The sequence below is a fragment of the Excalfactoria chinensis genome, chromosome Z (genome assembly GCF_039878825.1).
Source record: "Excalfactoria chinensis isolate bCotChi1 chromosome Z, bCotChi1.hap2, whole genome shotgun sequence".
NCBI lineage: Eukaryota > Metazoa > Chordata > Aves > Galliformes > Phasianidae > Excalfactoria > Excalfactoria chinensis.
In genome coordinates this window covers 51,930,667-52,069,236 of record NC_092857.1, presented here as the reverse complement: position 1 = coordinate 52,069,236, position 138,570 = coordinate 51,930,667, and the positions used below count along the sequence as shown (strand labels likewise).

Below are 138,570 nucleotides of genomic sequence, written 5' to 3'. Positions count from 1 at the left end.
GGTGGCCCGAGCTCACCTGGGGACAGCGCGGGGACGGGGGACGCTGCCGAGGCGCCGCACGGCTCTTCTGCCTCAGCTCTGCGGACAGCACTTCCCTGCACTGGTCAGGAGAAGCGTTCGAGGGAGCTCGAGGTCATCGCTCCGTTCCCTCCGCTCAGCCCCGGTGAGACCCAGCGCCCAGGTCCGGGCTCCGCGGAACAACAGAGACCTGGGCACGCTGCAAAGAGCCCAATGGACAGCAGCCACGCTCTCGAGAGGACGGGAGCATCTCTCCCACCAGGACAGAGCCGGGACTGCTCCTCACGCCCAGAACCACAGAATCACACCCAGAATCACACCACGGGCGCAGGATCACTTCCCTAGTCCTGCCCGCCACACCACGCCCGATAGGAGCCAGCATGCCACCTGCTGGCTCCGGTTTGGCCAGCGATCCATCAGAACACCAATCTCCCTTTCCATCGGGCAGAAATGAACAACAATAAACAACTGGCCAAATTTAACCCCATTTTGAGTGTCTGTTGGCTCGTTCTTCTCCTTTGGGATTTTGAAAGAGGGAGGCTGGCTTATGGTCGAAATACCTTTCCCTAGCTTTTTCCCCATTGCTATGATCCTGCTTAGAATCCCACTGAAGTTAAGAACTTGCTGTTCAGCGACCAGACCGATGACTTTCCCGGGCTGATTTCTGTCAGGGTCACGGTTCTCAGCCACAGATACTCAACTCAGGCAAGCTGCAAGCAATGCCAGCAACTCCCGAGTGCGTTAGGGATAACTTCCTGGTGCAGGTATTAGGCGGAAGGACCAGAGGAGATGTGGTTCTGGACGTGGTGCTCACCACTGCAGAGGAGCTCATTAAAGAGGTGAAAACTGGAGCTATCCCGGGCTGCAGAGACCGCGCGCTGGGGTGCAGTTGGAGATCTTGAGGGCGACAGGCCCGGCACAAAGCAAAGTCAGGACCCTTCCTGAACTTCGGGAGAGCAAACTGAAGGCTTTTCGAGGGATTGCTGGGTGAGATCCTCTGGGAAACCATCCTTGGAGACAAAAGGAGTGCAGCAAAGCTGGCAACTCCTTAAGGACTCCTTTGTGAGAGGGCATGAGCCCTCGGTCCTCCAATATGGGAAAACAAGGAGAGGAGGCAGGAAGCTGGCCTGGCTTGACCAGAAGGATGGTGATGGGCCTTGAGCATCTCCCCTATGAGGACATGCTGAGAGAACTGTTTCTGTTTATCCTTGAGAAAAGAAGGCTGTAAGGGAAATTGATCCATGTTTATAAATACCTGAGCTGTGGGGGCCATAGTGGAGAGGCTGGTCTCTTTTCAGTGTATGGGGTCAGGACTAGGGGAAATGGGCTGAAACTTCAGCATAGAAAGTTCTGCAGAAATGTGCACAAGAACTTCTTTACGGTGAGGGAGATGGAGCACTGGAACTGGCTGCCCAGGGGGGTTGTGGAGTCTCCTTCTCTGGAGATATTCATGACCCACATGGACACCCCCCTGTGCAACCTGGTGTAGGAAACCTGCTTTGGCAGGGGGGTTGGACTCGATGATCTCTAGAGGTCCCTTCCAGCTGCTGTGATTCTGTGATTCTGTGGTCAGTTGTTGTGCAAAAAGCACTCTCATATTCGGTTTGCTGGATATGTTGGAGCAACGTTCTTGACACACCCACAGTATAATGAAACCTGACAGGAAACTGGTAGCTATACATCATGGTAGGTGTAAAATAGCTCACCTGGTGATGCTTGTACAAGTCCTGTTCCAAGAGCCTGGCATCTTGGTGCCTTGCTGTCACCACAGCACTTAACCTCTGTTAGTGGCCTTGATTAGGCTAGGAACATCCTGAATGAAATTCATGTATTAATAAAAGGGAGTTGCGTAAGAAGACAGTCTTGGATGGATGAAGAGCTTGATGTGAGCCAGCACTGTGCACTTGCAGCCTGGAAGGCTGACAGTATCCTGGACTGCATCAAAAGAGGGGTGACCAACCAAAACCAAACCAAAACAAAAAAAAACAACAACCAACCAACCAAAGAAACCTCCTTTGCAATGGCAATTTATCTCTGGGAAGGAAAGTGATATTAAAAAAATACATGAGTCTGTCTCTAAACTTGCGATGAAAGCTACTGAGATATTATCCTTGGAAATACCTGCTCCTAGAGTGTCAGATTTCGTCTTCTCCCTATCCTTCACTGCACAGTTTTCCTAAAGTGGATTTACTCCCAACCTTCCTTATTAACCCACCCATTTCCTCCCCCCTCTGCTCAAAATTTGCAGTTCCAGTTCCCCAGGTAAGCACTCCCATTCCACTTACTTTCAGTTGTCCTCATATCACTCCAGAAGAGGAAAAATGGGTCTTCATACAGTTGTCAAGAATTTTATTTTTCCTAAATATCACAAAGATAGCCAGTGTCAGTTACCTTCTGCCATCTTTACCCCATTAGTTCCTCCTTCAGGTTTTCCATTCTTATTCTGTCAAGCCTGAAACTGACTTCAGGAGCTAGAAGCAGATATGAAGAAATGATTTCTACCTTCCTTCTACACTCTTGAGTCTCATTCCAGGCTGCTTTTGACGTGGTTACAGCATTAATAAAGAATGGAGGATAATAGCAGAGGAAAGTGTCACATAACTGTGCATAGGATGTTGATGACTGCTGGCACCTGCTGATATTGCTGTCTTAAATATATGCACATGGAAGAGATGGTAAGTAGAAAAATGTTAGAAATGGCAAGATATGGAGAATCATTCACGTTCTCCCTACCTTCTCCGAACAAACACACATGCACATGGAAGTGGGATGATGACAGAGGATATTAAGGACATGAAGTAGTCTTTTCAACCATTCTTATACATTCTGTATGACAAAAGCTTAGCTTATATTTTCAGCACGCCTAGTTGTAACTTCTTGACTATGTGGTGGCTTACCTCATAAAATAATCCCCAAACCTTTTCTTTAAGTACTGGTAATGCCACCCTGTACTGCCAAGGAGAGTAGGACAGTGCTACTTTGGCTTTTTTTGTTGTTGTCTTGAAACCTGATGCTCAACCAAGATGATGTTGGCAGCAGCCACAGAAAATGTACCAAGTCAGCGAGCGTAGTTAGTTTTTGGGAGCTTAGTTGTAAGCCCCAGAAACATGTCTCAACTCTTAGTGGGGAGCAGAAAGATGGTGCAAGGGTGTACTGTGCAAGCACCAAGGAGAACTTGAGTATTGAGTTCTGTGATTTATTTGATATGCATAGAAGTGAAGCAAGTGAAGCACAGGATAAATTTAGTATTGTCTCAAGCCACACACCATTGCCTCTTGGAAATATGCTTACTCCTGATTCTGTAGTGAATTAGCTCTAGATTAACTTCATCAGTAGAAATCTGTTTCATGTAATCTGTTATCTCTCTGGAGATCACAAGCTTCTGCACAATGCTGTGCAGGAGTAAGGACACCCATTGGTTAGTGTGCTTCTACATTCTAGCCATCTCAGTCTACGACAGAATCTTGAACTGCTTCAGCTGTAGTAATTAAAGCGACATGAAGTGGAAATGCCATACAACAAGGACCCAGTGTGACCTCAGCTGCTAGAAGCTGATTACTATCATTATTATCCTGAGCAACCATAGTCCTCTTTTCTAACTATTTTGAGTGAATCTTGAGTAGACTTTCAGATCGAAAAATCTAACATATGGGATGTAGGCACAGTATTATCTCCTGCCTGCACTTCTCTTTGCAGTGACTAGGTGGGCTTTTCTGAACTGGGCTAAGCACTTAAGTTTCCAGTAAATGGCAGATGAAAGTATCTTAACATGGAACTGACAAAGATAAGCCCAGTTCTATGCTAATTAGATCATTAGATCACCAACAGAATAGACACAAAATGAGAATGCTTCCCTTACAGAGACAAGGTTACCCATATGCAGTGTTGCAATACTGAGCTAGGTTTTCTGTCTTGTGTGGTTAAATCCCACACCTCTCTTGTTCAAATCATACTTCAGATATGTTCAGGTTGGGGATTTGCAAGCCAGAACTTTCTCTTGGTCTGTTTCCCTGTATTGCAGAAGGCGTAGGTGGATGGCTTACCCATTCCTCTATGTAAATATGCATCTGGATTGATAGCCACCTCATACTACAAAACCATAGTCAAAACAGCACACCACTTACTCTAAATCATTCCAGTTTGAATCTCTCATCTTCAAGAAACAGAAGTACTGTAATAAATACAACAACTTGGAATTTGTGTTTTTCAGTTCTTTTTGTCCCACCTTTTCCTTATGATGAATTGTCTATCTGCATATTTGGATAAAAAATATGGCAGATGTGAAGAGCAGACTTTTAAGAAATAACTGTGATGACTCCAGCAGTTTATAGTAGGTCCAAACTTGTTTAATACCTTAATTAACAATATGGACAATGGAGTAGAATGCACCTCAGTGAATTTGCAGATGACATGAAATTTGAGGGAGCAGCTGACACATCAGACGGTCATTCAGCCATCCAGAGAGACTTTGACAGTGGAAAGGCTGACAAGAACTTTGTCTGAACGTGTTGGCAGAGCTGAAACATTTTTGAACTGATGTGGCATCCACAACCTCCTTGGGCAACCTATTCCAGTGTGTCACCACCCTCTGTGTGAAAAACTACCTCTAATATCTAAACTAAACCTTACCTGTCTTAGTTAGGGTCCCTCAAGCTGAGGGTGAGAGGAACACAACAGGCCACCTTTTACCCTCAGCTCCTTTGTGTTGGGATGCCAGAGCCAACACCCCCCCATCTGGCACAGCCAAAAATGTGGACACTGAGACATTCCTTGAGGAGGGTGCAACCTTCTCCTGCTTTCCCTCTTGGAGGACTTGGAAAAACCTAGATGTGTCTGTTTGGGAAATGCACACAGTTTGTTCTCCCTCCATCTGCACCTGCAAAAGGCCAGCCCATGTGCATGAGCAGCTTGGAAGTGTTTTTGTCTCTTTGCTGCTCTCTCCTTCCCCATTCACACAGAAAGGGGCTGAAACTAGATGATCATTGTGGTTCTTTTTAATCCAGGTGGTTCTGTGATTCAGCATTAGTCTTTTGAGCTCTAAAAATCCTACCTGGTTTTTAGTCTCTATGAGTTTACCTGAGTGAGGCCACTTCCCTCTTCAACTGCTATTTCATAGCAAATTAGTAGAGCATAATTATATTATTAATCATCAGTAGTCTCCCTAGATGTCTCTCATATCTAAGTATTTGTGAGCAGTTAAAATCCAAAAGATAAAGTAAACATAACAAAGTGGTAATTCCAGGGGAAAAAAAACAAACAACTGACTGATAAACCCTTCATGTACCATTCTCACACAAGTGTTGAAATAGATCTTACAGAGCGACCTGAGCAGTAGGGTCACACAGGAAATTAAGATAATAATGCAGCCTTTGTTGATGGGATGAATGTTGGTGGCCTTCTAAGGCAGATTCTGTTTTTTCTCACACCTCTGAAAGTCTAACTGAAAATCTGCTGGAAGCAAACAAAATAGTAACTTGTTTATGAAGCTTTTCAGTATTTCACTTCTGACTGGCAGTGAGTTGAATGTGATTCATAGATTCATAGAATGGCTTGGGTTGGCAGGGACCTCAAGGATCTTCAGGTTCCAACTCCCTTGCCACAGGAAGGGCCACCAGCTTCTGGATCTGGAAGTAGACCAGATTGCACAGAGTCCCATCCGACCTGGTCTTAAACACCTTTGGGAATGGAGCATCTACAACCTCTCCAAGCAGCCTGTTCTAGCACCTCATCACTCTGTCTGTAAAGAACTTGACCCTGATTTCCAATCTAAACCTTCATTCCTTGAGCTTGAAACCAACCCCCCTTATCCTGAGTGCCACTGGCCTCCAGTGCTGCAAGACTGCCAATTCGTATTCAGTTTTTCATCAGACAGGACTCCCAGGTCCTTCCCCATGGGGTTACTCTTAAGGAGTTCATCTCCCACTCTGTGTACATATCTGGGATTATTCAGACCCAAGTGCAAAACCTTGCACTTTGCTGTGTTGTACCTCATTAGACTCACACAGGCCAGCTTTTTGAGTTTTTTTTTTGACTGTTATTATTATTATTTTTTTACTTTCAGAAAACAAGCAAGCTAATTGTCAGTTCCTGTTTTTCTTAGTGACTCATTTCTATCCACTTTGGTTACATTCTAATGAATTATTTAAAAATAAGATGCTAGTTTTAACTAACATGCTAGATGATTGTCATGGTTTTACGATTTGTTTTTGTTATCTGTATTCCACATCATAATATTGTGTAAAGCACCAGGAGTTAAAGAGTTAATGGTCCAGTTCTGTGAACTGTTAATGTTTCTGGGTGCTTGGTTCTCAGAAGAGAAGAACTGCTTATCCCAGAAGACTTTCACTGTTCCATTCCTGTTTTCCATTTAGAGGGAAAGATAAAACTGCTCACAAATGATGAGACTTCCCTTCTACTTCTCATCTCTGCAGTGTGTGCTCCCTAGCCATCTCGCTTTCAGTATTAGACTAAGGCCTTCCTCTCTCTTGTGTTTTGATTTATTAGTATCAATTCTAATTATAGTACATTATATTGCATTATCTCTCATTCTGATATCATATTTAGTCATTAGTTTTCTCCTTTAGTTGCAGCTGTTTTGTTTTTAGGTTCATCTCCCTACCTTTTCTCCTTTCCCTCTCTCCTGGGGAGTGGGTCAGTGGGTCCCTCTGCTCTACTAGTCATGGAACTGAGTCAAACTGGCTCCAAACCATTGACATTTATTGGTGTGTTGACATACATACTTTTTAGAATGAACATCTGTGTGCTCTCCAAGAGTTATGTTAAAAAGTTTAGCTGTTTTCTGTATTGTAGATCTGCAAACAAGGCCTTGAAGTCCAGGCAGACTGCCGAAGTTCTGAGATATTTGTGAACTCTCTGAATGCTGTGCCAGTGTTTTTGTTTTTGGCACCTTGTCAACTTGCTTTTGTAAAGAGAAAGAAAGATGTATTTTCTTTTTCCGTTCTTCAAGAGATTGCATTCCATCACTTTTCCTCTTCTAATACTCAGAACATACTTGGCCTTTATTAAGTCTGCCACTTTGCTCTATGGAGCTATATGTATATACAATAAATGAAAAACAATGATGGAAGTACCCATTTGGTGTCTGCGATGTGGCATGACTTGGGCACTGAAGGTTACATCCCAGATGGAGTTACTAATTTTACAGAACATTATTTTTAAACAGGCTTCCAGCCTCACCCTTGAATCCCTAATGCATTTTTTGAATGCTCATCCGATGATCAAGTTGTCAGTCTCCCTGAATGTACTCTTCATCATTTCACTCAGTGTCTTCCTAATACTCTGGGGAAGCCTTCCCCAAAGCCTGAGAGTACTGAGAGGCATAGGGAGTGTGGAGGGACTTAGGGCAGACTTTAGAGAGAAGGTGACATCACCGGTGTCATGGAGTTTTTCTGCAAGAACCTAAGAACTTAAACAGGTGTTTGATACAAAGATATTGCAGCTCAGGTAGATCAGAAGAGGCACAAATTATTTTGGGCCTGGCTTATGCTTACCAGGCATTATTCAATACTATCCCAGAGAAGAAGAGAGTCTCTGAAACTGAGCAAGGAAGTCTTCAAGCTGAAAAGGGAGTGTCTCCATGACAAAAGGAATGGTCTCCAAGAGGGAGTATGAACTGAGCAAGTGAGTCTCCAAGCTGAAAGGGAGAGTCCCTGGGAGAGAGTCCAAGCTGAGAGTGAGAATTCTGGGTTGTGACAGAGGGTCTCCTAGTTGAGAAAGAGAATCTCCATATCAAGCAAGAGAGTCTCCAAACTGAGAAAGAAAGTGTCCAGGCCAGAGGCAAGATCTCTGAGCTGAGAGAAAATCAAAACAGAGAATCTCCAGTCTGAACAAGACCTCTTCCAATCCGAATGAGATTCCCTCCAATCCAAATGTGACACCTTGCAAACCGTATGAGACCATTTCCAAGTCAATCAAGACTGTGTCCAAGCTGAAGAAAGAAATCTCTTAAATGAACAAGACTGTCTCCAATCTGAATGAGACAGACTCTAACCTGATGAGAACTGTCCAGTTGAGCTAGAGAGAAAGAGCATTGAAAATGTGCAACCTGATCAATCAAAAGAGGCACCAGTACTGATATCATTTGCCCCTGTGTGGTGATGGAAATGTTGCTTCAGAATGGAAGAAAGATGAGGAGGAAAAAGGAGAGAAAGAAGATCCAAGGTTGGGGCTTTCAACAGGACCACTGTCACTGACACCAAGGAAAGCAATGTCAAAAGCTAAAAGAGAAGGAGTAGTTGAGGAAGACACTGTCACTATTACTACTTGACCTCTTAAAATGACTGAAATGTGAGTTTGGAGAAAAGATTTTTCACAGCAGCAGAATGAACCTGTTGTCACCTGGTTACTTTGCTACTGGGACAATGAGGTCAACAGTATGTTGCTAGATAGTAGAGAAGCATGCAACTGTGAAGCACTGCTAAGGACTCGGCCATTGGCAGAGGTATAGGAGATGTCAGGATGAGGCCTTCACCCTCTGTAAGTTGTTGCTATTAGCCCTAAAGGAAAAAATACCCCTTAAAAACAATCTGATGCCTGAGATAAAGAAATGGACTGCTATGGAAAAAGGCATCCATTATTTGAGAGAATTTGCTATGGTGGAAATGTTAACATGGCACCATGTTCATTCCTGATGACCCACACCAAGAGCATGATCCTGAAAGAGTCAGGTGTACACTGAGTATGTGGCAGGGATTCACAAGAACTGCACCAGGAGAGCACACTGGTATGATAGCAGGAATGTGTGACAGAGGGCAAAGAAGACCTCTTTTATTTGATCTGATTATTGGACGTTGTGAATTCGAGCAATATTTAACCCCTCCACCAGCTTATGTATCAGTCATTTTGGAAGTTACTGAAAGACTGTATAGAATACAGAGTAAACAGGAAGATATAAGATGGAGAAGCTGAGTACCTTGCTTAATTGTGATGAGCCCAATGAAACCATGATGATGAGAACCAGGACTATCAAAACAGTTTGCTGAAGGGGCTGATCAAATTGATCTGATGCCTGCCTGTATCATCCAGTATCTCAGCTATTAAAAGCAGACATCCTCCTGTTCGGACAAGTGACAACTTTATGTTGTATATGCCTTGTGGAGGAAAATATGAAGAAGTGGCATAGAAAACCCACTCCTGAAGTTGAACCTGCCCCAAAACATTGACAATGATAAAGCATCTTAAAGTTCTTTGCTTACATACCAAATGCAATAACTCTTCAAAAATTCTGATTTCTTTTTCTAAGAGACAAGAAAGGACAAACATGTTCACTGTCTGGGCAGTAACCAAACACACAAGAATAAGATGAGAACTTACTTTCCATTACTAAAAGCTGCAATATCAATGACAGATTCAAATACAAATATTTGATTTTTGTAGGGAGAGGCTTTGTTAAAGAAAAGTCTGGCAAATGCATCTTTCTTTAAAAAAATATTTTTTGCTAAATTTCTTTGACAAAAAAGGAAAAAACAAAAATTTACCAGCTTTAAGATTTGTTTTCAGTAAATTAATCCAGACATTATACTTGTAGGTTCTTCAGTTTTTTCAGTAATAACACATTTACTTTATATCAAAAGCAGAGAAAAATTTAGGATGTTTAGAGTTCCTTGTGAACAAATCTGAGTTCCTTCTGTAGCTGGGAGGTAAAAGGTCCTGATTCCTTGGGTCCTGTCCACATTTATGTAGAAAAGAAGAGGAAACTGGTATGTTCTGGTGTTCTTACCTTCAGTAGTTCTTCAGATTTGTGTTTGTTTTTGGGATGTTGTAACATTACCTGCATTTCCTTTAGCTCCAAACACAGCTGGTGAAATGGCAATCATATACTGTTAAACTGCCTGTCAGTCTTGTCATGAAAGCAGTGACTTGTGCAGCAGGAGTCTTCATAGTCAGTTTGTAATTCAAGGCTTTTTGTGTATGGATCTCATCAGGAAATGAGCGAGACAATAAGAATTTAGCACTATGGTACCAGCATTCTCAGACACATTTTTTTATCCCATATGTGAAACAAATGTGTAAAAACAATTTGCAAAATTATAATATGTTTTCCAAGTGATTTTTCTGTTAAATATTTTAACCAGAATCAGATATGTGTAACTAGAGAAGAATAAGGCTTCCCCCACACCCCCTCTCCCACCCTCCCCCAGCCACACTTCTGTTGCCTCATATGGTAACTTGTAAAAATATCTGTACCTGGTTGTTGTCCCTATAAATCTGAGAAAGTATATTGCATGGTCTGAAACATTTTGCAACATTTCTGATCAGGTTCTGAGCCTCCTTCTCCGAGGCATTTCTTGGTGAGTGGTGTAAGTTTTCCATAATGTCTCTGAAATAGCTCTGACAGCTGAAAGTAGGAGTCTCTCTTAACTGACTTATGAGGGCTACTCCTGCTCCCACTGACTTAGAAGAGCTGTACTGGTCTAGTGTCCAAAGACATAATGTTACGCTTTTATTTGAATAATACACATTCAGAAATGAATGTTGCTACCATCATGCAGGCTGAAGTACAAGACAATAAATTCAGAAATCTGGAATATTTTACTGACAACCTGATTTATATCTCTAACTTCCCAAAACCAGAATCCAAGAATGGATGTTTAGGTGATCAGTTATGCAACAGAAGTACTGTGTGACAGAAGAAAGGTATTTAAATGCCAGTCAAGAAATACCAATGGAGTTTCTCATGCTTTCTGTAGAAAGTTGGCCAAAATAATTAAAAAGTATCATCCTAACTTTCTTTGAAAGCATATAATGAAAACTAAATTGAGATTCACAGACTTTTGACAATTCCTTGCAATTCTTCATTCTTGAATACACAGGAGCAACATCCTTGCATTTTTCAGACCTTTGTGGAAAAGGAAGTTTCAGCAGCTGAATTTTGCTGCTAATGGCCTCTTGGAAATGCGGAGTGATGGACGTAAGGGGACATCTGCTGCCAATGAGAGGCAGTGCACTGACAGTAAATGCTAACTCATGCAACAGTGTTCTGAGAAAGTAAAATTAACCTGGATTATTATACTTACCTTACATGCTTATGCAGACTCCAGGAAAGACTGGATAAAGGGGGCTTTTTACTTGTTATCCTTTCCTTTTGGTTCTTTCCACACTATTTTTATTTATTTATTTACTTGTTCCTTTTGTGATTGTGGTAGGGTAGAGGAGTAAGAAGGCAAGATAGCATAGCTGGAAGAACAGATTTTATTTCTTTATTTGTTTACCTGAGAGCTGTAAGAGAGGCTCCTCACCTACATTCTTTTGTAGCTGGCCAAATGGACAGTTGTATCATTGTATCATCATATAGTACTGTATCTATTGCAGCTGTAAGCAGTTGTATCATCATATAGTACTGTAGCTATTGCAGCTGTAAGCAATCTGCAAGTCCAGCAGTGGGAAGCACTTAGACTGAACACCATGCCCTGGAAATTAGTAAGAGCGTCACAACATTGCCAGTGGTCCCATCACAACTGAGTCATATTTGAAGTGTATGAGAATTGCACGTGGCTGATTAGTAGTCGTGAGACAGTCATAGCAGATGTGTGAATGGGTAAAAATGATAATGACAAACTTTTCCTAAATCTATTCAGTGTGGAAAGAGAAAAACCATCAGTGTCATTTTAGACCATTTTAGAACCTAAAAATTGTTAAGAGGGCATTCAAACGAGGGCTACATAGATAGTGAAAGGCCTGGAGGGGAAGACATGTAAGGAGTAGCTGAGGTCCCTTGGTTTGTTCAGCCCAGAGCAGAGGAGGCTGTGGGGAGGCCTCATGTTGACCCAAAGCTCATCACAGAGAGCAGGGTGGCAGCTCTATGCTCTGCTCTCTGGTGACAGTGACAGGATCTGAAGGAGCATGGAGCTGAATCGAAGAGGATCAGATTGGAACTAAGGAAAGGGTTCTTCATCGGAGAGTGATGGGCATGGAACAGGCTCCCCAGGGCAGTGGGTCCAGAGCTACTGAAGTTCATGGAGTGTTTGGACAATGCTCTCAGACACTGGGCAGACTTTTGTGTGGTCCTGTGTGAAACCAGGAGATGAACTCAATAATCCCTCAGGTTCTTTTATGATTCTATGATATAAACTGAAATTGATGAAAGTCTTTTCTTGGCTTTCATTGCAGTTCTTGTTGGTTTTGTTATTTATTTCAGGAGCAGGAAACTTCAGGGGAATTTTAAAATATTTTTCCTTTTTTTTTTCACTATTGATTCACATTCTAGTTAAGGAATTTGTAAAAATTTTACTGGATGAGGAAAAGTGGGAGAGAAAAATCCACTTGGCAAATTTCAGTTTTGGTAATGAGTAAGGGCCAAAATGAAAAGCAGGCTGTCGTCTAATTCTGGGCCCAGTTTTAGAGTTAGGCAGTCACAATGGTTTGCTATTCAGATAAATAACGAAGCATGCTTTTTATTTTGTTGTAAGAAGGTAAACGTGAATGTCATAAAGCTAAGAAGGTCTCAAAGCCATTGTATTTTATCTTTGATGAAACTGCCAGCTATTTTATATTATCAAGATCAGTGCTTCAATAATACTTTAGTAAGAACTGAAGGAGCAAGATCAAGGCAGAAGGAATTAATTGCTAACAACATAATCTCACTGGAAAAATACCATTCCTGTATCTGACACACTACCCTAAATTCTTCCCACAGCTAGTAATCCATTTCTTACTGTCCTTCTGTAAGGCGTGCTTTCTTGCCCACAAAACCTTCCCACCCTTTTCTGGTATCCACTCTTTCTGCTTTTTGATTATTGACTCTCAGCCTCCTAAGAATTCATATGCATCTCTTAAGACATCTTCCTCCCCAGATCAAAGCTTAATTTGCGTATCTGCATTCCAGCAGATCAGTTACTTTTTTCTTTGACCTTTTGCAAAACATTAACTAAGGATGTTTAAAGAAATTTCTGCAGTTGATCATCAGTTACATTACTTTGCCTCTATCTTCTCAAGTCTTTTAAAGCCATGTGCAACTCCGTGTGACCAAATATTCCCACAAAGCATTGGATAGTATTAATATTAATCTCACAGTCATTAGAAACTTCAACTGTAAAGCAGTCACTGTAAACTGTAACCTGTACACTGTAACCTCTGTAAATGGTTTGGTTAGGGCTAGTCTTCTACAGCTATACAAATCTTATGAGGTTATGCATATGCTTTTAAATAACATCATGCATAAATGACAACATGAAATAATAATGTCACTGAGTAGAAGTGTTTTTAAGAAGTTGCTGTTTCATACTGATATAGATCATTGCCTTATGCATACAGAGTATGAGTTATTATTGCATGCTTGCTGAATATATGCGTACAAATCAGCCAAACCTAGGAGTATTTCTGGATCTAAGTTGAATTGGTATCACTTAACATCGCAGCATAATCCTGAGCTGAACTAGGCTTGATTTTGGTATCTCACATAATTTTTTTCATTCCTTAGAATAAGACTATCAGTAGAAATACCAACAAAAGCACTCATCTAAGGTATGCCTGGGATAGAACAATAGGGTGCCCTGTCCTCACAGAAGTTGACGGCTTGCTTTCTTATAGACAGGTGTCCTGTATCTGCTTCTTTTTGTTAATCTCAGAACAAAATACTTTTGTCCGTACTTCACACAGGACTTTGGTGGACTTTGACAACAACCCAATCATGGAAATTAAGGGAAAAAAAATCTCACTGCTTCCTCTGAACGCCATAGCAGATCATCTTCTGCATGGTGCCAGCACACAGCATTTTTGGTGGCTAGATAGCTCTGTGACTGCTTCTATTATGCAGACCATTCTGCCCATCTCCCTTCCATGCTGCCAATTACATTCACCGTTGTCACATTGCTCCCTTAGATTGCTAGCTGCTCAGGGCAAGGATCTGCTGGTTTTCAGATAGGGCTGTTGCCTAGTTACAGTGTAAGAGGAGCCAGTGCACAGTCAGAAACTATTGTATGCTACTGCAATGCAAAAATAGCAAGGGGCAAGTGCTAAAGGATTAGCTATTTATAGGTGTTTTTACCAACAAGAGGGTACACAGGTTATGCAGCTGTGTGCATTTATGCTTCTGAATGAGTGTATGTCCGCAAAATCCAAAGTCAGGTCTTCAGCTTATATAAACCTTTCTCTGTAGCAATTCAAAAGAATGCTTCCAAAAGCCTCTGTTGTTATCTTCCCAGGTTTGAGGTCTGGCAGTAAAGGAAGGCAGCATATATGAAGAAGCTGACTGTCAAGAAAGACAGTTTTATCTAGTGTACTAGCCCACTTCATTCCCCCTCTTTTTAATGTTTCTTTTTCTGAACATTAAGTGAGAAATTCACCAAATATCATGCAAAGCACAATGGTATAAGCAGAACTCCAAATATCTCCCCTTTAGTTACATTCACTGTCTTATGACAATGATTTTATTTTTAAACTATTTTATTTCTAAAATTTATCTTTTTTTTTAAATTTATTTTTAAAATCTACTTTTTGAACTATTTTATTTTTTGAACTATTTTTTAAACTAGATTTTATCCCGCCAGTGTGCCTTCAAATTATGTTGGAGGCGACAGCAGAACTAATCAGCACCTTTTTCTCTGTGCCCTCAGATGAAAATGCCCATACAGCAGCTGCTGAACTTCTGCATATCAGAATCAGTTTGGCATATCCTTTGTAGCCTGAGCTAGAAGCTGGCAGTTAATTCCTCAACCCTTCTATGCATTTTAGCCAGGTACTGACACAAGGGAGTCATGGTCAATTCAGCTATTGTAGTTTAGTTTATCGATGTTTATAAGTGAACACCCACTTACGCGTGAATTACTAAATGAAGAGTAAAATAACTGAAAAGCTCAAAAGCATTTTGCTACTCAGTCTTATCTAAACAGAAGTATGATTTCAGGAGTTAATAATAAGGTTTACATGTCTCCAAAGTGAAATGACTGTAAATAATATTGTCCATTATATTTTCCCTGTCTTATATGAAATTTTTCTGAATAACATATGCAGGGAGAGAAGTAACTGGAAAGTGATTTAAATGATCTAATGATGCTGCTATATTCTACTTCTAGGAGAAACTAAACTAGGAAGCTTAAAAGTATTCCTGACAAATAACAGAATGCGTGTGTGTGCAGTAAGAGTCAAAATTCTAGTCTTAAAAGCTTTTAAGGCTATTGATTTCAACCTGATAGAACCCTGCGCAGTTCACAAGAACAGTCAATTACCTCATTTTTATTATAAGTTTATGTTTGTGGTTACCTGCCCTACCTCAAACTTATTTTAAGACTGTATTACAAGAAATCAGTTCTGTACTGCCAGGGAACTGTCGTGAATACACCATCCAAGGAGACTTTCAAGGCAAGGCCCTGGAAACCTGATCTAGCTATGGATGTCTCTGTTCATTGCAGGGAAGATGGACTAGATAACATTTACAGATCCCTTCCAACTCTAAGGACTGTATGATTCTACTCTGTGATAAATGAACTAGAACAGTCAGATCTAAGCAGTCCCTTGGTTCCATTTGGTCTTTTTTTGTCTTTTTTTTTTTTTTTCATGAATTTTTTTTTCTCTAATTACTTCCTCTTCCAAAACAGTAATGAATTGACTTAGTTACATCAGAACTAACCAAGTTTTGTTTTGTTTTTTTCTTTGCTTGTTTGTTTGTTATGTTTTCTGTAAAATTGCTGTGGTAAATTTTTGCCACTAGAGAGCAGGTTTGCATTACAGAGCCTGTTTTCACCCAGAGATGTTGAAAAACTGAACGTATAACAACCTGTAAATAATATCTTTCAAATGCAGTTATCTGGTAATGTGCTTGTATACCTGTTTTTTTTTTATTGGTCTCAAACAGACTTTAGATTTTTCCCTGGTTATTTCAATGGCTTCTTCTGGAAACTGTAGTGGTTATTACACATTTTTCAGGTCTACAGTGGGACTTTACAATTCTTTTTCATATTAACCTCAAACTCAGGAAGGAACTGACTATTCAGAGGCAAGAATCTTGATCTTGTTGTAAGCATTTTACTCTGGTTAAGTGTTGTATGAATGATGGAAACTGATCATCTCAAACTGTTTTGTGTCTAACTCTTATATTTCAGTCTCTTAAATCAGCCATTATTTACCTGGACATTCTTGGATGTTACATTGAGCCATATTTAGAGGAAAGCTGAAAACACCTCTTGGCTGTTGAGGTAGTTTGATGTATGAACAATGAGAGTGTGCTTTCGTTTTGTGTTTTCAAGTTCGCAGAGTATCTAAAGGGACAAAAGCCCTTGCAAATCCAAGGAAGGGAAGGTCAGAAACCTTCACTGTTGTCCATGTATCCAAGAAAATTTAATACTTGGGGTGGAATCCTATGCCCATTAAAATCAGTAGGCTTAGACAGAATACTTAGATAAAGTATAGGGTCTGGATCAGCCCAGATGTTACTTCTGGGCAAATATCCTTTCACCTATTGCATCCCTTTATAAGGACAATCAATAGTTATCAAAAGTGGTATTAGAAAGTTCAAAGTATTCTTTTTGCTTCACTGGCACTGTGTGGGGAAAAACTGATGCTAAATAAGGTTGCAAACTGTCACGGTCAATGTAATATCCAAGTTTCATACCAGCTTTGTTGTATCTCTTTCATTACTTTAAATATGCAATAGGTTTTCTTCTTTGTGCAATTTGTTAACTAGGTAGGAGCACAGCTTGCTGTATCCTGTGATCAAGCACAGCAGAATGTTTTCCAGAACTTGAGTAATGACATCTTTTATTCAAGTTTCTTCATTGGATTCCATCAATTCAAACACACATACCACAGATAAAGAAGGCGGTAGCAGTAGCTCTTTAAAAAGAACTTTATCACAGGCAGTAAATATTTCAAATCTTGTAAGCTCACCCTAACACCTAGGAATCTAGACAGAGGGTCTAGCTTGTATTGGAACTGTGTAGCAGTTTATGATGAATAGTTTGAATACTAAGAGCCATGAACAGCTCAAGTTCGAATTTTGGTCAGCTGTGAATTATGCATGCAAGTGATTGTGGTGCCTTCACTCCACTGGACAGCTAAACTCCACCACAACCACTCTCTCATACCCTCTTCTCAAAGGAAGAGGGTGAGAAAACATGAGGATAAAAGGTTCATGAATTGAGATAAAGATTGGTATATCACTCACCTGTTAGCATCACAAACAAAGCAGTCTCATCACTGGGTGACTAATGTAATATCTTGCTGTTACTAGCAGTCTAGAGCAGTGAGAAACTTCAGAAATCTCCCCTTTCAAACCATCTTTTACTACCTACTCTCCTGATAGGCTCAGAGGAATGGAGAGTGGGCTATGGTAAGTCCATAACACTTAATCTCTGCAACACTTTCATGGTCTCTCTGCCCCCACTGCCCTGTAAACATTTCAAATGCACAGTGCTTCACTTGGGTCAGGGCAGTCCCAGGTACTTATGCGGTCTGGGTGAAGATCTTGAGATTAGCCCTGTGGAGGACTTGGGAATCCTGGTGGATGAGAAGCTGCACATGAGCCACCAGTGTGCATTTGCAGCCCAGAAGGCCAACTATACCCTAGAGTGCATTAAAAAGGGGGGTGGCCAGCAGGGAGAGGGAAGTGATTGTCCCCCTCTACTCAGCTCCTGTGAGACCCAGGCCTGGGACCCCCAGCACAAGAAAAATGTAGAGCTCTTGGGTCCAGAGGAGGGCCACTAAGATGATCAGAGGGCTGGAGTGTCTCTCTGAAGAAGAAACATTGAGGGAACTGGGCTTGTTTAGCTTGGAAAAGAGAAAGTGCTGGGCAGACCTCATTGTGGCCTTACCATATTTGAAGAGTATGAACAGGAGGGGGTTTATGAGGGTGGATAGTGACAGGACAAGGGGGAATGGTTTAAAAGTAAAACAGGCTTAGGTTAGGTATTAGGAGGAAGTTTTTCACTCAGACAGTGGTGACACATTGGAACGTGTTGTCCAGAGAGGTTGTGGATGCCCCATCCCTGAAGGCATTCAAGGCCAGTCTGGATGTGGCTCAGGGCAGCCTGGTCTAGTGGTTGGTGATCCTGCCTACAGAAGAGGTGCTGAAATTAGATGGTCATTGTGGTCCATTTCCACCCAGGCCATTCTATGATTCTATGGCTGCATGGAGAGACTGGCTTCATATGGTGCCCACAAGCTGCAGGGGACAGCCTGTGGGCCTCTCCTGGGTTGCATGGAGATTCTGCTCTGCTCCTGAATTACCTCCTGTCCCCTTCTGCAGTGACTTGGGTGCCTGCAGGGCTGCTCCTCTCACATCTCTCATTCCTGTCTCCTGGCTGCTGTTGTGCAACAGTTTTCCCTCTCTTGCATCTCCCCTCCCAGACCAAACCCACCACCAGCCCTGACTCAGCTCTGGCAGAGCTGGGTCCCTTTGGAACAGCTGGAGATGGTTCTGCTCTGACATGGGGCACTGCTGAGCTCTACTCACAGACACTGCCTTCCAACATTCCCACTACCAAACAAAACCTTGCCATCTAAAGTCAATACAGTGATTGAGAAAAACATTTCACTTTATCAACTAATAAAAATAAAAATAAAAATGGATAAATATTTGCTCATGTACTTTTTCTGTGTTTTGACAAAAGCTCCCTTGGGAAACATCAAATTCTGTTGATAAGCTGTGTGTAAACTATGGATGTGAAAAGGAGTTGAAATACATGTCCAAGGAAAACTTTAACTATGAAATCATACGTAACTCAATTTTTCTAACATGGTGTTGCCCTGCATTCATGTTTCCAAGCATACTTCTTCTGTTCTTGCCTTTAAGACATCCAGTTGCTAATGGAGAACACACAGCTAGTGTCCTGGTTTCAGCTGGGACAGAGTTCTTTCTTTTTTCTTCCTTGTCTGGTCTGATGCTGCGTTTTGGATTTGGGAGAAAAACAATGTTGATAACACACGGATATTTTAGTTGTCAGTGACCAGTGGCTGTATAGAGTCAAGGATGTTTCAGCTTCCCCTACTGCCCTGCTAGTGAAGGGAGCTGGGAGAGGACAGAACCAGGACAGCTGACACAAATCACTCAAATGGGCATTCTGTACCATTTGATACAATGTGAAAAAAAAACTTTGCAAACTGAGGGAAGTTGGCTGAAGGGGCAGCCACTTCCTGGGGAATGGCTGGGAATTGTGCGGCAGTTGATTTTGTTATCATTACTACTGTTATTTTCCTTTTCTCTTCCTTTTGTGTTTTCTATGTACAAAGCTCTTATGTCAACCTGTGAATTCTAATGTTTTTGTTCTTAACTCTTTCCCCATCCCACTGGGAGGTGGTGAACAGCTGCGTGGTGCTGAGCTGTGGGCTGGTTTAAAACACAACACCAGAAACAGGAGGTCTGAGTCTCTGCCTCACAGAAAGATAATGAGTCTTGGCTGCTGTACAGTAAATAGACATTAAATCAATTTTGTTTCAATATCATGGTTTACATGATATGAAAGAGCACTTTAAGCAGCACTGAAGATGAGTGACAGAACAGAGTGGAAAGATCCAGTTGCTTTCAGTAATTCAGAAAAGAAGTAAGAGATAATCATTGAAGGTAGCTCAGTCTTGTATGTGGCATGCAATGAAATAGGTGATCTATAGCAGACCCCCACCAGGATGTCAGCCCTTTTGGTCTCCCCCCTGATTATTATCTATTGAGATTCGTTCCCAGCCCTGAGCTCAACATCAAAACACACTCTAATTTAGCCATGTTACTGATGCTCCTTCCCTGCCTATCTCTTCTGGAGTGCTTATAGCCATCCACTGCAGCACTCCAGTTGTGAGAGTGATCCCACCATGTTTCCATAATGCCAGCTAAGTCGTAGTTTGCCTGCCACACTATGGATTCCAGCTCTTCCTCCTGTTTGTTGCCCATGTTGCTTGTGTTGGTGTAGGCGCACTTCAGCTGAACCCCTTGCCTCGCTGCCCATCCAATCATCATTCCCCCAGGCTCATCTCTATAGAGCCTCATTTTGTCCCCTTCCCCCTTCATGCAATTATCGTTCAATGCATCTCTTTCTTTCCTCAGGGGTGACGGAGGTAACATTGCTCCAAGTTAAATGCCGTGTTCGTCAAGCAACTTGAAAAACTGATATTTAATGTACTTGTGAATTACAGGATCTTTTGTAGAGGAGATGAACTCACTGTTTTACTTGGAATATTTTTTTCTTCCTGCATCTTGGGGCAGGCTAAGTAGTTAACTGGATACCTAATTCTGAGCATAAATCCATTTCTGCATCTAAGACCTGTACCTTGCAAAATCTATACACAATCAAATGATGAAATAATGCCTGTCTATTATGCAAACTCATACTGTAAAATTTGTCAGTCTCCTACGAAATAGTTGCTTCTAATCTAATCCATTTAAGGGGAGCTTTGTAGGGTGAAGTAGTATCCTTCAATCATCCAGCTACTGCAAGCTTAGGGGAAGACACAAGATATTAATTGGCTTTTAACTTTTACATATTGTATATGTTTTCTCAGAAATATAATTGCAATTGACAGAGGTCAAATTTCAAGTGGTTTTTAGGCTGATGGGTATCCTTTACTTAAAATTACAGGGATTATCATAGAGTTTTAAAACTGAACATTGCAAAACATCCTTGGATTAGAAAAGTCTTCTAATTTTTATCATTATGAATTACAAAATTCTATATGCTTAGCTTCCTATGAAAAGAAAACATCATTCCTTTAAACAAGAATTATTTTAGGGAATACTTTGTATGGTTACTGATCTGTTGAGACAGATACAGATATAGATCTCATGCTACATTAGTGATGTTTTTTTCTTCCAGAAATGTGAGAGTTTATTTTGTACTGGTGAAATGGAAGTTTTACCACAGTTTTGCAGTTAAATGTTTAAGACAGATACACCCATATGTGGTTACCTATTTTTAAGAAGTATTGCTGAGATGCTGTGCTTCCTACAGTTTCCAGCTGTTCTAAACGGCAGGGCTCATTCATAACCTAGCCAGGGCCAATGTGGTTTTGACTCAGCTCTGCATAGGATACCATATTAGCTGCATCCTTCAATTTTTCTCTCTCAGCTTTTCAGTCTTCAGTAATTTGCATCTTGTTCTGTTGAGACTACAGGCAATGCTAGTGAATTGGACTGGCATCTAGTTTTTAGATAATACATCTGAAAAAGTAAAAAATTGAAATACAGCACAAGATTCTCATATTCCTGGCTCAGTTTTATTGTTTTAGGTATAGTTCTCAGGATCACATAAAGTGATTGCTCTGCTCTAGAAGAAAATTTGTTACCATTAGAGGAGGTAATAAAATGATTCATATCTTTCTCAGTCTGACTGGGAGAGGGAAAAGAAAAGACTTTGCAGGAAATAATTTGTTTCTAAAAGTTCTCATAAAGCAATAGTTCAGAAATTAGGCAGTCTCACAGGAAAGTTGAAGAAATAGAGGCTGACTCCTTGAAATGTATATTTTGAAGTAAGGCACTGTCTCCCTTTCTTGGCATTTAATAAGTGGGGAATCATGCCAAGGCATTTATTTCTCATACCATATACACTGTACACTGACAAAAATTTAGAACCTATCTATTCTTGGTAATGCACATCCACTTGGTGTGATGGAACTTCACATTTTCCATGAACTCTAGATATGGACTCAGCAGTGCTGAGTACAGGGGGACGATCACTTCCCTGCTCCTGTTTTTGTACAAGCCAGGATGCCATTGCCTTTCTTGGCTTCCTGGGCACACTGTTGGCTCATGTTCAGCTGAACATCTACCAGCACCTCCAGGTCCATCTCTTCTACACAGTCTTCCAGCCACTCTGCCCCAAGCCAGCATTCACTGGGGTTGTTGCGATCAAAGTGCAGGACAGGATAAGTCTGGTATGTGGATACTTCATTCAATTGTTTGCTTTAACAAATTAGTTGATATAAATCTTATCTTAATAGTATTTTTTTAAATCAAAGCCCCCATAAACTCTGAAGTGCACCTCTTCTTAACATCCTGTCTGGTTGATTCAGATTAAGAAATTTACATAGAATCACTATTTCCTACAGTACTTTTTGTTAGGCAAACAGCCATTTACAGAATTTTAGTAACACATTTAACTGCATTATAATTTGGAAGAAGTTACTGGATTAGTACAGTTTTACCTGAGTTTCTGCACTTCGCCTCCTCACCGCAGGTGTGGAGTTTCTTTTTTGGTTTTGTTTTCATGTTAGGGTTTTGTTTTTTTGTATCTCCCATCAGTATCTCAGTTTATGTCATCAGTTTCTGTCCTTGAGCCTGCTTGTTCTTGAAAGTCCTGAGTCCATACACTTAACTGTATTTTAGAAACCAAAGAACTGGCACAGTTCTTGATGATTTGGTTTGGTTAGAAATTTAGAGCACAGATCATTTTTCATCCTTAGATGGGGATTTTGTCTCTCTGAATGGGAAACAAGGCTTTCTTTTTGTAGTTAGTAAAGATAACAGAATGGAACCACTACTGGTCTTAACAATTTTTGAAAATCTACCTTTAGAAGATCAAAAAGCATATCTTGTAGTGTGTAAGAGGTGAAATGGAATGATTACTAAGTGTCATGCTTAACTAGATTTTATCAAAGTGCTAGTTCCAACTCACTTCTTTTCAGGAATGAAATACAATGATGCTGTGAGAGTGCTAAAATAAGTTCTTCTTTCTGAATAATTTGTAAGACAAACTAAAGCAGATCCAAGACATTTATCTTCCCATCCAGATGTACCTGAAATGAACTTTTAGTGTTATCTTCTCTTGGAAGATAACAGTAAAGAAGTCCAAAGAAGGAAAACCATGGTACAAATGCATGCTGTGGATATTCATAGAGGGATGTCAGCAACCAAATAGAAAGCCCGTTCTTTCTTCACAAAGTTGCACTTGCAAGCAAACACGTAAGGAACACATGTGGAAGCAAAACTGGGGACAACACTTGTGACCTCTTCTTCCACTCCTCCCTGCTCTGCATCATTCAGCTCAGTATTTCCAGTGTCAACCAGATCTCCTCTTTCTCCCTTGAACGGATGGGCCTCAAGAGTGCCCAGTGTTCTGGATTCAAAACTCTTTGGCTGAGGCTGTGCCTGTCAAAATAAATAGAATAAAAAAGAAGCCATGGAGGGATGCCCTGCAGGTAACATGGCACTCTCTTGTTATACACAGGGGCATAGCTTGATGTTAGCTCAGCTGTGTAGTAGCACAGAAAGGAGATGCAGTCCATATGAGAAGAAAATACCCAACTGCTTAGATTTGATTTTAATGAGGCTTAAGGGTCTGTGAATGCTTTGAGGAGGTGGATTATGCAGAATAAATTATGCAATGCAGAGCAAAATTCTAACTCCCTGTGCAAGAGGTGCTTGGGAGACAGTGTTAGCAGGATGCATCTAAGTGCCACATAATGCTGAAAAACTGCTAAGTGCTCTCCGAGTTCATCTCACTGTAGTCGTGCCAGAGAAAGAAAGTCTGATACTGAGCATTTGTTTCTTCCACTATAATGGGGGCTCTACATCATTACAAATGATTTGTGTATCACTATGATTTTACATAATAGGTGCAACATTCTTCACTGCTCTTCAGTTAACTAATAAGTCACATTGCTGCTCTCCTTCTTTTTTTGTGAGAGATTAATTCTTCCAGGCAGTCGAGAAGAATCAGAGGCAAAGATTAGATTTAAAGAATCATAGAATGGTTTGTGCTGGAAGGGACCTTTAAGATCACCTAGTTCCAATCCCCCTGCTATAGAGGGGGACACCTCCCACTAGACCAGGTTGGTCAAAGCCCCATCCAGCCTGGCCTTGAATGCTTCCAGGGAGGGAGCATTCACAACGTCATGATGGCAACCTGTTCCAGTGTTTCACCACCCTCACAAAAAATAATTTCTTCCTAGTATCTAAATCTCTTCCAGTTTAAAGCCATTTCCCCTCATCCTGTTGCTACCTGCCCTTAAAAAATTCCCTCCCCAGCTTTCCTGCAGGCCCCTTTCAGGTACTGGTTGGCCGCTATAAGGTCTCTTCAGAGCTTTCTCTTCTTCAGGCTGAAGACCCCCAGCTCTCTCAGCCTGTTTTTGTAGGGAAGATGCTCCAGCCCTCTGATCATCTTCATGGCCCTCCTCTGGACCCTCTCCAGCAACTCCAACGTGTCCTTTTTCGTGTTGGGGGTTCCAGGACTGTAAGCATTCATTTAAAATGAATCTATGCTGGTAAAATGCACGCTTGAAAGAAGGGGTATACTACATGGGAGCTAAGAAAACCATGTTCTCTGTGTGCACTACTTGGAGTACTACAGTTCTGCATCAATCTGTAGTACAGGAAAGGATAATCAGATCCACATCCTGGAGCTAAATGCACTGTGCTGCTTGTGTCCAGTGCACAGACAATTTGTTCCATCATGGAAGCACGGAGGGTCTCTATAGTTTTCCTAAATGAGAGCTATTAAACTGACTTCATTAACTCTGCTAGTGAATCTCTCCCCTAGACAGAATTATATCCTCTAACATAAACTTTCATGGTGAATGAAAAGAATGCAGAAAATTCATTGGGCTGAACTCACTAACTATCCTGCTCTTCCACACAGCAAATGAATGCAGATCACAAGGATGAACGTTTTGCTCTCTGTAGCTGCAGTGAGCTGAACAGTACCACACATAACCATTTTTGTTTCCAGCTCAGTCGGTTCTTTGGTACATAATGTTACTTTCTGGTACTAGCAGTGAATTACTTTAACTAGAATGAAAACCAGTGTTGCCAGAACAAATAAGAATAAACAAAGGGCACTGAGAGCAAGGAGTTATCCTTGGGAGACTGGTAAATAGGGGAGACAGGAAGGTGTGGTCACAATGGCAAGCTCTGAATCTTGTGCTGTGCAGAAGCTAAGGCTATAGCTGTATAGGAATATAAAGCTAAAATTGCCAACGAGATACAGCATGGAGATTTGCCTCTCAGCACCTCTCCTCTGCATGTGCTCTCAAGCTTCAAGTGGCCAGGTGCATCACGTAATGTCCAAGACCACCAAAGCCATCACTGGGGATGAGAATGACAATATCAGCCAGGAACATCTTCAGTCTTCATACATTTACAAGTTCTAAAACATGTTCACTACATGTTCTGTTGCATACAGACCACTGTGGTTTATTTCTGGTGAGCAGTATTGCCTTTCTTCCAGCAGAGGGAAATCTGGAGACACTGTCAAAGCCTGTTAATTTACAGAAATATGAACAAATTCTTGTCACGAATGTACTGGAATTAGTCAAGGCCTTTCTTTTATATTATATGGCTGCAGACAGTGATTAACTGATGCTATTGTTCACTGTACATTAGGAGCTGTTTCATTTTGAGCAGAACTCCTGATAATAAGACCAGAATTGTTAAATACATTACTGACGTCACTTATTTTTCTACAAAAATTCAGTTAATTTTGGCGAGCTATTAAAATTTTACATGCTAGATAGAAACAAAAGCTATTACTTCTGTTTTTCTTTTCTTTTTAGACACCGTGTATGTAAAAAATATTTGCTCTTAACAAAGCAAAACAGGTACACTTCATTACGTTAAAACCATCAGACTGTACTGCAAAGTATATGCTATTTAATTAAAACTCTTCTGATGCTTAACACAAGGATCTGCCTGTGCTACATGTCCTTGGTTGTTAGGAAACAACCACAGCATAGACCCAGCTGAACTGCAAAGGCTGTATTTGGAGATGGTAATGTGCTATTTTTATTTACATGTGCTTATGCATCTTGCACTCCTCCTTTGCAAAAACAAGTCACATCAACATAGACCATAGAGCCTGACCTGTTCTGCTGTCAATAGACAAACTATCTTGCTGTGTGGCAGTACTACAGAGACTATCCAGAATGTGAATTTTAAGATATAGAAGCTAGATGACAAGCCTTCCTCTCTTGCAGTGCTGAAAAGAGCTTTGATTTATCTGGACAAGGAATGAGTGCATTATTAGCAGTAACACTTAGGTGCAGTTCCATAAGATAACTCCTGGCTATCCTGAACAAAGCATTTATCAGCAATTCAATCCTATCTGCAAGTGCTAGGTCAGCAGGTTAATTGGAAATTTGTGACCAGTTCAACAACCCAGGAAAAATAGAGTGATGTTTCACAGGTTTGTATTTGTAAGAGAGAAGTATGTTAGGGTCAGTAAGTCAAAGGGCTGAGAGAAGCATCCCCAAATTGATTCAACTCCAGTAACAACTATTTAGTATTTCGAGATCTACTGCCAATGGGAAATTTCCAAAGTGAAGACCCTTGGGTCTTGTGACAGTGTAATTCAAACACCATAACATCACTTTTTTGTACCTTTTATCATTCTTCTGCCTGGAGCCAGCAAACCGCAGCTTCAGGAAAACCTCCTTTCCTCAGAATGATTTACCATAGAGCATTCAGTTTATGGAGGAGCTCAGATGCTGTTGGAGAGAGTGCTCTATGTTAAAAGAGAGAACCAAAAGGAGAAGATTTTGCTTGGACGGACATCTCATTGTGTTGCTTTCCTCCTGCTGATGTCAGTTATCCCCTGCAAACCAATATGTTCCTTCGGCATAGTTCTTTGCTGATCCCAGTACTCTTGCAGCATGTCACCCTTTATGACTGGCACATCTTCAGCTGCTCCTCAGCAAGTGTGGTGCTGCTGTTCAGTCTCTGGTGGAGTGACTGAAGTGTGCATGCTCCTAGAAAGGCACCTGTAAAGACAGTCCAGGAGTCTCTCTGTCATCTGCCCCTCCCAGGGCAACTGTAGTCACCGTGACTACTACCATACCACACTCCATCACCTCGCTATGCCTCAGAACACAGTAATTCTTCCTAATTTTAATGCCTTTTCCATTAAACTGAAGTATTTTAATTGCATTTGCAAGCTATTAGAATGTTAATGTTAAGCCATTTTCTTTAAATATATCTTCCCCATTCCCATAGGGCTAACTTGCTTGTTTTTATCACTGTAAGAGAGTGACTGTTCAGAGAACGAACACATCCATGCTGAGGCACAACAGTTCTGCTTTCTGCTACCATGCTCTCCTACATAGCAAGACAGATTCTTTATTCAAGAAGTACAAAGAAGCAAATAAATACTATATAGTGCCTGCAAAGACAAATTTTAAGTCAGATGCTTTCTATATCTTCATTTGCACTTGCTTTAAGGCCTTACTCAATTTTCTGCCTGTAGCACTTCTGTGCCTCAGAGCAGTAAAGGAAAATATTTCCAGCACTTGTCCCATGCTGTGATATGCCTTATTTTTCAATAAATGAATATGGGAGAAGATGTTATTCTTGCTACTTGTGGAGGCTGCTCAATAGCTTTTGGCTGCTTCCCCTCCCAACCTGAACATTTCATGCAATCAGCAGTTTCTGCTAATTCTTAAATGTTGTTGTATCTGGCAACAGGGAAAACAGACTTAGTTCTGTTGAGTGAGATTTTTTTCTCATAAGTTTGGCATACAGAAATGAAGTACCTGACTCCTTCACTGTTAGAAACCTCTGTTCAGGGCTACTCAAATAATTTGCTGTCAGAATTTCTCTGTTCTAGAAAGACAGAATATGCTGGGTGACAAGAATGAATGAATCAGAGAATCACAGAATCATTTGAGTTTGAAGACACCTCCGAAGGCCAGCTAGTTCAACTACACCAAAGTGTACAGCATGTATCTCAAGCAGCTTTCTAGATTTTGGTAAATCTAGAAAAAACCTTCTAGTAAGGTCTACATGCGAAAATTTGCTAGCCCTTCTTCAGCCTCAGGACAAGACTCATTACACATCTCAGATATCCTCATCAGGTCTCCTTAGCAGAGATTCCTCACTGGCACTATTTCTATGTGGATGGATATATCCCAGTTGGGCAAAACCCAGACAATTTTCCTTCCAACAGAGAGGTGTCAGAATGATCAAAGTGCTCCGGTGCCTCTGGCCAACAGGAAAGTGACACACTGGAACTCTTTGTATGGTAAGGAGTCACAGAATAGGAAGGTTAAGTAGGTTTGGTTTATTTACTATGAAGAAAGTCCAGTGCCACTGTGCAACAACATAAGGAAAATAAACATGAAGTAATAATGCATAGAGTGAATGCATGAAACATCTTTCATAATCAAGTTGAACCAGATGCAAGCAGATGATACACTTCTGAAAAAGGCAGGCTATGTTATTTCAAGAAAGAACCCTGTCATAGAATTTCTCACCCAGTTCCTATTTTTTTCAGCAGCTTTCCTCTGATTAATATTTTTTTCTCAGAAGTTCCATAAGAGCTATTTTCAGGAGGAATGACAAAGAAATCACTGTGGTCTTTAGTTAAACCAACTTTTTAATTACATCAGATGCTACCCACAATGTGCCTTCTAGCTTACATTCATTTCATTACTATAAGTTGGTTATTGGAAACAAAATAGCAAAATCAATGCCAGTTTAAAGCTTGGACTGGCATATCTCTGTTCTTGAGAAAAAAAATGATGATAATGCATTTATTTATCCAGTAGTTGTTTATTGTAGACCAGGTATATTCTATGACAGACTGGAAAAAAAAAGGATGAAGTGGAAAACGTGACGTGTTTTAAGAACTGATGAAAGGAAATTACAAACTACTTCTGCGGAAGTAGCTCTCCATTTGGCCTGTTGCTCCTTAAAAGGAGATTCTACCACAACCTGAATGCTTTCAAGATTCTTTTTTTTTTTTTTAACGAGAAAAAACAAAAAGTGGCATATTTTTGTTGTTTTGTTTCTATCTGACACCTAGAAGTAATACTAGTAATATTTTATCTCTTGCATTGTTGATTCAGATTTCCCTAGGCCGCACGTAGTGACTGTCTCTGACTGCGTAGAGCCTACCCACTGAATGGAGTCCTCAATCTCAGGAGGAGCACATTAGATATAATACGAAAAATAATCCAAGGGGCTACATGTGTGATTTTGCAGACACCCTAAAATCCTTCTCTTCCACTGAGAGGCATTTTAAAGCATATTTCCTTAACAAGAATGACATTATTATTGGTGTGGTTTGAAGATTGCTGCAGATATATTTCTCTGTTCCGTGCACTGACTGTCCCTCAGGTAATCCATTGTGCACACAGACAAGTCAGAACAGCAGCCTACTATTCTGGCAGCGTTTGAAAGTTCAGTCAGTTTAAGCAGTTAGGGAAGATTTACATAGGAGCTGGGCTTTCAGAAGCATACCAAACCCATTATGAGCTTTTGATACTAAGCTCTTGTATTTTGTCCCAGTTTTTAAAAGGAAAGGAAAAGTAACCAAGTCTCGTCAATGTTAGAATAATCTGACCTGGCTCAGAGCTGTGTGCGACTGGTCAGACATACACTCTGTTCCTCTCTTAGGTTTCTCCTTCTTCCTCCAGTCTCTGGAACCGTCAACAAGAAGCAGATTCCAAGTTTCACTTCAAACTATCTGTCCCTTACCAATTTCCCGTCATTTTGGAGCCAGCACTATAGTGATCATGCTTCCACAGTGCCGTGATTTTCTTAATTCTGCAAGACGAATACAGATACTCGTCAGCACGAGAAAATGAAAGTGTAAGTAAAGAACAACCAAGGAAAGGAAAAAAAGAACAAACCCAAGATGACAGTCCTCTCATGAGGTATTTTTCTGGCCCTCTGGCTCCTTGTTTGAATTCTTGCTGTTCTGTCCAAGAAGTTGACAGAAGCAATAGCTCTTCCAGAATTGTCTATTACTGGGATTATCTGGTATACGGTAATATTGGCAGCTATCAGCCTCGGACTGTATGAGGATCACAGCTCCACAAAATGGCTTGGGTTGGAAGGGACCTTAAAATCATTCAGTTCCAGCCCTTTGCCATGGGTAGGTCTTCCATCCACCAGTTCCAGCTGCCTAGGGCCCCATCCAGCCTGACCCTGACCACTTCCAGAGATGGGGGCATCAACAGCTTCTCCGGGCAGCCTGTCCCAGTGTCTTACCACCCTCGATGTAAAGAACTTCCTCCTAACATATAACCTGAATCTCCTCTCTTTTATTTTACAAGGATTATATGCATCTGTTTTTTCTGCATTTATTGCTGTGAGTCATGAAAAGAAATGAATGGGTGCTCCAGCACATTGTTCAAACTATAACATTCTAGTTCCTATTGGCAGTAATTGCTTGCCTGTATATAAATATCATATGTAGCTTATTCTAACGTGTGAATACCTCAGCCCCAGAAGGTGTCCCAAATAGAATACCAAATGTTGTGGCTTAACCCAGCAGGCAGCAGAACACAGTGTGGTTTTTTGCTCACTGCCCCACCTCCCAGTAGGATGGGGGGGAGAATCAGGAAGAAGAGCTCAAAGATTGAGAAGAAAGGGAAAAGAAAAATAATAATAGCAATGATGGATACATACATATATTTACAAAACAAGTGATGCACAAAGCAATTGCTGACCATCCACCCACAGCCCAGATAGACCCAAGCAGTGGTATCCCCCTGGCAAATTACCCTCAATTTTATAGTTTTTTTTCACGATACCACGTGTTATGGAATATCTCATTGGACAGTTTAGGGGAGCTGTTCCGGTTCTGTTCCCACTGGCAAATCCAAGCTGCAAGCTGCTTTCAGCTCCGATTTCCCCTTAGCTGTGATCAGGCTGTTTGATGCAACCCTGTGAGGGCTGACTGCATTGTGCCTTGTGTACTTGTCCTTATGTGGTGTTCTGCTGCAGCACTGCTTCCTCATCTCTACTGAAACTCTTACCTAAAGGGTAAGACAAACCACAAAAAGAAAAGAACTGATTGTATGCTCAGCAGTTTGTTTTGCAGCTGGCGTCTTCCTACCACTGCTGCCTGCAGAAGAATGCTTGAGGGGAAAAAAAAAAAGTGTATTTTGCACAAATGCTCAAAATTCAGGAGCAAAGTGGTATCCACAGTGCTATTGCCCGGTCAGTGTGCTCTGTGCTCTTGGACTCTGGGCTGTAAACACCAAAAATCTCATTTTCCCCAGATCTTTCCTCAAACGTCTAACCACTTCTCAAACACTAAAGAAAAACACCAGCAGGAGTGGTAATTGTCACCCATAAATTTCCACCCTTGATATGCAGTAAGTCCTGAGCTGTCTGATCCCAGCAGAGGTGACTCCAGAGAAGCTGACCCAATTGAGATAACAAGCTCTGGAAATACTTCTAACATCTGAGACCAGGAGTTAAAACAGCAGTTAAAACACTTCTGCAGAGTATCTTTTACCAAATATTTAATTACTACCATGAAAAAGCTCCATGATATGAGCTAGAATTATGGAATATCTGCCAAACCCCAGAGGACGTTACTGCTGATAGCTATGGTGTGAATCTGCACATGCAGGTAATCACACTTCATGGGACATGCAGGGACATGGACTGATTTTATGGGTGCAGCATGGGAGTGAGTTTTATTTATTATATCCTATCTTTATTTTCCCTTTCATTCAGTGAGTAGAGGCCTCACCTCTGTGACAAATTAATGCTGTCTCATGTAATTTCTCTCACAGCAATTGAGAGCTGATTGATTAACTTTTTCAGACGTAGCACCAGGAGCACAGGCTGAGAACTGGTCACGGGTGTGCAGATGCTGCTTCATCTACACACCGTTTTCTTGGACAGCATACACCACTGACTATTCAGGGTCTAAGTGGATAAGCAGTGTTACATGCTTTTCTTTTTCAAGTATGATTTTTTTTTCTTTTTCCTTTTCATGGCTTTAGACTATCAAAAGGCTGACAGCCAAATACCTGGTGAGAAATGAAGTTGCCTTAAATTTTACTTCTAAGATAACCCTAAAGCCACAGCGCTCTGCAGTGGCAAGAAAGCAAAGTCATGGGAGAATGAAAAAGCACAGTGTTGTTATTTTTGTTTAGATTCATGTGTTTCTGTTCTTCTTTTCCTTTGAACAAGAAACCTCCTCCCACATGCCAGCATGGTCCTCACTTTCTCATGTGAAGGGACATGGTTCAGTGAGAACCATTGGTGACAGGTGGACGGTTGGACTGGATGACCTTGTAAGTCTTTTCCAACCTCAGTGATTCTGTGATTCTATGATTCTTGCAACTGTATCCTTCAGTTCATCAGTAGGCACTGATATGCCACTCAGTTTATTCACCTCTGCACCAAACCTCCACCCTCACCCCAGTGATACAGGGGTCCACAGTGAGCAGAGCCCAGCAGTTCTCCATATCAGAGTAGAGCTCCAGCTGCTCCAAGGGATGTACAGATGCCAGAGCTGAGCCATGGACAATGCTGAATGTGCTCCGGGAGAGCAGATCTACAAGGGAAAACAGCTACACAACAGCATCTAGGAGAGAGAGGCGAGAAACAGGAAAGAAGCGGCCTTGCAGGCACCAAGATCAGTGCAGGACAGCAGTAGGAGCTTGAGGCACAGAGCAGTGACTGAGGGGTGGGCCCTGCAGTACAGCGCTGTGTTGGAGCAGTGCTGGAGCTGCAGCCTGTGGGAAGCCCATGAAGGATCAGTTGGTAAGGATGGCATCCTGTGGGAGGAACCCATGTGGAGCAGGGACAGAGAGTGGAGGGACATGGTGGAGTGACAGAAGGGAAATGTTCTGGACTGACAGCAGCTTGTGTTCCACATTCCCCTGTGCTGCTTAGGGGGAAGAAGCAGGAGAGGGCAGATAAGGGGGAAGTGTTTTTAGTTTGCTTGTTGTTCTCACTGCTCTGGTATGTTATCAGAAACACTCAACATGTCACACTAAACACCCCATGCTGAGTCTGTTTTGCCCATAGCAGTAACTGGTGAGCTATCTCCCTGTTTTTATCCCAACCCATAAGCCATTCTCACTGTATTTTCTCCTCCTCATCAGTTCAGGAGGATCAATGAGAAGTCAATGCAGTGGAGCTGAGCCACCTGCTGGTATGACACCAGCCCAGCTGCAAGGCCTGCAGTGTGTACACGAGGTACTGGGTTGTCCATCTCATGATCTGAGCTGTTAGTAGCAGCAGAAATATGCAGGTTCGTTTCTGGCCTTCTCTCCTCTTCCTCTGGGGGTGCTGTTCATGCGAGCCACAAGAACTATTATTTCCCCTGACTGGGCAAGGTCCTTGGTCTTTCTTCTTATGGTTTGGCATATCTTCCATCATATTACTAACAGTGCCTGTCAGAATGCAGCTTTCATTCCTATAGTCTTTTTTTTTTTAAGTCAACATCTGTGCTAAAAGTGTCTGAAGGTTGCATGTGAAGCAGGAGTTTAGAAATGAAATGTTCTCTGTTCTCACCGGTATCCTAAATACTCTTACTGACACAAATTAGCAGTGCGAAAGCAACTTGCAAAGGGAGGTGGCTACTGATGAGACACGTTGTGCCCTACCCTGGCTTACTTACTGAAGTCTTTGTAAAAGCAGATTCTTTCTTTCAAATTAATGAAGCTTTTTAACATGAGGGAGATGATCCTTTTTACTTCTCTCAGATCTTTTTTCCCTTATTTTGTGGTAATTGCTTGAAGGAATGGAGAACTCTCTTGTTACCCCGCTGACCCTGAGGCAGCCTTATCTTCCTGGGTACAGAACACTGGAAAGTGACAAGGCAATTAGTACATGAAAAGGATATTAGCTAATTTAAAAATAAATAAACTGTTTTCTCCTTTTTAAAGTGTTCTTGTGCTCCTCCCTAGAAGGCTCTGAAGTAGCCATTCAGTAAGTGCTAAGAGTGAGCTGAGGACATGTTCTGGGATGCCTATCACTTGATGTAATGCTGCAAAAGCATTAGGCTGCCCTGCTCCTGTCCTTCAGAGGATTTAAACTCTTGACCAAATATCAGAACACTGCAAATGCTACTTTAAGAGCCTTCTGTGAGATATTCAGGGGTAGTTTTCCTGTTTTCTTGTGTTCATATTTCAAGCATTACTCAAATTCATTAGCTCCTTCTGCATATTCCTGGTAACTCGTGAATCTGGCTATGGTGCCATTAGGATTGGGAGGATTAAGACCAACCTCAAGAACAAACATGCAGATAAAGTCTTAGGAAACAGCCTTCATAAAGCCAGAACCTTAAGTAATAGACACTGAAAGAAATGTAGAGAACGTATACAACTAATATGGCCAAAAAGTCACAAAGTAAGGCAATGAAATCCTGGACCATGCAAATATATTCTTAGTGGAGAACAGTTACGTCTTGTGGTAGTGTGTATGCTAGGGACAGCGTGGGCTGCTGTATGAAGGTCAAAGCAGCTGGATTTTGCTATATGCATGTGGGCATGCACGTGCATTTTAAATACACTACTTAAAATTGTTTTAGTAAGCAGTCCTTTTGCTATAGCTTTGAAGTTCTAGGTTTTACTTTTACTTCTGTCACTTTTTTCTCATGCTCTGGTTCAGAGGAGGCTCTTGGCCAAACTGTGGCATGGCTATTAAATACCCATTTCAGGACTGTGCTGGCAGCTTTTGTCAGTCTCCAATGAGAACAGCATCATCTGTGCAACCACTGGTAGATATAGGGCAGATCTAATCAATAAAAGGCAAACAGGGACTTTGTTCTTTAGCATCAACATGATCCCGATGCTGTCCAGCTCCAGCAAATGGGTGTGGAAATAGACTTCAGGGTATTTTTAAAGAGATGTTGAACTGCATGGCACCTGTTGCACCATCCTACAATAATATAATATTATATAATAATATAATCATATTGAGAAAAAGTTTTATTTAATACGAACTTTGTAACCTGCCAGAAATTTCCCAGCTCTGTTCATCATGCAGCCCTGTATCCTGGCCTGCTCCAACCCCTCTGCTACAAGATCTTGATAGGGCCAGCTGGAAACCAAAATGTCTGCTGTAGCTTGGAAAAGGAGTATCTGGCTTGATACTACTTAAACAGTCAAAATGAAAAGCCTGGTTGCACTGGGCTCTGGTTTTGTGGTTGTTGCCAATAGCTCCTTCTTGAAAAGAGCACCATGGGGAAAGTAACCTGAGTACAGTGCTTGGACATCTATCCAAGCCCATCCCATTACCCACTCTTTATTCACCCACCTCCAGTATCGGCTCCCTCCTCTTCTCCATCAGTCCAACCTGGTAGTGCTGTTGGCTGTAATGTAGCTGTCAGTTCCCTAATTGCACCTTCTGAAATATTTTTCTGCTTTATGAATGCGAGTAGAAATATTGCACAATGTCATAATGTTCCTATAGCCAAGCTTTCTCACTGCTGCTTAACGCATATACCATAGACAGGAGATTATTGTTACCTCTCCAGGTTCAATTGTGACAGCTGGTGAGTGCCAAAATGTATGTTAGTATTAACCGCCTGGGAGGTACACTCATCTCCTAGGATTATGATTCTTTGCAAGTTTTATTGCTGCCATAAGTTTTATCGCTACTCTCCTAAGGAGAGCAGTTTCAGAGTAGCCATCTCCCTGGTGCTGGCACACTGAATGAAATCTGAGGAACTTCAAAGTCAATCTCAAGTTAACACTCATCTCCCCGCTAGGTACAATGTTCCAAGAACTGGCTGTGATAACAGCCTACTTCACACATTCTGTGAGGGAATGTGCTGAGTGATTGACAGCTGGTGGAAAAGATAAGGAAGGCTGGAAGGCTGCTCACGCCATCAGTCCATCAACAGGAAAGAGATGTTCAGGTGGGCCTCTCACCCAGAAGTACACAACGTTTTTTCTCATATTTATGTGGAAGTCCTTGTTTTAAAGCTTGCACCCACTGCCCCTTGTCCTGTCACTGGATGTCACTAAGAGCCTCACTCCATCCTCATGACACCCACCCTTTACACACTTATAAGCATTAATGAGATCACCTCTCAGCGTCCTCTATTCCAAACTGAAGACAACCAACACCCTCAGCCTCTCCTCATAAGGGAGATGCTCCACTCCCTTAATCAGTACTTTATTGCAGAACATCCTTTCCACAATCCTTGCAAAGTTATTTGGTGTACACACTAAGTAGGTGAAACAAAACTACTAATAAAATAATGGATTAATCCATTTAACAACAGGATGGTCAAGAGATGTGGGAAAAAAAAAGAACAGCCTTACCAACTGCTTATTACCCATATCAAGAAGTTACTTCCCTGAGAATTTTCACCACAAATTTGCCATCTGAAGTTGTTTTTCTAACATAAATGTAGCTCATAAAAAAAGAAAAAGGCAGGCCATCAACTGAAAGAAAACATTTATTGAGTCAAAGTCAATAATTTCCTCTTAATATCAACAAGCCAACACTGAACTGACTTTTTTCAAGAGTGAATGTGATGTACAAAAGAAAACATGTCTGTTATAAAAATATGTCAATTTCTTCTTTTTTTCTGGTGAGCTGAAAACATTTTGACAAGTGCAAGATCATTTTGGCAATGAAATTTAAGCTGCTGTTAATAACGTCAAGGTTCAAGTCACTTCCTAATCATTGCGTATTTAAGACTCATGGATTACACGGCACTGGAAATGCTGATCCCTAAAAAAAAATCACTGCACTGCCACGTGTTTATGCACCCAGAGGACTGAATGTCTTGATCTTCTGTCATCATGAATCAGTACCTTCATCAGTGAAGACTAAACAGCCTAATTGGAGCTATTCAACCAGATAACCAACATCTACCACAAAAATACTACCGAGGGGAAGCAAACCACCTCCACCCTGTATTTGGTGTGGTGTTTGTGAACTGAAAGAAGAGTAGGTAGGCTCATAACTTTTTAAATCAGTCTAACAGTTGTTGCGATGTGAAATCGGGGGAAGCATGGAAAAAGAGTAAAGAATCACTCATGACAGCAGTCTATACTTATGAGCACATGTGTGTTTATGCACAAAAATGGATCTGACTAGGCTCAGTAATGCCTTCTTGGAATAATTCTTTTTTCACATAAAAAAATAACTCAAGCAGGACTAACATCACTGACTTTTTCCAAACCATCAGCAAGGAAGAAAAGAGACCATTTACAGAGATAATCAGAAAACAGTGCAATTAAAATACAAGTTTCACAACGTGTGAAAGAAACATGCTTTGGAACCTGAGCAAAAGGCTTTTTACCGACTTAGTAAAAAGTCACCCTGTATGTTGTTTTCACTGGCATCTGTTCTGCCAGATTAGTATGTTGCTCTTAGCAACTTCCATGGCCCCTAAATATTTAGTACACAGAAACTGCCAACTACTTAGAGAGGTCTACAAAACTTTTTAGCTAATATTGCAGGCAGTCTGACATGCTGCTACTGGCAATGACCACACAGCCTAAAATTAAGAAAAATTATTAAAAGAAATTGAAGCAGTCAAACATGATGCTTTTTAAATAGACTGAAGTGCTTCCACAACACTTAGATACGGTACTACACTGGCTTACCAAACATTTACAACAAATGCCTTATGAATGCAAGCTTTCTCTTTATTATTTCAAGACCCGTTGGATTAAAACAAAGACGTAACTCTGAAGCAGCTAAGTCACAAGTCCTTTTTCAGAAACAGGCATGACTTGTGTCACAGCATAATTCTTCACCAGCAACAGTATCATCAGTCTGCGACACACTGTTTTTTTTTCTGGCACCAAACGGGGCACCATACAAAGCAACCTCACAAAGCAAGCGGTCATCTACTCTGCTGATTTTGTAGGAAATAATCATTTGTGCTTTCAGGTCCCTGACCTTTCAGAAATTGATAAGAACAATGACTGATTAAGAACATTACTGGAAACTCAATCACTTCTAAGTTATGTGAGTGGAGAAAAAGCAACATAATGCTGTGCGTTAGTATTTGTGAGGGGTAAGGGAAGCTAAGGCTTCTTCTTTTGATTTGCCTTAAAACAAATAAAAACCTAAAAGCAACCCTGAAAATCTCTAAGTCCATGGTAGTGGTAGAGGCCAATGTGTGTATGCCACTGAAAGGCACGGTTGGACCAATCTGAAAAATGGCATCATCAGAGCAGAACAGCAACTTTTCACTGGAGTGATCACAAAGGGTGAACAATAAGCCATTACTTCTCTCTTGTCATGAACACAGAAAGCAGTCACCAAGGCAAAAGAGAGGACACAGGAAAGAAGACGTAGGAACTCACATAAACCTGGAACACAGAAAACATGTTAAACTTAAACTTTGAACCTTTTGAGTGACCACTCTACCATAATGTTTGTATTCAGTGATATGACACCACACATACTATGGTTAATTAAATTAATGAACCACTGTAAAAATGTTACCATACTCTAGTTCTTCTTCGATGTGTTACACAACTAACTTTACTTGCAAAGGTCTGTAGACTTAAGGATGCAGTCAGGACAGCCTCTTGTTCATTATATGAAAAAAAAACATGATTACACAATACTGCTTTTTTAAAACCAGAAATGCATTCTAAAGTTATACATCATATGGCACACAGCTATTTATGGGGAGCTAACTATGCCATGTGGAAGAATGTTCCTCCTTGCTACTCTAATAATGCCAAGAAAGTACTTACTGGAAATATATCCCCAAAGTTATCCAGCTTTTGTATCTACAAGTTGCATCTGAACATTTGCAGACAAGCCACCTCCATAGCCTCCCTTGGATTGCATTTGGTTCTGAATTGAGCTCACCTGAAGGACAAAGGGTAAATGAAGCAAAGAGAACAAGAAGAACGTTAGAAGTGAATTGTGGTATTTTCTTGCATCCAGTTTTCTTTTTGGGCTGGTTTTCAAGTGCTCTGTTATACCATTAAAGCTGCATTACTTTTGTGTGAGGACATACGCAGTGCAGGCTTTCTGGAATTTTCGGTTCTGCAGACAGCTCAGCAGGAGAGATAAAATAACTAGTTCTGATATAAAAGATTTTCCTTGCTCCCAAGGAAAACTGGATAATTCAGATTTTCACTGAACCACTTGATTACTCAAGAAAATTTATCAAATCTTGTACTGGTATCCAGCTCCACTCCAGCTGACAAGCTGTAATTTAGTTTGTTATATGAGAAACATTATTTGCCAAGTATGATAAACCAGTGAAGTTAGCAGCACTACATTAAAAGTAGAATAGACAACTTATAAAACTTCTGGATATTACCTACAGTTTATGTGTAACTTCAGATAATAATAATGAAAATTGCTTTTAAAACCAAGCAAGAGCTCATGGTGTATGGAAAGTTTCTTACTTATTCGTTTATGTAAAAAGCATGTCCCACTTCACTTAAAATTAATCCTGTAACTGGCAAACTATTTAAATCGTACTGAACCTACCAGTTAGTCTGGAAACAGCTTATTTAAAGGTATGGCTTTCATTACGATTATCAACATAAGAAGAAGAATCCATAGTTCTTTCCTGCTTTGAAGAAGGCAGACTTATCTCTCAACTGCAGGAAGACAACTTGAACCTTACAGTCCCTTTTCTGTGTGTACACCAGAGCATACACAACAAATACACAATAAGTACAAGGTAACATATGCATTTAAGGCTACAGCCTCTGAAAATGAAGTTGCATCAAGGAACCCATGCCTGCTGGGTGCGACTTGCAATTATTTCACACAAAGCTCCTTCGCAGAGACCTCAGAACAACACAGAAAGACTCAGATTTGTCCAGTGCAGTTTTAATATAGCTAAGCAGCATGCATGATATTTTCCCCATTCACAAAAGCAAAAGTATATTCTTTTCCATAGCAAAGCAAAACAAATGTATGCATGCAAAATTAATCAGCACAATTCTTTGCTGCATGCTGTTTCTCAAATCAGTGTGAAAAAAGTGCCTAAAATGCATCTTTGTATTCAAAAGTTATTATGTATTGCAATAATGGCAAAAGAAAAAAAAAGACAGACAAACCAAGAACCTTTTTTTTTTTTTTTTTTTTTTTTAAATACACTGAAGCAACACAATATTTTTAACCTTGGTGCTTTGCTCACAGGGTTGAAGCAGCTGCAGCAAAGCAATGTTATACTAAATTTCCTGCAGGAAACTATAGAGGAATCAACACAAACTCTGTCTGAAGTGTACATTATACTCTAATCTTTAGAAGAAGGATTCAGAAATCTCTCTGGTACTTGAATCATAAATACAGACATTTTAAGGAGTGCATTAGGAACTACCAATCTAAAATATGGAGGCTGTTGCATATAGAGAGTCTCCAGCAACCTTAAACTTGATTTAGTGGTTACTTTGTGTGTTAAAACTTATATGAGAGAAATGTAATGTTAAAAACTGTCAAAAAAAGCCAGGTCTAGCAATCCACATTACAAGGTGGTATTCCTGAATCACTCTCCTTTTGAGGCACCCTGAGCTACAAGAACATGCACAGTGAAATGCTTTTTCCCCCCTAAAAGGATGCCACTTAGATGACATAAAGCAATAGTAGTTTTTTTGTTTTTTTTTTTCCCCTCTTCTTTCTTCCCTCTTTCATGTAATTAGGTAGGTTAAGGGTTCAAAGGTTTTGCAAGGAGAACAGGATCACACCAATCAAATATCATAAAATCTGCTGTGCTGCTTTTCTACCTCATTATATTCTTTCTTCCTTTTTTCCCCCATGTGCCTACTTTCAGAATCAGGAAATAGCACAGATGGTCCTTGAGAAAAAAGGCAAGGAAAAATTACAAGAAGGAAGGAATAAACTGAGGAACACAATGACAAAAAATAAAGTAGGAGACTTCACTGTGCAATATGAAGATAAAAAAAAACACAACAGCAGTAGGAGAGTGACAGACATGAGAAAGTAAGAGTGTAAAAAATTTAAGAAAGATAAAGATTTTTTTTTCTTAAAATTTAAAAAAAATGGATCACTGGCTTCGTTATTTAAATTCACAATGTATTTAGCAAATCACATTAAATAGAGTATTTATTTATAATTAACTTAATTGAATTTTATCAAGTTGAAGCTATGTTTGTCCGTTTACCTTACTGATAATTCAGTACAAATAATCAATCAGTATTTACTGATCGATGCACGGCTGAACATGAGCCAACAGTGTGCCCGGGTGGCCAAGAAGGCCAACAGCATCCTGGATTGTATCAAGAATGGTGTGGTGAGCAGGACTAAGGAAGTCATCCTGCCCCTGTACTCGGCACTGGTGAGGCCTCACCTCGAGTACTGTGTTCAGTTTTGGGCACCTCAGCACAAGAAAGATATGGAGGTACTGGAGCAGGTCCAGAGAAGGGCAACGAGGCTCGTGAAGGGCTTGGAGAATCAGCCCTACGAGGAGAGGCTAAGGAAGCTGGGGCTGTTTAGTCTGAGGAAGAGGAGGCTGAGGGGAGACCTTATTGTCTTCTTCCAGTACCTGAAAAGTTCTTACAGTGAGAGTGGGGCAGGTCTCTTCTCACTAGTGACAAGTGACAGGACGAGGGGAAATGGCCTCAAGCTGCGCCAGGGCAAGTTCAGGTTGGATATTAGGAAGAACTTCTTTACAGAAAGGGTAGTTAGGTACTGGAATGGGCTCCCCAGGGAGGTGGTTGAATCGCCATCCCTGGATGTGTTTAAGAGCCGTTTGGATGTGGTACTCAGGGATATGATTTAGCAGAGGTTTTTTTAGAGATGGGGTACTGGTTAGGCTGCGGTTGGACTTGATGATCTTCAAGGTCTTTTCCAACCTGGGTAATTCTATGATTCTATGATTCCATAATCTAGAATGAAAGTGACTAAGGCTTGGAATTAAACGCTAGTAGGTTATCCTACAGTTTTACACAGAGCCTCTCTCACACAATTCAGTAGAGAATTATTCTTCATTGTTTTAGCCACTTACAGTGTTCCTGTACCCTGTCTAAGATGAAATATCTTCATCCACAGATGCTTACCGAATTCATTCCACTGAATAGGTCTCCTGATCCAACGTGAGCTGTGTGAACAAAGTTTGTAGGCTCCCCAATCATGTTTCGGTCTATGCGTCGTCGTCTTTTCTGGAAGGAAGGTAAAGAAACCGTCTAGCTGAGATCCATTTAAAAGGCAGAACCAGTATGTGTCATAAACGTAAACTATCCATAGGGTATTTCATACACCGTAAGACATTTTTGTAAAACCAAAAAGCAGTCTGAATTCCCAGGTTAATCTAAACATTGGTAATATGGTCCATTGTTTTCACTTAGGGGACCTTTAGAAGACCATTCGACCAGCACTGATCTCATTCCTAAGCACTCAGGTTAACAAAGTATTTGTAAATGACCATAATATATTCCACTGTTTATTAGGCAATATTTGCAATGTTTCATACAGCAACTTCTGCCCATCCATATGTCCATCATTTAATCTTGATGTGATGAATCAAATTTGATGTTTAGTTATTCAAGATGAGAATTATGGATCAAAGAGCATTAGCAACATATACTTATGGAATTTACAGAACTTCTGAGCAGCATGCCATGGGAACCTGTATCACTGATTCTATAATACACTTCAGACTAACATCTTGATTGGTATCAGCCACTATATCCCTACTGAACCTCATACACTGAGGTAACTTAACCTCCTCATGTGGAACGTGAGCTGAAGGGGGGCAGTGAGGCAGTGAGCCAGATTGTACCCTAGAGATATGCCAATTTCTGTTCTGAGAGGTTTATGGCAAAAACTGCTAACCTCTGCCTCCCTCTTCTCAGAGTCGTGTCTTCCACTTTTATTAATATGGCAATATGCAAATTAAAAATCAGAAGCAGTAAGGACTTTCTCTAATTAAAGCTGTGAGGGCTGTCTGTCTCCAGCCAAATACTGCATCTAGAGAAACAAAACAGAATACTTTGTCCTCATTTCTTAGGCCACAGTCAGAGACCTGAAGCAGAGCAAACCATAGTATACAGTTGCGACTTGCCTATATAGAGTATTTTAAAAAATATAATAGCCACAAAGCACAACACACAAATTTCAACTTGAGGTATGTTAAAATACAGTATAATAGCTAACAAATTACTTGAGCTCAATTAAAAGCTTCCCAATGCCCTAAAATCCACTAGGTTTCATTTTAGAGGGAACGTCCGCTCCTAATCTGTATGAAGATCATAAGACCACACAGACTCAAGCCAGAAAAGTATGTGCCTTATCAATGGGCTAACTGCTTTTGAAATGCTTCTACAGATTAAATCTTAATCCATCAGGTCCACAACTATGAGAATACACCACAGGGTTAAGCCAGCAAGCACAAAACACTTTTAATCCTTATTAAAACAAGTCTTAGAAGATTTCACTGTATCTCACTCCATAGCATTAATGGCCAAGAAGGGGTTGCAGGGGAAAGAAACACTTGACACATTCCAAGAGAAACAAAAAAAACTGATCTATGCCAAATATGATGACGAATTCTTTACTTCCAATGTATTGACAAAACTGACAAAATAAAATCAGCTACAGTTTCATGTAGTTTAAGGGCTATACATCATACAACTAGATATTACATCACATATTGTATATCAAGGCATTTTTTTTTCTGTAACTTTTAATATTTACCTGTATGTTAAAAAAATATAGTGCCAAGTAAATTAATTTGAAAGAAAATGGCTTACTGAGCTGACCTACACAGTACAAGGGCTGCTCCAAAACTAACACTTCCTATTTTATTATGGTGCTCCATGATACCGGAGGCAGATGTTGATGGTATGGCAGTAGAGATTGAATCTTCCTGCCAATATTCTGTTACGCTTTGTTGCCATGTGACAGACTGCAGCTGAAGGGCAGTCTGACAAAACAGCGTCTGATGGAGGTGCAGATGAAGCAAAGATGTGTCACTGACTTCCTCCATGTGGAAAAAATGGCACTCGCTGACATTCAGTGGTGCATGCTGAACATCAATGGAGACCAAAGAGTGGATGTGAGCACAGCCAGGGGTGGCTGGTGTGTTTTAGCAGTGGTGAGACGGTGTCACTTCTGCTGGTGCAGACTGCTAAGAGAGCAACATGCAGGCTCTTAGTCATCACTGGCAAAAGTGCAGAGCTGATGGTGGTGACGACACTGAAAGAAAGTGTTTTGCAGCTGAGAATTTTTTAGTATTATCACTATTAAGCAGTGTTATTGTGTTCTTTATATCTGTCATAGTTTCCATGGAAATAAACAGGAAGCATTACTTTTGGAATGACCTACGTATAATTTTATGTAACAAGACTACAGCCAGATCTAAATTAACACAAAGCAATTTGTACACAAAACAGCAAGTGATGCACCTCCATTTTTCTGACACAGCTCTTTGTTTCATTCTAATCATTAGCCAAAGAACAACTTCGGTTCAAATTCATAATAATTTCTGCTTACTGCACAAGACCATCTCTATTGTTCTTCACGACAACCTGTTATTCTCGATTCTCTGTTAAGAAGTGACATTGTAGTACAAAGCCTGCACCTCACAGTCTCCTCTTCTGAATACACTGAGAAATGTCCATTGATTTTAACTACAAAACAGCCTTGATATGTAACTGGGCAAAAGTAAAAAGAAAAAACAAACAAAAGCATCAACAGCGAAACCCATCTTGCTTTGGTGACTCATTTTATGCAAAGTAAAAATATCAGCTTCCTGAGATTCATTCTCCAGTGCTTTATCAGCCTCTCCTGTGAATTTTGAAAAATTAATTCCTTAAAAGAAATGGAGGTTGTGGAAATCAAGGTGTTCATAACATCACACATTAAAGCAGATGTCAGTAACGTTATTATCATGTCTCAGTGACTGTAATGGCATCCTCTAGTACAGTAAGAAGCAAGTGAGCCTCCACTACAATTTTTTGTGAGCTTGGCTTTTAAGCAATAGGAGGGTAATTTGAACATATTGAATTATAATAAATCTAACCACATTTAAATGTGTGCCACATTAGCAGATTTAGAAATAATGCATCTTTCCATACTAACATAATCAAAATTTCCAACTCTACTAAAATAAAGTGAACTAAACTAAAATAAATCCCAGTACAGCCTCCACTACTGCCATTTTCACGATACATGTGACAAACACAGCCCTCTATCTGCCTAGTGCATCGTTTTTCTTGACTAAGATTTAGTCTGCACATAAATCCAATACCAAATAGAGGGGCTACCAGGACAGTGACAAGGCAGGGGGTCAGGGCTATCATGCTTGGCCTTCTGTCACAAATAGCTCTCAAATGGTAATACCTTTTTTTTGTTTGTTTTTGTTTTGGGAACTTGTTACCATTCACAAAAGTGTTAATTTTAGCTAAACCAGTGCAAAAAGCAAGCTCTTTGAATCTGCTTATTTGCTTTCTGGATTCTTCCACACCAATCTAGATATGCATTTCAAATATTCATCCTAAGGACAAAGTGATTTACTAAAGTTTTCAATGATATAAATATTTTGAAGTAGCTGTTTGCTAGCTTTGTAACGCAGAACTCTGCTAAAAGCTAAAAACTGAGATATAAAACTAAGAAAAGGATTTAACCAAAGACAAGCTAGTCAATCATTTAAAAATGGGGAGTTTGGACTGATAGAAAAGAAAGTGAAAGAGACACCATCCTTCATTTTCTGTTCCTTGTTTGACTTTTCTTGCACTGTACATCTGCTTTGAAGAGAACACCAACAGCAAAAGCAATGGGGTCCCCATGCAGTGTCACTCAGCAGATCCTACACATACACATTCACTAGATGAGAAACTAGGTAATCTCTCAGAATAGTAAGTACTGGATCACTGTGAAGAGGTGTTTTTCTGTTCTCCCACATACATGCTGTTCAGCTGCCAAATAAAGTCTGATTTGTGCAGGACAGCTGCATCCACCAGCACAAACAACACAGCACAACCTGACAAAACTAATAGGGTCACGCCTAAGAGCGGTATGGTGGCACTGCTTCTCAAAATAGGCTGTGGTCTGAGTGATGTGCCTGAGTTTCCAATATTGCTAAAATTGGCTATAAAGGTCTTTAAAGTATTTTTCATCAAACCCTACATAAAAAGGACTGCAGATGCAAGGGTGTCCTTTGCATTTATTTATTTATTGCACTATTCTTTAGGGTGCATTTCTCCATATTTTCTTAATCCATTATGAGGAAAACTAGAGATCAGTGTTTAAAAAAAAACAACAAACAAAAAAATAACAAAACCACATACACACATAAAACTAGACAGAAAGAAAGCATTCAAAGCAGCAATGCTGATACGATCTCAGTTCTAGCAGTTGCATATACAGGAAAGTAGTACCGTGAAACTAACAGATGTGTTGTCTTTATACAGCCAGCACATTATTTTTGAAAAACTGAAGAACACGCAGCTCCAAACATCTCCCTCAATTCCACAGCACTTTCCTTCCTTCTTTCAGCTTTTCAAACCCACAACCATACACAGCTAATTCCAATACTCCGTCAACCTGTTACTAGTATACTTAGGCTGATGAAATTAAAGAGGCACCATCACGGTAACATTACAATTCCAGTTAGGCAACAGTGTATATTAAAGGTTTTAACATTTAACACTTTTTTATCAACTATAAATTGTCTCTGGCAATACTGAAATGCAGGACACTCTTTAGAAGGTAAAGATGAAAGGATGAAGAAATAAAGCTTTCAGTGCTTCAAAAGAACTCTGTGATACAGGAGAAATACACAGAAGGATAACTAAGACAGAAAACAAAATAAATAAAATGCTAGCTACTCCCTCCAAATCACAGTATTTCAGTGACAGATTTATTTTGAAGCATTAATAATCAGAATCGAAGGCCAGTGTAAGGATGTTCAGACCAGCACAATTGTCTTCATTAACTGTAAGCACCAAAGCTGTTACTATTACCACCAGATTTTTCTCAGTCACTTTCATTGGCATTTTCTAGCAGATTGCTTCCATCTTGATTGCTTCCATATCTTACAAACTACATTTTTGATAGAATAGAAACAAGAGGAAATCAGGATGGGTTTTCATGCAAGTTATTTATAAATAGAGATGAGCAGTAGGCCTCCAGCACACACAGCTTTCCTGCAGTTTTCCAAAAAGCCAGGATGCTGTCTGACTCCTCTAGCTATGAAACTGAGATAAAGGGTTGAAAAGAGAGAGATTTTGAAATATCTTAAGTCATTGTAATCAGAACCTAAAAAATTCATATCAAGAGCACACTGCATCTAGGCAACATCATCTGGCATCTAACTGGCTCAAGAGACAAAAATCTAACAGCATTTTGAGTAAGTGAATGAAATAGCAGTTCTGTTTATATTTTGAATGACAGAAGTGTGGGGCAAATTAAAACAGCAGAGTAGGTCAAATCTTCCAGCTTGATTTTATGTACAACTTTACGAATCAATCTATTCTGTAAACAAGTACCTCAAGCTGGATTGCGTTTTGTTATGTCAAACAGCACCTTGGTCTTTTTGTTTGTCTGTTTGCTTGTTTTAAAGCAAATTCAGCATATCATCACCTTTAATCTTTTGAGGTGCCTGCTCTCTAATCCAGTTACACAATATTCCCTTAGATTGTGATGGTGTTAGTCATCAGATGACAATACCAGCAACTGTAGTCTACATTTTCTAAACAAACAGGAAAAGTTGCCATATTAGTTCAAATGACTCTGGTAGACAATAGGTCATTAAAGAAATGTGTTTAGCTTACACATTAAGGGGAACTGGTTCCATTCCAGAAGCTTAAACCAACTCTCAGTCACACAGAAGATATCTATCCATTCCATAGCTAGCGATTATTTTCCTTTTCAGAATACCCACCAGCACAATTTTAAGATGATATATGTTTCCCAGAATCTGGCCACCGCATTTTACCACCAACTTCAAATGTCTCTTTAATGCAATCAATAAAAAGCTACAGTCATCGAATATTCTATTTCTAACATAGGAATCATTATTTTTCTACAACATCTTCATATAGACTATGCTGTCTAATTGCAAAGTAGCAGGTTGTTCATCAACTTGATGAACAACAGGGCATAATGTAAGGAACAAGTCTGTGATTAAGGTTTGGGGTTATCTCAATAAAGATCAGATCTTAGCATTTAAAATACCTGCTTTGCATGCAGCTGTCAAGCACTGTAACTCGCTCTATGTCAGCTTTTGCTTGGAATGTCTGCTTATTAGCAATCCACAGCTGGAAACAAATTTTAACATAGCAGCTTTTGGAATGAATCCAGAACTTTGTGTGCATAGGGCACACAAAGAAAGACTAAAAAAGAGTGCATTTGTTCAGCCTTCCAAAGTGGCACCTGCCCGTGGCTTTATTGGTATTCTACTACTTAAAAGACAGTAAGGGAAGAGAGGTTTGGAGATACACAATGATACATTCAACAACCTTAAGCTGCAGTGTTGTATAGGCGAAATATGGGCTTATCGAGCTGTTACATGGCAGGCCCTTCCCCATTTCTGGAAGAATCAGTGACATGTACAATGTAGTAGGGGTACACAAAAGGCATAGTTTATATAAGTGTGTGTTTGCTTCAATAAATCGCCATTTTACTGCTCATCACCTTGGTGTCACTTCGGTAATTGGCCTAGCTGCGAACTTAGGGAGTTAGGGTCATAAAGTCATTAACGATCGTAAAGCCTTCACTGCAGCATACCAAATCCTGACTAAATTAGAAATGCGAATGTCCGCTTTTAGAGATCTCCAGAACCCAAGTGATCATGGTCCTGAGAAATCTGTTCTGGTTGACCCTGCTTTGAGTGGAGGCTTGCACTAGGCAGCATCCAGAGGTCTCTTCCCACCAAGTTTATTCTTCAAGTCTTTAAGTTCAGATGGGGATGAAGAGAAAAAATACAGAACAGTACCATGGGCTAGAACTGACTTTGCTGAAACACAGATATGGTATTCTTCCCAGAGATAAAAATCAGAACGTTAAAAAAGAGAGGTAGATTAAACAAATAATATAAAGATTCATCACAATACAAGCTTTCTGTGTATATCTAATAGCCTCTTAAAAAAAACAAATCCTAGAGATACATAGATAACATAACACAGATAATAGCATACTGAGATGTGTACCATGTTAAGCTCTTTTTTCTTGCTGACCTTTTCCAAAAAGAACACAGGAAATAACTAAAAGGTGATGTGGCCTGATGAGAGCTACAGTTCTCCAGATGAAGAGGATTTGCTACATAAAGCCCCTCCTGTTCAGCCAAGTGAGTATTGCCTTCATCAACAAACACAAATTCAAGTGTTCTTAAATATTCTGCATACTGAAATTCTTTTGTCAGGAAGTTAAATTTCACACTTGCAAGTCCACCAAGATTTAAAACTAGAGCTAGATGGCTAATTTAAGCAGCCTTCTTATGTCCCCTATGATGCATTACACAAATTACACGTAAGTTTTCAATACTCTTATGTACATTCCACTCTGATTCTCAAAATCAGAATTACATATATGTCCCAAACTCCACTACAGGAAAGCATAAGAGCTAAGACAAACTAATATAAACAGATAACAGTCACATTCACAGTGCAAAACCAAACAACCTTCTAATACTAACTGGAACAGATAGTTAGAACACCTGCATTTCTGAAGATAACAACTCTAAACACGCTGCAGTTTATGCTACCAAGCAGCACTTGTATACTGCACATTCTGATCTACCTTTGACTATTTACAACAAAATAGGCTACATGATATTCTCAGAATGCTTCTGCACATGACTCCTGGTAATTCCATTACGAGAAGTTGGATTTTCTGGTGTTACAGCACTGACATTTTTTAGTAATAGGACTTACGGGTACTGAGGGAGCTGGTGGAAGTCATTGCTAGGCTGCTTTCCATCATCTTAGGTAAGTCATGGGGAACAGGAGAGATGCCTGAGGACTGGAGGAAAGCAAATGTCACCTCAGTCTTCAAAAAGGGCAAGAAGGAAGACCCTGGTGACTATAGATCGGTCAGCCTCACCTCCATCCCTGGAAAGGTGGAACAGCTTACCCTTGGCTCTGTCACTAGGCATATCAAGGATAAGAGAGTCATCAGAGGCAGTCAGCACAGCTTCACAAAGGAAGTCATGCTTGACCAACCTAATAGCCTTTTATGAAGAAACAACTAAGTGGACAGATGATGGTAAAGCAGCGGATGTGGTCTATCTTGATTTTAGCAAAGCATCTGACACCATATGCCACAGCAGCCTTGCAGCTAAACCGAGGAAGTGTGGTCTAGATGACTAGGTAGTGAGGTGGACTGTGAACTGGCCAGATGGAAGAAGACAGAGAGTTGTGGTCAATGGGATCGAGAGTAGTTGGAGGCCTGTGTCTAGTGGAGTCCGTCAGGGATTGATACTGGAACAGGTGCTATTCAATATATTCATCAGTGACTCAGATGAGGGAACACAGAACACAGTTAGCAAGTTTGCTGACTACACAAAACTGGAAGGAGTGGTTGACATGCCAGAAGGTTGTGTTGCCATCCAGAGAGATCTAGATAGGCTGGAGAGTTGAGTGGGGAGAAATGTAATGAAACACAACAAGGGCAAGTGTACTTGCCCAGGTACCTGTAGAGGTTGGGAACTGGTTTGTTGGAGAGCAGCATATTGAAAGGGACCTTGGGGTCCTGGTGGACAGTAGGATGACACACCCTTCTGTGAGCACAAGAGCTTGCAGAAGAAACTGAGCAGATTAGGTGGGTGACCAGCATGGCTGAGCAAGGACCTGCAGCTTTAACTGAGGGAAAAGAGAGAAATGTACATGAAGTAGAAGCAGGTTTGTGTAGAGTGGGAAGAATACAGGGATGTTGTCTGCAACTGTAGAGATTATGTCAGGAAAGCCAAGGCACAGACAGAGCTGAACATGGCAAGGGATGTGAAAAGTAACAAGAAGTGGTTCTGTAGGTACATAGGCAGGAGGAGATAGGCCAAGAAGAGTGTTTCCCCTCTGATAAATGAGGATGAAGAACTGGCTTCATCAGACATGGAAAAAGCTGAAGTGCTCAGTAAGTGCTTTACCTCAGTCTTCACCAGTGGTCAGGCTCTCTTTGCCTGCCAGCACACCAAACCTCTAATTTTGGTGAAAGGATTAGATTCTGTCTTACTGTAACAGTGGAAAAAGTCCAAGACCTCCTTGTGAAACTGAATGCATGTATGTCCAGATGATATGCATCCCAGGGTTCTGAGATACACATGGTTGCCAAGCCGTTCCCCATCATATCTGAAACATCATGGCTCTCTGATGAAATTCACAGTGACTGGAAAAAGGGAAACATTACTTGCATTTTTAAGAAAGGGACAAAGGAAGACCCAAGGAACTACAGGCCGATGAGCGCACCTTTGTGCCTGGGAAAGATCATGGAGCAGATACTCCTTGTTATCATAATAAGGCACATGTAAGACAAGGAGGTGATTCAAGACAGCCAGCATGGCTTCACCAAGGGCAGATCTTGCCTGACCAATCTGGTGGTCTTCTAGGAAGTGATGGCAACAGTGAACAGGGGAAGGATGATGGATGTCATCTACTTGGATTTTTGCAAAGTCTTTGACATGGTCCTTCACCGTCCTTCTCTCTAAATTGCAGACATATGGAATTGAAAGATGGGCTGTTCAAGGGATTAAAAACTAGTTGGCTGGTTGCAGCCAAAGGGCTGTGATCACTAATTCAATGTCTGGGTGGAGGCTAGCCACAAGTGGTGTAGGACCCAAGGCTCAGCCTTGGGACCGGTGCTCTTTAACATCTATATCAATTACAAGAGGATGGAATAGAGTGTAGCCTCAGCAAGTTTGCAAATGACACCAAGTTGAGCTGTGCATGTGACACATTGGAGGGAAGGGAAGCCATCCACAGGGGCCTGGACAGGCAGGAGAAGTGAGCCAGTAAATACCTAATGAGGTTCAACAAGGCCAAGTGCAAGGTGCTGCACTTGGGCCAGGGCAATCCCAGGTATTTATACAGACTGGGGGAAGACTTCCACAAGAGAAGCCCTGTGGAGAAGGACTTGGAGGTCTTGACAGATGAGAAGCTGGACATGAGCCAGCAGTGTGCACTTACAGCCCAGAAAACCAACTGTATCCTGGGATACATTAAGAAAAGGGTTGCCAGCAGGGAGAGGGAGGTGATTGTCTCTCACTACTCAGCTCTTGTGAGGCCCCATCTGGAATACTGAGTCCAGGTCTAGGACCCCAGCACAAAACAGAGCTCTTGTAACTGGTCCAGAGGAAGGCCACTAAGATGATCAGAGGGGAGGAGTGCCCGGCAATTCTTACATTGGTATTTCCTTGCTATGCCATTTTTCACTTGTGTGAACTCATTACATCTTCATGCTATCAATGACATTCTGACTCATTACCTCATCAGCATGGAAGTACCATCACACAGCCCCTAGAACACCTACTTCATCTTCACAGTTAGGGTAGGCATTCACAAATGGAGAATCACAAATTTCTTCAGTCACCATCTTACTTTTTGGTCATATGATGACTTCTACAAAGCTCCCAAGTTTGACTATCAGTATTGGAAACATGTTCATCTTGTTTGTGTTATATAAACCACCTGAAAAAGCACATCCCACAACACATTAGAACATAGCCTGTTCTCAGTTGTTCTTATAAAAGGCAAAGCAAAAAGGAGTTGCAACTTACACAAAGCAGAAATAGCCTCGCACATTCTATCCATACAATGAAAAATAGTTGCATGTTTGAAAGGTGATCCCACTAATGCATGTGAAAATGATGGTATTAAACACAGAATAAAGGCAATAAGAAAAGCACCCAAGGCAATTCAGCATCAAATGGCCCAGTAGGTATTTTAGGACTGCTCAGATGCTAAACCCACACACAAAACAAATAGTTTGCAAGAGTACTCTGCCTGTAATCCTTAAGAAGTATTTAAATCCACAGCTGCACTCAGATTTGAAAAAGTATTCTGTTCACCTTTCAACATTCAAAACAGAACCTGAAACTGAACTGTAACATGAAAATCAGCACCCCAAGGTGCCTTCTCACTCAAAGAGTGCCAAAATTCCAAGGAAAATGAAAGGGTAGTTGTTCAGTTGTTTGGGGATGTAATAGCAGTAACAATAGAATGGTGTGCCATTGCAGATCTGTGTGCCTGAAAGGGGGAGAATGAAGAAAAAAGCCTTTATGAGGGAGTATTTCCAGTGTTTCCACCCACATCACACAAATGAAGTCCTTTCAATGAGTGCTCTTTCCCTAGCAAAGCAAAGGAGTCCTTGCTGCCTTGTCCAACCTCAAATCAAAAGGAAAATACTAAGCATGTACAGACACTTTTCTGTAGTCCAGATGAAGCATGCCACAATTCCACAGCTCTTGGAGTGTAAAAAATCATTAAGTACTTATGGGAAACTACTGATCACACCCCAAACCTCTGAATGACCACCTGAGGCAAGCAATGAGTCAGCTGTGGGAGCACAAGTGAAGGTGATTCAGCTGTGCTATCGGAAGGGGTGGAGCTTGGCCAAAAAAGATAAACACACAACTTCCCATTATTTGGAGAAACGATTAAAAAAAATTCAACAGTGACTGTTGATAGGAAAATACCTATTGCTCCACAGTTACAGAAGAAAAGTAAGCTAAAATACACTACAGCACTCTTTTATAGCCATATTCAGATATCCTTTACTAACACACAGGTCTCCAGTGTTGAGTCCTAGGCATGGGATTTGCACTAAATACATTTTCTTCCCAGATTTCCTAAGTGGTTTCTATGCCTCATCTCCATTTCATTATCTGCACAAGAATACTTCCCATTTCACTGCACTTCCCTGAGATTATGGGAAGATACACAGATCTATGGCTGCAGGCATTAGAGTAGCCTTACCTTACCTTACTAGCCTTACCTATACCTTACTTCTCAGGAGCCTTCTCTCCTGGCTCTTTTCTATTTGAGTGATTTTTATGTCTGTTCTGGTCCCCTAAAGACACCTGTAAACTTTATCATTGGACAGGCATCCAGATAGGAAATTCACCCAAGAGATACTGGTAATTCTTACTGCAAAGAACAAATGATTGACAAATTACCTTTGTAAATGATCCCAAAGGCTGCATAAACTATAAGATGATGGAACAGTATTAAGGAATTGTCCCAGTTACAGATTCTGGAAATTCCCTCACATTCCTTAGTCCTAAATCATTTGTAAAAGACATGTTAAAATCCTTGCAGAAAAAAGGGAGCATATGTAGCTTTCCAGAAATTTAAAATGTTTATCTTTGTAAAAACAGTATATATTGTTGGTGTATGTACGATGCTTTTATGCAAAACCAGAAATTATGGTTTCAAAAATTACTCTAGCTCTATGACATAATTTTAGACAATTTTAAACAACCATTCTTATGTTCTAACGTGCCAATTTAACATATCGCATGGAAAATCCAAGTAGTTTTTAAAGTACTTGAAGTAAACACCTAAATGGTTATCCCATCTGCAATAATGAAAAAAAGTCAAAAAGTGAAGAGACATGCATTACTTTCAAAGCTCTCAACATTCCTTCTTTGGAATCATTGAAGAAAAAAATTGAATAATCCAAGCTTTTCTGCCTTTCCCAATTCTGCTTCTCAGGCTTCATCTTCAGACCACTATCCTGTATTCTGAGACTGTACAGTTACAGGACATGCTTACTTGTAATCTCTTAAGCAAACGTGCATAGGCACAAAATAAAACTTGGGTATGGCTAGGGAACAATTACAGCACAGAACTGTACCACATTTAGTGCATCCTGCAGCATTTCTAGTCTTGCACACTGCAAACATAAATGTGCCAGCTGAGTTAGGTTATAAAAACAGTATCTGCCCTTGCAATGCCTGCAGGGCCAAAATAGCTAAGAGCCTAAGATGAATTCTATTCCTTCTTGGGCATGACCAAATTATTTACTAAATTCCAATGAGCTGAAGCAAAGGGATTACTTGCAGAAACCTTAAACATGCCAGTGTGAGAAAAGTACTCAGATTGATTCAGCACTCTGACTGAGTTTCTTTCTGAGTTTTCTGGCAGCTGAAAGTTTTACCTATTTTCAGAAGTGTTTCTTTGTAAAATTTGATCACATGTATATTTTATTAAGCAACAAGCCACTGTACAGTAAAAACAGGCTTTCGAGTTGTATTTCAGACTATGCTTGAAGGAGAAGCTTTTGTGTTATATTAAAAAAACTGCAAGGACACCAAAATCAAACCAAACCACCCTCATTCCATTTATCATTTTTCTTTCATTTTAACTGAGGAATAATGTGAACTGATGTATTTTGAAACGTAAAATCATGTAAGTTATTATGTAACTGAAGGCAATAATTTAAACACTTTTCCTATCATCCTAAAATAAGATAGTTCAGATCAAGCTATGGCCTTCATTTTGAATTGACTAAGCAGAAATAAGTATTTACAGTGGCGTTAATTCAGAGTAAGATAAAAAACCAACAACATAATGTCATTTTGGTAAAATGAAACCTCATGCAAATAGCATACCATTTTGCTGTCTTCAGAAAATAATAAAGATGTCCTCACATTTGTATTTGTACAATATTATGGCAAATGCTGCAAAGCAGTTCTTTCATATAAGCATTACACACTTCAGATACTATTTTAAATAAGCTCTTTAGATATGGAAAGTTGTCTGAAATGAACATCAAATGAATGAAGTCAATAAAACAAGACTTAAAATTAACATAATCCAGTGAGAATTAATGTTTGCCATAACATTTAAGCTTTGCTACCTTAAAAAAAAAAAAAAGTCATGATGATCCTCAGACTCACTATTGATAGCAGCCTAGCATTGGTTGTATGATGTTTTACTTTAATTTTTAATTTGCAGGAAATGTAATAGCCACATAGCAAAATGGGTTTAAATGTCTTTGAGAGATTTAAAATATGACGTTGAATAGCAATAATCAGCACCCCAAAATCTTCTTTCTCATATAAGTTTCATTCCCTTATTTTCTTAAGTACACAGACTACTTCTCCTTTGCATTACAAGTTCTCAAGTTATTTCATTTTCTACGCTTAATTCTGCTATTACAAAAAGAAAACATGCACCTGATACTTTCCCATGAAGAATAAGTGGTACTGTTGCTTACTTTATGTAGATCAGCATACATCTATAGTTCTGACATTTTCTTTTCTCTTCATAAGCTCACCAATGCCCAGCTAAGTACAACTATAACCATAAGCATGCTACACACTCATACACAAGTTCATGTACTGGCATATTCTAATGGATTTATTCAGAATATATATCTACTTGGGCTCAATGCCCCATTTTAAAACTAATCTATTATGTAATCGACACCCCGATGCCTAGGCATTAGAATGTTTTTATCTTGCTGGCATCCCACAAGCTATATTTAAAATATGTCATGCTTGTTCCAAGCAGAGTTTAATAACATGCCCTGTATTAATGTTGCCTTTAGACATCTATGTCTTTCAAGAAATTTACCTGGAATTGATTTGTCTTGGAAGCTCACTAAGTTTACAGGAACGTTATGAACCATAAAAATTAACTTCTTTTTATAAATATCACTCCACTGACATGCAACTGCGGTTCCCAGCTGAATTTTGACAAGTGTTCTTTCTGTAGGGAGTTTCATTTCTGAGAACATCAGCTTTTCATTTCACAAAACTGATAAAGCACCCCAAAAGGCAAGATATATGCAAATATATACATAATGAGGTAAAAATTAATAATTAGAGCTTATGTCACTCCAGGATTTTCAAAAAGATGGTGTATCTCTACGGTTGTATAATTCTGATGTAATCTCCCAGTTATCTACTTGCCAATCCTTCTGAAGTCTGTTCCTCCATTTTATTCTCTTCCAATTCATTTCTCTCTACTGACCACCATGTCTTATGTTCCCTGACAGTTTTTGTCTTCCCTTCCCATTTAAGAGGAGAGAATTGGAAGCTACTGATTAACTACCACGCATACAGTTCCCCAAAGCAATTGGCCTTGTGCCTCTCCGCTGAGTCAAACCTCAGCTGCCATAAAACAGTTTGAGATCAGAAATATCCTCCAGGCTCTCAGTGCTTAAAGCAGTCTGAGCCTGGGAGGGACCCTGATGCCAACCTTCAGAGCATTCACCTCAACTCAGCTGCCACCACATTCACGGCCCGTTGGATCTTGGTTCTGAACTATGCAAGTGAGCAGTTCAGAGCAACAAGCCAAGCAACCCTGATGTGAGAAAAATCACTGCAAGTAGCTAGGTGTTACAGTCTCTGGCTTAAGGAGCACCTTATAAAACTCTTGAGTACACATGAAGAACAGCTACAATACAATTAAGTGGGAACTTTGATACCATGCATGGCTGATATAAACAAGAGGCATGACAGGAACTGCAGAAGGTTGAGGAACAGTCTGCAAGGGGAAAACTTTCATGACTGTGGTAATGTTAAGAATTAAAAATCTTTACATGGAAATACTTATATTTTAAACAGCCAACTAAAATGCATGTTTCGTGAGTCATATTTCATGAGTTGCACACTGGTCTTAAGAATCAACTCTAATGAAGCATGTCAAGTCCATTGCAGGGAAGCTGCAGTAAAAATATGGTAAGGTACCAGCTGAAGCAGTTTCTACTCTCTATACTCTCTTTTATATCATAAACAGTCAAAGGTAAAAGGCTGAATATTTAGTTGCAAGGCAACAACTGACCTCTCTGTTCATTAATATAAAGCATACTTCTGTGTGGAGTCTGTGGAGGTATAAATATTTCAGGCTCTGAGCTAACGCTCACTGCTCCTAAAAATGTCACAGCTTTATTCATAATTAAGGACCATAAAATATTCAGTTAATTACAATGGCAGAATGCTGCCTTTTTTTTTTTTTTTTTTTTTTACTTTCTTTTTATACATTTTTATACTCAAACATAATAGATATTTCAAGACTGTGCAGAGGTTAATTTAAATTTAAAAGAAAAAAAAATCTAAAGCAGCCCGACCAGGCTAAAAGCAGTACAAACAGATTTGGTTCAAGAAAGAAAAGCTAAGTATTTTGCTGCTTATTGGACTCTGACCCCTTTTAAAAAGGTGTTCCCTCAGGCTAGCTCTACAGCACCAGTGAAGAGTAAAATGAAGGAATCTCAAACATCTGAAACTGGTAGCTCAGTATATAATTCAATATGACAACTTTGAAATGTGAGGTCTCTGTAGAGCTCTCATCTTTTACATTAGAAATTTTCCACAGGCTTCCTGAATATGGTAAGCTGATCAGACTTTATGAATAGGGGACCCTATTTTGACTCAGAATCAGAAATTGCAGAGCATGGCAGTACAGAACCTAGTGGTTCTCCAGCAGCAAACATCTGATTAGTTCTGCATCTATTATGTGTACTGAAAGTTTTATTATATTTACTGTGCACAAATTGGTGAGAATTATAGTGGGATATCTAGGTAGTCTATCTTGTTTTTTCTGCCTCTTCTCATTCACATTAACTTGCTCTACTTCTCTCCTAATATTTTTTAATTATTATTATTATTTTTTTACTTTATCACAACTGGGAGAAAAGGAAAATAATAATAATAATAAAAAAATCACAGTCAAGTCTCCAACACAGTGCACTTTTCAAAAATGTTAATGCAGGAACACCCAGTATGCCTTAATGGCCCAATTCAGCCTCCACAGAGGTACATAAAGTTTGAGGTGGGAAGGAACCACTGGAGGTTAACAGGTTCGATCCCTGCTCAAGCAGGGACACCCACAGCAGGCTGCCCACAACCATATCTAGGCAGTTTCCAACTGCTTCTAAGAAGGGAGACTCTACTGGAACAGGCTGTCCAGAGAGGTAATGGAGATATCTCCTCCTCTGGAGATACTGAGAACCTGCCTGGATGCTCTCCTGCATAACTCACTCTAGGGAAACTGCTTTAGCAGGGGGGATTGGACTGAATGATCTCAGAAGGTACCATCTAACCCATCACTCTGTGATCCTACCGCTTCTCTACACAACCTCTGCATGTGTTTGGTCACCCACACATCACAGAAGTGCTTCCTGATGTTCATAGGGAACCTTCTGTGCTCCAGGTGGTGTTCCTCCTGTTTTCCTATTTTTAGAGTCCTGAGCACCAAAAGTTAAATTCTTTTACAATCAAGCTTGAAATCATTTGCATAGAAACCCAGTTCTCACAGCTGCCCAACTTTCATTTTTGACCTCTGTAACTGTAACTGTCGTTCAACCAGAGATAACACAAGATCAATGTGAAGACAAATTATTTTTTTCTTCTTTTATGTTATGTTGTGCTTCCTCACTCTAGGCTTGTTGATTCTGTTTCACATATAAAAAGAGACAATAAGGAAATGTCACTTTCTGAATTACTTTTAACATTTGTGGCACAGTGTGCAAAAAAACCCCATAAAAGTATCTGACAAAATGCAAAAGCCTCTAAACAGGAGGCAAGCAACAAAGAAGGAACTAATTAACTGGAGAAGGAAGTTCAGAGCTAGACAGTTGAGAAGAGTTTATTCCTTTATAACAGAGCAATAATTTCAATGCAAGGTCAAAGGAATATTAAGAGCTTAAATGTACTGAGTGGTAGCACAAGCCAAAAGAGAGGGCACCAGGTTGTGACCAAGGACTTCTCTGACTCTGCAAGATGAAAATGGACAGGACAGAAACAACCCAGAAGAGGAAACTAACAGACTCCAGGTGTAGGCAATGAGCTCAGCCTAGGTAAGAAAACAGAGGAATGTTCTACAAAAATCTTCAAGACAGAAGGCTTACTAAGCTCCTAACAAGCAGTGTAGCTGGTAGTGGAGATCTGGCAGAATTTACTGAAACATAGCAGTGGATGACGTGATAGCTCATATGATATTTGGAAAGAAACACTTGTTACTGGAAAATGCAAGATCAGCTTACAGAACCTATAAAGTGCATTTATGGGAGTGTGAGAATGCTAATGCAATCAGAGAAAGTGCTACTTTTCTTAACCACCCAAAAACAAACAAACAAAAAAAAGCAACACACCCAAAAACCGACACACACACACACAAAACCAACAAAACATACCCCTCTAAAACTGTGGTTCAGATCACAAGAGATTAAATTTCAACTACGTACAGAATAGAGAGAAAAAAAAAAAAAAAAAAAAAAAAAGAAGTGTCCATAGCTATTTCTTCAACAGATCAGCATCACCTCAGAGTCCTGAGGTGACTGGCTGGTGTAGTTGCCAAGACATTCTCAATGGTACTTGAAAAGTCGTGGCAATCAAGTGAAATCCCCGGTGACTGGAAAAAAGGTAACATCATACCCATTTCTAAAAACAGTAAAAAGGATACCCCTGGGAACTATTAACTTGTCAGTCTCACCTCTGGGTGGGGAAAGATCATGGGACAGATCATGCTGGAAGCTCTGCTAAAACACATGTAAGGCAGAGGTCATATGGGAAAGTCAGTATGGCTTCACCAAGGGCAAATCCTGCTTGACCAATCCAGTGGCCTTCTATGACCATGTCACTGCAGGGTCTCCAGTGACAGAAGAAGGGAAAATGGTTTCAAGCTCAAAGAGGGTGGATTTAGGTTAGATATAAGTACTTTATGGTGAATGTGGTGAGGCCCTGGAACAAGCTGTCCAGTGATGTGATCGATGCCTCATCCCTGGATACTTTCAAGGCAAAGATGGAGGAGACCCCACAATGTCCTTGAGCACCCTGTTCCAGTGCATCATAACCCTCACTGTGAAGAAGTTCCTTCACATATTGGTGAGGAACTTCCTATGCTCATGTTTATGGCTATTTCCTCTTGTCATGTTCTCACAAACTACTGAAAAGTGGTTGGCCATGTCCCTTTGAGTCTCACACTAAAGATACTTAGAAACATTAACAAGATCACCTCTCAGTCTTCTTTACTCTAGGCTGAACAGACCCAAGTCACCCAACCTTTCCTTGTAGGGGAGATGCTCCAGGCCCTTTAACATCTTTCTGGCCCTCCACTGGATTCTCTCCAGAAGATCCCTGCTTTTTTTTGTACCAGGGAGCAAAGAACTGGATACATTACTCCATGTGAGGCCTGACTTGGGCAGAGTAGAGGGGGAGGATCACTTCACTTGACCTGTAGGCCATACTCCTTTGACCTGGAACTCAGGATCCCACTGGCCTTCTTGGCCACCAAGGCAAACTGCTGGCTCATGGTCAACCTGTCATCCACCCAGACACCCATGTCCTTTTCTGCAGAGCTTCTTGCCAACAGTTCATGACTCAGCCTGTACTGTACTGATACTTGTGGTTATTCCTTTCCAGGTGCAAGACTCTACACCTGCTTTTGTTAAACCTCACCTGGTTGCTTGCTGCCCAACTGTCCAGTCTGTCCTGGTCTTGCTGAATGGTAGCACAGCCTCTGGCATGTCAGCCACTCCTCCCAGCTTTGTATCACCAGCATAATTGCTGAGGGTGGACACTATCCCCTCATCAAAGTTGTTACTGAAGATACTGAACAAGATCAGACCCAGCACCGACCCAAGGGGAACAGCACTGGTCACAGGTCTCCAACCAGACTCTGCACCACTGATCTCAACCCTCTGAGCTCAGACAGTCTGACAGTTCTCACCAGCCACTCATCTCTCCTGCACTTTCTCAGCTTTGTTAGGAGGATGTCATGGGAGACAATATCAAAAGCTTTAAGTCAAGGCAGATGACATCCATTGCTCTACCCTATCTCCCCCAGTCATGGAAAAGATCCCAGGATACTACAAAGAAGACTAAAATCATACATGGGAACATTTCTTCCAATTGTCTCATTATTTTTGCTTCTTTGCATACTCCATTCTTTTGTTTGTCACCCTTTTTCAGAAAACATAAATCTAAAAGCAAAAGGAACATTTTAAGCTTTGAGCAGGGAAAGTAGAAAATGAAGCAACATCCTGCTTTCAAGGTGTTTATTCTGAGACGCTGGTTGCTTTTAAAGTTTCTGCAAGATGAGATGAGGCCTTCCCGGAAGGAGCACACTTTATGGCTGAACATGAAAGTGAAAGCTGGAAGGTTACTCACTGGGCCGTGAAAAAGTTGAGGTGTAGAAGGCAAAATGAAAGAAGGTACATGAAACAGATTAAATTGGCTACACAATGCATTTCTCCTGAGAAACGGGAATGGATTACACTGACAGATTAAAAGTATCATAGGACTGGACATGCATCTGCTATGCAAGTGTGTTTTTTATCTATTCTGAGAAACTTTTTAAGCAGTAAATGCCAATATATTTGGATGAAAACCTAGCACCAATTTTAACATCTAACTCTCCTGAATCACACAGTGCCCATAGAGGCAGGGTGAGAACAGTTTCTTTACCACCTGCCTGGCTTAAGAGTTTGCTTACACTGATAGTATATGCATCTATATATGCACGTCACAGAACAATAAAAATCTGTACTTACTCAGATGCATGTTTCTGATTAAATCCACTTAATACAATGGTGTGTGGCAGAACAAAGGCTGTGCAACACAACAGCACACAGTAAAAAGAACTCATCTCCTCTGTGGAGGATTGACAGCTAAGCATCCATGGTGAAACACAACAAGGCTGGCCCACAGTGATATTATTTTCTTTTTTTTCTGTCCTTCAGTACACAGTATAACAAGGAAACTTCTACAACATCCACATTCTTCTTTCTAAATTGGAGAGGTAGGGATTTGAAGGATGGACTGTTCGGCGAATTAAGAATTGGTTAGCTGTACACTGCCAAAGTGTTGGATCAATGGATTTATGTCAGGGTGGAGACCAGTCACAAGTGGTGCACCCCAAGGCTTGGTCAACATCTTAAACAATTACACAGATGATGGAATCAAGCGTAGCCTCAGCAAGTCTGCAGATGACACCAAGTTGAGCTGTGCAGTTGATACACTGGAGAGAAGGGAAGCCATGCAGAGGGACCTGGACAGGCTGGAGAAGTGGGCCCATAAGAACCTAATGAGGTTCAACAAGGCCAAGCGCAAGGTGCTGCACTTAGTTCGAGGCACTCCCAGGTATGTATACAGACTGGGAAAAGAACTCCTTCAGAGCAGCCCTGCAGAGAAGGACTTGGAGGTCCTGGTGGATGAGAAGCTGGACATGAGCCAGCAGTATGCTCTTGCAGCCCAGAAGGCCAACTGTATCCTAGACTGCATTAAGAAAAGGGTGGCCAGCAGGGAGAGGAAGGCGCTTGTCCCCCTCTACTCAGCTCTTGTGAGGCCCCATCTGGAGTACGGTGTCCAAGGCCTGGGGCCCCCCAGCACAAGAAAAATGCAGAGCTCTTGGAACTGGTCCAGAGGAGGGCCACTAAGATGATCAGAGGGCTGGAGTGTCTCTCTGAAGAAGAAACACTGAGGGAACTGTGTTTGTGTAGCTTGGAGAACGCGCTGGGGAGACCTCACTGTGGCCTTACAATATTTGAAAAGAGCATATAAACAGGAGGGGTTATGACTGTTCACGAGGGTGGCTAGTGACAGGACAAGGGGGAATGGTTTTAAACTAAGACAGGAGAATTTAGGTTAAATATTAGGAGGAAGTTTTTCACACAGAGGATGGTGATGCACTGGAACAGGTTGCCCAAGAAGGCTGTGGATGCCCCATCTCTGGAGGCATTCAAGGCCAATATAGATGTGTCTCTGGATAGCCTGGTCTGGTGGTTGGTGACCCTGCCTACAGCAGGAGGGTTGAAACTAGATGATCTTTGAGGTCCTTTTCAACCCAAGCCATTTTATGATTCTACGATGAATTCTATGAACATCTGAAAGGTTGATTCCAAGCACAACGTCGGTCTTCAGCAAAGTGTACTTTAGAAAAAAAGGATGGCTTTAATTTTCTAAGCAAATGGACATCACCAGCCTAACAGAAATGTACAAAAGTGGGTTGTTTCCCTTTTCTCCACTTTTAAAATATATTCTCCACCCTTTCCATGAGTAATGATCTACAGATCACTGCATGCTGCATTAACATGCCATGTATTTTTCTGGGCAACAGCTTAACTGTTTCACAAAGCTTGAATCAAGATTTTAACAAGGAGCAAGGCAGGAAATTTTTGTAAGCGCACAGAATATGCCATTTTACATCTCAGATTTTTAGGAGTTCTATCTAATTTTTAATTAAAACATACAATTCAAAAGGTACGCAAACAGCTTTGGCTACATATGGATGTGTTTCAAGGGACTTCCTGGCCATGCTGGCATTCAAGATCTCATCTCCTACAATTCTACAGCACTAAGATTATGATAATGCTGCATTCATTGGTTAGAAATGTTAATGGTCAAATTTCTAATATTGGTACTAGCACGTAAGGACCAGTCTGGCACTCAAGCATTGAGAAATGCCAATTCCTACCCACTTTTTCTGAAGTCATCAGATGTTAGATTTTGTTAAAAATCCCTAAAGATCACCTGGTGTATGAACATGAGTTTGCTCTACTCACATTCTCTAATGTCGCTGTAATGCAGCTACAGTAGCCATATTTGCAAGATGGCTGTCCTTTCTATAAGTTCATTTAACTTGACCTGGATGTCACAAAATGCAATGCTTTTTTCTTGAAGTACTAACCACAATCTTGGTTAATTCCATCTTAAAGCAAACTTTCTCCTACAGCTCTAGACACAAGGTACATTCCAAAGAAACACAAGAATATTTCTATCTTTCCCCCTTATATATACTTTTATAAGTTCTAACAAATCGTTCATTATGTACAATTTCACACAACAGTCACTTCAAATTCTTGAAAAAACAACCTGCAGTATGAGTCCTTCACCCTTCAAAGATCTCATCTAAAACTTAACAAAGCAACTAAGGCTGAAATCCTGACTTCAGTTAATGTTTAATAGGACTGGATTTCACCCTGCTTTTCCTAAGGAAACTTCGTTCACCATTGTCCCGCCACACCTCAAGACAGGCTGGGGACATTTAGTTATGATGTCCAGATTTCCAGCAACTCTATGGCAGTGACAGGTTAGGTCATCTTCATGTTTCCCTCCCTTTTCCCCCTCTACTGAATTCAAAGATATACAAGCTTCCATTTCAAAGACTTAGGACAAATCTGAGATTAAGGATAGGGAAAGTAAATGTGCAACATCAATCTGAAACAGACTTTCTTCTGTCCCCGCTGAGCCAGTAGTTAACATCTCAACTCTCAATAAGCTTGGTCAAAGTACATTAAGTTTAAAAACAGTGTAACAAACCAAAAAATCTGCACAACAAAGTTAATTATACAGAAAGCAGTGCTAATATTCATACTTACAGGCTGAGGCTGTTCTGCAATACAGCAGTTGAAACACAACCAGAATTCACTCATTGTTTACGGTCTGAAGTGTGAGCACAGTTGAGAACCAGGACCTGATCTTTATAAAAGTATCCCCAGGTAGCAAGTTCTTTAAATAGATTTATTTGTAATGGTTCTGATGTGAAAATTTTTCCTCTCTTGAGCTCTTCTCTCAAGACAGTCTCAGGACACACACGATGTTAGTTAAAAAGTTACTTCAGAATCTTCTCTCAACAGACTGGTCCCAGCACCATGGAAATATGAGCTATGCTTCTTTGGTCCCTAGCGTTATATGAACCTGAAAACAGAAGAACATTATATTAAAAAGAAATAGGATACCAAATTTCATACTCCCAGAGAGCCACCCATACCAGTGATTTTGTGGTAATATATTGACTACTGAATGAGGAGATGCTAGCAAGCAAGTCACATGCTAATTTCTTCAAAAACTTCACAAAATGTCATATATTAGAAATTCAAACGAGGCTTAGATGCTATTTTTTTTCATATACATATAATGAGGCAGTATAACAGATTTACATCCAATTTTTTGGCACTTGGGTCTGCTTCTAGCTTTCTAATGTCATTTTAGAAAATCACAGGTGACTATACATCCCTTTAGCTTAGGGAATTCAGCCTATTGGCGCTTAATTTGTTTTTATTGAAAATTTACCCAGTCCATTCAGAGAGCAAGGATGTAACACAGCTATCAAGCAAAAAACAAGCTAAATCCAAACAAACAAACAAAAAAAAAAATCTGCAAAAAGGACAAACTTGGTCAAAACAAGGTGTTTTTTTTTTTTTTTTCTTCATTCTGTCTGTTCTACAGCTACATGTACAACTGACCTCAAAAACAGATGGCTTGCAGAGCTTGGAACCGTTTCCTTAAGCCTTCAAAATTCCTCATGTGGAACAACTGAGGCTCTGGAATCCAGTCACCCCTTCACTAAAATAATATTTATTGGCTAATCTCCAATCCGGTTTCTTTCACTAAGTGTGCAATAAGAATTCCTCTGAAATTTCACTGAGGTCATCTGCCTTGTCATTAACCATACATTGGTTTGCAGAAAAATGAAATAGAGAGCATTTTGAATTTTTTTTTAATTTTATTTTTTATTTTATTTTTTTACTTATATACTCCTAAAAAATTCTAAATATGGCTGCATCTTCATCCAAATTCATTCAAATTTCCTATGTGCGTTGCTATGCATTATTATTTGTATGCATTTCCTCACAATGTGAAATAGTTTAGGATTTAGCACAGGATTTACAAAGCATATCTACGTGTATATACATACACACAGTGAGGCAATTTTTAATGGACATGGATGAGTTGATTCTGTGGTACAACAGCCCCACTTAGCAGCTGTCTGTATCAGTTCTCTACATACAATACAAATAAATCACGAAGTCACTAATTTACTGTACACAAACTGAGGTACCGTGCAGCCACTATAAGCGAGGTACTTTCCAGTCTTGTTGGCTATCATGCACATGCAGAGAAGCAGCAGCACCATTTCTGTACTAAGTCAAAAGCCTCCAGGAAGCCTTCCCACTTCTTACCTTCTAAGAGACTAATAGAGGCTCTTCAAGAAATAAATACATGCTGTGATAAAACCATCTAAATAAGAAAACACTAGCAAAATTATTTCTAGCTGTGAAAGAGATCTCAGCAGTGTTTAAAATAAGTCTATATGTATTTGTTACCTAGTTAACAGAATAGAAAAACGAAAGATATTTTACATGTTTCCTTAACATTAATACCATACAAAGCAAAGCAATATGAACGGTTAAAAGAAATAATCCTTTCACACAATCTCTATTTTGGCAATCTTACTTCAAAAAGAGGCCTTACTACAGTGCTAATTTGACCTACTTTCACTACTTAGAAGATCTTTTCTACTTCCAAAATGACTATATGAAAGCCCCAGGTGTCACAAAGCTGCAATAAAACATGGGAACAATCAACCAACAGTATGATGTGTAATACTATAATACTTTAAATAACTTTAAAAACTAAAAGTCCCTAAGGAAGTTTTAATGTCATAATTAGGTAAAGTCACATAATTTTCACAGTTCTCCTAGTAGCTAAAATTTTGTTTGACCTTAAATAGCAAGAGTGTGACATAAAGAGCAGGAAATAAGAAAGGGTTGGACGTTCCCCCAGTTGAGCTTTTCAAAATTACCAGCTAAAAGGAATTAGAGAGAATTTACCTGAGCTGATCCAAACAGGGATACACCGCATACTGTGAAGAGTACAGTTGTAATAAAGCTACTTATTAATTATGTAGGTTAAGAACAGCCCACTGTTTTTACGAAACACCTATTAAGTTTCTTTTAAGGGTCAACCTTCTATATCCTCTCGCTGCACACTGTTTGCTATAGCTTCAGACAGGAAGTGTGGTAACAAGGTTCTCACAATTACTTGAAGCAAATAAAACCACAGGAAGAGAAAGAAAATGAAGGCAGGTGTTAATGTCTGAATTTTAACTAACGCCCCAAAGCTCAGACTACCATTTAAGGAGAGGGGTAAAAAATACTGGGGGAAAAAAAAAAAAAAAAAGAAGTGAAGTGTACACCATGTTATGCCTAAGTATGCATACAGCCATGGCTAGGACTACTACTTTTTTTTTGTCTCCAATAGTTCATAGGAAAGAACTATTTTCCTTTAGATGCTCCAAAAAGCTATGTTAGAGTGTTATTTTGTTTGTTTTTAAGACTTTTTTCATATTGCTCCATTAATCTCCATTATGGCTGTGCCATTTCTTCTTGCTGCTTAGGGAATACATGCTCAAGTGGCAGCAAGGAATGAATGGGCAAGATGATATTAAGCTATGCCCAAACTAAGAAAGAGGTCAAGCTTGTGTACTGTTTCCATACTCCTTAAGCTGTAGCAACTGAGGGATGCTTTCCAGCTCTCAAAGGAAGTTGGAAGTGTTTCCTTCCTAGCCTACCTGATTTTTAAAATACTTGTTGAAACAAAGCAATATGTAGGACAAGAAACACAGGCTTAAAAAAACAACAATATTATCTGCTGAAAAATTTGCACACATTTTATCAGTCTGCCTTTGCAGGGCAGGGCCGAGGCAGAGAAACACCCTACTTCCTTTCCCCACAAACTAGTAGCAATGAGGCCTAATGGAAGTGTTTTGTTTCCAATTGAAAATTTTCATCAAATATGGACTAAGATGAAGATTCACTTACAGCTTACTTGAAGGAGTTTTTTTGTTTTTGTTTTGTAATTCTTGTTATTGCTAATGCAACGCTGTCAATCTCATATCGGCATGAAAACACCTCAAGTTTGTTTGTGTTCTCAGTTGGTAGGAAGCCAATGATTTCCCTGCAACAAATGCACACACTCAACAGAAGGGAAGGCAGCAAAAGATGCAGGAAGAGAGCTACAGCAAGTTAGTCTGGAGAAATACCAGGTATTTTTTACCAAGTCAATGACTTAAAAAAACCATTAAAATAGGTACAGGAAGGAAAGCATACTATGCAGTAAAAGAAAACAACTCACTTGGTACAAGCAGTAACACTGTGGATACTGATAGGAAGCTTAAAGAATAGTGTCTTTAAGCATCTTTAAAACATACTGGTAACAGGAAGCTCAAACAATTGTTTTACCATTGTCCTAATGTTTCACTCTCCACTCATAATTCCCTGTAATCTACTCTCTAGTAATTACTAAATTTTGTTATGCACTTCAGTTAAGTGCACAAGATTAACAACTGAAATAAATTTGTTAGTAAAATGATAAAGGCAAATTCTAAGACATTCTGCCATTTTTAAGACCTAGTGTAGACATAGTAAGTTTTCTCCCACCTAAGAAAATCTGTTAATAAAAATTAAAAATCTTTGAGAATCTATGCTAAGCACATTGCTATGAATTACCTAAGTTCATGTTTCTTATCAATCTCCATTGACTAAGAGGATTTTTTTTATCTAAATTTTCATTTAATCAGTAATATTATCTACTTAGCTGACAATTCCTACTGAGGGTAACACACACACACACACAACAAAAAAACAAGCAAACAAAAAAAAACCAAAAACAAGCAAACAAAAAAAAAACAACAACACAAGAGTGGATGAAAAGAGAAGAATTTATTTATCTCAACAGTTAAAACCAGTCAGAGGGAAAAACCAAGGAGTCAAACTAGTACTCTAAAGCAAGCTCTGAACAAGGCACGATTTCCACAATGAATGGAAACAGAGCATCTCTATGAGCAGTCCCCCATTTTTACTTATAGATTGATGAAAGGAATTGGTCAGCATCTGGGTCCCTCGAGTTCACCATCAGAACAGAGTAGTTTTACAACAGTGGAACAACAATCTACTGCAATAAATAAATAAATAAATAGATTTTTAAAAAATCCATGACAAATTTACTTTACAGACTATATGAGATAACCAAGGGACACTTATCAAAGCATGCCATCCTACCCAAATTTTTGTTAAGTCCTAGGAAACCACTGTTACCTTGTCCTTGCCACACACCTAAGAGCAAAGCAGTACTGAGACCAGCTATGTAGTCAAAGCAGAGTCAGGTTCTGTGGGATGGGACAGGAAAGTCTGTTTGGCAGTAAAGGATGCCAGGAATGTCACTGGTCTGAGGAGCCAGGTACACAGACTCTATTCCCACCTTCCCTGGCACATGGTGTGAGAGGTCTCCCACAGGAAGTTCTGTTGTTGTTTGCTCAGACCAAACTCATACAACTACCACACATACCTCAGTATAAATTAGGCCACTAAACTGGAGCTAAGATGGATTTATTAGGACTTGACTGCCAAGGTAAGCATCCGGAGCTAAACCAGTAGGCTAATGATGTAGGCCTCAAAAGCAGAAACAGGTGTACATGTGACAACACTTGCCTCAGCTGCACGTGCTGTGAGACAAGAGCATATGAAAAACACCTGAAAAGCTGAATGAGGTTTTCCCTTCCTCCCATTAATATCTAGTATCCTGCTAATGCACCAACATGAAACATGCAGCACAATGTAACATCCTGATGCCAGGGTCAGGTTTCATCTTTATATAGAAGTATATAGCAGCAGCTGTATCTCTTCTACCAGACATTTCTCGGCTCACTGAAGCAGAAAGAAAATCTAAAAATAGCTGTAGAAATAAAGAGGTTTGGGTCTGTGTAATATAACCTGTATCTTCCCTACTGCGGTGAAGTGTCCTAATTCTAGAATTCCTGAACAACCAACAAAACAAAACAGTAAACAATTTGTTTGTGTTTTATGTTTACCTCACAACAAATTTAAACTAAGCTCCTGAGAAAGAAGCTCATGTGACTTAGACAGTACAGGCAAACCCTCCTATCATTTTCTACACACCAAAATACTACGACAGCATGTGCTGTGTCTGTATGAAGCCACACACAAAACCTGTAACGCTGTAACTGTGATGGTCACAAAACACTTCATTCACTGGGCTAAGATCACCATATTATGTGCAATAAATATGACAATAGCCACAAGGCTAACAAACTCTTACTTCTGCAATCCTCAAACAACTAACTTACATAAAGGAAAATAATTACATACTGGAAAAAAGTTTCTGGGTCAGATGGTAAAGAAAATTCATCTTAGAGTTGCTGCCAGTCTGAATTGCGGTTGTATAGGTCAACAACACCTTTTCTTGTGCTCAAAGTAATGATTATGTTTCAAAACAGAGTGAGATTTAGGGAGGAGAGAAAGACGGATAAAAAAGTTCTCAGGAGATTTTTGCCACTGAAATTGTTTACACCAGGTTATTCCACCTCCCTGTTTTGGGACCACCTTCAGATACAGCTTGATTCAGACAATTACGAGGAATTAATTCCAGTTTTTTTCCATTCCCCTAAGGTTCTGAGCGTAACTGAGAATGATACTTAGTATTGAGTTAGGATCATTACAGAAAATATTTCACCTCAGAGAGCTCCTGCATGTCCTTTTTTTAAAACACTGATGTAATGTTTATCTCTTCATTCAAACACTAGAGTATGAAAAATTTAATCACAAAGAAAACAGTGAAAATTCTCAAAGATTTTAGTTTTGAGATAGATATGCATTTATTAATCATCAGTATAGATCAAGCTTGTTGTTCGGCATACCTTACTATACACAAGAAGACAAGAAGAACTTTATCAAATAAAGGCTTATTATAGATCAATAAAGCTGAAGAATTCAGGTAGAGATGTGCACTTTTAGAAACAAATATTTTGAGAGAAAAGACACTAGCCGTAATACACATAGCAAAACAGTCAAGTGTACATACAGACAGCTTGAGAAAAAAATAAGTGCTGCACAAGACAAATTTCTAACTCTAGAGAAATTTCAATACCAGAATTGTTGACCTAGTTAAAAAACAAAAGCAGATTCAAAATGTTCCAGAAACATTATAACAAACTATGTATTCTCAAGAGAACCACCACCCCTGTTCTGAAATCTGAAAGTACAGGAAGTTAAACTGTCTCCTCACAAATGACCTTCTTATCACGCCAAGAAACAGCGAATTGTATTCCCTACGTACCCACAAAAAGTACAAGGCCACTGCAACCAAAGTGTTGATTTGGAAAATTCCCTGTGGGTCATATTTCAGCAGTGGTAAGTCATCTCAAATTTTATTGCCAATGTAAAACCATCTGAAGCAATCTGTCTTTCCTTTCTCAACACAGTGTACATAATGGAATTTGGCTTACCTGCACTGGTAACAAAACCAGTGAGCAGAAAAACCTGGATTAAAAAAACATAAATTCTTCAGACTAGGAGTTGCTTCTCCAACTAGTTTTAATACAAGTAGTACATAACTGGAAATGCTCATCAAGTTCACTTAAGTTTTGTGATCTTAAAGTTGCTGACAAAGCCATCAGCAATATGCAGGGCTTGCCTGCTCAGTAATGAAGTAACTTTATGTATCTCAATTCTTAGTCAATGTCTCACTACAGGGAAGTAAGCAGGCTATGTACTATGGTGTCAGTCTACTCTGACACCAAATAACCACAGGATGACATATTTGAACCCCAGCATGAACTTTCTGCTACATTAATGTTGCTCTCATACAACAGAAAGAAGATGACATGTAGTTAGAAATTACATTATCATGTATACTCTTAAGAAATGGAGTTATAACAAATAGGTTATATTAACAAATAGGTTATAGATTACAAGATGCAAACTCAGTCTGCCAACAATTTAAAGCATGTTTTGAATAAATTTCAATGATAACATAATGTCACAAACTATTCTAATTTTTTTTTCCCAAGAAGACACCAATAGAACACATTTAAAAACACTTCACATAACTAAATGTTCTTGTACATTTTGAATTGTTTCTTTTGTTTCTTTTACACTTTTTTTTTTTTTTTTTAAATGAAATGCTTGAGCGGAATGAATTGTGATAAGCGTAAGCATTTCTCAAACTGAATAACTTTCTGTTCCTCATTACGCAAAGCAAATATTTTCTACATATTACATGAACATGCAAGAAGACTTGCCACTTCTCACCAGCTGTTTTGTTTGAATAAGGTGTGCTGTTTCCCAGAGTGGGACACCTGGTCATGCAGCCCTTCACAGTCTCTTGGCCCTGGGCACCACTGATGCTGTTGGCACCCACAGAGAGCAGTAAGAGCCACCCCACAGAATGCAGGAAACTGATTTGTATCTAAGAGCTAAAGGAGATAAGAGACAAACTCTCCGATTACTAAGGTTTCTTTTTTTTTCTTCACAGTAAAAACCTGATTTGCCTACAGCACATCTACCCATTTATTGTCACTGCACAATTGGTTCAGCCAGTTGGCTTCAATATACTTGTGCATCTGCTATTAATTCTTTTCCCCAAGAACACTTCTTTTTATTTGCTCTCAAGCACATTCAGCACTAGTAACACCCTTCGTATTCTCTTCTTAATAGATTCTAGAGTGAACTCATGTCACACAATAGAAGCTACAGTCACTACAGGAAGAATTACTACATGACATTTGTAAAACAGAGTCATGCTGGCTACTCAGTGTGACCTAGTTGAAAGTTAATCAAAATAGTATTTCTTCCTTTTAAAAGCACAAGCCTGGAGGGGGAAGGGGGAAGAAGTACATCAGAAGGCATTAAGAATCATAAGACAGGAGACTGACTTTCATGCTCCAATCGTAATCTAAAGAGTAGCTCTAACAGGGCAGGTACAGGTTACCACATATCCTTCCAGCAATCCCCGGGTTGTAGCTCTCAACCCAACCTCCACTACAACAAAAACTGCTTGACATCCAAGAACACTGCAGTGTGAAGAAATAAGCCACTTCAAAACAAGAGTACACTCACTATCAACCTCGCTCTGTTTCTTCAAAGAATTAAGAAAATCTGAACAGCATGACATTTTTCTCAATTTACTTTCACAGTCAATGGTTTAATTGTTAACTTCCTTGTGAGTAGGAAATTTTTCTTGTACACTAAACTGTAACCCCCAGAAAAAATACCTGCTTCTCAGATGTGGTCTGAGAAACGTATCTTCCACTATACTACCAGGTGCTCAGAAACTGATGTCCCAAATCACACTCTCAATTGCAGACATTCAGGAGTCCTAACAAGGCTCTGGTTACATTAAAGAAGGACAATCACACTGCCCACATCTTCCTACCACTTGGCTCACGTGACTAAACGTGAAGTTCTGCTCTGGATTAAGAAATATCAGCCATGACAGTATAAGACACTCCCAAAAAATCCTAACTCCCCTCAAAACTCTCCCCAAACCACACTACGAATCCTACCTATCCCTAAGCACAGGGCTGTAGGTGAGAAAGCTAGCTGCCATGGGCAGGCAGACTGATTTCCAAGCACCCCATGAGGCAGTCAGGAGGTCATCAGCCTCCGAGCAGGTTCCATCAAGCATCAATTCGTGTAGACATAATTTCAGATGATAGATGGATACATAATACTCTCCTTTAACTTTTATACATATGTATAAATATACATATATATATTATTTTATTTTATTTTATTTTTCCCAAAAGCATTACCTTTGAGGGCAAGTTTGAAAATTAGCACCCTGTACTATGACATCCAGCCTCCATGTCCCTTTCTTACTCAAATACAAATTCAATCAATTCACCTTAAGTCAGTGAATATACTGTTCAACAGTAAAAGCTCTAGAGGCAAAAAACAAAACAAAACGAAAACAAAACAAAAAACTCAACCAACCAACCAAGAACAACAGCAACAAAAACAACGGAAAAGGGATTATTAAAAAAACTTTTAAAAACTTTGTAAATTCTTACTGAATTACAGAACTGCCTCAGTAGGCAAGTAGTGGAACTTGCAACGTGAGTCATTTAGTACAATGACCCTGTACAATCCCCCTGTACAGGGATCATCCTAGGGTTTATACTTTTACTCGCATACACTGGAATTATTACTGATGTTTTCAAATGTGTTTTCTTGCAAATAATCAAATCATTTCCCTTTTGTTATTCCTAAACAAATTCACCTGAACTTTGTTTATGTGGAAGTATCAATTCAGTGTGGAAACAAATACTGTAGGGGCAATGTGATGGCAAAACATGATTTGCTTACAATGGGAAAAGAGCATTAGTTAAAACAAACAAAAAAGTCACATAATGGCAAAGAAATAACAGATGAATTAACATATCTTTTCCATTCCATTCTTAAATTATTCTGTGGGAAAAAAATCATGAGATCTCCAATATAGAACAAAGCTGTATTTGCAAAAATTAAATAATGATTCAGTAATCATTAAAAGAGCTGATAAAAACTCTGAGAACCAATACCAAATAGGCAGAAGAACTACAGCTCTGTTTCTGCAGCATTTTAATACAGACATGTCTCTTAATCTTGTGCCATGGTGACTTCACAGAATTTCTGAAGTTTTTGACTGGAGTGTCATAGCAAAGCCTGGTAATTGTTAAATTACTGAAAGAAATAATGTGTACAAACGATTGCATAATTGTTAATATCTTTGCTTACAATCCATCATCATGAATCACACTGCTAACTATTCAACAGGAGACTTATTGCTAAATAATTAACAGGAATCAGTTTAACATTTAAAAAACAAGACACAACTGTGAGGCAGGAAATACAGGTTCTATTCTTGGCTTTGCCATAAATACACTGACTTTGAGGAAGTCTCCTGACCTCTTCAACTTAGCATGTTTGTGGGAAACTAAGGCACAGTGATCATGTTATCTTATGAGTCAGTATAGCTAAGGACATTCTTAATTTTAAGTACAAGAGATTTTCACCAGTTAATTGATTTCAGTGTGTGCATTATAGCTGAACATGGAACTGCGTGACAATAACACAGCGAGGGCAATGCTTCCCCCAGCAAAGCAGGCCAAAAGTAAACATTAGTTTTAAGAATTCTGTATATTAACCATTGAACTGTTAGAAGACATTGAAAGAGCAAGATAAACATATGGTATCCTTTCCTATTATGCAGGTATGTTTCTCTTAACCCTGCCTGAAGAACTATGAAGTTGCCAATAATAATCTGCTTTGAAAAACAAAAACAAAAACACCTGAATATACTGTGCTGGTAACTTAAAACAGTGATATTTTTTTTAAAAAAAAGAAACCTTCACATCTGCCCTGATTTCTGCTTTCTTTGTATTCTAGTAACACACCTATAAGGTCATGTACTCATAGAATGTTTCATGAAAAAATTGCATTAATTTTTCAAAATGGAATCCTGTCAGTTATTGGACTTTGTTGCTTGGAATTGATAAAATAAACAGCCTTTTGGAGGTAGGACAGCAGTACAACATGCTGCTTCTTAGCTAACGCTATTGCGTTAATACAGGTTTTAGTGTTTGTGCGGGTAGAAAAGATACAGAATGTAGTACCTATTACATATATATATATATGTAATAACTATATTAGACAGTGGCTGCAATATCCACTTATGCTACTTCTCTACCAATCTGAAATTCTAATATCACATCAGGATTTGGCATCTGATATCTATCAGGTTTTATGGACACTTACAAGTTTCCCTTCCTCCAAGACAACCCTTGCCTTCCATATTTACGAAAGCTTTGCTATATGCTCATCAGTCCTTTGGGAACATAACATTGCAAAACCTTCTTGATACACTAAGTCACAGTGTTTACACGTATTCAAGTTGATTTGTTAGGTATACCTTGAGGAAAGACAATCCCTCGAATAAGAAAAATAAAGAACATTTATCTTCTTTAGTACAATGAGTAAACAGCACAGGGCTGTAATAGTGCCAGACAGCATTGCACTTTTAAATGCATAAAATTCAATGTACAGATTTGCAAAGCCAAACAATTTTGTATTTTATTTATATGAATTTTTTTAACATAGCAAGGTCTTAAAAAGCCTAATCACAATTCTTAAGATTAAGATTTTATAGTTAAAACATGAGACTACAAACTAGAAGCAAATGCCATGCAGATGAGAAATTATAGAGAAAAAAATAAGCTAAAGAAATGTAAATTTGGCTTGGAAGGAACGCAGACCTACAGTAGTTATAACTTTTTTTTGTACAAGTTTAATGGAGGAAAAAAAAAAACACATTTTATTTACTGGTGTATGAATTTGTCAGTATGTCACCATGTCAGAAATCTGCATTTCTTTACTATCTTTTGCAAAGCACTACAAAACTACACTGCATTTTTAGTCAGTCAAAAAAACCCGCAATTAATAAAGTCGGTGATGTCAGTGGTTGACTTGTGACTCATCATATGCTTCACACATGTTTTGTATTCAGTCAATTTTTAGTTTTTGTTGTTGTTGTCATGGTTGTTTTGTATAACTGTAAGAGAATAAAAGGTCTTAAATATCAAAGTTTGCTGTGTGGACAAACACTAGCTAAGTCAAGAAAGTACTGATTTAAACATAAATAAGTTACATTAAGTGAGATGATCTTTCTTCTAATCTGAAGAGATCTCTGTACTGTTGCTATCTTATATTCTACAGAAAAAGAAATTTAAGTCAGAACTGAATGAACACTAACAAGTTCAACCTTTAGCCTGATCTGTGATTTTTTTTTTTTTCACGTAGGCATTCAAATGTCATTAGAAGAAAATGAACTAAGAGTAACCTATTATTTCGCTTTGAGAACTTTTCTGATGATTAATTACACTCAGTCTTAGCAGACTTTTAAGATCTTTATTTCAGTAACAGCTCAGGGTTAACAGGCTTCACACACAACCTTTTATTCTCTTTCTCAGCCAATCTTTTCACAACCTCCTCATTGCTTCCAAAAGGCAAGATACAGCAGAAATTGCTCCTTTCCTCTTTATCATTCAGGAAAACACCTGTAAAGTGTGCATGACAGGTGACAGATCACACATTGCTTGCCTTTTAGTATGTACGGCATTCTGAGTAAAGGGATGCAATGCATTTTTTTAAGACAAGCTAATCAAGGCATAATAATTTTCTACACTATGAAGCTGACAAACAGTTTGACCTTCAAAGTGATTTCTTCAAGGGTATCTCTTGTTTGAGAATCCCTTCATTCTTACATTCCTAGAAATTCTATTGATGGAAGAGGCTCATTTCTCCTGTCCTGTCCACGTCTCCACACCAGACTGGCTCCATCCTCAGACATTGCCCCTACCTAATTTTACCCTTTCATCCTTTTATTCAAAAATCTCTCCACCATGCACTTACAGCAAACTAAAAAGATCACCAAATACCACACTCCGTAATGGCCAACACAGAGCCTGCATACAGCAGATAACAGCAGAATGAGAACTGTTATCACTGTATGCTAGCACAGCAACGAAGCTATGTTCCTTTCCCCACTGTAAGCAAATAATGTTTTGCCATCGCATAGCCCCCACAGTATTTGCTTCCACATTGAATTAATACTTCCACATAAACTAAGTTCAGGTGAATTTGTTCAGGAGTAACATAAGGGAAAAAATGTGATTATTTACAAGAAAACACATTTGAAAACATCATTAATAATTTCAATATATGTGAGTAAAAGTATAAACCCTAGGATGATCCCTGTACAGGGGAACTGTACAGGGTGGTTGTACGGGGGGTCCCCTGTACATATATGGGGGGCTGGGGGGGCCCCACTTGAATTCCATAGAAATTAAAGAAGGGAAGAACCCTTACTTCAGAGGCAGAGTTTGGGGGAGAGGAGGGAGGTTACTAGGAATAGGCAGCACTTGGGAGGAGTTTGTTAGAACGGGGGAAAGGCTTTTGCTTATCAATAGCACATTGCAAAGGAAGAAGCTTCTGGAATTCCAGACCTGAAGCCTCAGTTAAGAAACTGGACCAATCACCACAAAGGAAAACTTATTCAAACAGACTTGACTGCATACTGCAAATGTCCAAGGAGTGAAAAACAAGAAAACACTCAAGGAATTAGTTAGCACAGTACAATCTACTGTCTAGAATGAGTTAGCAATACCTGCTTTGTGTAATCCTGAGTGTGCGTTTTGTGTGGTATAAATATGACTGCTTGAGAGACACTAGTTGCACAATTGGGGCGGTGCAAGCCCCCCAGTGTGCTGGTGTATACACCTTAAATAAACTACCTTGCATTCTGACTCTTGTGAGTCTGAGTGCTGTTCTGCAGGTCATACGGACCAAAGGTATACTATCTCCAAGCAAAATCTTTTGTACTATTTTGGCAGAATCTGTCTGCAAACGGGTAAAGAAAGGAAAGCAAACCAGAACACATGTGAAAATATGGACTTCTTCATTCCACCTTTCCAACCTTTTGACATAAACAAAAGCAGCCAAAAACCCTAGGGAAGCCTGAAAAATAAACAGTACTTCTCATGCCAAGACAATCACTAGACATTCATCACTGCTGATATACTTAGAAGGTCTTGAATAACTAATACACAAAATTTACACTTCCTTGCTATGAGAAGAATGTCACTGCCAACCCAAATAAGATTCTCCACAAACAAGAATGAAAACTCAAGTGTTTCTCACATCAATCAGAACTGTTTGCACACTTGAAACAAGGAAATATTCAAGATCAGCTACAGATTTTTCCAGACAGCAACACAACAGGCAGACTTTTTGTAACACACATGACAAAGCCAGAAGGCAAACAGCAGCAGCAGACACTGCAGTTCTTTGTGTCAGGAAGAACTGCCAGGTTCCTCCAAGACCTCTCCAGTATGCTGCACTGATAAAACTACAGATCAAGACACAGAAAATGACCTGAATTACAAGGCTTAGCTCATGATGGATTTACAATCAGATGCTCCCAAATTTAAGCTTGAAAAACAAACAAACACACACTGCAAACACTACCTATTCTCTGCAGCCTGGTCTCTTACCTCTTTTAGACAGGTAAATTTAGTTAACCAGTTATCTCTCTTGACAAATGCTTAATTCCCTAGACCAGAAGATTACCTAGCTATTCAGAACAACCATCCTGGCTGCAAGTACTGTTATGGAGAAATGGGACAGGTAATCAGAATTCCCTAAGTACAAAGCCATCACCTGTTCAGGCACTGCCAGGGTCAAGAAAGCCAATGGATACAGGTAGATGCTTCAAGTGAGATTATGCTGTGTTTAAACACAGTTTCAACTTCAGCATTTGCAGGGACTGTGACAATTTGGAAATACAAAGCACTGAGTTGAACAACAGCTTCATTTTCTCTTAGAAACTGCTGTGGCAAATGACCAAGAAACAATAAACAAACAGAAAAAGGGTTGGAAAATTCAAAAAAGTCCCAACTAGCAAACTAACAAATGAGGTAAGAGTGCAGATTTTTGGACTGTGAGAGAAGATGCCCTGTTTTCTATAGCCCTATGGAAATTTCTGCCCCTTTTTACCAGTTACTTGGAACTCTTAAAAACTTTCACAGTCACTTTAAAAGAAGAGACTCTAATAACTTTGAAATATATATAGTTGGCAAATGCCTTCATACTGCCCTTTACAGTGTTTCTGGTGAGCATTATTTCTGCACTCAACTGAACTGCTGGTAATCTCTATTACTACTACTGGATGCTTAAGCTGTAAAATTCAGTACAATCCTCTCTATTAAAAAATGACAGATTGTTGCTGCATTCACATTTCTGGATGGTGTTTGTTTGTTGTTGGGGTTTGGTTGTTGGTTTTTTTTTTTGTTGTTGTTGTTTTGTTTTTTTAAATTATGTAATAACATTATAATATTTCATCTGAGCAGTCTCTCCCAATGGAAGATCTCGAACTGAGTCACTAGAATTTTTCTGGAGGGCACAATCAAATCTGTTTGTAGAAATAATTTAACTAAATAAACTCAAATGAAAAGCAAGCAGCACCTCACTTGTCTGAACTGCCAAATTTCTGTAATTGTGGTAATTCAGTTTGGCATGCAAAATTTCTCTATTCTAAATGAGATCTCATCTCCTCTACTGCTATACATCTGTGTAGTTTTTATTTTCTCAGTCCGTGTTGGTTGTGGTTATTCTTGAATCCGCTGACTAAGGAACCCTGCGTCTATCAGGAAACAAATAAACAGAACTACAAGCTAATTGCTTTGCCTGGCATAACAACCTTTTATCTGAAAGCTGACATTAAGGTAAACAAAAGTATACATTTAGATTAAAATTACAGATGCTTTTTAATGAGTTTTTTTCTGTTATGGTTAATCTTCCTCAAATATAGATGAGCTCTTTCAGAAATTTCTGTAGAGAACACAAAATGTAGTTGTTAAATTCGGCATTTAAGTACAGCCTCAAATCCCATCCCAATCTAAAACAGTTCCTTTATTTTTCCGACCCCTCACAAAAATAATTTGAAACTCAAGTTATATCCAAGCATTATGCAAGTGCCAGCCTCTTCCCTTTGCACTTTAAGGCATGTCAACAAATAGACCTAACAAGGGAACATGCTCTTCCTACCCTTCAGCCCTCTTTCACTGCATACAGAACTAGTAAAGGAAAAGACAAAAGGTAAAACAAAAGAGCCAACAATTGAGTATCCCATCACATTTATAAACAAATTCCAGTAAATCCTGCTCTAGTAGTTTCCAGTGATGCTGTTACAGCTTTCCACCCTACTCCTGGGCAGAACACGATCATCTCTTTAGCAGAGTCAGCAGATTGGAACATTTGCTTATGACTCTCAGATCAGCAAATCAGACTCACTAGAGCTCACTCAGAAACCATCAGATCTGCTGCTCTGCTTGCACATGTATAGTCAGAGTGCTGCACTGAGAACTGGATTTAGGAAGTAAGAAAGCAAAAGACAAAACAAACAAACAAACAAACAAATTCTGCTGAAGTATATCAAAACACTGGAAAACACTGTAAGCCATGTAACTTTTCATGTTGCCTGTCTTCATTACAATAAATAGCTGAGCATGAGACAATAAGAGCAGCACAGTAACAGCAGCTTCAAGGCAAGGTAAATGTGGATTTGACTTCCCCTGGTTCTCCCAAGAGAGATGGAGATGATGGCTCAGGTGCTAGGAAAACTAGACGTGGCTGCTGCCCTTTCAAAGGCATCACCACTCACTTCTCCAAAGCCTCTCTGCCACTCTGCCACAGATCATTTGGTTTAAGGTATGCACTGTACAGCTGTCCTTTCAAACAAGCTCTCCCTCTTCCCAAACATGCAGAGACCTGTAACGGATACAGCTGGATAGTTAGTGAAGCTTATTTTGTTCACATCAGCAGCATTATCCCAATAAATTCAGGCCTCTTCATACAAACTGAATAGATTGATGCATCTTACAAATAAAACATGTATTATGAATTTCTTTAGAAAACATCTGTTAGAATAAGTATAACCAATTGCTAAGAACTAATACAAATCTTACAAATAATCCTGTGAACACATATATATATATTGCAAATATATGTATATTTGCATCAATATATTTACAATATATATATTTTGTGTGTATATATATATATATTTACAGTAAATTAGTTTCCCAAACCACTACCTCTTCGAAGATTTTATGCCTCTACACTAGAAAAATAAATTCCAACCAAATGACTTCATGATATTTAACTTGTGACAATGAACTGTGCACTGTATCAAACAGCACCAAGAAATACACTTATCTAACTCAGGTTTAAAATCACACTCATGCACACACACAAAACACTGAAGATTTTTTTCTACTCTGTATGAAAAGATACTTACAGTACTATGTTGAAAACCACAAATTCCTAAGGCTCAATATAGGTTACAGTTAAAAGTAACAAACAATAACAACATTGGCATGTAATTGATTTATCTATATATTAAAAAACAAAAACGGAGATTTCCATCTAATTATTAAAAAGTAACAAAGAGAAGCTAGAGGACTGACAGGCACACAGGTTCTTCAAACTGCTTCTTCTAACTGCTATGCCAGCAGCTTAATTTGTTCATACTCAAATGTAGTTGTTCTCCGTTGGAAAGCTGCCCTAATTCTTTTCTCTAGTGCCTTGTTGCTAGGGCTGCAGCTGCATGGCCCATTCCTGTTGAAGCGCTTGTCTTTGGAGGAGGACACAAAGATTTTCATTATCTTTTTCTCAGAGCACTGGACCATCAGAATTGAGCGCTCCCCCTTTCTCCCCCACCAGAGAGTACTCAGAGAATCCCAGCCACCCAATGGAGACTACATATGGACAGTTGCACCAGGATTCTCCTGTCTTTACTAAATTTCATATGACTATCCAATTCAGTAAACAAGCCTTCAAACACTGTTAAATTATGGTCCGTTTATCTTCACTATGATTTCATGAAAAGTTAGCAGTAAAGCACTGCTTCAGAACCAGTAAGGCACGATTGTCAAAACCATTAAGAACCACCTCCTTATTTGCTTCAATTTTTCAAGTAACAGTTGCATTTAAAAATCCTGGCCATCTTCTGCATACACATACCTAAGCCAGCTAAGACACAGGACAGAAAACACAACTACCAAACCAGTACATAGTGTTGTTCACTGACACTGAACTTCCTTCTCAGTGATTATATCTTTTATTAGCATTCTATTAAAATGCTAATCTGGTTGTGTCAGCTATAAAGCAGAGAGGGACATGAGCAGTCTTTCCATTCAGAATATTTTGTAAAATTTTAAATAATAGTAATAATAACAATAACAATAATAAACTCCCAAATTACTAAAAATAAATTGTGTCTTGGTTAGCTGTGTTACTGCCTTGCTTATTCACATACAAAGAAGCTGTTTAGTATTTGTAGCGCCATCAGAAAGAAAACACCCCCCAAAAAATTGGAGTTCACTTTTGATTCCTCTTCCTCCAGGCAAAAAAAAAAACCAAACAACAACAACTAACTACAGAATGGCAGAAAAAGATTAGGAAATAAAAATAAACGAATTCTTGAAAAGAAGTAGGACTGTCAACACACAGTTACTCATAAAAGAGCTTTGGCTTTTTAGATGTTACACAAAAATTAGTAGTTTACATTGAAAATGGAGAAGAAAGATTACATTTCATGGAAAGCAAACCAAAGCGATGATCAGTTTTACTGTAATAAGCATATTCAGAGAGTACACAGGGAATAAAAGTATTGTAACATAGAGTGTCAGACTATTACTCTGCAAGAGAGAGAATGGAAACTGTCTTTCCTCTAGGCCCATTCTTTTCAGATGCTACAATAGCTTAGCTAAAACAACTTTTCAGTTCAGATTAGAAATTTCCTACCTCAAAGTCTGTCTCTCCAGCAACAGTGGAGAAAGCATTTGGGATTTATGCCAGCTTAGAGGAACTCAAGTCTCCAAAAAAGGCAGTAGGAATTGCAGTGCTGGCTGCCTACAAGATTAACAGAGTATTCTGGCAAGGCTATGCACTTACACACACTCAGCCAGATGATGACTTCCAGATAGAGTCTAATACCAGAAGAACGTTACCTGTTCCATATGCTGACACCTGTGATCTAATTCTGGAAAGACTGTAGACAGATTTGTAATATTTTAATTCTGTGCTGACATACGACATTTGCAAACTGTCTAATCTATTTTCTACTAGCCTTGTGAGAAACAGGTTAGATCATCCCTAAAGCACCTTCTTCTTGGTACTTCTGCTGAGATTTTAAGCCTCAGGTGATTACTTCTGAACAGTCTCAAAGAAAGGCAGTGACACACAAGTACAATTTCTGGAAGGAAACTGCTTTAGAAGTTCATATTTAGGAAAACAAAATAAAATAAAGTAAGACATTCGTAGTTAACTATCTTGGTTTTTGTGACATGCAACAGCTTTGCAGAAAAAAAAGTTAGTAGGATAAATAAAGAGGTCCTGAACTATATAACTAGTAGTTTATTTTATCAGGACCTTGACTCAAATACTTCCAGTGCAGTAACAACTTAATCATTCTTCTAACCCAGAATTTGTGATGTCTTTAATTGTGGACTTTCACCCATAGGTTTACAAAATTAAAAAAGGTACATGTACCATGTTTACTTGTAACACTTGATTCCACCTATTCTTGATTTCACTGGAATACTTGATGTCACCTACTCCTTTTCCTAGCCAAATTTCATATCTATCTCTCCATTTCCTATTGCATAGCTTCATAACTGGGATGGTAGAGCAATTGCTAGGAAGGATCTAAGCTTTTATGTTAAAAACATGCATTTGATAGAAAAAAAGGGGGGTGGGGAAGAGCCAGCAAACACATGTAGTTCACATTAGACAACACTCAACCACCACAAGTAATTCAAAGAACAGAGATGATTAACAGTCAGAGGTGAGTTGGAATTATAGAAAGTGCATTAAAATAACTCTAATTCTTGAATATGTAGCACAGTGAATAATGCTGTCTGATGTTTAGCAAGAAAATGTGCATTTGCTTCATATGTTGCCATTACATCCATTTCTGAATGCCTGATATTAAGTCATCTCTGCATATTTATTACATACTTAAAAATCAAGCATTTCTGTTTAACTATTGAGATGAGCACAAAGCCATGAGCCTCATCTTGAGACTAAGAATTCAAAACAAATGCTGATTTAACTTAATAATACAGAATGTTACAAAATTTAGACAGCACTAGTACTACCAGTAATAACAGTCAGCATGTACTGGTCACCAACTCATTAATTCTATACTGATTCTGTCACAAGGAAAAAATAACCAAAATTTTGGGGATTTTTGAAGGAGTTCTGAACACAAATTCGACAATATTTTGATGGAAAATGTCATACTGAAAATGTAGCATCTCAAAAAAAGACAACAACAACAACAACAACCTTTCCAAAATGTACAAATACTGCCAGAATGGCAGTGCAGTAGTGAAAAGCTTTACAGTTCTTCTGAGAACTGAGTTCTCATCAGAAGTGGCTGATAGTCCTTCTTGTCAAAATTGCTTGTTCACACTGAAAACATATCCTCCAAATATAACCAGTTTCTGAGACACAAGCTATTATTTCTGGACAACTATTAATTCTGTCAACACTGTGAATGTATTTGAGTTTTCTATCTCATCATGCCATTAAAGACTTTGGAACAATGTGCCTAATAGTCTGAGTCCCAGTACATTTCTCAGCATAACCCCACCAAGGACAACCACTACAGCTACTTGAGACAGAAGCAGCTGAAAGAGACAGGAAAACAGAAAAGTAATGAGAAAGGTTATACCCGGATAAGAAAGAGTGAGAAGAAGCAGTGCAGAACAGAGACATGCTCCTGAAACAGGTCTTATATTTAAACACAAACACATTGAGTGGGAGATTTGCTCTTGAACAAACAAATAAATGGGGTTTGGGGGTGGGGAAAGGAAGTAAAAGTGCGTGTAATAATACCACAGTAGATAAACAGCTGTATTAAGAACCTTTGCTGAAAAATATCTAAATATCCAGAGGCAAAGATAGAACATTCTGAGGAAGCAGACTCAAAGCAAGAGAAGAGGGTAAAGAAATAAAGGAGAAATTGCATTTATGAGAATGCAGTTGTTGACAAAATATCTTTCTAGACATTATTCCTATGGCAGTATTGTCAAAAAGATTAAATGATTTATCGCAAACTTATTCTCCCAACAGAAAAATCAAGTGGGAAGATCCGAGTACAAATTAGTCAGGGGATGTGTACTTTAAAATCAGCAGTGATTACACAAACTCAGTCACTGTGTGGCTTTTAGTTTATTTGCCCAGTCACAGACTGTTAAAAGGCAGAAAACATTCAATGTATTAGCATTCCAGCCAATTAGGGCATTTGGAGTAAGAAGACTTGTTAGAAGTCTCTCAAAACATAAATGAAAAGTTTGGTAGGTGGTTTGCAGCAATGCCAAGTGCCCAATAATTTCCACTTCACACCTGCCAGATTTGAGAAGCAAGCACTCTCAACTACAGAACCATCCGGCTGTTTTACAAGTTAAATGGCAATTCCACTTCACACTCCTACCCTCCCTCCTGCCCAGTCCCAATAATCAATCACAATGCTTTTCCATGCACCCAACTCAATGCACTGAATAAAGCTACAAACATCTATCATCATCCATGCATTTATCTTTGGGAGAAAGTATTTCAGATTTCCACCTTCATATAGAGAAACTACCTTTCCAAACAATACTAACTTGAAAAGACTACACTTGAAATGGGAGCTTAACTGTCATTCTCATTTTCTAATCCACTCATGTTGATTAAAAAGCAAACCAAATGAAGTCACAGCAACTCCCCCACTACTCTTTTCCTGCTCTAGTCAGTTCAAAAGCAGCATTTTTCTTTTGGCTGTTCTAAGGAATTCTAGTAAATTGTGTTTTCCAGGCCAATCTTCCAGTTGTTCAAACTCCTGCTGCAATGATACAATGTGCTCAAAATACTGTTCAGCATCTGAATTTAATTAGTCCTCAAGGCTAGTTGCCCCAACTTGACTGACAGAATAACTGTTGACAAATAATTGGAACAAAGTCTAATAAATCAGCCTCAGAAGAACAGTTAGTCATACATAATCCAGACAGACAGGCAACAGCAGTAAAGGAAATTTTTGCCTGCTTACACTCCCTCCCCACTTGAGTCTAAAAGATAACATTCCCAGTAGAATTAATATCTGTGAATCAAGAAAGACAAGAAGGGTTGAAGATGGCTATACATTTCAATAGAGAAGGAAAGACAGGCAGGCATGGCACTTCTTTGAATGCCCTCAATCAGATAAAGACATTGAATTATTGAAAAATATTGTGGCTAGCTCATGCCTAGGAAGGCAGGGACAATAAGAAATTACTTTGTTCCCCATATTAAGAGGTAAGTTGCATTGCAGAATTTTGTCTTCTGAGAAAACTGATATTTGAACGAAGAATTTTAATAAACGTTTCAGATCAGTCTCCCTTGAACACTTGGTAGCACCTAAGCTTCCGAACTGACAACTCTACACATAAGTAAACATGCGAAAGAAAGCAAGACATCTGCGAAACACTGATGTCTGAAGTTGAATGTTTCTAAGATTTTCAAGACAGTATTTTTAATCTGGTTGCCAAAGATCTGAGTAAGCAATTACTGGAACACATATGTCCTCCAGGTGCTTTCTCAATTAAGGGAGTACCCAGTAGCAAGCAGTACATCAAGTTAAAAACAGAGCTAGAAAATAAGTCATTCTATGTCCTTCAATGTGCTCTAGCAAGTGTTGGGCCAAAAAAAAGATGCCAAAGTGATATCAATGGCAGAGCATGATCTGTGGGCAAAGAGGAACCTGAAATTAAATTATACCATTAGTGAACATCTGTCATTTACTCTTTCTTTTTTTAGAACATTAATATAGAAGAGAATACTATACTCTTCTTGAAGAAAACAGACAACAAAATATCTATAAATGGACACAGTCAGAAGTTGAACCTGTATTCAGGAGCAAAATTTAGACAAGGTAAAGGAAAGAGATCTTCCCATAAGTTCTCTTTTGCAACCAGCCTGCTGCAAAGACCAGATTCTTACATTTCATATGAAGTACTCTGACCAATGGTCCTGCCTCTGACCAACCAAGCTTACATGATTTTAAGTATGTTGTTATTTCATAATCTAGGATTCCTTAACTATGTGATACATGCATACATTCTGGTAGTACTACACACTGGATGCTAACTAAAAAGCTGATGTACAGAAGACGAATAGCAAGCACTACATCCCCAACAGGGACTATTAACACTCCTCCCCAGTCTCTCCAGAGAAACAAGACATCAGTGCTCAAGTAGTTTCAGGACATTCTTCTTCAGCATGCTAATTGCAGATGGCAGTCTGTCCTAAGCATTACGTTGTGTGGAGGCTTGGGGCATTCGGAACAAAACCTGAAAATATAACTGCAAAGTACACTGTGCATAAGAGGGCAGGAAGCACACACAACCATATTTCATACTATATATACATGTATCCAATTTAAGATTACAGCATATGTCTGCACCTCTAAAAAGAAAAAAAAAAAAAAAAAAAAAATCATAGAGAATAGAACTCTCCCATCTGGTAGAGAGACTTTAAATCTCATTATAAAATACATTCTACAGCTAGTTAGAAGTCAAAATATAAGACCTTGAAAATGAAAGATCTTTCAAAGAGGACATGCAACATTCCAAAGTCAGTAACTCAACATTATGCAGGTGTGTTTCAGTTATACTTTCTGTTAGCGTTTATTTTGAGGCATCAGTCTTTCTAAGCTCTTCCTGTAGCCTTCCTGTAAGGAGGGCTTACCCACAAAGAAGGACAAAGCAGTTTAAGTATTCGATTTAGATATCAACCAATTTTCCTTCCAGACTCTCTAATCCTAATTTCTGGTTAACATTCTCCTCGTAGAGACAGGTATAATGAAAGTTGGCTTCCATTATAGAAATTTTCTTACTGGACTTTACTGACTTCTGTTTTATGTTTTCCATTTGGCAAAAAGCTTCAGTGACTTAACAGCACAGGTGTACTTTTCTTCACATTACAAAGATATGCAGGCTTTCCTGTAGTAGTATCCAGACAAACACAACCCATGAATAGTCTACTAGGGTTCTAGGCTAGTACTTCTGACAGCAAGAGTATTTCCCCACACCAGACTCTAGACTTTTAGTAGAATAAGTGGCAATACCAGAATGCAAAAGGAAAATACTTTATTCCCCCCCCCTCCAGATCATTCTGAGTTTGCTCCTTGCAATCAGAAAGCATTTGGTTTCAAAATATCATAACGCTAGGTGAGGAATATAATAAACATGACAAAAAGCCACAAGCCTTAATGCCATTCTCTCACTACTGGGAAAACATCAACAAATCAAAATCATGTGACAAGTCTGGCTATATGAAGATGCAAGTCCAGCCACACAATTGCAGGGGCACAAGGGAAGGAGAAGTGCAGCATCTGATGCATGGATTCAGATGTGAACGATCCAGATCGTTTATTACAAGTTCTCACATCACTTATATACATTCACAAGCTTTCTAGCTTTCCCCATCAGCCCCTACAACTTTCCCATCCATCTTCTTCCCCCCATGTATCCCTGCTGACTGTCTCCAGTGCTTGAGTAGAAGTCCTTTCCCTTCCCCACTGATGTGCTCCCGCACCAGCTCTCACCCATGCATAAGCCCTCCTGATATTGTCACGGATTACCTAGATTTACCTGTATCTGTGACAGGGCAGCCGCCCCGTAGGGCCTCCCCTCCCTCCCCTCTCGGGGCCCCGGAAAGGAAGGGAAAACAAAACAGTGGCTGCCAGGAATGGCCTTGGTGATGCAGCACTGTTCTGCACCTTCATCTCATAAACTGCCAGACTGAACAGCAAAACACTCAAAAATAAAGAAATACACTTGTTTGTTTGTTTGAAAGCTCCTGTTCCTGATGTATGACACTGCCTACCTTTCCAGTTTCGGATGCTGGTAATAGAAACTACCCCTTTATTACAGATCTCTCTGGGATAAATACACGTGTGGACTCCTCCTTTCCAGGCTCTCCAGCGGAATGCTTACAACTAATAGCAAAATCGTGGCTGAAAAAAGCAAGTATGCTCATACAAAGGAAGTGCTCAACATGAAAGATCAGCCCAAACATGTCTGGTATTATCAGTCATACTCTCATACTCAAAACATTTCAGAGTTGTCAAACAAGCTTGGGAGAAGGGAGAGAGAAAGAAGAGGGGAAAAAAAAAAAAAAGTCATTTTAGCTATTAACAAATATTTAAATGAAATTTGTCTGACTTAGATTGCTTTCAGGGGAAACCATCAAGTCTGACTACTACTCAAATTACATATTCCATAAATGGTGCTCAGAAACTGAAAGGATGATGTAAAATAAAAAAAACATTTATTTCTTAGTACTTGAGTAATTAAATACTATTTTGTTTGTTCTGCTCTTAGAACAGAATTCTGAAATATGCTCACAAGACACATCTCTTCCTGAGGAAGCAACACATGTAACTCTTTTTTGCACAAATTTCCTAACATACTGTTATCTAACATTCTGTCTTGAAAGTTCATATGGAATTTTTAGACAATAGAAAGGAAAACATTAAAGCATAATTGAAAACCTTCTGAATCCACTGAACTCAATCCTACATAAACGTGCTGCAACAATATCAACTATTTAAGTTGAACTGTAATAGATATATGCTAGAGTTTTCTTAAAGTTGAACTCAGCTCATGAAAAATAATGGCCATTAATCTGCAATACATAAGAGCACACCAAAGCATAACTACTTGATGGGAATTAAGTATTACAGACAAGCTGAATGGGTCTTTCAAACCTCAGCAAACTACAATAAGCAGTAACATACAATATTAAATTTAAGTTAAATTCTTAGAGTCGTTAAAGAAAACCAGAACTTTATCATCTTACTGAAGAATTAGACATAGCAAATAAATTTTAAAACTTAATTTGAACAATGAAATAGGTATGTAAAATTGACACAAAATAACCAAAAAAGCCAAAAAGAACACACATCAGTACAATAACTAGGGAAAAAACACAGATAAAATATGTGGAGCTGCACATACCAGGAATACCTAAATCTGTTGGGGCAGTATGACTATTCAGTGCTAACAAAAATAATTAAATTAATTGAGGGTCACAAAGCACCTGGACTTCCTATTAAAGTAGGTTTGAATTAGGTACAAATATTAATCAGTGTTTTTATTACAAGCACAGAAGAAGTTTGCTTATCATAATTCTGCTGCACTTCTCATGAGAGACTCATAGATTCATAGAATGGCTTGGGTTGGAAGGGACCTCAAGGATCATCAAGTTCCAATCCCCCTGCCATAAGCAGAGCCACCAACCTTCATACATAATACTAGACCAGGCTGCCCAGGGCTCCATCCAACCTGGCCTTGAGCACCTCCAGGAACAGGGCATCCACAGCCTCTCTGGGCAGCCTGTTGCAGCACCTCACCACTCTCTGTAAAGAACTTCCCCTTGATATCCAACCTACATTTTCCTTCTCTCAACTTAAAACCATTTCCCTTGATCCTGCCTTTATCTAACCCTGTAAAGATTTGACTCCCCTTCTGTTTGTAGGCTCCCTTTAGGTACTGGAAGGCCACCTTATTTTCTCCAGGCTGAACAAGCTCAGTTACCTCAGCCTTTGTAGCAAGGTGCTGCAGCCCCCTGATCATCTTCGTGGCCCTCCTCTGCACCCTCTCCAACAGCTCTCTGTCTTTCTTGTACTGTGGGCTCCAGACCTGGACACAGTACTACAGATGGGGTCTCACGAGGGCAGAGTAGAGAGGGACAATCACCTCTCTGCCCCTGCTGGCCCACCCCTCTTCTGATGGAGCCTAGGATACCATTTGCTTTCCGAGATGAAAGAGCACACTGCTGTCACTTTTCAGCCACCATCACGAGGGTGGAAAACAAAATGATTTTTAGAATTCATGAAAAGTGCCAAGAAATCAGATCCAATCTATTTAAGGTTAAAAACTCTATAAAGACTTGACGGTTTTGTCATCACAATGAATATGCATAGATTCATCATCCACATTTAGCTTAACATTTAAAATGAAAAATAAACTAGCTGTATTACCTACCTGTATTTCACAACTTCAGTTATTTCATTTGTTTCTGTAAGCAGCAAGTTATTTACTGAAGATATCCCCAATGCTAAAGAGGAGAAAAAAATACTGTAAGTATTCATTACAACTGACAGTACAGATTATCTATAGTACAGAGCAATGTAACTTCATGTTATTATGAAGAAAATAGAAAGAATATCAACAATCAGACCAAAATCAGGAGTTTCTTCATCTATTTTTCCCTTGCAAAGCACCATAAATAACATAACTCACAAAAGCTTGAAAGCTCCTGGCATCAATGAATGAATTCAAGAAGTGGCTTCCTTGTTTACTGCAGTGTTTAATGCAAGTACTGACTTGTGCACTTTTGGTGTTCTTTACTAATGTGTTTCTACAAACAAGAGTTGAGGAAATACACTTTTTTTTTTTTTTTAGTACATTTATGTGTTTTGTATACAGACAGGCATGTGTTTATGCACATAAATATACAATCTGTTTTTAACATATATACATGCATATATATATATATATATATATAGTGTAATAGTTTGTAAAGTACCTGAGAAACAGGAGTTCAAATGCAGCATTTGCCCATTTCTGGCTGTTTTCTTTGCTACAGTCAAATCTTAATACTACCACACTCTGGTGAAAAGGACCAGAACAGACGTATGTTCCAACCAATTCGGTGTGCAGTTTCAACTAGACAATCCCTATCACTCATCATGCTTCACACCAGAGGTAATGCCAGAATGCACAAACCATTTATTTCCTGAACTATGTATGAAACAGAAATGCATAACTTTTCAGATAACTTGTGGTATTTGTGAGCAAAGATGTTTGCCACTAACTATCATCCATGACATCTGCATACAAGCTCAGCAGTTCTCAGTAAAAGGAAGTACCTCAAGCAATAACAGAAAGGAAACAGATTCAGAAGAGCTGTCTCCAATTAACAAGAATAGACACTGCAATAGAACCTGCTGTTGAACTGTGGATTGCCAGTGGATTTATTCACTGGTGCAAAACTTTTATTACAAACAACAACAAAAACAATCTAAAATCCAAAACAATAACAACCAATCCCGTGTTCTGAGAGCATCCACTTGTAATGATAAACTGTCTTGATTGCACCTGCATGTCAGAACTGGGCTTCTAAACACACAGAAGTTGTGAGGAAAGTAGATAGATGACTCCAATCCACTTCAAAATGCCAATGTAAAATACGGCAGAAGCTGTAGTATATTAAATGTTATGCATCTCCTGAGTTAAACAGGGCAATATTTTGTGGATTTTAAAAATGTTTATTTAATTTTAAATCTCTTCTACACCTGAGGTTCTTAATGTTTTATCTGTCACACTATATGAAAAGGCATTTGCTAGCTGATTTTCAGTAGGGGCTTGTCATACTTCAGTCCTTCGTTGTTCACAAAGGAACTGAGTCTTCTGCTTTTTGTCAGGCTGACGTAAACCAGACTTAAAAAGTAAAACTGCAATGTTGTTAAACTAATTTATTTTTTTTTTAAAACAACCTTTACCCCATGCTCTCCTGAAAAAAATAAAAATAAAAAGCAAAGGTAAAATTTATAGACCAGAAACAGTTGAGACAGACAAAAACAGGTAAAACGGACTGTATAAAAGAAGAAAAATGTTAAGGAGAAGAAATGCTGAGGAGGAAGGTAAGGAAGAGAGGAAATTCATCAGAACAGTTTTATACGTTGCAGACAGAAAACTGATAACTTTCTTATTAGCACAGACATTCGGGAAACGGAGAAGAAAAGAAATAATAACATGCGGATCATTTGCATAGCAGAACCTCACACCGAGGGAGCCTTCACAGGGCAGAAAAGACGAGGCAAAACTCTACGTAACAAAAGTCGCTGGGAAGGGTGGGAGCAGCCCCTGACTGTGCGGTAGCACTGACGCGGTAGGGGCGGAGTCGGAGGGTGACAGCGGATAAAATCTGCCACTAGGGAGCTGAGCGAACAGGACGTCCGGGCAAACACTGTGTGGCTTGTGAGAAGGGCTTGACGCGGCTGCTCACTCAGGGCGGGATGGCGAGCAAACAAGCAAGCGAGCGAGTACCCTGAGGGCTACGGAGATAAGTTCATTAGGTGGTTATCAACTGCAAAGTTCAAGGGCATCACACTCTGAAGTTCAGGATTATCACTGCAAGGACCGAGACGATCATGGCATCCACCCGAAGGAGAGCTAGGGCGTCCACCCCTGTCAGGAAGGATGTTGCAAGCCTGACTAAATTCGGAGGCAATTTTAGACCTCCGGCTGTGTAGAGCGCCTGAGCCTCTCACTGTCTCCGTAGGGCAACAGTCAGAACAGCTGTGTGAGGTATGAGCAGGCAGACGACCTACTCAGCCTCGGGGCCAAGCTACAGGATGAACAAGTGTCATTAGGAAGAAAAAGAGGGAGCAGGGAAACCACAGTTCATGCATGAACAGGTTATTTCAAAGGAAAAAACACAAACTCAAGGCAACCAGTATCACATCAGGTTGAGGAAAAAAACGGCAAGGCTGAGGGCAAGAACAGCAGATGGAGGCAAGTTGAAACAAAACGAAAAGCCTCCTTGTCTGCTCCACCCCTCCAGGTGCCTCTGTACAACAGGTATGAGGCCCTGGATGTGGAAGGCTGGTCTGTGGGTGGTGACAGCCCACTCAGTCTAGACATTCTAACAAAATCAAGCCATTGAAAGCCTTCCCTCAACACTACCTCACTGAAGAAGAGACAGGTATCGGTTGTAGGCGATCCTCCCTACATAGAACTGAACATCCAATATTCTGAGCATACTCCTAGAGAAGTCTGCTGTCCTGGAGCTCGGGCAAGGGACATCACCAGGAAACTACCCAGCGTGGCACAGCCAGTGGACCACAACCCCTTTCTGTTTTTCCATACAGGGGGAGATGAAGCAGCTACATGTGGATCAAGGACTACCAAAAGGGACAGCAGGGCCTTGGAACAGGAAAGTAATTGAATGCACAGATCATCTTTTCTTCTCTGCCTCCCGCACTGCCTAAGGACATAGAAACAAATCAATAGATTTTATCTTTAAATACCTGGCTTTGTGGTTGGTGCCATCCCAGCACTCTGAGTATTTTTGACAGCCAATTAACCTACATAGTACTGGGTTTATGGGCATCAGATGAGGTTTGTCTTTCTCAAAGGGAAAAAAGGGTCCATGGGGAAAAGCTATCCAGGCTCACTGGAAGGGATTTAAACAAGGTGTGGAGTGGGGGGATAGCGAGCCTTCCCATGATAAGGTGTGGGGAGACTTAACTATATTGGAGGGTCAGGGTGATGGCAGGAGCCTTGAAGGACCCACTGTCTTGACAGGTGCTAGCAACACTGCAGCACATACAAAACTCTACGATGATGAGGCAGTGACTGCTGGGGCAAACAGGAGAATGCAATGGGAAGACCAAGGGAAACACCTAAAAGGAACTGGGGAGTTACCCCTTAAGAAAGTAACAAGACCAGCTGCCCAGCTAAAGTGCCTCTGCATCGACATCTGCAGCTTGGGAAACAAACAGAAGCTGGAAGCTGCTATGCTACTGGAAGACCATAATATAGTTGTCGTTACTGAAACCCGGTGGGAAGGTTGCCATGACTGGAGCGTGGCAAATAATCACTACAGGCTGTGCAAAAGGGAGAGACGAGGAAGGAGGGAATGGGGTGTTGCTATCTACATCAGGAAAGGAAGAGAATGTGAAGATCTTTCACTAAAGAACAGTCATGAGCAAGTTGGAAGCCTATGGATCATAGCTACAGAGAGAGGCAGCAAAGAGAGCCTTGTGATGGGTGTCTACTACAGGTCACCAAATCAGTCAGAGCCTGTTGATGAGGCCTTTACCTCCAGTTACAGGAGGCATCACAACCACAAGTGCTTGTCTGCACCAGGACTTCAACCACTCAGAAATATGCTGAAAAAGTAACAAACACAGTGAGCTGTAGGCAATCCAGGAAGCTCCTGCAAAGCACTGACTTCAGAGTCAAGGAATAGAATTGCCTCACTGGTGGGGGAGGAGGGAGAAGGAGGGGAAAGGAATGCAATACTGGACCTGTTGCTCATCTTTAAATAAACTGATTGGTGACATCAGGATTGGAGGCTGTCTACAGTGACCATGCTATTCTTGGAAATATCCAAATAATTTGTCAGGACGGTGTCTCTGAAAAAGCAGATTTTATTTATGATTGCAGTGGTGGCTGTCCTGCAAGATGGAGCACATGCAGAAAACCTCATTATATCTTTTATGCCCTATTACTAGATGTTTATCTTTTCCTCCCCATGCTCCTTACTGGCTTAGTACTTCAGGTTTACAGATCTTCACAAATATGCTCAACTAAACATATGGATACCTGCTAAACATAAATCATTGCTAACTAAACATGTATTCTGCTAATTGTTTAATTTCTCCTCCTTACGTTTTCTATCACTCAGGTCTTGTCTGTCCAGAACAAAAAAATAGTAGTCTTTCAACATAACAAGTCTATTGATATCCTTGTCACAGTGTTTAGGAGTGGGATGTCTAACTCATCTTTAACTCAAGACTCAGAGGTATTCCAGGTGGCTGGACAGACAAGAGCTGCAGTCTTTGTACCTATATATTACTCCATCTACCTAATCTCTGTGACTATAAATTACTTCACCTATCTGCTGAGCACATGAAGACTATCAAAGACCCCAGATGAAGTAAAAAGACTAGGAAAGTGCTATTAGTAATATATTACCTTGTTAGTCCTAATGCAAAAACAACATCCCACTCCTGTACTATGGTTGAATTCACACTCCAGAGGAATATGAAACAGGTGAAGAGTAAAATTAGGAAGCTAAACTTTTGGAAAGCTAACTTCCATCTCTTCTGGGAGTTAGTCAGCTAAACACCCTGGGAAACTGTCCTCACAGGGAAGAGGGCAGAGCAGAGCTGGCAGATATTTAAGGAAGCCTTCCTCCAGTCATAGGAGCTCTCTATCCCCAGGTGTATCAAGTCAGGAAAAGAAGGGAAGAGACCTGCAAGACTCAACTAGGACATGCTGGTTAAATTGAACAGCAAGAAGAAAATGCACAGGCAGTGGAAACAGAGGCAGGTACCACAGGAAGAGTATAAGGAAGCTACTAGGCTGTGTAGGGATGTAGTCAAGAAAGCCAAGGCCCAGCTTGAACTGAACCTTGGAAAGCATGACAAAAAGAACAAGAAAGGCTTCTACAGGTACCTCAACCAGAAAAGGAAAGTCCAGGAGGGTACACCCCCAGCCCCAGTGAGTGACACAGGCAAGCTGGTAATGACAGACAAGGAGAAGGCTGAGGTACTTAACAGCTTCTTTGCCTTAGTCTTCCCTGATAACTACTTGTCCCACAGCCCTCAAACATTTGGTTTATTAAGAATGGGGAAGCAACGTCTCTCCCACTGTAAGTGAAGATAAGGTTCATGTCCACCTGAGGAAACTGAGCTTCCACAAGTCTAGGGGTCCTGATGAGATGCATCCCAGAAACCTGAGCACAGGCAGCTCTCATGAGCCCCCACCAACTTCTTTGGATGCTGAATGCATAGAACATTCTAACACTACATTCCTAGTTTAGAACATTCTACCTACATTCCTGGTAGCTTTGCGGGATGATCCTTCTAAGAAACAGAAGAGTAAAAAAGTCTGTTCTCACAGGCCATCTAATACAGACAAACCAAATCAGAAATTGCGCTGCAGAGTATCAGTGCTTCTCGGACTCTCAATAGGTCAATATTTTTAAACTAATAAATTTACTGCAACTCATTAAAATTTGGGACTGTCAGTACAGTAATGGGGAAAGACAAACACTCCTTATCCCCGTTTCCCAGTTTTTTAGCTTACGCAGACAACAGTAGAAAAGTGTCAGGTACAACTTCCCCTACCTTCCACAAAAAACTACAGTCCATACAAATTCCCTCAATATATTTATCTGTAGTCAGCATTGACTGAAATAATTATTAAGAAAATGGTCTACTACTGTCTTTGTTATTTTTAACCAGTTTCTGTGCTCTAAAACAGAATACAGATCCTCCTAAAAATATTCTTTTTTATTTTTTAATGTATTTATTTTTAATATGAACAAGCATTGGCTATACTTCGGAATTATGTCTGTGTCTAAGGCAATGACTACACATGCAAAAGCATTCAGACAGGCTTCCCTAAAAGAAGAGAACCTAAAACATTGACAGTGATTTGACAGAAATCACCACGCCAGGACATGAGCTACCAGAAGTAACTGTGCTTCCTATGCAGCTCTAATTAGAAGTGAGCATTTTACAAGCCTCTCCATAAGTTCTCAAGAGCAGAATTTTGAAGTTTGTTTGCCAGATTTACAGTTATTATTTTGGTCATAAACGTAATGTTCTGAACAGAGAGAAGTCTCAATCAATTGACCACACAACTGTTCATTTTAATGGATAAGTTCCAGAACCACAATATATATATATATATATGTATGTATGTATAAGCAAGATAGTATCACACAGCTAATGTTGCTTATAATCTGACATTTAATTAAATAAAAAGTATCAATACATCAAAGAGTAAGGAGTGCTTGTGGCACTGAGCATATGCCATATTAAATGCAGGCTTTTACTTCAGCCCTTCTCCACCCTGCACACCTTACCATGGTGATTTACAAAATTTTCTGCCTGCAATCTGTCAATAGTACAGAATTCAAAATGCACTCACAATCTCTGAATGAATGCAAATACAAATTAAGCAACATTTACAAAGATAATTAGCCACAAAAACTAGCATAATCACAGAATCATAGAATGGCTTTGGTTGGAAGGGACCTCAGGGATCATCAATCAAGCTCCAATCCCTCTGCCATAAGCGGGGCCACCAACCTCCACGTTTAATACTAGACCAGGCTGTGCAGGGCCCCGTCCAACCTGGCCTTGAACACCTCCAAGGATGGGGCATACACAACCTCCCTGGGCAGCCTGTTCCAGGCCCTCACCACTCTCCTAGTGTAAAGAACTTCCCCCTAACATCCAACCTAAATCTTCCCTCTTTCAACTTAAAACCCCTTGTCCAGCTATTATCAGCCTTTTCGAGGAGTTTACTCCCCTCCTGGATATAGGTTCCCTTCAGATACTGAAAGGCTGCAATGAGGTCACCCTGCAGCATTCTCTTCTCTAGGCTGAACAAGCCCAGCTCCCTCAGCCTGTCTTCATAGGGGAGGTGCTCCAGTCCCCTGATCATCTTTGTGGCCCTCCTCTGGACCCTTTCCAACAGCTCCGCATCCTTCTTGTACTGAGGGCTCCACACCTGAACACAGTACTCCAGATGGGGCCTCACAAGAGCAGAGTAAAGAGGGAGAATCACTCCCCTGTCCCTGCTGGCCACCCCTCTCCTGGTGGAGCCCAGGATACCATTTGCCTTCTGAGCTGCAAGAGCACACTGCTGGCTCATGTTGTTTCCCATCCATCAGGACCCCTAGGTCCTTCTCCGTCAAGCTGCTCTCAAGGATCAGAGTCAGTAAACTGACTTCCTGGACATAGAAAATTAGCTAAAATCCTGCTTCTGAACTACTACAACACATAGCTTTGACTGGAGAAATGAATATCTACTGGAGCTCAAAATCTGTTTATAGAGCTCAAGTAAACATGACAGATCTTAACTTGAAACTGGTTTTTCAATAAATTTTACTTTGTTTTTTTTCTCTCAAGGGTAAACCTTACAAAACACAGCTTATTTGAAAAGGACATCAATATGGAAGATCTGGCCAAGCTAGCTTTCACTGGAATGGTTAAGAAGGGAAACAGGTAGCTGAGCTCAAACAAAAAAAATGGTCTCAGGAAGCTTTAAAGCAGTAGGTGAAGTTCCTTTAGCAGCTGATGAGAATACGAGAATAGCTGCACCACACATGGCCAATTAAAAGAAATGCTATCAGTCAGCACAAGAGTTATTGAGCATGAGCCACAAGATAAAGCAACCGATAAAAGTAACTAAGAGCTTTCCACATAATAATTTGACATTTAACTATGACTGTTTTTGTGAGAAAACCGATTTATGAAAGTTCTGCTTTTGCACACAGTTTAAGTAGTCATTCTCCAAATTCACTTCATGACTACGTGAAGTTCAAAAGGAAACAGATCCCTTTCCAAAAGGTGGAAGTACAATAATAGTGATTAAAAATAAATAAATAAATAGTGATATAAAGAAAAAGCCTATGCTTGAACAGAAAAGGTACTGAGTTTAATATGGAAATTTCCCACTTCAGCAGTTACTTGGTTCATGCATTGTTTTGCCCTTATACTGTGATTTATATGCAGATAAAACAAGCTGTTTTAGCTTAACTAGTTAGAATAGTTTGTCTGTTTCCCTAATGAACAACTGTAAATACCATATTCTGTTGTGATATGAAAACGTTTTGGTCAGAGCTGTCATTCATCAGTGTAAGTGATCTTCTCCCAGCACTAGGAACCTCTCATCTCTTTATATAAAAATTCCTCCTTTACTATGATAAAGATGAATCACTGTTTCTTCTCTAGCACATCTCCTCCAATGCAGAGACGGTTTGTACAGTACAAACAAGCCTTAACACAAACCACGATACTTCTACTACAGATATATATGGATTCAAATTCTGCCCAGCAGAAGACCGAACTGACAATTTTCTAATAACCACAGTACCAAATCAGTGTACACAGGTAACTGCAGCATGACAGACTCTTGACAGTACTAGACGGTGGCCTGCATTATGAGCCATATTTTCAACCTCGGCCAAACAAGCAATTCATTGAATGTAACCCAGCAATATCCATTTGAGCTATCTGTTGAATAACTCTAACTTCGAAAACTAATAAACAGCAGATTCTAGCTTATCAGGTAGTTGTCAGCAGCTTGCTTTCTCTCATATATCACTCTTATGCACTGTTGTATGTGTAAAGAGGAGGTATCTGGTCTCACTTAGACATTTTATAACATCTATTACTGATTTGATTGAAGTATAAATAAGTCAGAGGAGGAAGTTAAAATTATATGTTTAACCTCTCACAAAGCTTGTGAGGCCTGCTGATGATAAACTGACACCTTAAGTCTTCCTTCTTATATCTTCTCCCAAACCAGCACGTTATAATTAACACTGATTAGGAAGATGGAAGAGCACTCACTTAAGTATGCCTTCACCACAGGCAAAAAAAAAAAAAAAAAGCTTTTACTTTTCTTGGAAAAAAGAAAAACTTACAAGAATAAACTTCCGTTTCCCTTGGAATATGTCTTGGTTTTAGCTAGGACAGAATTTTTTTCTTCACAGTATCTGGTATGATGCTGTCATTTGGCTTTAGGAGAAAAACAGTGTTGATAACACAAAGATATTTTAGTTGTTGCTGAACAGTGCTCTACAGAGCCAAGAACATTCCAGATTTTCAGCTTCTCATACTGTACTGCCAGCCAGGGAGCTGGGGGATACAAGGAGCTCGAAAGGGATAAAATCAGGACAGCTGATCTAAACTGGCCAAAAAATATTCTACAGTCTACCTAGACTACAGCAAAGCCTTTAATTCTATCTCCCATAGTATTCTCCTGGAGAAGCTGTCAGCCCGTGGCTGGGCCCAGAGAGTGGTGGTAAATGGAGTTAAACCCAGCTGGCAAATGGCCATGAGTGGTGCGCTCCAGGGGTCAGTATTGGGGCCTGTCCTGTTTAATCTACTGAGAGGATTGAGTGCACCCTCAGAGAGTTTGCAGGTCACATTAAGTTGGGACAAAGTGTTGATCAGCTCAAGGTTAGGAAGGTCCTTCAGAGGATCTGGATGGAATAGATGAAAGGGTTGAGGCCAACTGTGTAAGTTTTAACAAGACCAAGTGTCAAATCCTGCATTGTCGCATGGGGTCACAACAACCTCATGCAGTACTACAGACTTGTGGCAGGGCAAACTGCTTGGTGGAAAAGGGTCTGACAGCCAGCTGAAAATGAGCCAGCAATGTGCCCAAGTGGCCAAGAAGGCCAATGGCATCCTAGCTTTGGATGGCATTGGAGTAGTCTGCTCAGGGAGTTGGTGGAGTCACCATCCCTGGAGTTGTTCAAGAAATACATGGATCTGGAAGTGAGTGATATAGTTTACTGGGCACCGTAAGGATGGGCTGGTGGCTGGACCAGACCAGCATATTCCTCATAAACCTTTGGCAAAAACAAGAATGGTTTTCTTTGCACCTAAGGCATCAGAACTAGCTAGCATTTTCACATGACATACCATGAGAAACAGATATCCAGAGCTAGGGAGGTAACCAAAGGTAAGTGGGCTGTTCCAGTGTATGATTACGTCAAGTAACACTTTTTAGTATTAGATAGAACCCTACCTCCTAAAAACATCTGTAGAACTAATATACCTGATGTGGAATTTCTGCTCACTCCTACACTTAAGTTCCCAAGCGTAGTTCTGCAACTAAGAGACTGAAAACTAATTTGAACAGCCAGGGGATCACTGAAAGGTGGGTACAGTCAGTTGTATTTGGATTATAACCAAGTGCTTAGTGACACTGACCAGAACCCAGTGATATCTGCACTCAAAGCAGAGCTAAAGTGAGTCTTTACTGCATGTGTAAAGCAGACTGGCAAGAGATTTTCTTAGCCATGTAGTGCACCAGGCTTATGTACAATCTGACACTTCACAAAAGTCAAATTCCCCCCCTCAAAAAAAAGAAGGGGGGGAAGGACTTGCAAGAAAGGTACTTTCAGGAAGCAGTTTGTTATATCATTAATTTCAGCTCCAGGAAACTGCCACCTCAATTATACACTCCATAATAAAATATTCTCCTTGTAATTCATCTGTCAACAGTGTAAAAAGGTCATTTTTATTTACATAATAGTTTACTGCACTGCCAGCAGTAACTGAAAGTAACTTCGTCTTACTGAAAAAAGAGACACCCTTCCACACACACTATCTTTGACAGCCAAAAGGGCTGGCACCAACATTTAAAGGGTCTGGGCAAGCTCCAAAAGGCTTGTTCAGATTACCAGGTGCTAGACTACCCAGAAACTGCCGATTAACAGACTGCTTCACCACCATGAGCCACTACTCCTAGAAAAGCAGAAGTGCTGATTATACACCAGGGAAAAACGTTAAGTGTGAGCATTTAATATTTCTTGCTTACTGCAACATTTCCATAGGACATAATTCAATTTCTTGATACTAATTTAGGAGTAGCATTCTAATCACTGAATGCTCTGATGGCTAGGAAGAAAAGTAACAGTAAAAAAGAAAAAACATTCAAAAAGCCACTTAAGACATAAACTGCATTTTCTTTTCTCAATTCCTAAAGCAGCCCAACCTCTTTTTTTTTTTTTTTTTTTTTTTTTTTGACAGCAGAAAACATGACAGTGTGTTTGAAACATTTTCATTTCTCTTTTTTCAGTCAAGAGAAGCCACCACCTCCAGAGGCTTTCCCTTAGATGGTCACACTGTGAGCCACCGCAGAACTTCTGACATGTTTATAGGGTCAGAACTACCAGGATTCATCAGTGTAATTTGTGTGGTTATGCAGGTAAATTGTCCGTATATGATTAGCTTTACAGCTTTAAATAAAAGATAGTATGTGACACAGTGGCAGCATTTCTCCACAACAAGTTGCACCTGCCAACAGTTTCAGTTTTTTTCATCTTGTGTATAAAACGGATTAGGATATTTCATAGACCGTACAATACAATTTCTCACTTAAACATCTTTGATTTAGATACTCAGAACCTCCACAAGGAAGTGTCTTGAACACTGAATAATTGATTTTCTGTGAAAATGAGAGCCTCCTTTCATCAAAGCAGAAACTGTGTTGAAAGCATTTCCTATATTAGCGAAATATTTTTAGGTATTCAGATAACTACATCCAAATTCTAATGTGAAATTAAATATAAAAGAGCAACGATGTATGTTGGTAAACAAATCTATGTACATATTAGAATCTATATACAGTGTATGACTTCATTGCTCATTTGAGCTTCTACTTAGTTAAGTAATGATTGCAATAATTTTGCTAGAAAATACTTTACGATTTCATTGACAACAGCCCCTTTAAACCTTAAGAAAAATAATAAAATCACTAAGTTATTTTGTCTTTCAAAATTGTGACTATATCACAAATATGAAAGATATCTTTCAGATACTTCCCTGTACCAGTACTGAGCTATCATTCATCAGATTACCTAAACAAATGGCACTGACTAAACACTCCTCACAATGTGCTTATTCCTCACACATAACCCTAATTGATTCAGTTAAATATAAGGAAGCCTGTCAGTGTTACTGCTACAAGGGCTCCCTGCCTGTTTAACTGAGATTCAATGGCAGCCACTTGTCCTTTAGGATCAAACAAGACTCAGCATGAAACAAAACAGAGAAAAACAGAACCTCAGGCTTTACAGAACAGTACATCCGGGCTTTACAAACCACTTCAGTTTTGCATCCTGTTATCGCAGTACTGTAAAGATGTACTGCAGTGGCTGTGAGAAGTCTACTCAAGATGCAAATTAAATGAAATCCTTAAGGTTTTTGGAGCAGAAAAAGCGAGAGAGACAAAATAATCCATCCATCCACCCTTAAGAACAGAATGAGTGGACTTACAGTTTAAATCATATCAGCTTCAGAGCGAAAAGTCCCAGGACCTTACGTTCTCTCAGCCTGTAACAGCAAGATTTAGGCAGAAGCACACGGTTAAAATGCGGTCAGTAGCAGTCGAACCCCCCCCCCCCCCCGCTCAGAGGGCAGGCGCACCTCCGCTGCCTCACGGCCGCACCTCCGGGGACGCGCTATCGGGCTGCATCTGCGGCAAGCTCGCGGCCCTCAGGGCGCCCCGCCCGCAGCACCACCCTGGGGTCGCTCCACGCCCGCTGCCGCCTGCCGCCACCGACCCTGCAGGCTGGGCCCAAGGCCCGCACCCCTAGCACCCGCCCGCCGCGGCACCTGCCCGACAGACAGCACGACATAAACCAGCGCGCTTCGCCCTGCCCGCAACCCGCCGGCCGAGCATCGCCTCCGGGCCTGTTGCAGCGCCAGCGCGCGGGCGGGGAGCGGTCCCTCCCCGACGCCAGGTGTCGGTGCCCGCGCTCGGTCCGGCCCGGCCCTGCCCTGCTAGGCGCTCCCCGTGGCACCGGGGGCTCGAGCTCGGCGGACCCCCCCGCTGTCACTCACCGCGGCCCACGGCGGCGCCCGCTCCTTTGTCTTCCCGCTGCGCCTCGGAACCTCCGTAACCCCTCGCCGGGCGCCCCGCGCCACGGGGAGACTGCAAGGAGGATGCGGATGCGATCGGCGGGGCGTCCGGCTCGGCCGGGCAGTCACATGCAGCGAGCACAGGCCCCCTCTCGCGCTCCCGGCCGAGCGCCCTCCCTGCGCGGTGCGGCGCGGCGTTGTGAGCCCGGCCGGGAGGCTCCGGGGCGGGGTGGATGGAGGTGAAGATGGCGACCTCGGCAGCGCTGCTGTGGCGACGGGAGCGGATCCCCGAGCGGCCAGCTCCGCGCCGGTCTCGGCTCGGCACTGGGAGGGAGGGGACAAAAGAGGCCGGGCGGTAGCAACGGCGGCTGCCGCCACCCGCTCCCTCTCCGCTACCGCCGCCAGAGCGCTTTCAAACCGCCGCCAGCGCCGGGAGGGAACGTGCCCAGCCCCGCAGCGACCCCTGCCGGCTCTTCCCTCTGCTCGGAGCCTAGCGGGGCCTTGAGTCAGCGGCGGCGGGCAGGGCGGGGCCGTGCCGTTCTATGCTGTGTCGTGACAGCCGGCCTCCGCTGGACTCACACGGTGCCTCTATGAGGTACAAGAGCTGCCGGCAGTCCGGCCGCTGCCGTGGTCAGCGGGAAAGTTCCTGCTGCAGCCTGCAGGCCCAGCTCCGCACCCCTCCCAGCGTGCCGCAGGGCTCGCCTCACCTGCTGTGCAGCTGTGAGGAGTTGGTGGCTTGCTTAGTCATCAGCGGGAGCGCGCTGCCCTTGCAGGGGCCGTGGGAAAGCAGTTAGCAAGATCTGATGCGGTAGGATCGGAGCTTCAGGAGAGGGGAGTGTAGGAGGTAGGAGTGTAGGAGGTAGGAGTGTAGGAGTGTAGGAGGTAGGAGTGTAGAGCGCAGCGGAAGGCTCTGGACTGGACAGCAGGCTGTTCACAGCAGCGGGCCCCTCATTTTGCTGACCTTCCCCGTCTTAGCAACAGCAGAGTGGTGGTGAAGCAGTAACTGGTTCACTGATCCCAAAAGGTGCTTGCAAAGCGCTGCTGCAGCCATTGTTAGCATTGGTTTTAAACAGAGAAAGTACAACCATAACCATTTTGAAGATGAGAAATCGCTGCAATAAGAAACAGTATATCTCTCCTTAGGTCATATAGATAGTGCATGGTAAAACCAGAAACCAAATGACAGAATCATAGAATCATAGAACTGAGTTGGAAGGGAGACCCAAAGGTCACCTAGTCCAACCTCCCTGCAATGAACGGGGACAACTATGCCAGGTTGCTCAAAGCCTGGACCAGCCTGGCCTTGCATGTCTCTCGGGACAGAGCATCTATCACCTCTCTGGGCAACCTGTTCCAGTGTTTCACCACTCTCACTTTAAAAACCTTTTTCATTATACCCAGTCTAAATCTCTCCTTTTTTAATTTGAAACCTCTTCCCCTTGTCCTATCACAACAGACCCTGCTAAAGAGTCTGTTCCCTTCTTTTTTACAGCCCCCCTTTAGATACTGAAAGGCTGCTCTCTGGTCACCCAGCAGAGGAACAAGATCACCTTCCTTGGCCTGCTGGCCACACTTCTTTTGATGCAGCCCAGGGTACACTTGGCTTGCTCAAATCCAGCTTCCACACACCAGTACCCTCAAGCCCTTTTCAGCAAGGCTATGCTCAATCTTTCTTTCTCAGACTGTATTGACAGCAGGGGTTGTTGCAACTCATTAGAAGACATTTTGCCTGGTTTTGTTGAACCTCAGGCAAACAATCCAGAGTTTGGATGCAGACCCAGTCATTCTAGCCATGAGTTCCTTTTGTTATCTCAGTTTCTCAGTTCTTGACTCCTGAAAAATTACAGGGAGCATCAAAGAAATAGTAAAGAGGAGTTGCTGACATGTCTAAATAGAAATGTTGTGACTAGGCATATTTGTACAAAAAACCTTCTGCAGAACCTTGTCCTGTTTTGGTAGTGTATATCCAACAAGGGTAATGAATGCCGTGCAGTGTGTTGCTTCCACACGGTGCACTTGGGAAATGATTTAAGGGAGAATGCCCAGGTCTTACTGAACAGACTTTGTGCTAAAGTGCATGAATCAGAGGGACACTGCAGGATATTGGGCAAAACCTGATTACACAGGAATTCTTCCTGTGGAGAACTGCCCACACTGGGAGCACCACTGATGTATACATTCGTCATTCTCTGTGTAAGGAAGCTTCTTATAATGCTCATAGTCTTGGGCATCTTCCCTGCCATGAGCCCAGAGTGTCTTGCTGATTCTGGTAGCACAAAGCAGTGAGCACCCATTGTCTCCAAGCTGTGTCCGGCAGCACCATAGGAGTTCCACCTACGCTGTGGCAAGAAGTTGTCAGGGGAGAGTCATGTTGTACATGGAAACAAGCTGTGTACAGAGCCAGCCATGCCTGCAACAACCCTTCTATAGGTTGAAATGAGTTGGATAAATATGCTCTGAACAACAGTCTGTGCTCAGAGCTCCCCAAAGCACAGCCATACAAACAGTCTTCACTTTCTAAATACTTGTCTTGTGTCCTTCTGAGTAAAGAGTAACTGTTCTCTGCATTTCTTTCTTTTACAAATCACTTCTTCCATATCTAAAGTTAGAAAGGAAGTTTATCTTTCAGAATCTTGTTTTCCCTATTCTGCTTCCTCAGGGCCTCATGCTAAAGCTCAAAATTTGAATGAACCTTTGATGATAAATGACATTCTTCCCACCCCGTGTGCCAGAGTGCTTAGCAGTTAGCATTCCAAACACAATAAAGAGAAATCTATCATTGCTTGCTTTGATCATGTTTGCAAAAGAATTATTGCTTTTTAAAAGGAAAGAGAGAAAGAGAAAGAGAGAGAGAAAGAGAGAAAGAGAGAAAGAGAGAAAGAGAGAAAGAGAGAAAGAGAGAAAGAAAGAAAGAAAGAAAGAAAGAAAGAAAGAAAGAAAGAAAGAAAGAAAGAAAGAAAGAAAGAAAGAAAGAAAGAAAGAAAGAAAGAAAGAAAGAAAGAAAGAAAGAAAGAAAGAAAGAAAGAAAGAAAGAAGGAAGGAAGGAAGGAAGAAAGGAAGAAAGGAAGGAAAGAAAGAAGGAGAGAAGGAGAGGGAGGGAGGGAGGGAGGGAGGGAGGGAGGGAGGGAGGGAGGGAGGGAGGGAGGGAGGGAGGGAGGGAGGGAGGGAGGGAGGAAGGAAGGAAGGAAGGAAGGAAGGAAGGAAGGAAGGAAGGAAGGAAGGAAGGAAGGAAGGAAGGAAGGAAGGAAGGAAGGAAGGAAGGAAGGAAGGAAGGAAGGAAGGAAGGAAGGAAGGAAGGAAGGAAGGAAGGAAGGAAGGAAGGAAGGAAGGAAGGAAGGAAGGAAGGAAGGAAGGAAGGAAGGAAGGAAGGAAGGAAGGAAGGAGGGAGGGAAGGAGGGAAGGAGGGAAGGAGGGAGGGAGAAAAAGAAAGAGCTTGATAATCCCAAATGAACAATGAATTGAACATGTTAGCTGAGACCAAGTTACAGTGTGTGGGTGGGTTCCTCTATTTCTGGCATTGCCATGGGTGTCCTGGGAAGGTGTGGACAGCAGCTACAAGTGGTATGGTCAGCAATATATGGAGCTGCTGCAGCTGGCCAGGCCCACGCTGCTGACTTGTGCCAACTCTGTGCATTCCTGCGGCAGTCTGTGCTGAGGTGTTTTCTATTGCTGTTTCTGCAAGAAAGGAGTTGGAGCCTCTAATGCTGCTCAGCCTGTGAGAGGCAACATGTTAAGCTCTGTTCCTTCAGCCAGAGTCTGCAAGGGTCTGCTCACAGCCAGCACTGAAGGTGAGTCCAAGCATTAACAGCCAGACTCAAGAACAGCTCTGACAGGTAGTGCAGGGGTGAGGAGCAAGTTTAGCCTTTGATCTGCTATGAAAAAGAAAGCTGCTGCGATCTCCATCTTTCCATGGGGATATCCACCTTCCTGTAGTGGATACGTCAAGCCAGGGCAAGGGAAGACCTCTATTTCTCCAGATTTTTTATTTTATTTTATTTTTTCTGGAATTCCCCACAAATCCTCTGAATTTGCATGCGTTTGGGACACCGGCCCCTCCACATGTCCTGTAGACACGGAGGCTCATGCCACATGCTTCTTAGCTTTATAGGTAGCAGTTTTCATTCTGACTTACTCAAATGGGGTGCACTTGATGTAAAAACTCAGATACTTTGTCCATGGAGATGGTGAGGCCCATTTACCACTCAGCAGGAAGGTGACAGTGGAAAGGAACAGGTGCTTTATCAGCTCAATCACTTCTTGCTAAATATGTAAAGACCTGAGCTTTTCTATGACATAAAAACAAAATTTTAAACAAAAGCAGATCACCAGCTGTAAATTCAAGGGGCTTTTTTGCAGGTCTATTCTATTTCAGCACTACCTCTGTCAGGAAGGAGCTTCAGTGAATAGCTGCAGTGATTCTGTAGCTTCTTTCTAAGCCTGCAGTCAAAGCTCTGTTCGATGTCTTCATTCACTGTTTTTTGTTTGTTTGTTTTATTTTGTGGTGTTTTTCTTTTGTTGTTGTTGTTGTTGTTTTCTCCCTGATAGAAATGCAAAATTGTCTTTGCAAGAACTGGGGCTGATAATTAGGTTTCTAATTTGCTTTCTGTAACTTCCCTGAATTTTCTTTGTACGCATTTATATGGTCCTGGAAAGCTGTAATTGTTTAACTTGTTTCTTTGTTTTCACTCTCACCCTCTGCTGCCTGGTCTGTTTAAGGTGCATGTTATGTTCATGCTGTGTTTGCACATTGCCTGGAATTAAGCAATTTCCAATTATGTTGGCTTCTCTACTTGCTATTGTGATATAAATAATAATGCTGCACTTGATTTATTTTATTTTATTTTTAATTTCAGAAACTCTCAAGTTTCTTTGTTTTCCTTTTTATGGAAATATGGGTTTTATTGGTTTTTCCAGAGACCAAAGGACATTCCTCTAGGCACTGTGGAAAGAGGGCTCTGCTGACAGATGCTGCTGTGAAACTTGGCAGAAAGGTCAGGGGAAGAGAGCAAACCTACTTGGCCATTTACTTCACCATTACTATCAGTATTACCAAGTGTCTTACTGATGGCATGGAGAGTTTTACAGGTTTACCCCATTGCTTTGTGCTGATTAGGCTCACGTGTTTTCCTAGTAAAATTCTCTTACTCATTCTGGAAAAAATCCAAATCAATGGGAACTTCAGGTAAGTGACTTACTATGCCTCCAATTACTTAAATCCTTCCCAGCATCTAGGCTGTGTTCAAAAGCTGACATTGTTGCCTTGTTTTTGTTCTTTAAATGGATTCATTTCATCCTTTTCATTTTTAGTGTTGTTATTGTTTGCTTGTTTGTTTGTTTTTAACTGCCACCCCCATTAGATTTACAGTCACAGTTTTTTGGGATCAGACCATAGAAGAGGTTCTGAACTGCAAACCAAGTGAACTTATCTCAGTACTGCTAATGTAACTGTCCCCACAACAGAGAAATGTTCAGTTTTACTGAGGAATAGTGTCAAGATGGCAACTCCTCTCCTGGTGACAATATAAATAAATACCCACTTCTTTCTTTCCCTCCTTTCTTCCTTCCTTTCCTTCCTTCCTTTTTCTTTCTTTTTTTTTTTTCTCCTTTCTTTCTCTCTTTCTTTTATTTTCTTTATTTTTTTTCTCCTTTCTTTCTTTTTGTTCCAGAAATTACTAGTACTTTCACAATAATTCTGGTTCTAGCTTTAAAATATATATTTCAATGCTACATCTGGCATCAGGTGCATTTTGTACTTCTAAAGGGACTTCTGTTCTCCCTGTGAAACGTGGAGCATCAGTGTACACAAATCCATAGATCCTGATGGGATGCATCCACATGTGCTGAGGGAACTAGCAGATGAGATTCCTGAACCACTTTCTATCATCTTTGAGAGGTCTTGGAGAATAGGAGAGGTGCCTAAAGACTGGAGGATAGCCAGTGTCACCCCTTTGAAAAGGGCCAGAAGGAGAATCTGGGGAACTACAGGCCAGTCAGCCTCACCTCTGTACCTGGAAAGGTGATGGAACAGCTAGTGCTGGATGCCATCTCCAAGCAATTGGAAGAAGGTCATCAGGAATAGTCAGCATTGACTCACAAAGGGAAAATCGTGCTCGACCAACCTGGTAGCCTTCTATGATGTCATAACCACCTGGGTAGATGGGGGAGAGCAATGGATGTGGTATACCTTGACTTCAGCAAAGCTTTAGATACTGTCTCCTATGGCATCCTGATAATGAAGCTGAAAAAGTGTGGAACAGATGAGTGGACAGCAAGGTGAGTTGAGAATGGGCAGCAAGTTACATCAACTCACATACATATTGCTGGTGTTTTTGATTTCTTTCCAACCTGCCGCATTAATTTGGAATAATTTCAGTCTCAAGCCACCAGAGACTGACATTTGTTTTGAATAGGATATTCACGTTGACGAAAAAGAAAAAGCAACTGCCCTCAGCATGTGAACAGTAACATCATGCCCTAAAGCATGATGATCTTTCTGCTTGCTACTGCGGTCTCAAACAGTGCTATCATTGAGTACAGACATTTACTTTGTGTCCATAGCACTGGTCAAATGAGTTGGGGTTTCACAACTGATGATATAGGGGAAAAAACATTCTGAGCTTTCCTTAAAATAAGAAGACTACTAATACAGCTGTGAGACTTTTAGAAAGCTCACAGGTGGAGGCAGAGGCAGGATATATGTGATGATCTATCAAAAAACTAAACTCAAACACCATCCACACAGTAGAAAAATGTGTGTGTGAGGTTATGCAGCTTTTTACCGTTGTGCCATCAACCTCACCAATTCCTGCTTGGGTGAAGCATTGTTGTGGCTTACCTGTCCAACTGCACTGCCACAGTTTGCCATGGCAGGGCACGGATTCTATGTGGAGCAGGCCTGAACATGTCTTTTTTCCTGAACTGAAGAAGACCACTGATGCAGCAAATGACACTGAGGACAGAGTCCAAGTGAATGGTGAGTGTACATCTCTGTAGAGGTGGAAAGTTCTTCATAGGTGCCGAGGGAATGAAAACAAAATGTTTATGGACATAGTGAATGACTGAAAGTTATAGCTACATGCAATCAGAAATTCTGTATGTATGATTAAATCAAGACATCAGACTACATGGATGTTGCCCATAACATTTGCCAGGAAAATGTCTTCTTTACACGGAAATGGATGACAACATCTGTTCTGAATTCTGTTCTCATGTGTGAAATGGAAAGTGAAATCTCAGTCTTTTCTAGTGACAGAACTACAAAAGGACAAAAACATACTTGTATGTTGAAATGTGACTAAGATATACTAACAATAAAATATTAGTATTGAATTCCAGGTTTGCTAGGGCTAGTAAATTCTAGTTTCTTAGGGTTTCTCTCTCTACGGTCTGGTAAAAAGTCAAATGAGCAAAGTTTTTCTGGCTGGTGAGATGTTCACCATCTCTCTGCTGTACGGTTTCTCTGCAATCTAATAAAGCACAACAAAAACTTACAGGAACTTACAAATCTGAGACTTTATCTTTTCATGACAAACACAGGTTTACACAGCATTCACAGCTTGAAGCAAGGTAAGAAAACCTTATTTATTTGAATAGGAAATGAAAAAAAGAGAGAAACTCAGTCTGAAAAGAAGGCTAGTAGAATAATGAAAACTGCCTTAAATGAATCTCAGATTTTCACATTTATGTGCATGGGAGAATTAGCTGTGAAAATGGGACTATCCAATCACCCAATTCACATAATAGAAATCTCAGCTTCTGCAGGCAGTTAGAATAAAATTGTTCTAGTTTAATGCCTTAAGCAATATGTGGCAGCAAAAAGCTCTGCAAGATGATTGCACTGTAAATTCAAATAATCTCTGAAAGTATATTTCCTCTGGGTCTTGAATGACTGCCTTTTCTCCCCTGTGGCACTGAGTTGACAAAGGAGTATTTAGTCAACCATTCTCTCTCCCCTCCTGAGTCTATATTTGACCTTAATTTATTTTCTTTCCTCACAATACCAAGGGAAACATGGGAAATTTCCTTTAGATTACATCTGTACCATCATTGCTGTCTAACTAATCAGAACATTGGGATATTTTACCTGAGTTAAGTATGATCCTGCTATATCCAAAGACAAAAGTAAATGTTCTGCAATAAGGGGCTCTAAAACATTGGAACTAATACTGGGGAAAATAAAATAAAATAAAATAAAATAAAATAAAATAAAATAAAATAAAATAAAATAAAATAAAATAAAATAAAATAAAATATAAAAAATAAAAATATTCACTTGATTGGAGAGCTGTAAGCTAAAAGGTTATCCAAGTATGTCCTTCTGAGCAAACTCATAGGTATGGGCCCCCACTGGGTGCATCTTGCTCCAGTGCCTTCAGCACCTGCCTGTCAGCCAACAGGGGTAGTGCGGCTAAGAAGGACTAAGTTTCATTTCCACTACAATGGCCTCCTTCTAGTGAGGTCAGGCCACAGAGAGTCTGCCTTTTTACTAGGGTAGCCAACATCTTGGGGCTGAAATGAATTGTAAGTAAGGCTTAGTGTTCTGTATTGTATTTCGTACATTCTGGAAACACCCTTTTTTGAGGCAGGCACAGTAGCACAATAGGAAATGTCTGTAGTGCAGAAGACTGTCTTCCCTTGCAATCGCTCAGAGAAATCCTGGGAGTTTTAGTATTCACCATTTTCGGGCAAGTCTCACCTCCATAACATCATGGGAATGTTTATAGAAAATATTTGAGGGAAAAGCAGTAAAACTCCCAGACTAATCTGTGCAAGTAAATTCCTCTGAAAAAAAATAAAGGAATGCACACTGATTTTCACCCATTAATAGATGTATTTAGTTGCTGCTAAGGGGCATAATCATGTTCTGGATTGGAGTTCAGTGTCCCCTTAGCAATTGCAAAGAAAGAAATAGGCACCATGTGACAATACTGGTGGGCAAACTAAAAAACAACTGAGGCACATTAAATGCAATTGATGCATATTGAATGTAATTCAGGTTCCAAACTGGGACATCTTGGAGCTTCATCAGATATTAAATTTACAGCAACTCCGCCAATCTCTCAAAAGGCAGTTTTTTATTGCTCCTGGGTATATTTCATCTATTTGTTCCAGAACAGTTATTTCTAGAAACAAAATGCACTAGCACAGATCCTGCTCATGAGCAAAGCACATACACTACCAGAACAAGTTCAAGAGTTTGTCAGGCAAACCCCTGCTAGTTCATATAACTTACTTTTCCAACATTCCAAATATAGTCAAGCAACATGTTGATGAATTTCTTTCCACTTTAAAGATCTCTGACAGAGAGACTGATTACGGTATGCATAAATCAGGAAAAAAACCACAAAAACCCACACAGTGAAAATATGTAGGACAGCAGCAGGGAGCTACCAAATAAAATGTAACACCTATTTACATATCTGGGAAAACGTTCCAAGGATTTGTGTGCTGAATTATCTCATAGAAACTCTCTTTTCCTCAAACAATCCACAGCTGAGCAGTAAATGGCAATGATATATAAATAGAGATAAATAGAGCTGTGCCCTCGAGAATATAAGGATGTGTAATTTTGGAAGCTCAGTATGTACTTTAGTGTTTTATGTGCACCGTGTGATTGCTTCCTTTTCGGTTTCTGCATTTTTAGTCCTATTGGTCCAAATGTGTGCTTGGAAACAGATCAAGCAACACTTATTTTGTTGGCACCACAAGCAACCTACTGGCAGGATAAAGCCATATTGACCTGAGGTGGCTCAGCTGTTGGTACACAACCTTGTTCTACCCACTGAGCTGGGAATTCAAAGCAGGGAGCAATGTCAGCATACCACACTGCCTGCTGCTACCGGCTCTATTTCGATTGCTTTATTGGAAAGAAGAGGGTCTGCAGAACATTTAAAGCAAGCAGATTTCCTTAGTGTGTAGAGGACTAGGAATGACAGGCTGCTCCCTGAACGCTTAGTATTTTGTCACCATCGAGTTATACATAGCCAGTTCTATTCTGAGGCTTGTCCCTAAGGCATCTGAAGCAGCAGGAGCTTAAGCCAAAATCTTCCTGGAAAACTGTTAGCATAATTTACTCATACAATGTGGGAACACAATTAAAAACACATCCAAAAGCTTAATGCATTAGGCTTTTCTTTGAAGGTATTTCTTAACCTATGCTTTCTTTGCCAGTGCTAGGACAGCTTCACTGATGTTAGGACAAGTCGGGGTGAGAGCAAAGATGCACTGCTGGCAACCAGTGTTTCACATGGCTATGTTGCCCTGGAAGATTCCCACCATTTTCAGTAATGGCTGGGGCTCTGACAAAAATCTCAGGTAGTTGCTACTGGAAGTTTACAGACTGGTACTGTAAGATACTTCGTTTGTGAGATATTTATAGCAGCTATATATATATATTTAAATACATGGGCTTTGCATGTGGGCATATGCTTGCAGGAGATTTAAACAAACAAACAAAATAAAATAAATGTGCTAACTCTTTTGGGCCATTTTCCCATTTTTTTCCTTAACTCATTTTAGATTTGAAGATGGAAGAGAAATCCTTCTACCTGTCTCCCATGCCACTCCCTTAAGAATGAAGGATATATTTGTAATGGCCTAATCTGACAAGAAATAAGTAAATAAATAATCGCTGTATCCCAGTAAAAACAATTAAGAATTTCCCACTGAATTCTGTGGAAGCTGGATTAAATCCCAAGAGTTGCATTAGTTTTAGAGAAAATATAAAAGGGGAATAGATGTCTTCCTTTGGCAAGAAGAGAATGAGGGACTTTCTGAGGGCATCAAATTAGACACATGTCGCTCATGTTCCTTTTATTATATACAGAGAATATAGTGTGATGGTGGTGAGGCTACAGGCACAGTCTGCCCAGAGAAGCTGTGGATGCCCCATCTCTGGAGGTGTTCAAGGCCAAGTTGGATGGGAACCCAAGCAGCCAGATGCAGTGGGTGGCAGCCCTACCCACAGCAAGGGGTTGGAACTAGGTACCCTTCAAGGTTCCCTCCAACCTAAACCTATGTTTGGTTCTATGATTCCGTGATTCTAAGATTGTACAATATACCACAAGGTGCACTCAGACTGCAGTGGAGACACAGCATCTTGGCCTCTACTAATGCTGGAAAATCTCACAATTGTCAAATTTCTTCTCAGATTTTGTGTATGTTCTGAACAAGACACCCATTTCTTTGGCCTGTTTAAACACTTGGAATTCACTCTTACATGACCACTACCTACGCAATTTCCTCAAGCTATTTTCTCAAGCACAAAAAAAAATTTAGTCAACTGAAACAAGAAATGAGTTTGCATTCATTCTTCTTCCAGGGTGGTCAACAGCAGTGAAAAGCCAGGAGCAAGTAGAAAATACAATGAAATCTTGTGATATTAAACATAGCTACTGTTGTTTCTTTCTGTTTTACTGTTTGCCTTGTGTCAGAATCCAAAAGTCCCATGATGGCCTATTTAGCCAAAAAAAGAGAGTGAACCTGCTTGAAGAGCTCACAGTCAAAATGAAGAGCAAGAAGGAGCAAGTTGAACTTAAAAATAATTAAAGTGTGACCAGTTAGGTGGCTCCCAGCCTCCCAGTGAAAGGCAAATCTTTTTCTGCTGCTTTGTTGTTGTTGTTGTTTATCAAAATGATCTGTTTCAACCCAATCTGGCACTGGAAAATATCTTCGCTACTGCTCAGTCTATGCAGAACTACAATAAAAATTAAAAAACAAACAAACAAACAAACAAACAAGTCTGGTTGCAGCATGTTTGCTGATATTTTTTTGTCTTCTTTATTTTTTGCTTCTACTCATTCTGCCTCTAAATCACTTAGTTCATGTTTACAGAAGTCTTTCAAAACCTCCAATGTGCTGCAGTCATTAGTCCTCAACACTGAGTATTTTGTTCTACTGCTCTGCTGCAGATGCACTGTGCTGCTTGTTCAAGTAGAAACCATTCTTGAAAACTATTTCAGGTCTCTCATACTCTCTATGAGTTAACACATCCTACACCAGACTTCAGCAACCCATGTACAAAACTTGGCGGGAGGGTGTGAGGCTTTCTGTCTCTTAAGCTGCCCTGGATTGCCTAAGTACAAATTTATACATGTGGCTATATCACCAAATTTTGCAAGTGACTTCTAGCTTTGGCTCAGAATTCAGGACTGCTTTCTTCCCAGCCTATACTGAGAGTGCTTACAATCCTGCCCTGCTTGCAGGGTATTTATTTAATTTCTCAGACTGCTCAATTCTCAGCCGACAGTAAGAAAAAAGCATTTGTACATCCTTCTTTGAATGTCAGATAAACTCGCTGTGACTCAAAATGTAGAAGTGCCCTTAAAATTATTAGGACGCCTAAATTCATGGATGTACAACAGCAGATGTAATTTGAATATCCTTCTGTACTGTTCAAAAATTAGATTGTTGGACTGTGGTCTTCAAGTTCTGGTTGATTATTGTATTGTCTACTGAGCTGACAAAGATTTACATCAAATCTTTGTGCATACATGCACATGTAAAAGAGAGCTTGTTTCATGAGGCTTGGAAAACCACAGACTCCTATTACGGCATCACATACTCAGTCCCTGGTGCATAATGGCATTATTCTTCTTTTGCAGTAGTGATTCTGCTGCAATTTCTTTTCTTTAGTCATTGTCAACAGTACTATCCAGAAAGAGGCATCTGAAGCCACTGTAGAGGCTACTGTCTTGATATGGCCCCTAGATGTTAGTACTGCAAGGCCATTAATGCTGCAAGCTGACTTTAATTTCATGCTTCTACTTCCCAAGAGAAAATAAATAATGCAGAAAATGTGTGTGTAGCTCCAGAATTTCTGCTTAGGTGAGTGACAAAGTGTAGCAGAAAGCTGCACTGCTGTTCCTTCCTCCATATCTTTTCCAGTTGTCTCTTCTTTCTGCTGTCAGCTTAGCAATCACCAACAATTACAGTCCTACTGCAACACTGCAGCAGTGAGCAGAGGAGAGCTGCTGACATGGCTATGACACCACTCCAACGTCCTTGTCATGTGCTTCTGTCTGGACTAAACGGAACAAACACCCTTTCTTTGATGATGTGAAGAGTGTCTTTGTATCATGAAGGGATTAAACACCAGATGCACTGACTTGCTGAGAGGCATGTAGTGCTAGGCAGACAACTTGCACTCCAAACCTTCGCCAGTGATTCAGGCCTAAAATACCCTTAGGAAGATGGTATACAAAGTTGCTGATGCTTGCATCTTGGAGAGCTCTGCAGGATCTATCTTTCCTTTCTCCACCCTGAAAATACCACATTTAGTAGGGCCTTTGTTATTAGACGCACCCATATCAAACCCCCTGCATGGGAGTCGCCTCATTTCCTTAATTTGACACATTTGGAAGTGCAGAGCTACTCCCATCTGCCAGCTTCTGCCAGGTGCTTTCCTGCTTGCTGCCCACCTCCACCTCCTACAGTTTGCAAAGGGCACGCAGGTGGTCCCTGGGCTAGCCCCTGCCCACAGCACTTGACAGCTCAGGGCTGCGGCTTCACCCAGCGTGTGGCCTGTGGAAGTCTCTGGAAATGGGAGTCTACTCACTAGTGAAGCAGTCTGTTTCTTTTTATCCCACTATACTGAAGCAGTTTGATTATCTTCACTGAGGCTGTTCACAAAGTCATAATGTAGACTGGTGCATGCATGTGAAAATATTAAATACTGATACTTCTCCAAGTTGTTCAGCTCTCAGTCTGATGGAGGAACCTGGATGTAGAACTTATGTTTTTACTGTGGTTACAAATTCCAGTGTGGGAAAAAAAAGTAAATGGGGTGAGCAGCAGCATCCGTTTTATCCAGAGCAAAACTGGTGAACATGAGAGGAATCTCATGCATATAAGTTTTAAGTCTTAAACTGTCTTGTTCAGGAATTCAGGATTTTTTATTATGCAAAGAAAAACTTTTCCTGCCTTGAGTAATCTGACATAGTTTGTTGGATGTCTAAGTTTAACAAAGCTATTTTTGTTTCAGGAAATTATATGATTTAAAACATGAATGCATGGAAGACAGTCCTGAGCAAACAAAACCCATATCTGGGAATGCAGCAGAAGGTTGCTTGTGTCAGTTGCCAATCTAACAAGATCTGTTTGCAGAAGACAGAATTAATAGTATTCACGCTCCTAGCTTACTCAATATTCTATTCCCCTCAGCAATGAACACCCTCTATTTTCTTGATGAATATAGCCTTATTCATATAATCAACATTCTCACAGTTCTATACTGTTTCTCTTTTCACATGGTTGAAATTAAATACCTGTTATACTAAAAAGCGAATGTGAATACTGAGACATCTTCAGAACAAAGTGTTGCTCAGCTCGAAGTCCTGAGACCTAGGCTTCATTGAACTAGCTTCTTAGCCCTGCCACCTACTTCCTCTTAGATAAAGCACTTAACCTTTCTGCATCTGTTCCTCCAACTGCAAAATGAGAACAACAGTGCTTCCCAAGCTCACTGATGGACTTTTTGCAAAGTATCTTTGCAGCCACGAAGGACAAACTGTTTTCTTGCAAGTGTCAGGTATTTTTTTATACATCTTGAGAATGAATACTGTTTTTAGGGCATATGCATTTTGGCTATCTATGTGAAGATTCAATTATTTGATTCTATGTGAAGTTTCAACTCACAACACACACAGAGGTTTTGAGGAATGCTGATGATCAAAAGTGGGCACTGATGCTAAGAAGAGATTCTTGTCCCTCTGAGAATCTCAAATGACTCAACTTGTTACTTTTCTTTCCCTTTCCTTCCTGAACCTCTTTCCCAAGAGCCATCCTCTACTGATCTTTCTGCTCCCATGTTTCTGCTTAAGCACTACCAGTCTTTTCTACACAAAACTTTCTACATGAAGTTTTCTACACAAAAAATGAGTTTCAGTGCTGCTTCATACCACAGTGCTGTAACAGTAGTTGATAACATCTGGTTGAATAAATAGGTACTTTTAAATGTGGCCATTTTTTTAAACAAAAAAGAATGTTGATCTGCATTAGGAGTGTTTTATAAAAAAAAAAAAGGGTTAGGAAAGTATCAAGGCATTCTCCACCAAGAACATCAACAGTTTACAGGCTGGTTTGGCCCAGTTCTGTGACTAGTGGGGTAGAGAGACCCATGGATCCATGTCCCATGTATGTAAGTATAATTAGAATTGAAGCTAATAAATCAAATATAATGAGAGAGTGTCTGAAAGCCTTACTCTAATGTTGTGACAAGGTGGCACCCACAACAGAGATGAGCCAATTGAACAAAAGGGTCATCAAGTGACCTACAAAGGCCTTTTATCCTTTCTCCCAGAGCAGAAATGATAACAGAACAGCAGACAGTCCTCTGGGGGATGCAGTAGTTCTTCTCTTCTGGGACAGGTACCCAGACCTGGAGCATTAACTCTTTAACTCCCAGGGCATGACATGATGTTATGATGTAGAATACTGATAACCTAACATCATAAAACCTTGACAGCCAGATAGTTTCTTAGAAGCCCAATAAAAAACCGAGAACCACCACCTGAAAGGAGCAGGAAAAAACTTGTTTTTTCAAGATTTGCTCATGAATGTGTGTACAAATACACAAGTGGGGTGTAACCTCAACCTAGATATTTAATTAGTAATATAGCTGTATCTTTCTGATCTTCTCCTAGGACAAGCTAAATGCACATATGCTGTGGTTTTGATCTCCGCGCTGTAAAAATGTACAACATCAGAAAGCATATATAACAATTGTTAAAGTGGCTTATAATCTTCCAGAACGATATTTTTTTTCACAAAATTATTGCTGTGTGTTTCTGATCATCAAAAAAACTCTCCCCCAGATTTATTCTAGACAGTGCATGACTGCCAAATGTTTATTGTTCAGAAAGTGTTTTCATAGTGAGGGTGTATGTGATTCAGCAGAGAATTGTCATACTGCTCCATATCACACTGAATCAGTTTCAATGAGTTATTTCTAAAACATACCTGCTGTGAGTATCAGAAAAAATTAGAACAGTATTGGATCCCCATAGGTGTATGCTTCAGCACTGCTATAACCTGCTATTCCAGGTATAAAACGCTGCCATTTTACTATTAAAAAAAAGTTACTGAAAACAACTTTGTCATAGCTAACATTTGGCAAGATGACAATATTGCTTTAAACAAGACTTACTTTGCATAAGGGGAGTTTGTGTTCCATATGTAGGTGCCAGACTTGTAGAATCATAGAATGGCCTGGGTAGGAAGGGACGCCAAGGGTCATCAAGTTCCAACCCCACAATACAGGCGCAGTTGCCAGATGCTAGATCAAGTACTAGGCCAGGCCCCATCCAAAGTGACTTTAAACGCCAGGGATGGGGCATCCACAACCTCTCTGAGCAACCTGTTCCTGCACCTCACTACTCTCTCAGTGAGAAAATTCCCCCTGACGTGTAAGCTAAATCTCCCCACCTTTAGTTTAAAACCATTCCCATTGTCCTTTAACTATCTACCTCTGTAAAACATTGATTTCCCTCATGTTTATAAACTCCGTTTAAATACTGGAAGGCTACAGTGAGGTTTTCTCTTAACCTTCTCTTCTCCAGGCTGAACAAGCACAGTTCCTTCAGCCCTTAAACCATCTTCATGGCCCCTCTCCAAGAACTTTATATCTTTCCTGTGTTGGGGGATCCAAACTTGGACACAGTACTCCAGATGGGGTCTCACAAGGGTGGAGTAGAGGTGGATAATCACCTGCCCCTCCCTGCTGGCCACCATTCTTCCAGCTGAAACCAGGATACCATTGGCCTTCTGAGCTGCAAGAGCACACTGCTGGCTCATGTTAAGTTTTTCATCTACTAGGACCACTCAGTTCTTCTCAGCAAGGCTACTCTTGAGGAGTAATTCACCCAGTCTCTATGCCAATCTGGGATTACTCTGACCAAAGTGCAAAACCTTGCACTTTGCTTTTTTGAACTTCATTAAGTTCACAATGGCCCAACCTTTGAGTTTATCAAGGTCCACCTAGATAGCATTTCTTCCCTCTGCTGTATCAAGCGCACCGGTCAGTGTAGTGTCATCAGCAAACTTGCTGAGAGTGCACCCAATCCCATCATCTATGTCACCAGTAAAGATGTTATGGTTATTTACTAGCTCCTCCTTATTTCAGTGATGAGGATACTAAAAATGAGGATTACAAGAGAGGATCAAAACAGGATCCAGTTCTTTGTACAAAATGAGTTAAACCAGAAAACAAAACTATACAAAACAAAACTGGAACACACAGTTTCCCTAACAATGTTATTACATCCATCTTAGACTCACACAGCAAAAAGTACCTGACCTCAACATTACTCCAAGGACCAGACCCTTACCTTTCCTGCAGACCTTTATCCTGGATCTCAGATCTGTTGACTTGTCAGAGGAAGTGCCATACAACCTATAGACCAGATCCTACAACTACTTTCCAGGGCTACCAACTTGCTCAGCCTCTTCATAGTTTCCAAGCTGGCTACTCTCCACAGATTCTGCCTAGCCTTGCCATTATCTGCCCATGGTGGATGTCTCCTTTCAGTGTTCTCTTCCCATGTCTGCTCTTAGTTTCTTCCAAATTATATGTTATTGTTGTGTTTTGGGTTTTGTTTTTGTTCAGTTTTGTTTTTCCTTCAAGAAAATATCCTGTGTTTTCATTTCAAAGAAGTTACCTTCTGGTCATGTCAAAGCCCTAACTATGGCTGCATCAAAATATAATTAAATGTAAATTAAACAAATTATTTGCCTTTACTATTTCTCTATTCATTTGCTGAATCCCTTCAGTCCAGGTATAACATTTTCCCCTTTAGTCTGCACTGCATACTAGAATCAAAAAATGAAAATGGGACAATTTATAATGCTAAATTGCTTTGAGAACCATTTAGTATATCAGCATCTTTGTTTCAGTAATGCAAAGGCTGTTCTTGGTATTCTTTCATTCCATTTGCTCATCCTTCTATGAATTTTAATTCTCTCATCCTTGTTGACATGCTCATTCAATTTGTATTTCATTTACTGCTTTGACAGGAGCCAGCCCATCCCCCAGCTTGTAATATGCAGCTCAGCAGGGTACATAGAGACCATCTGTCTGCTTTTATTTCCACAGTTAAGACCCATGTTCAGAGAATATTTACTAAGAAAGCTACACACCTAATTAAATGACATTGACCAGGGGGGGAAAAAATGGCATGTTTTTCACATTGCAGGCAATTTCTTTTCCCAAAGAATTTCTTCTTTGCCCCTTTCTCAGTACTATGCTTTAATGCAGGAAATTCCTTCCCCAATGACCCATTATAATATAATGTCCATGCCATGGCAGAGAACTCACTATTCATGTTGCCTTTGAAATTACACCCAAAGGAATGGATGTTAATCCAAAGAAACATGTACCTTCTCAAAAATCACCTGCTTTTCCACAGTCTCAGTTCATGCTGAATCAACCTTTGCATCAAACTGCTGACCTCAGAGAAATGGACTGCAACTACTATAGTAGCAGATACAACAGTAGAACTTTTTCCATTTTAATGGTTCAATGTAGAGAATGCCATCTTCCCACCCAGCTCCTACGAACACTGGTTTCACAGACTGTTTCTTAATCTTGACTAATCCTGGGCTCAAACTATAGTCTTTTGGGTAGGTTAGATGGTGTTTGTACTGTGAGAAAAATGAAAGTGTAAAATGGAAGCTAGATGCTGTTGTATGACACAAACCAGACTATCACAATGCCAACTAAATGGAAATATTTGGTTAAAAAGATAAATTAAACTTACTAATATTTATCAAAGCATGAAGATCTGTCCTCCCTCTCTTTTCTTCCCCCCAGATTTACTCTTCCTGAAGAAAAGTCATAAGAATAAAAAAGACCTTAAAAAAGCTCATAAGAGCTTCTATAGCACAGTCTTCCAATAGAATTCAAAAGATCTGGATGCCCACTTCACATACTTACAATACCCTATACTAGTAACATATACTTACCCTCAAATATCACTGAATTTCTACTACAGTTATCAAAGTGTCAGACCGTTGTAGCTGTAAAATACCAGCCGTAATGCTGAATTCAGATTGCTATTTATACTTTGTGCAATCTCCAGCAAAACTGACAGTCTAAGTTTGATTGCCCACTGAACTTCAGGGCGTCAGAATACACTGCTGCAAGTAGGTTGGAAAAAGTTAGCTAGGGCAAAGAAGAACAGGGACTCAGTTCTTTCAGTAAGTTGGTCAGCCTTTACTTCTAGTTTTTTATTGGCAGTATTTTTTTTTCCTCTTTTGTGAGGAAAGTGTAAAGAACTGCCAGTACTTGAAGCTCGATTACTTTATTTACAGGTTCAGTATGATACAACTAGGAATGGCGATACCATGCAGTATTCTGTTTAGCCCAGCACCTTCAACTAGCATTGACCTCTAAAAAAAACTAATGCTAGATTCAGTCACTGAAGAGGTCATAGGTTTGTTATCTTATGTTACCTGAAAAAATGCTCAAGAACTCAGCAGATCACGGGAAGTACAAGACAAAAAGTTAATTAACGCATAGCAGCGCAACAACACTAAATATAGTCACATGCAAATGGTTTATCCACAGCAGTTTTTTCAAACATTGTCCCAAAACACTGCCATCTACTGTTAAGCATCACTCAGTTTTTCAGTACGTATTATGCACAGTAACAGACAACATAGCTTTACATAATCACTGAAAGAGTAAAGACTTCTCGAGCCTCACAGATTTATGAAATCAATTTAAGTATTACTTATACACTATTCCTAGAGCCAAAAGCCACAACTACAGAGGAGATGAATTCACTCCTAATTACAGTATGCGAGGTGACCAACAACTTAAAGGTTGTGCAATCTGTCACTCTTGCCAGACCACTACCAAGCAATTTCTGCTAAAAATTTGTCACTTTGCATAAGGTCATATTCTCTTTTGTTTTCTCTTCAACTACCTCCTGTGCTCTCAACCTGGCCTACCCCTCTCTTACGCTCTTTAAGAAAAAAAGCCAAGGTGCAAAACAAATGGAAAAATCAGAAGCAATCTTCTTTGGGAATCGAATGACACAAAAGGCTTAGAACAATGCATCTGCTCCCGTCCAAGACATTTTTTTTGGTAGTAGAGCATACAGGCTACAACAGAACAGCAAGAACTGCAAGCATTTCATTCTGTCTCCGATCACTTGCTAACTTCTAGCTGTGTCAGTAGGAAATGTCAGTGAAACAGAAATAGAGTTAGTGAATGCAGTGTGATGGAAATTGTAACAATGACAGCAGAACAGCAAGATCCCAGGCTATGGGCCAGCAAAGATTCATTCAAATGCAATAGCAGTGGGCACAGAAGAATAGGAAAGAAGCTGCTTACCTTCAGAAGGCCTCAGGTATGCAGGGATCACCAGGGAGACACCCTCACCTCCACTGCCAACCCTTAAATGAGGTCTGGAAAGAGGTGGATCCTGCACTGCATACACCTGAGCTCCCTTGCATTGACCCTGCCTTCTTACCAGGTGATCAATCGCTGTTTCAAGCCATAACTTAGCATTACTGCTACAAAGACAATGTATTTATTGCTGACTACCATGATCATGGCAGCTGAAGGCAACAGTTTTCAAATTTGCCCGTTGTCTCAACCTGTGAGTAGAAGACTGGACTCAAGCGCTATTTTTTTGTTTTACACAGTCACAACTAATGTCAGACAATGCATGAGTCACAAGCATTTTTAGTGCTTAATAGAAGTAATTTGGACCTAAAAGGGAATCCTTCCTCGCTGGTACCACATGCTTAGATCCTAGCATGGTGCCTGGTACTGATTTATCAGACAATTCTGTGTACGTACCACAGCAGTTAGGCTCCAATTAAAACAGAAGTGAACCAAAGGGTATGATAAATTCAGTGAGAAGGAAGTGGTACTGGCTTAGTAAAACTCACCATAAACTCAACCTCAGGAAATGAGAACCACTGCAACTAAGAAAAAAGCCTCTTTTCTTTGGAAAATATCTCAGCATAGTCACAAGATTTAAAAAAAAAAAAAAAACAAACCAAAAAACGTAATCCCTGTCATCTAAAACAATTAACAATATCCTCCAGCTTTCTTGTATCATTGTCATTTATGAACTCAAACCCTGTCAATCTTGCTCCACTCAAAGGCACGAACAGACAAACACTGCGCACGCTTGCCTTTCTGTAACACCTGAATAGTTTATTCAGACATGCCTAAAGAACATTCTCAAACATTACGATAGTTTAGTGTAGAGTTAATAATGACTTAATAATTCCAGCCTTTTGATGTGAAACATAAATTTATTGGTAAGTTTTACAACACGGTTTTCGGTTATTTTAAAGGAGTATATAATGTAACATTATCAGGATTAAAAGCCGCAGTTCACTTGCATTTAGTTCCTCAGAATTCCAGACTGCTAGGAAACAATCTGTATCTGATACTTCTCTCTGAAGTAACACAACTCAGCAGTGCATAAATGTACACATTTTCTTTTCCATGGAAATTGCATCCCTTGAGTTTCTGTGGAAATAGTACTACCTTCCTCAAAAGAAGCCCACGGTGATATCATAGCAAACAGAACTGCTTTCAGTTCACATTTTCTTGGCATTAAAATGAAAATTTAAAAAACAATTAAGACAGGTACCTACTACTGTTTCCAGAGTTCTCATTACCAGGTTTTAACCTACTGGGGGAGAAGAGCATAGTCTTCTCAGGATTCATGCTTTTTTGTTGGTTTATCCAAGTAAGGAAAATTGTCTTGTAGCAAATCCTTCCTGGGTATGAGTACTGTAAAAGAAAAAAAAAACAAAAAAAACAAAAAAAACCCCAAACTATTAAGAATATCATCCTACAGCAAATACTACTAAAATGATAAAATTGTTTTACATTTAAAAACAAAAAATCAGGTCAGTCAAACAAAAATCTAAACTTATGGTAAGCAAATAAGCAGCATCGCGTTAACAATGCAATACAACATTATATTGCTTTTATGATTATACCTCCCGTTGGAAGAACATTTTTGACTTTTTTGCTTTTAAGAACATTGAAAATATTTTAATGGTATTAGTAATTCATTAAAAAAATGGTAAAGAATTACAGTAACTTTTAGCACAAGAGAGAACAGTAATTTTAATGCTCCTGAGTCAGATTATGTTTACTTCAACAGTTCCCAAAATTTAATATTAAATTTGGTACAGCCTTCCACTCCAACCTCCTGAAATCTAATCTGTATAATATTCATCTTGTTACGTGCTTTAAATGCCAACAGAAAAAGAAAGCATCAATTGAAAATTATGACTGCTGTGTCCTCACAGAACAGCATTATATTGGGGTCTGCCTTATTATGTGTCACTTTAATCTGTTCCTTAATAAAATCTTGCATCTAGCTCTTCAGAAATCAACCTGTCCCTCCCTCACTAGGGGAAAGGGCAGTGTCATGCCAGATTTGCTCAAGCAGAACAAACTAAAACACAAACACTTGGACCAAGTCAGACAGCTGCTAAAATTATATCAAACCTACAAAAATGCATGTGTATCTGTAAGTGTAAAAACAAACATCTGGTCCAGAGTACACTCATATTCCACAGACTACAAGAAAGAAAACTGATTTCCCTGAGGTTATGTTACTTCTGCCTCTGTGGACTGGCAGCAATGCATTTAACAACTTTCTGAGATCTTGAAATAAAATTTCAATTCCATTTCTCTTATAGAGAAAAGACTGATAATTAAGCGTATGACAAGTCACACCAGTACAAACCTGGAACAGATATATGAAATAGAAATGCAAAGGGCAGAATTTACAAAAAGATCAAAATACTGAAAAATATCAAGTACAAACAGATACAGATGAAAGAATTTTAAAGCTAAGTTTTGAGCATACACAGTACACACAGCAAATAAAAACAATCAAAACATAATGAGTGTATGGAGCATTACTAGAGTTTAAGTTTTACTTGCACAAGTTTAATTTGAAAGAAAGGGGAAATGAATAAAGTAAGAGACATTTGTTACTGTTGAGTAACGTAACTCATACCAAATTAGTATGCAAAAAAGAAAAAAAATATAAGAAAAATGTTTATTATGACTAACAAACTCCAAAATGAAAATGTTTTCTCCTTAGCAAGGAAAGCTCAGTCTAACTTCATTTTCTAAAATAATTTACTGGTGAATCCAAACATAACTATACACAGTAGTCCAGGATTCTCTTTACAAAGAATAATATGTCCCTGTTCACTGGTTCTAGAGTTAAGACAACATAGAATAATTTCATCTAATTGGGGAAAAAGGTCTCCATACCAATATTTCTTCTCACTGTCTAAGACTCAAGAGACAGGACTGCAGAGAAGTAAGAGCAGATGTAGCTAAATCATACATTGTCAGTTAAAATAGAAAAAAACGTACTAAAAAGATTCTAACAGTACCTCATTTCAAGACAAATCTGCAGCAATAAGCCTCTGTAACATTTTGCTTAGCTTCTCCTTTTTCTCTCCTCTTCCATGCAACATAACTAAGTGCTTTAATTACTATGATTATCTAAATTATTTTAATGAATGCAAGGTAAGTTTGTAAAAATAAATACATGTATGCACACAGCAGCCAAAAACTCCTGGTTTGCCCATAGTCTGATGACTCCACCTAGCTCTGATGCCCTCATCTGGAGACATACAGTAGAACTGAAAAGAGCATAGGAAAAAAAAATCAACAGAATGATCACAGACATTCAGCTGCTTATTCAGAGAGAAGCTTTACCATAAATGAAGAAAGCAAAACAGAGGCAATGGAAGTTTTAAAAACTCAAGAGCAGCTTGGCAAAAAATGGGTAGTGACTGACAATTAAGTCCACAGCAAATTATTATTTTATAAATCATACTAAATTCTCTGTCAAAAAGTACCTGAATGCAAGAAATGTGAGCGGATGATGGGAGGAAACACAGAAGAAACTCACTGAGGGTAACTAAAATAGAAACTACCCCTGCCTCAGGAAGTGTTGCCAAGTGTAAACAGATGGAAGATAGCAAAGCACATTTCCTCTGTTCCTACTCTTCTACTGCCATCTGTCTAGAATCTCTATACAATAGAGCCAATGCAGTCTAGACAAGTCTCTGGCCTCAGTCATTATGGCTGTTCTAATGTTAAATGCTTTACCAAATCCAAGCCTGAAAGTATATCTGAAGATTTACAGACTCCACTAAGCAGAAGTGAAAGGAAATGATGTATGCAGCTGAAGACTCCTTCTATATCCTACCACCAGGCTGCAAGATGAACTTATTCTCTACCTACAAGAAAATTTCCAAACCAGGAGGCTAAGATTTCAGAATCTGACAGGCTGTGTATCAAAGTTGTCACCCTGTAGCAAATATTCCAAGGCACCACCTGGAACTTCAACAGTCAAAACGAGGTTTTGGATGGAAAACAGCACTTCAAAGAAAAAGCAGTTGGACAGGCAGCATACACATTGCATTTGTTAATTCTTCTCAGGCAACTTCTACCTATATGGTATAGCAAGACCTGCAGATATTGTGGCTAATTCATTAATACACAGACTGGTTAGCCTGTACATGCAAGCTAATGGTTAGGGTACCAAGTATAACTTCTTTTTTACACTGAGGACACTGAAGCTAGTTTGAGCTTCCCTTCTAATAGTTCCCACTGCACAAAATGAAAAAAAGAAAAAAAGAAAAAAAAAAAAAAAAGAAAAGAAAAAAGAAAAAGAAAGAATAGAAAATTTGTATGTTTTGTATGTTTGAAATCATTACATGATTAAATTAGAGGTAAAGGCAGAAAAATGAACAACAGGCAGAGCTGTGCCCTCTCTATTCTTCTGCTTAGTTTTCAGGTTCTCTATTTATTTACTGAAATGCAACATTTAAAAATGTCCTTAAGCATGCAGCTCTACTCACATATTTTGTCGGAATCTGTGTGAACTGCCTGAATAACAGAAGTTCTGAGAATCACTTCAACATCTGAAGCTATTTTCAGAAGCTAATAAAGAGAAACAAACAAACAGTAGCTTAAATAGCACCTTTTTTTTATTATTACTATTTTTTTCCCCACATTTGAGAGGTATTCAGTGCCCAAAGGCAGTCAGGTCTGTTATTCAGTAAGCTATTTACTATCTCTACATAGCTTTACTTTTAGAGATCACAGTTGATAAAATAGCTACAGCATATCAAACCTTTTGCTGAAAAGAGTATATCAGCATAAAATCTATGCATCTGATTAAAACAGCAAAGGAATATGGTAGAATGCAATTACCAAAACAAGTAACTATATTTACCACACCAAACTTACTGTGGGTGCACTCAATCCCATCATCTGTGTCACTGATAAAGATGTTGAAAAGCACTAGTTCCAAGACAGATCTTTGGGGGACACCACTTGTGACTGGCCTTCACCTCGTCATACAGCCACTGACAACAACCCTCTGGCTACAGCCATCCAACCAATTATCCACCTAACAGTGAAGCCACGGTGAAGCCATGCTGGCTGTCTCAGATCACATCCAGAAGGATCTGCTCCATGATCTTCCCAGGCACAGACATGAAGCTCACTGGTCTGCAGCTTCCTGGGTCTTCCTTTCTCCCTTCCTTGAATATGGGAGAGATGGTTCCCATTTCCATTCACTGGGGACTTAATGTGACAGCTTCATGGGCCATTTCAGTGATAACATACATCACTGAATGAATGTCTCAATAACAGTTTGACTTACAACCACAAAAAGGGCAAGCTATCTCCTCTAACATTCCTTTTTTTGAAACAAAGTGCAAAAAATAGGGGCCAAAAACAACAAGAATACTGAGGTTTATCAAAGGAGGTAGAGGAACAGATACTATCTAAAGACTCGCACAGCCTAATTGGCAAAAGGCTCACAATTCCCTTCCACATTAAGAGGATAAACAGAGTAACCCTTGCATATATTGCTAAGTAATTACCAGAAGCCTCATACTTGTTTGCATGGTATCTTTGTCAAAAATAAGTTAAATTGCACAAATGAGACCCCCTGCCTGCACCAGGAAGCAACGTATATCAGCAGGAGAGGATTTTTGCAATCTAAGAGTTGGAGCTGAGGATTTGGGCACAAAAAATTTCTCTGTACCCTTCCTCTTTCGAATGCGAAATACCCAGAACACCCATTAGCAGATAGACTGCATACACAATGCCAATTAATAATAATCTGCAGATTATTTAAAACTTTCATATCTTTGTTATCCAATAAACTAATCAGATAATTCAAGTACACCAAGTTCAAATATAAATTATGAGGAGAACAGGAACACAAAATTACATGAAAAATAGCAGAACAGCTTTTTCTGCCAAGAATATATGCTTCAAAATTATCAAAATGAACTACTAGAAGTCGTCTCCTTAAGTATTTTTCTTATGTGCAAAATTCTATGACAGGATATTAACATCAATATATTTATAAACACAGATCCATAAGAAAGTCTTTCCAGAACCATCTCTTACAATGATTCAATAAGTATCTGTGAGGATTTTTTAAGTAAAAGGCACTCTTTATACTCAAAGAGAAAAAACAAACAAAACCCAACCTTAAATATCATGAAAACAAGAAATACCTCATTTATTTTCTCTTCAGATGTCTCACTTTGGTTATTTTTGAATTCTTCATTTATCTTTTGTCTTGCAGCTAATAAAGTAAGCAAAGTAAATAAAATGTGAACGGAACATTAGTATCTTGTCTTCGTGATTGCAACTAAGCTCATGATGATAAGGCTGTGATATCTACTTCAGGTCTGCTTCTTAACTTGGCTTATGTCTATGCTCCTTTGGCTACATATCTACCTTATATATATAAATATATATATGTATAAGTAATGCATAAATATACATACGTATATATATATATATATCTCAACCCCTTCTTGGCACACTCATTCTAAAAAATACAAGATTTCAAGAGTATTCAGCTGATGTCAAAGTTTGAGTTTACTGGTACAGAAACAAGATACAGTTCCAGATCTGTCCATCTAGCCTTCTCAGCTTTAAAAATAACTGACATACAGAGAGCACTGCAAAAAATTTCAGGACAAGGGAGAATGGTCTTAAGCTGGACGAGGGGAGGCTTAGGTTAGATGTTAAGAAAAAATACTTGAGAGAGTAGTGAGGCACCGTCCAGAGAAGCCGTGGATGCTTCTTCCCTGGAGGTGTTCAAAGTCAGGCTTGATGGGTTGCAGGGCAGCCCAATCTAGCAGCTGGCAACCCTACCCACAGCAGTGGGGAACCAGATGATCTTCAAGGTCCCTTCTCATCCATGTCATTCTATTACTGATTTTACAAATTCAGTTAGCTATTTCTCATGAAAAAACATGGATGAGACAGCATGATCACTACTGAAATTACTGTCAGCCCATCTCCTTACCTAGCATTTTGGCTCTTGCATCACATACCCCCTCATTTTTATGTAAGTATTAGAACAGTAAAATACAAACTAGAGCTGCGGAACTGACACCACCTTCTCTGGAAAAGGTAGTATTTTTAGCTCTCTTTGCCACTTTCACAATCTTAACAAAAAGACAGCATTGGTACAGCTCCCTCCCCATAACATTAAAAAGTAGCTCTAATGAACACAGCAATGACAGCACTAAGAATTAATCTTATTTTCGCATGTAACCTGCACCCCTCACACAAAAGCCAATCTTACCTTCAAGGGCTCTTGCATCATTCTTAAAAACTTCTTGCCGAGTTCTGTGTAACAATTTAAATAGCCTCAAAGCCTGTAAATACAAGATGAATAGAACTAGTGAGCTTGTAAGGAAGATTCTTAGTTAAAACAACTATGCTCTGATTGAAAGTGCTTTAGTTGATCTTTCACAGCACTTCCATTTAGTACAACACTTAGTATGAAATCAATATCAGAGGTAAAATACCTCGATTCCTGATCAGTTAGCTTGCAGCCAGAGCAGATTTAAGAAAAAATCCTAAACAGATTTCAGATCAACCTGAAATACTGGAGAGGACCAGCAGTACACTTCTGAATAATCATTTGACCTAATGGGTTGTAATCCTGAAAACACTTTCATGTAAGCACATCTATTATGCCAGTATAAGTCAGGAACAAGAGAACCTGAGTAACTGTGCAAATATCCTGACTTCAGGTCCAGAGAGATTATCAAGGGGGCATCATCTGAAGTTCTTTCTAGTACTTTCTAGTATGCTTAGGCTCTTCAGAAAGGCACAGTTCTCAGTACTCTCACAATTCAACAAATTTCTCAGAAGGAAAAAGAGGAGAGACACACTTGTAAATGAGAAACACCTATCTTCTTCATTAGCACTCTCTTTATCTTTGAGCAGGAGCAATAAGCAAACCTAAGCTTTGGTGGCAAAAGGCCAATGATGGGAGAGTGGCCAGTAAACATACCCTGACAGGGCCCTGGAAAAAATGCTGCATTCTGTCCCTCAGTGGCAGAGAATGTAACAGCATGCTTCTACAAATGCTACTACTTGCACCAGACATCAAGCCATTTTCCTGATCCCTCTGCTGTGCTGCTCACTTGGCTCAACATAATTCATCCTGAGATATAAACGCACAAAGGACAGACGACGAGAGAAAAGCTGTAAGCAGTAAGAACCTTCCACCAGTTTAACCACTAGTTCTGTAATACAACATTACCACAGCTTTAGTGCTATTAAGGGACAACTTACAAACACCAACAAATTGCAATCTCACTTCACCGCAGTGAACTCACTATCAAGTACCCTGTTGCTGAGGATATACTGCTGCAATATACATCTTTGTGCCATAAGGCAGACCAATACACTACCCACAACTTAAAAGCCAGTGGTATGCTTATGCTAAAACCTCTTCTTTTACAAGACTTCGTATAGAAATTGACAATGAGTTAAACCATGTGTACAGACATATGGAAGAGGGGGACTCTGCTAACTCCCACTCACTTTCCATGTTCTCAATAATTCACAGCCAGCATAGACCTGTGCTGTTCATGAACCATTCCCCAGGTGGCTGTAACTGTGGAAAACAGACCGACAAATGACATTAGCAGCCAGCAAGCGCATTTCTTGTCCTATAAATCTACTTCAGTAAATCCGCCTACACCATTTGAATAGCATTTTTTAAAGTATATGTTCTATAATGTTTAAACCATCCTCGCAAATTGCACTATCAACATTACTAACAGCTTTGAGTCAGAAACGCTCTGATCAACATTTCTCATGTAACTTCCAATGAAATACTAGCAAAAATCCAACAAGTACATTATGTGTGCCGTTACTGTTTACACTTCCATAACCGACGAGCCACGTTAGCGGCACCGAGCACAGCACGACAGACAGCCCCCGCCTCGCCGGCAGGCAGGGGCAACACTTCCCCTCTCCTCGACGTCGGCCCCCCTCCCGGAGGCTCAGGCGGGTACGGGCCGAACGGGGAAGGGACGGCGACGACCCCGACTGGACGACCCCGCGCGGGCCGCCTTCGTCCTTTCCCCGTTCGGCTCAGGCTCCAGTTGACTCGAGGCAGCCCCCGAGGACCAGAGAAACCCGATCCGTTAGGCCTGAATGCGGACAGGCCTTCACCCAGCGGGACCAGCTAGTCCCGACCGCGGAAGCCCTCTCCCCCTCACGCATGCGCACTGCTCTCACCCTCCCGCGGCTCGCCATGGCGACCGATATGCGGGAGGCGGAAGGCATGCTCGGAACTTCCGGCTCCGCCCCCCCGCACGGCTCAGACGGGTGCAGCCTCCAAAGCCGCCCGGCCGAGTTCAACGAGCCGCCTCTCGGGTGCCGGGCAGCGTTCGCTCCGCTTCAGCTGAGGGCCACGATCGAACAGAGGCCGCTCCCCCTGGGCCTATGTTAGCCAAGGGGAGCACGAGGATTTAAAATGTAATCATCTTTTTACTGTTGCTTTTATTTATTTATTTACTTTAACTGCAATGCTGTGAAAAGGCTTTATTACTTTCAAAACAATATATGACATACCCGGTGAGACAAAAAATGTTGAAGTCAAATGCTTGAAAAAAATAAATCAAATAAATTCTGCCCAATCGCAAAAGCATTTAGCTCTCTTTTTGCCAACTCATCATCCAGAATCTGTGAAGAAAACTCTCTAACTCCGACTGGTGTTAGGAAACAGCATTCCTTCATTCCTCGCCAGCTGACAAGCAAACACGCTCTCTCAGAGTTCAAGTTCTGCATTTATACAGTTAAGACATACATATGCAGTACTTTGTCGTACATATTCACTCCTTTTCAAGTGCTCATGCCCCTCTAGGCATGCTCAGTGGCATTTAGGTCTAATGCCGACCTATTCCCCTTTTTTTTCACCATCACCTTCATCACTGAACCCTTTGACCCACTTCCATCCATTTTTCCCCAGTCTGCAAGAATTCTGCTGATTATTAGATCCTAGTCAGGCGCTATATATGCAATACGTATGAGCACATAAGCAATATATGTGGAACCTGAGGAAAATGTCCTTGTGCATTCTGAGGTGAAAGATAAAAGCATTCTGTTGTCATACTAGTACTTCTCGTGAGGCAAGAGCATTGAGGCAGAAGATAAAAGTATTCTATAATGCCTCCCGTGAGAGGGGAAGAACACAACTCTTCACCCACTAAAGCCAAAATGGGAAGTTTTAGAACTATCACTTATGGATTCCTTTGGCTAAACTAATATATCGGTTCTTAAACTGATGCACTAATCCCTATTGCTAGGCTAACCAACCTGTATCAAATTACTGTATTTCTGTATTTATCATTAAGCATTTTTTTTCTTTTTAAGCATACATTTTCCAGCCTCCTTTCCAACTCCTCCACAGACAGACGTATAACAAACCCAGCACAGGCAAAAGACTCAACCAACGGCGAATAGGGAAAGGAGGGCGGTGCTCTGCCGGGTTAATGAGCTCGGTGAGAGGCGGAGCTGTGTGGGAGAGCAAGCAGGGCGGCGTGGGGCCTGCGGGTGTCTGATGGTGCGTCGCCATGTCTGACGAGATCCGTAAGGCGCAGGCCGCGCGCCCCGGCGGGGACACCATCTTCGGGAAAATTATTCGTAAGGAGATCCCCGCCAACATAATCTACGAGGACGAGCAGGTGCGGGCAGGGCACCCTCTGCTTCTAACCACCACTTGGCCTTGGGGCGGGCGGGACGAAGGCTCCAGACGTCGGCTGGCTCCGCTGTACGGCCGCGGCCTAGCGGTGTTCGACGCCTACGGTGCCTGCGGCTTGTGTGCGCGGGCCCATCAGCGCAGCCTCGGCAGCGCCATGGCTCTGCCTTCTAGGCCCTGCTACGGGCTGCGCCATTAAAGTAGGGAATTAAGGAGCGTTCTAGCTGCTGATTCTGTTGGTAGAAGTCTGGAAGCAGACATCCTACGATGGGGGGGCGGGGGGGGGATCTGCGGCCGCTGGTGCATCGCGGTGTGGAGGAGCTCAGCTGGTTTGGATGTGAACTGCAAGGTGTTGGCTTTAAGTTAGCATTTGGCTTAAGGTTTTTTGTTTGTTTGTTTTTTGTTTGGTTTTGTTTTTCTTCAGTGCGGTACGCTAGGTGGGTGTCTCTTGAAATAAGTTTTTACCTACAGTGTTCACTAGGGAATACACCTCCGTGCCTTGTTTGCGTACTTCACAGTGATGGGTAGCCTGAAACAATGTTTTAACAAATCGTAGTAATGTTGCAGCTTCTGTATACTTTCGTTTCCCTGGTTTCAGAGTATCAGGATAATGTGCTTTCCTGTCAGGGTGCGTTTGTGTCCTTTCTGCACCAAGAGAAAGCTGCATGAGATTTTCCCCCAGCTGTTCTGGCAGCAGCTTTAGGATTGCTTGACTGAGAATGATGCTCTTGGCTGCCTGGTTAGTCTTGAGAGCAGATAGCAGCTCTGGCAGTCAGTAACGTTGAGCATTCTTTGGAAGAGCAATTAACTACTGACTGGGTTGATTTTATTCAAAACTGTGCTTTTAGAGCTTAGTTGTTTTTATATAGAATAATCTTTAATTCATTTTATTAACTCTACTTAAGACTTGTTTAGAGATTTAAAGTGAGGCAAAACTGATATAGGAAAGACTTTGCATTGTGAAAAGACATTAGAGAAAAAGATAATAAAAAACTACAGTCTCCATAGAGCTAAACCTTATCACTGTGCTTTTAGTTGTGTCAAAAATAAAGACAACGCTTGTGAAGATGACAGTTGGTTTCCTGTGTGTCCTCAGGTTTTCTTTTCTGATTGTTAACTGCTACTTCTTCTACCAATTCTACAGAAAATTAGTTATTGCTGGATTTTGGCTCATTAAATTACTTGAATTAGATTATGCATATGCACTCCCTCATGGAGCCATGGAAAAATTGCTTAGGAGAAAATGAGTACAGTGTAGAAATCTATGTAACTATGTGCAAGTTACTTCTAGTCATTGTTTAGTTTTTGTTTGTCAGTCTATTGGGGAGAGACAAGCAGTTCAACAGAAATTTAAAACTGGTCTTCTTCATAATGGTAGTTTAGGATAAGATGGATTGGAGAATAAAGTAATACATTATATAAAGCTGATGCTTGTCAGTGGCTTCAGTTGCTGCAGGAGAACAAGAAAAGCTGTAGATCTGGAGTTGCATAGGAATTTCCTTCTTGGTTAACAAATAAATGAAACCTCTAGAAAAGACGCACTTTAAGGAATGTTACTACTTCAAGTTTTGCAGTGAAGTGGATGGGTAAGTCAGAGATGACCTCTAGGACCAGTGTGAACGTGGTGTGGGCTTCAGAAGGCTGTGGTGGCTGCAGTACAAAAATCTGATTCTATTGTCAGTTATTTGCACAAACAGGCTTAAGTGTCCTTTTCCTTCTCTTTCTCCACCTACCGGACTCTCCTAATTTAAAGGAAACATCTGTCTCCTTTCTTATCTTGCATCCTACTTCTGGAGGTAAATGTTGAGGCGTATTTGATCTGTCTAAGGAGGTACTGTGTGTGGTTTCAGAACAGATTTTAATACTTGTGTAAAATAAGGTAGGAGTAAACTACTTACCATGCATAGCTGTTCATATTTCAAAGGTGATCCCTTTTCTCAGTCTGAAAACATCTGAAATACACTATTTGGAAATAGTCTTTCTCTGAAATACTTGGTGTTACAGAGAACAGGAAATGTAATATGACTTCAACTGCATAGCTGCTGCATTGCTGTCATGGTATAGTAGGATTTGGAAGGGACTTCTGGATACTGTCCAGTTCAATTTCTTCAATAAAGCAAGTTCCCTATTTCTGACCAAGGCAATACTTAGACATTTTTGCAATACGGTTGGCAACTGTTTGCTCTTTTCTTATTGAACAGAGCAAAATAAGAGGACAAAATGAGAGTAAATGTGCTTTCTATAGGTGCACATCATCAGCTCTCTTAGCTGTTATATTTGGAAAGGAAAAATTGTGAAGTCGGTTGTTTGTTAACTTGCTGAGAAGACTACAGCTCTTAAATAACATTAAGAAAAATAAAAAAAGAAAAATCATTCTTTGTTCACACCAGTAGGTTTTGTTAAGTAGGTGCTTTGTGTGTGGAAATCATAAATCCAAGTAATATATCAATCAAGAAAAAAACACCTCTAGTTATATTTCGAGAATCTGATAATCTGCCAAAGTGTCATGGAACTTTACTGATTTCCTTAAATTCGTATCTTTCTCTGAAGTAAGTTTACTTTTTACCCATTTGTTCTTCCTCTAGTGCCTTGCGTTCCATGATATCTCACCTCAAGCTCCAACGCATTTTCTAGTGATTCCTAAGAAGCCAATTGTCAGGTTATCTGAAGCAGAAGATTCTGATGAATCTGTAAGTACTGTAGAAGCTTTCTGT

General features: G+C 40.1%; 3 protein-coding genes across 5 annotated transcripts in view; 1 reads left to right on the top strand and 2 right to left on the bottom strand.

Annotated features, from left to right (window-relative positions):
* Positions 1-36,028: 36,028 nt before the first annotated feature.
* Positions 36,029-105,260, bottom strand: CDC42SE2 (CDC42 small effector 2). 2 transcript variants are annotated; one of them, XM_072360222.1, is made up of 7 exons: positions 104,793-105,260; positions 104,226-104,282; positions 91,666-91,738; positions 64,796-65,114; positions 41,599-41,700; positions 38,311-38,428; positions 36,029-37,917 (listed from the first exon to the last, which is right to left on the bottom strand). In XM_072360222.1, exons 4-6 carry the CDS (start codon positions 64,847-64,849, stop codon positions 38,330-38,332), a joined length of 255 nt encoding a protein of 84 aa, XP_072216323.1. In that variant the 5' UTR covers positions 64,850-65,114; positions 91,666-91,738; positions 104,226-104,282; positions 104,793-105,260; the 3' UTR covers positions 36,029-37,917; positions 38,311-38,329. The 2 variants fall into 2 exon arrangements, with proteins under 2 accessions (XP_072216323.1, XP_072216324.1); XM_072360223.1 differs by lacking the exon at positions 104,793-105,260 and adding an exon at positions 104,376-104,394.
* A 15,668-nt stretch (positions 105,261-120,928) lies between these two features.
* On the bottom strand, positions 120,929-134,461 carry LYRM7 (LYR motif containing 7). 2 transcript variants are annotated; one of them, XM_072359917.1, is made up of 5 exons: positions 134,395-134,461; positions 132,440-132,512; positions 131,355-131,425; positions 129,678-129,759; positions 120,929-126,564 (listed from the first exon to the last, which is right to left on the bottom strand). In XM_072359917.1, exons 1-5 carry the CDS (start codon positions 134,440-134,442, stop codon positions 126,488-126,490), a joined length of 351 nt encoding a protein of 116 aa, XP_072216018.1. In that variant the 5' UTR covers positions 134,443-134,461; the 3' UTR covers positions 120,929-126,487. The 2 variants fall into 2 exon arrangements, with proteins under 2 accessions (XP_072216018.1, XP_072216017.1); XM_072359916.1 differs by lacking the exon at positions 134,395-134,461 and adding an exon at positions 133,157-133,679 and having other exon boundaries at positions 126,037-126,564.
* A 1,071-nt stretch (positions 134,462-135,532) lies between these two features.
* HINT1 (histidine triad nucleotide binding protein 1) overlaps positions 135,533-138,570 on the top strand; it is a 4,063-nt gene continuing 1,025 nt past the window's right edge. The window contains exons 1-2 of the mRNA XM_072360498.1: positions 135,533-135,842; positions 138,442-138,546. Coding sequence (XP_072216599.1) covers positions 135,732-135,842; positions 138,442-138,546 — 216 coding nt within the window. The 5' untranslated portion in view covers positions 135,533-135,731. The remainder of the gene's footprint in view (positions 135,843-138,441; positions 138,547-138,570) is intronic.

What these genes read in the sequence shown, in the direction of transcription:
- CDC42SE2 (XM_072360222.1), bottom strand. Translation starts at nt 64,849, where the DNA reads ATGAGTGAATTCTGGTTGTGTTTCAACTGCTGTATTGCAGAACAGCCT. An exon ending in TTGCAGAACAGCCTCAGCCT is followed by an intron (nt 41,701 to 64,795) that starts GTAAGTATGAAT and finishes CCTTCCTTCCAG; the next exon opens with AAAAGACGACGACGCATAGA. An exon ending in TATTCAGTGGAATGAATTCG is followed by an intron (nt 38,429 to 41,598) that starts GTAAGCATCTGT and finishes TTTGTCCTTCAG; the next exon opens with GTGAGCTCAATTCAGAACCA.
- LYRM7 (XM_072359916.1), bottom strand. Translation starts at nt 133,252, where the DNA reads ATGTCTGGTGCAAGTAGTAGCATTTGTAGAAGCATGCTGTTACATTCT. An exon ending in TGATGCAAGAGCCCTTGAAG is followed by an intron (nt 131,426 to 132,439) that starts GTAAGATTGGCT and finishes TTACTTTATTAG; the next exon opens with CTGCAAGACAAAAGATAAAT. An exon ending in CTGAAGAGAAAATAAATGAG is followed by an intron (nt 129,760 to 131,354) that starts GTATTTCTTGTT and finishes TCTCTTTATTAG; the next exon opens with CTTCTGAAAATAGCTTCAGA.